Below are 143,588 nucleotides of genomic sequence, written 5' to 3'. Positions count from 1 at the left end.
GCGGTCCCCACCAGAGACACCTGCAGAAGCTCCTCGGGCAGGCGGCAAGCTGAACACCAGCGTGGGGCAGTGACCGAGGGGACCGGCGGACTGGCTTGTCGCTTTGTTGGGCTTGAGGCAGCGGGCATTCCCTTTACTAGGACATAAGCCGAGTACTCGGGTGTGGAGAGGGCGCGGAGGAATGAGCCGGGACTGCCCCACGGGGACCTGGCCAAGGAGCTGAAGGCTGTGTGGGTGGGCAGGACGGTGGTGCCCCTGTGCGGTGAGTCACCCGGGGCTGCCAAAGCAGACGGCTCGCCAGGCAGCTAAGTCCGACCCATTCTCTCCCAGCTCCGGAGCCAGAAGTCCGAGGCCAAGGGGTCGGCCAGGCTGGTTCCTCCCGGAGGCTCTGAGGGAGAATCTGCTCCAGGCCCTCCGCTGGCTTCTGGCAGCTCCAGCGAGGCTCGGCGTCCCCAGGCTATAGACACGTCTCTGTAAGGTGGCCTCTATCTTGCATGCCTTCTCCTATCCGGTGTCACCCATCGTGACTCCCCCTCTTCTTTCTCTTATGAGGGCACCAGTCTCTGGTTCAGGCTTCACCCTAAATCCAGGCGATCTCATCTTGAGACCTTGTTTTACTTACATCTGCAAAGAACCTATTTCAAATAGATCATGTTCCCAGGTAAAGGGGGTCAGGACATCTTTGGGGGCACTGTTCAGCCTACTGAACTTCCCATGCTCCCTGGGGACATAGGAGAAGACTGCTCAGTGACCCAGAGGCCACGGCGAGAGGAGGCACAACCGACTCGGAGAAAGACTAGGCCCCTGGATGGAGATGGGGCCTCAGGAATCTTGCTGAGGCCAGGACGGGCCTCAGGCCAGCAAAGTGGGGGGTGTGGGTTGGGGTGGGGCTATGGGAAGGGGGGCTCTCCTCTGAGAGCCGAAGTCCGCACAAGCAAAGGGGAGGAGGAGCCCTGGCCTCGGGGGCGCCGAGGGGACCCCGCACGCTCAGGAACCACTTTCCTGAATGTTAAACGGCTCAGCTGCGTGTCCAGCCTCCAAGGCCACGGCTCCGTCTGCCCAAATGAGTGAGAAAGTAAGCGAACGAATCGAGTAATTTACACTCCGAGGGCTTCAGCATTCCACTCAGCGTCCCGTTTGTCAAATTTAAAATGAGAACAAAACAGCAGAAGTGAGACAATGTCCCCGCTCTAATCACAGATTCGCATTCCTCTGCATCGCCCCAGATCACAATGTAGAACATGTTATTATGTTGAAAAATCAGATAATGCCGTTCGGGTTATAAAGCTCAGAATTAAGCCTCTAGGAGGGAGAATAAACCTGGAATATTAAAAGTCAAGTGCGAGCCGCCCTGGGCATTGGGAGGTGGCGCAGTTTCCCGCTGAGGGTCACCCGGGGGCAGAAGTGACTTCCTGCCCAGCTTTCCGGCCGTGAGGCTGCCCAGCCTCGGGCAGGGCCGGTGAGACCCGGAGGCAGCGCGTTCGGAAGCAAGGGGGGGACGCGAGGGCTCAGTGAGAAACCTGCTTCTAACGAGGGACACGGAGGACACAGGTCAGGTTCGGCCTGTGGGGGGTCGGCCGCGGCAGCAGGAGATTTACCATGTACGCCAGTCCCGAGAACCATGTCACATCTGCCAGCTGACCGCACACTGCGACGTGTCTGTTTCTCCCCTCAGCTCAGCCCGTTTCTGCTTCGTATATTTGAAGCTCTATTATGAGGCCTTTCTGACGTATGGGCCCTGTTATCATGAAACGTTGCCTGACCTCCGGTTGCACTTCTTGTCCTAACATCTAGCTTGCGTGTTATTAATAATACACCCACTCCTGTTTTCTCATTAGTGTTTGCATATATACATATTTATAATTTATACAGATATAATCTTGTACACACACGTACACTCTTTATTATCGTAAAATACCTATTTTTAGCCACTTTAACCAATTTTGAGCATACGATTCCATAATACTAATTACATTCACATGTCGTATGACCACAAACACTGTTTCAAAAATTATTCATCACCCCAGACAGAAGCTCTGCACCCACTGAGCTGTAACTGCCTATTGAAGGTCTTCCTCCAGGTTCTGCAAAGAGTTAGATCCTTTAAAAAGTACATTTTAATGCAGATTTTGTGATTGTTATCTGCGACACACTTAGCTCAGCTAAGCCACTCTGTCATTAACCTCTAAAAGATTTTTGCTAAAGAGCTGGTTAAATAACACTGATTTTGGACTCTTAAGAAAGAATGTTTTAAAAGCCATATTTTAGGCCTAGGAGAAAGCCAGAAACTCAAGCTGATGGTGACAATAGCCTTAATCATTTACAGCCATTTGTCATCTTAAAATAAAATACTCTCTGACTACATTATGAGGTACAGAATCAGAGCATAGTAACTGTACCCCCAAAAGGTCGTTGCTAAAGCTCTGTCCAGTTCCCGGGGTTTCACTCACGCTGTGTCCGAGCCCGCTCCGTCCGTGTTGGCTCTTGCCTCCCGTGACATTTGCTGCCTAATGAGTTGGCCGGTTGCTTTGGGTTCTGATGCCCCTTCGTGGATCACAGGGGGGTGCCGACGCTGAGCCCTGGGGCTCCTGCCGGGGAGGGCACCCTCCACTCGTGGGACACCAGGCGGCCCCCCGGCACACAGGGCGAGCGGAAAGACACCTGACTTTGGAGCCTGGCCTCATGTGCGGCAGGCAGGTCCTGGCTGGGAGGTGGCACTCTATCCCCACGGCAGTGAGGAGCCTGTTCCGCCGGCAGCGACGGGAGCGGATGGTGCAGAGATTTGGGTTTTGTAGCTTGTCTGTCACTTTCTGGGTCTTGTCCTCTCAAAGATGGAAGGATACTTGTTGACAGGCCGAGGAGCATGAAGTGAGGAGAGAGCACTCAGCGACAGCAGGGGGGTTACTAGGATGGGCTCCGGGAAGGGAGGGTGGGGACGGCTCAGCCCGGTGGAGAGAGGACCTCCTCGTGGGACAGTGGCTATGCCCCATTTGGGTGGAAGTGGAAGAAGGGGAGGGACACAGAGAGACGTGGTAACGAGGAGGCCGGGATGTTTGTGGACTTGGGCACAGAAGAGGATTCCACTTCCTTTGTGGTCCCAGCGCCACTTCTCACACAGGGCTGCCCCGTCGGGGAAGAAAAGACACCTCCTCGCGTCCTGTCTTTATTGCTCAGAGGCAGATGGACACCCCATGCTATTCTCATGGTCTGCTCAGAGAGCAAGGCACAGTGATCACCTCTGGCCAGGTGGCAAGGAAAATGTATTTCTGCAAAACTAGACGTTGGTTTGTCCATTGTTCTATTTTGAGAACAAAGCAGTGGAGTTAAAACCAGGATCAAGGGCCCAGCACTCGGGGCGGCTGGAGATATTCCTGTGGGCGGACGGGGAGGGGGGGTCTTTTTCTGCCCCCGAGCAGCAGGAGGTAGGAAGCCTCCCACGCTGGGAACACCCTGAAGGGACCTGGAGGGAGGCGCCCCGTAATCCTCGGGGGGCTTTCGTCCATGTTGTCCGGGGTGATCCCCATGCCTGGCATGAAGCCACTGCTCAGAATTTGGAATATAAATCCTTACCGGTTCTGTGAGAAAAAGAAAAACCTGAAACACGCTCTTGTTTGCACTTATTGGACACAAGACGGACATTGGCAGGCAGGGATTCTGGCGGAGCACTTGCTGGAGGCACGTGTCCCACCTGTTGAGCTGTTTCTAGTCCAGGAGATTTATAGCGACGACTTCTTGCTTCCTCCCGAGTGCCTCCTGCAGCTCTGCCCAGCCAGGCCACACCACAGCCGCTGCAGCTGGCTTTGCACAAAAATATGACCGGTCTTGCAGTCCCGTTGGAAGGCACCATACTGGACTGCAAATCCTTTAAACAAATCCTGTCGTCTGAATAGTCCAGCGAGTATGCACCCGTCTCAGGTGTTGTCAGGTAACTCAGTGCTGAGGGTACCTGCTGGAGGAAGGACACATCTCTGCACCCCCACATGCCAGGGCCCCCCCATAGGCTGGCTGGGCTTCTCCAGCCCCTACGTGCTTCTAGTTAGAACCTACTAGGGACTTAGACTCACGGGTGGTGATGGGAAGATGCTTGAGCAAAAAGTGTCCAAATGTATATAGAAGCCCTCCCTCTTTCTTGCTTTGTCTGGTCACAGGGGCAGTAAATGATGTAAATTTCAGTTTATGTCACCCACGGAGTGGCCCAGTACAGTTCTCTCAGAGCCACCATCTTGGTTCTTAAAAAGGTTCGCCGTGTTATCACACCCGCTGGGCCCTGGTTTTGAGGATACGATAGATGATAGCGCTGTGTTCTTTTGTTTGTTTTGGTCTTCATCTGAAGATTTATTTTTTTATTGATTTTTAGAGAGAGGAAGGGAGAGAGAGAGAGAGAAACATCAATCAGTTGCCTCTCGAACTTGCCCCCATAGGGGATGGGACCCCCAGCCTAGGTACATGCCCTGACCAGTATCGAACCTTCAGCCTTTTGGTGCACAGGATGACACTCCAACCACCTGAGCCACCCGGCCAGGGTGTGAGCCCTGTGTTCTGACGGCAGCCCCGGGCCTCTCCACACTCTGTGGGTTCCAGGCTTGCGAGAAGGATTCCGTGCATTGGTCACTCGTTCTGGATTATTCTTGGCTGGGAAATTTGTGTTACAAGATCCGTTTGTTAGCACCCTCTGCTCCGGTGTCCCCTTCCTGGCCCTTTCTCTGCCAGTCCAGCTCTCCACGCGTTGAGCAGGTAATTCTGTGTATATTTCCCATCCACACTGGATGAAATAAGAACCTGCTCTGAAGGAGATTGTTTTCTTTGCATTAATCAATATGCTATTTAGTTATGAAGTTAAATTACCTGCACATTGACCTTGAGGTACTCAGATATGGATGGATTTTACCTGCTGGAAATGAAACACACGGAGGCTCACAACATAACACATCTAAATCAAAAGTTTTGTGATGAATGAATAGAGTAAAATTAATTAGATATTTATGACTATTATGAGTCTGTTTTGTGGTGCCAGTCACGAGGAGAGAAAGCAGATTTATGCTCCAGAGGAAAAGACCTGAGCCCCCGCCGAGGCCTTGAGGACATCGCGTTCTGCGCTCATTGAATCAGGCCCTTGGACAGGTGCGGAGAAACAAACAGCCTTGCCTGGGGCCCTCCCTGCGAAGGAGCACCTGCCTCCCCAAATGCACAGGCCCGGGGGTCAGGGCAAGGTGGCAGCTACGTCACCAACTTGCACTCACTCCACTGACTCAAACCTGCATTTAGAGTGCTGCATCCACCACTGATTAACTGTCCTGCAAGCCTTTCTGTTCCAGTTGACATTGAGGAGTGATGGTGTGGGAGGGGGGAGTTCCAGTTCGCAGCTGTGACCTCATCTGGTCCTTAGCAGCAGGACAAGCCGATGGAGGGCATGTCAGAGGGGGAAGCTGAGGCTGGGGGTGTGGAGAGGTTCGCTCACGCTATCAACTAGCCGGTGACGGGGCTGGAGCCTGCACCTGTCCTCCGTTAGTGCCAGATCACGTGGACGATGCCTGCGGGTTTTCGTTAAATCCCAGGACGACCTCAGTGTGTAGACACCCGAGCATTTGAACTCAATAGCAGTTCCCAGGCATGCAGGGTATTTTGTTCATTTTTGAATGCTCGGCTCTCTCGCAGGGCTTAGTGCAAAATCCCATGCAATGGCCGTTCTGTGCGTGGCTCAGACCAGGCTAAAAGCCCTTTCTTTTTGCACTGTGACATCTTCCAAGCATCCAGATGATCATCGGAACCTGTTTTGCCCCCAGAGAGAGGCAGAGAGTATGGTCCCTTTTGGAAGGGACACCCTGCCCTCACCCCTCTGGGATGGGAAAGGCTTTCTGGCTGATCAACAGGAGAGACAGTGCTCAGTACCCGAGAAACGCAGTACCAGGTGCAGACAGGGGACGGGTCTGCAGGATTTCCTCGCCATTGCTGGTGGGGGTATTAATTCGTCTAATTACTCTGGAAAACAGTTGGACATGATCTCCTAAAATCCATATGCTCTACACCACGGACGTTTCTCTCCTAGATAAGTACCCAGAGGGGATCTTGCGGGGAACGCCGGGAGACGCGTATTAGCATGCTCTCCGCGGCACTCGGCACCAGAAACCGGGAATGAGCCAAATGCCCGCCAGTAAAGCGGATGAATCAACCTGGGTGCCCGCTGACCGTCAGCTGTTTCCAGCCATCACAGTGTACAAATGTGATGACACCACCCGGTGGGACTTAGTCTTAGCAACCTAATGTTAAGTGAACAATTAAGTCCCAAAAAGTCACCTGCAGGAAAATACCATTTTTATAGAGTTAAAATAATGAAATTAAAACATGTCATTTTAGGAAAAGTGTAGAAATTGGAAAACAAAGGAATGATGAACGTGGGATTGAAGATATTTACTTTTGATAGAAGCTGGTGAGAGAGGAAATGGAGCCTATAATGTAGGTACTTCTGGCCAAGATCCTAATATTTTATGGGGGAGGGGGGGATAGTGGATTTGCAAGTGCTTAAAATATTAATAAAAATTAGTAATAATATAAATAAAGGGCTCATGTTCTAATAAAAGCTTACTCTCATGGAGCCGTACTGTGTGCAAGGCAGTATTTTACAAAATTGTTTGATATCACAACCTTCTCATCAGGTAGATACTCTAAAGGTTAACTGAGGAAACAAGGCGCTTTCTAAACCCAGGACTCTGAGCCTGAGGCCCAGTGCTTGTGCTGGGCTGTACCTGTGGGGTGTCATTCCAGGACAGCAAGAGGGAGGAGGAAGGGAAGTGAGGAAGATAGAAAAACAAATGGGAGGGGCCCCACTTTCAAGCTGGTCTCAGCTGGACAAGAGACCATGGCTGGGTTTTGCTGTTTGATTCACTTGGGTGATTCCAACCACAGGGGAGGCTGAGTGAATCTGGGGAGACACCATAGTGGGTTTCATGCAGGTAGAGAGAGGCTAATGTGCATTCCCAAAGCCACACACATGGCAGAGCTGGGATTTGAACCCACACAGTCTGGCTGGAGAGACAATGAGCCTCCCCCACTACACTACCCTGCCTCTGGGGTCAGACAGAGCGCTTCCTTCCCTGTAAAGGCAATGACACCATCAGGGGGAAGCTCACAGTGGGGGCGGCAGGCAGAAGAGCCTGGCCTGCAGAGGAAGAGCAGCACCTAGGCATGAAGACAGTGTGGGGTTTCTGTTGTCAGTGTCATTTTTCCTTTGCTTTGTGTTTGCTGTGTTTTCTAGCACTTGCATATGCCTTTTTAGCCATCACAGAATGGTACTGCAGCAATCAGTTTTTGTCTGTTTTCCCCAATAAAACATGACTCGTTTCTGTGGCTTCATTTTGTGTGTGCATGGGTGGATAAAGATGACTACATACATTTCTGGATGGAGTCCTGGATGCCATCTGCAGCAGCAGATAGTGACTACAGGGATGTTTCCAGGGGCGAGGACACCACTGCCAGGGAGGCGTGCTGTCCAGCTGCGTGAGATGAGGCTTCTGGGGTTGGAAACATCCAGATTAAACAAGGACAGACGCACATGGGCGCTTCTCTCTCTGCAAGATTGGAGGCTGGAGAGTCTCAGCAATCCTCCCACTTCAATACAGCTAAATGTGTTACATGAAACATAAACAAACACATCTTCCCATGCACATCTTTGAGTTGGCAAAGATGCAAAGAAAATCCTCAGAGGCAAACACTGTGGAAGCAGGAAGTCAGAGAAATAAGTCAAGTCTGAGGCCACCACTGCCTTGGCAATGTCACCGCTAATGACCTTGAGCATAGGAAACAGTAGACAAAACCCAAGGCCCAGCACACAGGGCAAATTTGACAGGAGCCTGCTGCAGCAAGCCAGGTACTAGAAGAATTAACTAGAAAAAAAATAGCCCAATCCCCTTGTAAGAAGGAATATAAAGAAACTTACCTGGGTGATGGGGTGGGGAATCTCCTCTGAGAATTTGTAGTCACCACATTACCCATGCTTAGGTTATTGGTCTGAATTTATACTATATGGTTGGTCCAAAAAAATCTCAAGTGAAGAATTTGCTTAAAAATAGGGGCAGGTGAACGGTATTCTCAAGTGCCTGTGAGCAGCAGAAATACATTATCTGAGGGAATTCACCTTCCATCCAGGTCCCTGGGAGCTCTCACAGTTAGGGCTCCATCAGCTGTGAGCCTAAAATAGAAAATAAAATTTAATAAGTAAAAATTACAAACCACATGAGGAAACAAGACACCAGGAATAGAAACAGTAAATGCGAGATGAGAGCTAGATGTGCAAAGCTTGCAGTACTCGAGTTATCAAGACAGAGTGCAAAACGTAACATGTTTTATATGCTTAAAATAGTAAAAATGAAGGGGGAAGTACTGGCACACCTTGCTTGATTGTGCTCTGCAGATATTGCATTTTTTACAAATTGAAAGTAAGACCCTCTACCAGGAAAAAGATTACGACTCTGAATTCTCAGATGATGGTTAGCATTTTTTTAGCAATAAAGTGTTTTTTAATGAAGCTATGTACATGTTTTATACATAGTGCTAGTGCACACTTAATAGGCTAGGTATAGTATAAACATAACTTTTATATGCAATGGGAAACCAAAAACACTGTACAACTCACTTTGTTGAGATACTCACTCTACTACAGTGGCCTGGAACTAAACCCACCCTCCAAACTTTGTATTTATATAATATATGAGTAAGAAAGCTTTAAAAATTAAAAATGACTAGTCGTATATAAAAGCTAGGTAGATGTTCAAGTGATTTAAAAAAAATACTAAATATTGAACACTAGACAAATGAATTAAATAATAAAATGGAAACAACTGAAGATACATTTAGTGAACTAGAAGACAGAGCTAAGAAATTACATAGAATGGACAGAGGAGACAAAAGCTGGAAAGTGTGTGAAGAAGTGAGGAAAGAGGGTAGAGTGAGAATTTCTAATGTGCATACAGTTCATAGATGCACAGAAGGAATGAGAAAGAAGCAACATTTATGGAGATATAGCTAATATTTTTCTCAAGTTATTAAGAAATCATAGGAATCACAAGTGTTTTAAAAGCAGGATAATTAAATAGATAAAATGTATCAATAAGTCATAGTTTAGTGAGACCGCAGCACACTGCCTACAAAGAAAATCTTGAAAGCAGCAGAAGGAAAACACGATGAAGGAACAGCAGTAAGATTGACAGCAGGTTTCACAAGAGCAAAAATGGAGTCCAGAAGACAGTGGAAAACATCTCCAAAGTATTAAGGAATAAAATTATTAATTTAAAATTGCAGACACAGCAAATTCATTGCTTTGTAGATCCACATTGAAATAAAAAATGTTCCCAGAATAATCAACCAGGAAAGTTCCTGATTCTCCCACCTACTCCAGGGAATTCTAGAGACAGACTCCAAGAAGTCTCACTCTCAAAAAGAAGATCTGAGAAGCAATAGCAGTGTTGTGCAACAACATTGATAAGTGCGGTTATATCCAAAGTAAAATGGATGGTGTAGAAATGACCAAAGTGTCTGATTTCTGAAGATAAAATAGAGCTAGAGTGGTGAACAGCAACAGAAAGCTAATTGGGAGTCATGGTCAGGGTTCAAGTGTTTTAAAGAATCTGTGTTATTCGGGCAGAAGGTAAAACTATTGCTTAACTTTTGTCTCTGTTTAGCCTGCAAGTTAAAAAGTCCAGCGTCACCATAACAGGGCAGCATAGGGTTTTGATGAGGTTGTGGAGTAAGAGTGCTGCCGGCCTCTGGAACTTAAGGTGGTGACACACCCAGAGGGGACAGCTGCACCCACAGAGCTGCCCTGCTCTTCTTGGGACCCCACAGAACAAAGCTGTGGATGTACATCTTTTAGCTGCTGAATGAGCAAGCTTCAGCCCTGTGAGTGGATAGCAACAAGAATGACCTTCCAGAAGGGTCTGCTGATTAGGACTCTGGGAGGGACCCAGGGCTGGCAGTGTGTGGCCTGGAGGGAACCTAACCCTGTGCACAGAATCTTCTAGCCCAGGAAGCACACCCCACCCCAACCAGACATACTTTGGGCATCTCTAGCAGGGATGTTTTGTCATTAAGAATAGGGCTCAGGCTCGGTTTTCTTTTCTGATGAGATGGTAATGGTTGCAAGTTATTCTGCAGCACGTCACCGGTCCCTGGGCCATTAGACCAAAGAGCTCAGAAATCAGAGCTCCTCTCTCACACGGAAATGTGTTCAACTCCAGCCCTCTGTTTCACTTCTGGGCCAGTCATTAATGTTACAGGAATGGAGCGTGTTTTATATTCTAAGAGTCTGTGAGCTTCAAGGACAAGCCTATCTTTTCCTCCCTCGATTAGAATTGTCAGCTGTGGATAGGAAAAAGAAGACAGGCCATCAATAGTGCTCTGAAAAGGGTTTCTTGTTTTTGTTTTTTCATTCCTGTGATTAGAATTTGTCTCCTCTGGTTTCCAGGACCCCGAGGTGGCATGTCAGGCCCTCAGGATGACATTCTGGGGAAAGTAAACCTCTTTTGTATTCAACCAGGAGCTAGTCATTTTTAATTATTTTCAAAATTAATTTTCTCCCTAGAAATAGTATTTATTTCTTCATGCATCAAGCTGTCAATACAAGTGATTTGGAAACTGGAAGGTTCAAGGAGTCTTAGCTTGGGGGGGGGGAAGAGAAACGGAGTAGTGTGCATACCGAGCGATGTTGTGGGTGGGACAGAGAGCCACACTGAGATTGCAGATAAAATGTACATGAACTGCTGAGGCGTTTCCTCTGGTCAGAAACGGTGTTTTATCTTTGACCAGTGGGATACCATCTATAAAAATTGTATATATTTGAGAACAGACTCTTTTCGGTAAAAATGGGATAACACTAGAAATATCTTAGAAGGCTGTTGCTGAGATCCAACAAGCTCATGTGCATAGGAATTGTGTAAATTTTAATTCTAAGTATCTGGTTTAATTTGTTTTGAAAATTTTGACCATGGTCAGTACCCACAGCCACCAGAGCAGGCCTGAGAAAAGTGACACACAGAGCCATGCATAGGAGGAGTGAGGGGTCGTCCAGAGAAAAAGGACCCATCTCATCTCCCCCAGGACCCAGGGACCGGGCAGGAGGCCACAGGAGTCAGCTCACCGTACCCCACAGAGGCCCGGTGTCTGTGGGGACCACAGCCTGGCCACAGGATGACACCAGCCTGGCACAGTTCACCTCTGCTACCCGAGCATTAGCAATCAGGAGCGTGTAAACACCTGCATGTCCATTTCTGTGAACTTGATCCATCACTTCCAAGAGACAGGCTCCACCTCCCCTGGGGCTGCAGAAGGGCTGGCCTTGGCCTTAGGGGAGCAGTCAGAGCGGGACGAAAAGACACAAGGTCAGGAAACTCCTTCAGAAGACCCGCAGGTCTTTATACAGAGCCCGTCCCAGAGCTGGACACCCCTCCTTTTTTAGCCAGTCCCTTATTTGTCAGCATCATTTTAAGAGCACATCTGTAGGAGAACCATTTCAGACATAAAGGCAGAAAAACCCCCAAACTCTCCAGATTAAATATTTATCTGGCATCACACTTACATTTTTCTAAGTTCTGCAGAGTCTCCTGAGCCAGCTCACGGCTCTTAAACATTGTTTTCTCAAATGAGATGAATGCAAACAGGCTTCAGAAACACAGCAAGTGGGTTACGGCCAGTGACCGGGGTCTGCTTTCCCCACCCCGCACCCTGAGTGAGGCAAGGAGGCTGCTGCTCCCAGCCCAGGAACCCCTGCCGCCGGCAGCTCCAGGCCCGGTGGGAAGGTCGTAAAGGTCGTGAAGGTCACAGCCCAGGACTCTGCTTCCTGGTTTACTGTTGGTTCTTGCTTCAGTTTTTAATTTAAAACAGGTGTTTTTAGGCCCCTGGTTTTGTGAATTAGGGTTAATTTGTAAGAAGTTCCCATTAGTTAAGCAAATAAGAGTTGCAGCCCCCCTCCCAAGGTGGAGAGCTGGTGTCCCAGGGCCACTGCCCATCCCAGCCTGTCTTTTCTGCAACCGTCTGACCACACGCTCCCTGCAGTGATAAACTGAGGCTGCAGGGTGTCCCCGGCCTGGCGCTGGCCCCTGCTGCGGCCGCAGTCCCGGTGCCTCCGCAGCGCTACTGGGTAGCGAGTCGGTTTGCCTGGGCAGAGCGGGCCCTGCCCTCCCTCCCACACCGCGCTGAGGCCCAGGGGGCCAGGCCGGCCGCACACACTCCATCATCTCCAGGGAGAGTTCCTCCTCGCGCTCTCTGCACTCGGTAAAAGGGCCCAAATGGTTGCTTTGCCATTTTTCAAACGGCAGCAGCTTCATATTTATCACACTAATGCATTCTCACCACTATCTTCCCGAGGTGTCACCAAGCCTGGGAATGGGCCTCGGGAGGGAATGTTTCATTTTCATTTAAAGTGACACTTAGGAACTAGCAACCTCGCCGGCCCCCATCCCCGGGGAGGAGGGCTGACACGTGCTCCCAGGCAGCCTCCTGGGGAAGCGCAGGCCTGTGTTTAATTATCTCTGTCCGCCCAGCCAGGCACTGTGTCCCCGAGGTCCCCAGGTATGCATTTGTCCACAAAGACACTGAAATCCCAGCGGCACCTGCAGCCTGGGGCGGGAACCCTTGAAGGAGACTGATTGAGGCAGCTGCCTTTATGTGGGTTAAAGCAGAGAATCAGAGAGGCGGCCCTGACGGACCCAGCAGAGGCCGAGGAGCCCAGGCATCTCTGGTCTCTGCCCCCCTCCCAGGGGGACACCAGAGTGAGGGGCCCGCACACCTGTTGTGGGGTGTGGGACACATACCCTGAGTGTGGTCCCTGGATGGAATGGTGGCTCCTTGTCATATCAGCACTCCTTCTGCTCCCCAGGATGAGGCGGGATAAGGCAAGTGTCCTGAGGAGATCAGAGAGGGTGCCTGGGGCTCCAGAGGGGAGCAGCAAGCTCTCTGTGGGTAGCCTCCTGGACACAGCTCTCAAAGGGCCACCTGCAGCGGGCGGCTGTGCCCTGGACTCCAGCTGCTCTCAGTCCCCCAGCTGGCAGGTGCTGTGCCCCCTGTGGAAGGCAGAGAATGAGAGCCTGTTCTGCAGAGGTGGCCACACCGCAGGGACCCTGAGACCCTCCCAAGAAGGTCAAACTGGGGAATGGAGCCACAGAGGGGGACTGAGTGGAGAGACAGGAGTGTGCAGACCCCTCCCCTCGTCCATGTCCTCACCAGGGTCCTGGGCCACGAGGACGACATGGTGCCCACCACAGGATGGCCCCTCGGGGTGCCCTGGCTGGTTTTTTGAGCTTCACACCTGGCTGCCCTGAGACTCGGGATTATGTACACGGATCCTGTCATGTCCAATGATTCACTATTGAGCCTCATTGGGTGACACTAATCCCCCAGATATAATTTTTTAAAACTTGGCACAAAGCATCAATTGCATCCCCTGCGTATATCCCCCCCACACACACACACTGCCTGTCGTTTAAGGATGGCATCCAGCGTCACCGTCACCTGGCATCGGCGTGATGTGTAAAACACGAGCCTTCATGGCACATAATGGGCTTCATGCCCTCAAAGCAATAAAAGTACTGCAGACAGGTGCCTGCCCTAGAGATGGGGCCACACTGCCGTCCAAGGCAGGGACTGAGGCGTGAGGACCTGCCCCAGCACCCTGAGGAAGCTGCTTCCCGGCCTGAGGTGTTGGAACAAACATGAGGCAATTCAAGTGGGACCCAGGAGCAGGTGAATTTGTCCCAGAGGAGAAGCCGCACAGAGGAGACCTGGCTTCACCTGGGAGCCTGCGGGCCCGTCTTACAGGAGCTCCTGGGCCACACAGCACAGAACCCCGGGAATCTCTCGGGCACTCATGGTGGGGGCGCTCTGCAGGAGGGGGGCCCGGGAAGGCCGGCGGGCTGCGGGCGCTGCTCTGTGGAAGCCCCGAGTGGGGGCTGCGCTGGGCTGTGCTGGGCTGGGCTGGGCTGGGCTGGGCTGGGCTGTGCTGGGCTGGGCTGGGCTGCGCTGGGCTGGGCTGGGCTGGGCTGCTCTGGGCTGGGCTGGGCTGGGCTGCTCTGGGCTGGGCTGGGCTGGGCTGGGCTGCGCTGGGCTGGGCTGCGCTGGGCTGCGCTGGGCTGCGCTGGGCTGGGCTGGGCTGGGCTGCGCAGGGCTGGGCTGGGCTGGGCTGGGCTGCGCAGGGCTGGGCTGGGCTGGGCTGGGCTGGGCTGGGCTGGCGGCCTTGACAGTTTGCACAGGCGAATCTGTCAGCATTTGAATACTTTCCTCCTGGAGACACATCGCACAACCTGATGTGAGAGTCAGTGCTCAGAATTGGGAGCCTGCGTAGATACAAGAGTAAATTGGAGCTATCAATAGATTTCTCCTTTCAAATTTTAAGGGCAATAAACTGTAAAGAAAGTGATTTTGATGGTAGCGTTTCAGAGCAGCGCGTCCTGGCAGGGTTCCCAGGCTGCTGAAGCCTAGCCCACAGCCTCTCCCGCGCCCTGTGGGACATACGGGTTTTATGGGCCGCAACGTAAAGGCAAGTCCCCGGGACCATCCTCAGAGCCCGCCTGGTGTCCACAGCTCGTGGGATTTCCATGCAGGCTGATTTATGGGACACTGGACGAGAGGAGAGGCCTGGGTGAGGCGGCTGTGTGGATCTCCTCCCTGTCACCATCTCAGGTGCCTTGCCCTCTCTCTGCCACCTGCCCTATGTTCAGTGACCCTCTAAGTTCCTGGGTGCAGCCCGGCGGGTGTGGCTCAGTTGTTGAGCATTGACCCAGGAACCAAGAGGTCGCCGGTTTGACTCCCGGTCAGGGCACATGCCAGGGTTGTGGGCTCGATCCCCAGTAGGGGGCGTGCAGGAGGCAGCAGATCGATGTTTCTCTCTCGTCAATGTTTCTATCTCTCTCCCTTCCTCCCTCTCTAAAAATCAATAAAAACATATTTAAAAAATAAATAAAGGCTTCCTGTCTCAATATGCATTTTCCCATTACCCATGAGGCCCCCAAACTCAGAGTGTATTTTTGGTGGCTCATGGCTCCTCATCTGCAAGTTATCTGTTTGTCTCTCAGGTTTTCCTTTTTTTAAAAAATTGATTTGTGACCCTTATTTATCTAAGACGTTGATTAGGTGCATTGCAAATACCTTCTCTGCCTGTGCCTTGTGTTTCCACTCTGTTCATGGGTTTGTCTATGTCGAAAATGTAAAATTCTGATGTTACCACATCAGTCAGCCTTTTCTTCCATGACTTTTGTTCTGTATGTCGTATTTAGGAAATCTTTTCCTACCCCAGAGTCAAAGATGCTCTCCTAAAAGTTCTTCTAAAGCCTGCCTTTGACATTTCGGTTTCTGTTCTATTTCTGACACACAGAAATCCATTAAAATGATTTTGAGCCGAGCGTGTTTCCCTGGCTTCCCGTTTCTGCCCGGCCTGCACCGCTGATCTGCGCGGGAAGCCGATGGGATTGGAGCTGGCAGCCCTTCCTGCTCGGAAGGCAGCTCCCGTCCTCGGGAGACCACAGCTGCTTTGTAGCCAGTGCGGGATGTGGGGGTGAGGGGGGGGGAGAGCTGCCCTTCACCTGATCGCTTAAATCTGCAGTGAAGTTCCCCTGACTTCTGTCTCATCCCTGAGATCAACAGAAGCATTTTGGCATCTGCCCAAGTGGCTCCTTCCTCCTGCATGTTTTGTGGGTATTGAGTGTTTATCTGTCTGGCTCACTGAAGGCAACGGCCTTGACCTTGCTCTTGCCGGGGAGCTGGGCCTCTGCCAGGATGTAGATTCATGGCGCCCATTCCTCCATCAGTTCTCAGCAGCCCCTCTTTAAAACAAAGCTCCCAAGACACAAAGGCGGGCTGGAGGGTCCCAGGCAGAGGCCGGTCCTCAGCCTGTCTCCAAGCACCCTTTCTTGTTCGCAGTCATGCTCAATCCCACACTCAAAGGCTTGCATCGCGTATTACAGACGCGCACTCGTGCATCGGCTACACGGCATCTGTGCATGGAGCCCAGCCGTGTCACACAGGCTCTGACCTTCCCTCTAGCTCTGTGCTTGTCCCCAAGAGTGGCCCACGCTCGATGTGTGTGACAGACAGTGCTGGTTTGCAGGTGCTGTGTTCTCCCAGGCAAGAACTTTACCTAGCATGCCACCTTTCTCTAAGCTGCTCCCCCTCAAAATGCAGTCGTATAGTGAGATCCAGAACACCTGTCCCCAGCTCTTCCCACGGTGGCGTCATCACCCAGCATGATGCCCTGGGGCCTGTTCCAGTTGTTGTGTGCATCAGTAGCTCATTCCTTTTCGCGGCCGAGTAGTATTCCATCGTGCAGATCTACCTCAGCTTATCCATGCACTTCCTGAAGGACGTCTGGGTTGTTTCCAACTTGAAGCAATAAAAATACAACTGCTGCCCAGCTGGAGTGGCTCAGTTGGCTGAGCGCCATCCTGTGCACCAAAAGGTTGCCCATTCCATTCCAGGTCGGGGCACATACCCGGGTTGCAGGTTCAGTCCCTGGTTGGGGAACATATGGAAGGCAAGCGATTGCTGTTTCTCTCTCACATTGATGTCTCTCTCTTTCTCTCTCCCTAAGAACGTCCTCAGGTAAGGATTAAAGGACAATACACCTGCTATGAATATTTGTGAATGGGTTTTTGTACGAAAGTAGCTTTCATTTCTCCAGGATAAATACCCATGAATTATTGCTGAGTCATAGTCACGTCTGTCTAACATCATAGGAACCTGCCGAGCAATCCCCGGAACCGAGGGACTATTCCGATTCCCACGCACAGTCCTGAGAAGTCCAGCTGTCCCGCATGCTCGTCGGCACTGGCTGCTGTCAGTAGTTTTTATTTTATCCACCCTAATAGGCGTGTCAATTTATTTCATCCGCATCTACTTTGCATATTACGATGAATGGGGTTAAACATCTTTTCGAGCCCTTATTTGGCATCTAATTCTCTAAGGAAGGGGCACCTGTGAATCGCTGATAAAAGTGTCTGTTCCAGCCTTTGGCCAATTTTCTGTTGGATGGTGTGATGTGTTGTTATTGGATTCACAGAACTCTATATATTCTAGATAAGCATCTTGTGAGATATATGATTTGACAATATTTTCTTTTGTTTGGTGACTTAGTTTTTCATTCTCTTAACAAGATATTTCATAGACCAAACATTTTTAATTTTAATAAAGTCCAATTTATTCATATATTTTTATTGGTTGTGCCTTTGGTATCATGCCTAACAAGTCTTTACCTAAGAACAGGTCAAAAAGAACTTTTATATTTCCTTCTAAAAGTTTTATAATTTTCCATTTAGATCCATGATCCATTTTGAGGTAAGTTTTGTATAAGGTATGAGGCCCTGGCTGCTTTCCAGAAAGATTTACTTCCCTTATATACTTGAGAACTATTACTAATTCCACTTTATTAGTTTTGGATATTATCATGAAGATGTGATGGCAGGAGCTGTGGCAGCTGTTTGGGGATCGTGAAGTGAAATGCTTCATAATGAGAAATAGCGTGACAAGCATAGCGGAGTAAAAGAACAGAAAAGTCACCAAAGCCAACTTGGGACCTGATACCTCCAGACGTCTTGTTAAGGAGATGTTCTAATAATTTAAGACATTATTTCTGTTTTCTTTTACTTGTAGTTTAGTGCATCCTAAGAGCTGCCCAGTTCTACTCTGTGAGGTGCTTGGTGTACACAGATTAGTCATTACCTTTCAGTCCAAAAGTCCATATTCATAAACCTTACAGAGAATGGAGGAAACCTGGTTCATGCCCAACCCCCAGACTCCCAGCTGAAGGAGGCTGCCCCAGCCTCGACTGTGGAAAAGCTCTGGTGGCCTCTTTGCCTGGTGGATGGCGAATGAAAGAAGAAAGGGACTGCAGAGGGGTCACAATCAATCAGGGGCCTGGCTCCACCCAACATTTCTAAATAGAAATGACAGATGCTCTAAGGAATGGAGCAAGGTGCTGAGCTGCGCCTCCAATGAGGGACACGCGGAGTCCCCTCTAAATGACAAGCTGGAAAGACAGGACAGGCACCAGGTGGGGCTCCTTCTGGGCGCAGATGAATCCATCTGTGCCTAGCGGGCTCTCTAATAGAGAATTTTGGCCTGGATTCCTCACCAGCCATTCTTAGGACCAGGATTGTGGACAAGCCTGGGTCGCAAACCCCATGAAACAACGTGGACTTTCCAGGAAAGGCTCCTGCTGGAATCCCCACCTACACCCTTCGTGAGTATATTTATAATGGATTTTAAAAGGCTGCAACGTGAGTGCTGTCTTCGGAAGCCAGGCTGCAGTCCTGGAGATGCTGATGGGCGTCCAGGGCGTGGTTAATTGTGGCTAAAGGAAGGAGATGGACATAGGCCAATACTATGCAAGTAGCAAGGCTGCCTGGGGTTTGTGCTCTGGGGACGTTCGCACAGCATGGCCAGCTTCCAAAGACCAGGGCCCTGCTTTCAGAGGGCAATTTAGATTCCTCTGCACAATGGATGGAAATAAATTTTGAATGTTAATGCTAATGGTGTCAGAGGCTCATAATCGGGCTCTCCAGTCGTAATTTTAGAGCCCTGGGTGCATCTGTGTGAGAGCACAGGTCGGGTGTCCGTGGCCATGGCCATGGAGGGGACCAATGGCCCAGCTGCTCACCTGTCGGCAGCAGGGGAGCGCTGTGTGCGCACTGACGCGTGAGCATCTCAGACGCTTCCCAGGCAGCCTCAGAAAGCCCCAGGCTCCATGCACCCAGCCCCACCCATCATCCCTCCACCCACCCACCCATCCCTCAGTCCAGTGCTGGTTTTCTGCAGATGTGCGAGGTGATTCACAGCCTGTAAAAATGCCTCCACCTGGTGCCCTCAAGGGGGCTTGCAGGATCGTGAGCTCAGTGGGCAGAGACGGCGCAGGGAGCAGGGAGCAGGGAGCAGGCGGAGGGGGTGCTGCAGCATAGGAGCAACAGCAGCCCTGCAGGGGCCTGACGGGGGGCCAGCAAGGGGGGCTGATCACACTGCAGGCCACAGAGGACCCTGCACCGGGGCCAGCTCCTCCTGCCCGGGAAAGCACGCCCGTGGACCACAGCCCATTGCCCTGCAGAGGGAGCCCCGAGGGGTCTCTAGGTTCACCCCCAGCCTCCAGGAAGCCCCTCCGCCGTGGGGGGCAGGCGCAGGGCAATGTATCTGCCTCGGTGAATCTAATCCATGGGGAGCTGCGGGCGATGCTTTAGTGAGGCGGGCGGGAGAGATTGAGGAGCGGAGGCAGGGGCCACAGTCTGGGCTGCTGGCTTTGATCGGTGGTCCTGACAACGGACAGAAGGGCTAGGAAATAAGCTGGTGGCCACGGGAGTGAAGCGGCGGGCGCGGTGGGGGTGCGGGGCTGGGGCCAGGTGCGCGCGGGCCGCGCTGACGGCAGGTGCTGGTCGTAGGAGGCGGGGGGCGCGAGGGAGCACTGCCCGATGTTCATAAACATAAAACTACCCTTAAAAAGTCTACTAAGCCCCGCCGGGCATGGCTCAGCAGTTGAGTATTGACCTAGGATCCAGGCAATCGGGGTTCGATTCCCGGTCAGGGCACATGCCCGGGTTGTGGGCTCGATCCCCAGTGAGAGGGGTGCAGGAGGCGGCCGATCAATGACTCTCTCATCACTGATGTTTCTCTCTCTCCCTCTCCCTCTTCTTTCTTCTCTCTAAAATCAATAAAGATATTTTTTTTTTAAAGTCTATTTAATAAAAATAAATAAACCCCCCAACAAACAAAAATCCCAATATATTTAAGAGCATCTGTTTATTTTTTATCTTCATTCAAACTCGTATAAGCCCACTTTACCTGCCCACTGCCTTTGCTCTGCCTTTCTGTTCGTAATTTTAAAAAAATTAGCCCATATAAGGAGGTTTCGTCCAAGATGCAGAAAGGAAAAACGGAAGGAAAGAAAAGACAGACTCAGCAAGAGCGCAGGAGAGAAGGTTTGCATTTTAGAGGTAATGCTGTCACAGGACAGATAGTGCATATTAAAATTTACCCCATCTCTACACCCCAAAATTATTTTTAAGTGAATTACAAAAGGGGCCACACAGAGAGAAAGGCCATAAAAACAAATGAACAAGCCTAAAAACAAGAGGCACGAAGAAATATATATTAAACACCTCGGATAATTGGATTATGTAAATAAGCAATATATTTTGTGCTGGTTGTTAAAAAACGTTCATAGACTTTGACCCAGTAATCCCAGTTCTGAGACGATATTAAATCGGGGTCATTTGAAGGGTGAAAGTGAAAGTTCACCCAACTGTCAGGGATACAAATGGTTAAGTAAATTATTCCACATTAACGGAGAGATTTTCCAGCCACTGAAATTAGGCTTTGCATTTTTTAGTCAAATGAAACATGCTTATTATATTAAGTGAAAAAAGATTAAAAACTGTGTGCAAATATGACCTCGAATATATTGAAAACAAAACCACCTGGAAGAACTGGGGGGAAACGGGGGCTGCCTTGGCCTGTGGTGGGTGGTCCGCGTTTCCGAGGGGGCTGGGCGGGTGCTGAGCCTGGTCTACCAGGGTAGAGCCCGGGGCAGGGGGGCTGATAAGCGTTAGACTTGGGGGGGAGTGGGAGCTGAAGAGGGGTTCGTGTTCTCCATGCTCCCTCTGAGGGCAAAGAGCCGGGACGGGGCAAACCCAGAGCCGGGCGTAGGTATGAGTGAAAGATTTTTTGGAACAAGAGACACATGAGCGGGGAGGAAGAAGCGGCTGGGAAAGCCGGCGGAGAGGCCGGAGAGCAATCCCGCCCCGGCCCGGCCCGGCGCAGTCCCTATGGAAATCTCTGCAGCATCAGAAACAATCCTGAGCCTGCGGCTGCCCCGCCGCCGGCTAATCTGCAGAGCTCGGGGCAGGGGCGCACCCCAGTGGGCCCAGCAGGGAGCGGGAGATGGGGGTCTGGGCCAAGGACAGTATCGTCCCATCACTCCCCCCGGGCTTGGATAACTCAGTCTACAGGGACCCCTACGGGTGCTGCCCTTCTTGACTGGGTGCTGGGACTCCCCCACCCCTCCCCAGGCCCTTCCTCTGGGTCTTCAAAGCAGCACTTGCTGGAAATAGAAACACCACACAGCTGTATTTGCCAGGGAGTGAGGCGGGCCACGTAGATCATTTCAAATAGTTTCTAACAGCCGTGCTTTTCAAAAACAAAGAGAAATAGGTGATTTAATTTTCATAATAGTTTACCCGATATATTTAAGAAATTATCATTGCAACATGTAATCGAGCAGAGGCTGTTAATGAAATACCTTCATGGTCACACTAGGCGTTTGGGCCCCGGGCAGTTCTGTCCTCTCGCAGGTCTCAGGCCTCACCTGCCCCGTTTCTCGGCTCGGTAGCCTCGCGGGTCAGGGCGTCACTCATCACGATCCTGCTCGGAACCTCATCATTGTTGCTTCCTCGGGATTGCAGAGGGAGGGCTGTGCAGGCAGACACCTGGGTCCAGTCTGCCCCGCCTCCTCCTAAACCGGTGACCTTGGGAAGGTCGTTCCACATTTCCAAGGCTTGCTCTCCTCATCTATAAAAATAATAAAATACAATACCAGTGTTTACTCACGGGCCTGATGTGGTGTGGTGCTGTGCCTCACAGAGAGCTGAGTGAGTGTCCCCAAGCCACCGGGCAGGGCAGGGCCACTTCCGCTGCAGCCACGGTGTGTGGACACCCCTAGGGTAGGATTCCGGGACAGAGTCTCACCTGTCCCCTGTCCCCTAACATCACCCCCTCACGACTACTCTACCCCAACACCCACTCCCCAAGCTTACCCTCACTGTGCTGAATTCCTACAATGTCCCTTACCATCCTCTCATTAAGGAATTCATGTGACACCATATCAAAAAGGTCCCTCTCTTTTCGGAATTGCTCTAAAACTTGTTGATAAAATCCCCTCGTCTCGCATTTGTCTCTGCTTTCTATGTTTTAAACATGGGCATCTATTTCCAACACGAGCGGAAGGCCTGTGAAGGATCGCTCCCTTCCCGTGTCCCAAGGCCTCGGGCGAGTCCGTGTTATCCATCAGCCAGGCGCCGAGTGAATGATGCTCACAGGCCTGCGTAACGGTGCCCATGAATATTTACCGCTTAGGAGGAATCTTCGGGCCCCAGCATCTAGCCAGCATTGAGCATGTGACTCCAAGAGGCCGTGTCACTGGAGACAAACACTGCAGTTAGTGCGATAACCCCAGTGTGGTCCTGGTGACGACTATTGACAGTTAGAGCAGACCCCACGGGTTCAGGCACAGTCCCCGACAGGACTGTCCTCACTTCAGATGCCAACTGCAAGTTCAGGGATCTGAAGGCCACCCACACTTCCCACCAACTGGGGGTTTCTTGACCCTCTCAGTTTTGGTAATTCACTAGATGACTCGGAGAACTCAGTAAGGTTCTGCATGAAGAATACAAATCAGTTCAGTATAAAGGATACAAATCAGTACCAGCCACATGAAGAGACACGGAGGGCGAGGTCTGAGAAGGTCCCAGACACGGAGCTCCTGTGTCCCCACCCCATGGAATTAGGACAAGTCAACTTCCCAGCCGCTGATGAGTTTGCTGACCAGTGTCTGGAGTTTTTATTGGGGTTTCATTACGTCGGCATGATTGATTGAACCGTTGGCCACATGATTGAACTTGGTCTCCAGTGCATCTCCCCCTCCACAAACCAGGTCCGTAGCGAGCCCTCTGGTCCCGTGTTTGGCGGTCCCAGCATGCCCAGCCCCAGCCCCAAGACTACCTAGGGTCCCACCGTGAGTCACCTGGTTACCATGAGCTCAGACGTGGTTCAGGGCTCACCATAAATGACAAAGATGCTCACTCCTATCACTCAGGAAATGCAAAGGGTAGAGAAGCTGCCCCAGGACCCGGGAAGGCAGACTAGACCCATTGTTCATTACGGAACAGCTAGACATTCAAAATGCATTGGAAACTGAATTCTTGTTCCCTGTTATTTCCACTAAATCAAAATTATGAAGTTCTCAGTTCTCTCTAAAACTACGAAATAAAAGTTACACACAGGCACAACGTTTTATACGAGGTCACTGGGAGAGCACAGTTCCCGTAAGTAATAAAAAAAAGAGAACTCTGCACCTTTACGCAGGTGAAAGTAAGGAAAGTGCTGGGATTCACATACACAGACGTTTGAAACACAAAAATACGACTCATCGGACGTGGAACATTCTGCTAGTGGACGTGTAGTTTTGAGCCTAAAGATAATCATTTGCCCAGATTGTCTAAGTCAGCACTTAGCGACTGCGAGGGGGCGTCACAGGCCCAGCGAGTGAGTTTGCGCCCCCGGGAACTGACGGGCGAGGGGGCGAGGCCCGTGGCCCCTGTTGCTACCACTTCCCTGCGACCACATCAGAGGAATGTGAGGAGGAGAGTTTGTGCCGCAGGTCTGCGTTTCCCCCAGACTCACTGCGGGTTAGAGTCTTCGTTTTCTGTTAGGATGGAAAGTTGAATTTTTTTTTTAAACCCTCCCTTACCTGAAGGCTTCTGGCAAGATCACACATTTCAAACTTCATGACCCCGATGATAATTAACATGAAATGTCCAAGTGCCTCCAGAACTTCCTTTAAAATCCCCATCCTGAGGCTTTGGCCAAACCTTCTCCAGCACAAAACAGTTTTTCAGCCTCTGTGACCCAGCCTCTCTTTAGGAATGACTTTTCTTTTGAGAGAAAATAAATAAGTTCACTTTCCCGAGGCTCCAGTTGACATAAGTTCCATTTTAAAGGAAGTTTTTCTTGGCGTATGAGCACCATTCAAAAGGGGAAGAGGGAGCTCTTCCCCCGAGGTCTGCTGGCATTTTTACAAACTGCAGTGTCAAAGCATCTCATTAGCATATGGTTTCACTCCAAGCAGTGGCTGTGGTGAATCGGGTGAAATACCTGTCATTGTCACCCTCCTACAGCCTCTAATCATCACTATGGGCAGCAGTAGGAATTAGAGACAATGCCTTTGCCATTACTGATGTTTTTATTTGACTTTTTTTTTTAACATCATCAAGGTAAGCAAAGAGAGGAAAGCTCCACAGAATGCGGGTGTTGGCTGAGGTCACTTTTGTCCCATCCCTGCGTGGAATGGGAGGAAAGGGCTCGGGGCTTAGGCTGACGTTGTTGACAGTTGACATGTGAGCAGAAATTTACTTCCCTGCATCTGCATAAGTACATTGGAGAATTGCTCTTTTTGCAAAGACTGGTATGTAAACAAAACTCAAATTGGCCCCAAGGCAGAAGCTGTTCATCTAAGGCCAAGCAGAGGAAGCCACATAAACGTGAGAAATGCTGGCAAAATCCTGGGCCCTGGGAAGGAGCCGTGGGTGTGTGGCTTGGCGTGGGGTTGGGGGGTGGGAAGGAGGGGAGACTTCCTCTGCTCAGAGTTGAGGCTCTTTCCAGAGGTGCTGTCATTCCCTGTGACGGACCCACGCAGGTTTCCAGTGACGTGCACCCAGGGGACTCTACCGGTGTCTGCTCACGTGGCTGCCACCCGCTTCCATCCTGTCCACTGTGCTGTCACCGAATCCGAGCGCCTCCTGTCCTTGTCTTCCTTCTCCGCTTCTTTTCTAAACTTCAAAGGAGGTATGTCCCTTTGAAGCTATGGAAAGTCGCTTCTCTAAGCGTCACTTTGGCTCCAAGGCAAGTCTTAGTATTCAGTGTGCAGAGGCGGTGCTCCCTGTGTCTGGCAGCCCATCTGGCTCCAGTGCTTTTGAGTAAAAAGAAGCCGTCGTGTTTTCTTGTACTCGAGATCAGATTACACTCAAACACCATCAATAATCTGGAAAATGTCTCAGCTACTACCATGGAATTTATCAAATTCATAAGGCACGGTCTGAAATAACTGCCTTTCAAGAGATTTTTGTTAAGAAATGGAAGTAGGGTATATGATTTTTCTCCACAGAAATTCTTTTGATTTTCAAAAAATCAGTTCTTAAGGGCTAGCTTGAACTTCATGCTTACGCGTCGCTTTGGGGGAAGAAAGGGAACAAGCTGATGGGGGAGGGGAGGTAGGGCTCGGCTCATTGGGCAGGTTTTGCTGACATGTGGGTGAGGTGAGCAGGTGATTTGGGGCCCTGCTGTCACCATGGTGAGGGCCATGGCAAAGCTTTCCCGGGGAGAGGCGCATGACCTGCTTCTGAAACCTTGGGTCTGTCCCTCACATTAGTCTTGCAGGCAAAAGTCCAATGGATATAGTGAAAAGCTCTCTTTGTTTCTCTTTAAAGAGGAATCTGGGGCTCCTTCCAGCAAGATGAGGTAGATGAACTGTACCCTATGCACCCTGTGAAGTACAGCTAAACACAGTACGTTAGTTGTATTACAGGCTCAAGAAGACTGTACAAGTGAAGAGAAGGTCAATGGGTACCTTGGGACCTGGGGAACCACCGTGGGGGGTGTTCTGGGTGTTCTTTTTTGCCTCATACATCATAGACTTGGAATCGAAGAAGCCAGCATCCTGCCTACTGGCCAAGCCAGGAGGGAACCTAGACTTCTACCCTCACCTGGCTACAATGAACCTCCTGGAAATCCCACCAGGTAGTGTCAGACAAGACCAAGTAGGGAGCCAGACTTTCATCTCACTAGGCTCTAACAGAGGACTGCTCCTCCCCAGGCACGTCGTCAGTGGAGATGTGCCTGAACTTAAACCCCCAGGAAAGAACCGTCAACCCAGGATTCTATACCCAGCAAGAGTACCCGGCAGGTGATGGAAAACTCAGAGAACTTGTCACCAGTAGGTCAACTTTAAAGAATGGCTAAGGGGAGTTCTCTGAACAGAGAGTAAACAATAAAAGAGGAACACCAATAGAGAATAGGGTAAGATGATAGACTGGCAATTTCTTTATAAAGAAAAGGAAAGAACTAAATATGTGTCTACTACATGACTGAGCCATCACACTCTTGGACATTTATCACAAAGAAAGGCAGACGTATGTTCACATAAAAACCGACACCCAATGTTCACGAGAGCTTTATTCATAATGTCCCCAAACTGGAAAAGACCCAGATGTCCTTCAGGGGGTGAAAGGCTAAACTGTGCATCCCTATCACAGAGCGTGACTCACCAACGGGCAGGAATGAACTGTCAACACACACAACAACCTGTATGAATCTCCAGAAAATTATGCTGAGTGAGAAACTCCCCTGAGGGTATATGCTGTGTAATTCCACTGATATGATATACTTTAAATTACAGATTTGTAGAGGCTAGGGGCTAGGGGGTGGGGTTGGAGACCGGTGTGGCTTATTTTTTGTCATTTTTTATATCAATACTGACATCCTGGCTATGATAACAATTATAGTTGTCCCAGGTGTTAACCATCGGGAGAAACAAGCTCTCTGTGTTTTGAGTCTACAACTATCTCAAAATGAAGTGCAATTTTTTTAAAAAATAAAGGAATCTGTAGATGCCTGGAAATTCTGCGGGAGCTCCTGTGATAGCCAGCTTGCTCCATAGCCTAGTACTGTGTGTGTCTCAGTCTTTGATCCTCGGCAGTATGTTAGGGGTGCAGAGCTTATCAATGATGACCTCACTGACCCTAGAGTACACAGAACAATTTGACCCACACTGAACTCACAGAATTCTGGCTCCTTGACAAAAAACACACTCTCACCTGACAAATTAAATTCAGGAAGCTCCAAGCCTATTGCAAATGGATTTTTTTGAAAATCAGCATTTTCACTGTTTTCTGCCATGAAGATGAAAGTCAACATCAATGAGATGTCAAAGAAGACAAGTGGTCGTGTCCAAGGGCCACCTCACTCTGCCTGCACTCAGAAAGCCCGGCTGAAGCAGGCTTCTCATCGACTTTTCCTGTTGTGCAGAATTAAAGTTCCCTTTTTTGTTTTAGTGGCCCAACTAAGATTTGTTGGAATTACTTTACATAAACTAGAAATCAATTTTTGCACGAGAAAATTAAAGTTTAAAGATATTTTCTACAAAATATACTCATTTTTTTTATTAAAAATATTCATTTCCAATACAATAGAGCATAATTATATGCAAATTACTATGAAACTGAGTCAGGAGATTATAGTTTTCATTATAATTTTAGAGTCCATGGTAAAAAAAAAACAAAAAAACAACAATGACCTCTGGATTTGTATCACTTATGTGATCAAGTTTCCCAAGAGGAATCATTTGCAGCGCCCAGCGCCCATTTTAGACTGTCTGAATACCACACATTGACCAAGCACGGCTGGCCTCAGAAAACAGGCGCCTTGCTTGGGGTCGGAGCAAACTTACGCACGGGAGCCTGGGCTGCCTCGATGGGCCGCGACACTCAGCCCTGCCGCCCTGCACCCGTCGTGTTCCCTCGCCCGCGTGCTCAGGTCTCCGGGACATTGATGCCGGCCACGGTTTAAAAATAACCTGGCTATAAAATACCAAAACTGGAAGGCTTTTATCCCGGGTAATGATGTCCCTCCCCGAGTGCGTGAGTAAGGCCTTGGTTTCCTCAGCTGTGGAATGAGGGGCAGGGATGAATTACTGCTGAGGTCTCCCGGCGCTAATGGCCAGAGATGACCGGTTTCTGAGTATCCGAGAAGCCGCCTCTTTCTCATTAGGCAATATCGCAACTTGGCTCCCTGAGTCCTTGGATTAGGAGGGTTAGCTGTGGGCTGAGCTCAGCTCGGAAGATGCCTCAGCACCATTTCCTGAGCGTCTGGGCTTTAAAACACAAGACGGGTGTGGCATGGAAACGTGACAATCCAACTCCCATGTGTCAGCAATGCCGAGTGCCCCATCCACTAGAGGTCATGGGTCACTTTCTTGCAGGGACCAGGATAGATGCCCACTGCTCATCACAAGGGCTCCTCCACTGGAAGCCCCAGCCGCACACAGACATCCCATGCCCCCCGCAGCTGTGCCCGTCCCACCTCCGGCCCCCCCTACAGAGCTCAGGGGCTTTGGGACATCTTCTGAAGCAGGAAGGGCAGGAGCCGGGGTGAAGGGAGATGGCGGGAGGAAGTCCAGCTTTTTCTGATGGAGGAAAGGGGCAGGGTGCTTGGCGTGCCCCCCCGACCTCCCTCCCCCCTCCCCCAGCACACAGTGCCCTCCCTTCTCTGACTCGGTGGCCTCTTTCTGAGCTCTGGGCTCCCACGCTCGGCCCACCCCGAAACAGCCACGCTCTTCCTCTGCCTGACTCTCTGGCCTGCTTCTGTCCACCTGGAAAACTCCTACCTGAACTTCAAGACTCAGCTCAGATATAGCCTTATTTACAAGGCTTTCCCCGATTTCCCAGCCCCTTCCCGTGCCCTTCTCACCTCTTCCAGGGGCTCGGCTCACATCCTTGCTGCCGCAGAGAGCGTCCTTGGAGACGAATGCCTGGCTCTCGCTGGGGATTCCCAGGGCCCGCAGGTGAGATCTCTGGGTAAGGGCCTGGAGGTGCGGGCCTCAGGTGAGGGCTCTGTAGGTGGGGCCGCTACACAGGGAGGTCTTGGGGCATTCTAGGAAAAAAGGAGGAAGGAAGGAAGGAAGGAAGGAAGGAAGGAAGGAAGGAAGGAAGGAAGGAAGGAAGGAAGGAAGGAAGGAAGGAAGGAGGAAGGAAGGAGGGAGGGAGGAAAGAGGGAGGGAGGAAAGAGGGAGGGAAGGGCGGGCCACAGACTGGCCTCACTCCGTTCTGCGCTGGAATCACAAGACCAGCATCTGGTATCCGGGCAGCAGCATTTTGCAGGTTACGAAACCCTTTCCCCATGTATTGCAGAGCTTAATCCCGGAGGCAATTCCGTGCGCCTTGCACGGCCAGAAACCCAGGTCCTTGGCCACTGGCCCCAGCCGCGCAGATGGCGAGCCCTCCCCTGGGCCCGGCTCCCCCCTCCGGCCGCTGCTGGCAGCTTCTGCTCAGGCTCTGTCCATGCAGGTGCCGCCATTGACGTCCTCGGGGAGCAGCGGGCTCCCTGCTCCTAAGGCGCCCCAGGTCCCTGGGCTCTCAGGAGAGGACAGCGGATTCCCAGCGGAGGGCCAGGCGGAAGCCCCCTGGTGGGACAGGAGTGAGTCCCCCTTTCCCTCTGGAACTGTCCTCAGCAAGACTCCAGGAACCACATCTGCCCCCTGGCATCTAACACTCGGGTTTCTAAGGAGGAAAATAAAGAAGCCGAAATTGCGTTTCGATCATCCACATGAAACTGCACAACAATAAACCGGGAAAAGAGATAGGCTGGAAAGTGAAGGCGTGGAAACGCGTGGTGGTGGGTGGTGAGGCGCTCCGCTCACCAGGGAGCAGAACAGAACTCGGATTCTTCTGAGGCTCAGGAAGGCTGCCACCCCGGAGGAGGCGAGGGGATGCACGGGTGACCTGGGGCTCGGAAATCAGCAGGCCAGCTCCTCCTGCAGGGCCCCGATGCCCCTCTTCATGGAAAGGATGCTATTGGTTTCCTCTGCCGTTATTATTATTTTTGGAAGGTGATACGTGCTCATAAGAAACGACAAAGAAGAAGCATATTGTAGAGACCTGAATGCCGTAACCCGGGGTGAGCGCCGTGAGAGGCGTGGGCATCTGTTCTACTGTTGTGCACACAGATTTACATAATTGAGCTTATACTGCATATGCAATTTTATATCCTGATTTTTTTTTACTTAATATTGTATAGTATATTTTTTACCAGTTGTTGACAATTTTCAAGAGGTTTTTGAATGGTTCTGTAATGATCTGTTGTATAATCCACCAGCATTTAATTATTCCCCTATCGTTGGATGTGAGATTTTTGCATTTTTCCACTATTATGGCTAATATTGTGATGAGCACTTTTGCAGAGAAGTCTTTGATGGTCACTAAGATTGTTTGCTGGGAATAGTTACTAAGAAAAGGAATCACTGAATCAAATTATGTTAATCGAGAAAGTCTGCAGCAGTTAATCCTTAAGTAGCAGAAGCAAGCTCACTGCTCTCTTCCTTAATGGGCAATGACTGCAGTCATTATTTTTAAATGTTTCTAATTTAGTAATTAATGAATATCTCACTATTGTGGTGAGTTGTTTTTCCATAATCACCAGCAAATTTGGATAATTTTTATACTTATTTATCAATAATCTCCTTGTAAATAACCTACTATTCCTTCAGCCTCTTTGCAAGTAAAGAAAACAAAACACTTAAAATCCCAAGACCCTGATTAAAACAGCAACAACAAACATGCTCAATTAAGTAGGAGTTGAGGGACATATCCTTGACATGATAAAATATTCCTTAGTCCCAAAGCCAAGCTTGTACCTAATCGGAAAACATGGTAAGAGAGTGTGCACACCATTTCTATACCTGTGGGACATTGTAGTGGAGGAATCGGCCAATGCAATGAGACAGGAAAAAATAATACTGGGGCAGGAAGAAAACTCTTTCTGTTTGCTGTGATATGTGAGTATCCCTAAAATCCCAAGAAAATCAGCATTAAAATAAAGTATTAAGCTAAAATTAAAACCTACATGTACAAAGTGAAACAAATTAAAGAATTCAGTAAAGAATCAGGGTATAAAATAAACATAATAATAAATGGCCTTTACACAAACAATGACAAAACAGGAGAGACAGTGGATAAGAAAACACCATTTAACTAGCAATAAAAAAATACATAAAATAAACTTCAAAAACCTATGAACTTATGAGAAAAATGGTAAAATACCCCTTTTAAAAATAAAATGAGACTTGCCTGAGTGGAGAGTCATCTCGTGTTCTTGGGTAGAAGTACTCAAAATTATAAAGAGGCCAGTTTTCTCAGGTTAATATATAAATTTCCTGTGACACCAATGAAAAGGCTAGTAAATTTACTTTTTTCTGAAACCAAATAAGTGGATTCTACATTTCATATGGAAACTACTGCAAAATATCTAAAAAATTTTAAGAGAAGAGCAATTAAGGGAAACTTATTAGATATTAAAAATATGATAAACAGGCCAATAAAAGAATCAACAGATCAATAAAAGAAAATAGAAATCCATAAATAAACCCATTCACATGTGGAAACTGAGCACATATGAAAGAGAGCATCTCTCAAATCCCTGGGAAAACATCAACTTTTTTTTAGCGGTGTCAGGAACTTGGCAACTACTTGGAAAATTGGACAGGACCCCTCCACCCTCCACCCCCCAGCATTTATTCTAACACATTTCAACTGGATCCAGAGGCAAAAATAGAAATGTGCAAATATTAGAGAAAGCAGGAGTGACTGAACTTGGAAATGAGAAATGCTTTTCTATTTGGAACTCAAATTTGGAAGCAATAACATGAAAAATTGATAAGCAAAATGGCATACTTTTTAAATTATATGGCACAAATCACTCTAAATGAATTCAAGACAAACAGCACACTGGGAGAAAATAGTTACAGCTTTATTCATAATGGGGAAGGACACGTTAAAATTACATGTTGATTCCATCTCTCACCTTTCAGATTAACACAATTCATAAGCTTGACAAGGTGGGGGACAGACACCCCGACAGTGCTGGTCAGTGCCCCATGGAGCAGAACTAAACATCTCAGGAAACGGCAAAAGCACACATCCATGCCCTAGTGGCCCACTTCTAAGAGTTTCCCTCAAAGACAAAGGCCCCGAAATATGAACCGACACTGGGAAAATTTGATGATTGTGTCATTGCTTACATTAGGAATACAGGAAGCCCTGCAGGGGGGACAGGACCCTCCTGATAGTGGGGGTCGGGAGGCTGGAGACATCATGGGGGCCTCTGCGCTAACCCGAGGGATGGCCTGTTTAATTTTAAGTGAAAAGATAAACAAAGTGCAAAAGAGCGTATATAGTATATGATCACTCATGTCACAGGAAGAAGCAGAGGGGGGGTGACGGGTATGGTGAGATGGGCACAGCGTGGAGAGACAGGCGTGGGAGTGAGGCCCTTCCCATTGACCTGTTTCATGATTTTCCTGTTCAACCATATAAATATTTTATATATTCAAAACACAAAATTAAGGGGGGGAAAATGACAAGCCATAGCATTGAATCCAAACAGAACTACAAGGACCCAAGTATAGAGCAAATTTATAACACAAATCACACAAACACTTCAAATATCTTGTAAATAGCATCCTTTAAGTGTCTACCCTTAGTGGGATATGTTCTGAGAACAATAATGAAAACTTGTGGGGTTTTTACTGGGTTTGTTGAAAGTGCTAATGACACAGTGACAGTGACATTGCGTGTGTGTCTTTGGAGAGAGCAGTGAAGAGCGTCACAGTGACACTGGGATGCAGCACTCACTGAGGGAGGGGGGAGGAAATACACAGATGGTGTGGAGAGACCTGTGATGCTGGCTTTGAATTAGTGCGATCACTACTGACCCATGATTTCAAACATAAAATATTTAATTGAAATAAAAAATTCCATCTTTCTCTAATGTAATGTATGTATGTATGTTTGCATATAGGGTGTCCCCCCCAAAAATGTATACACACACTTTGAATAATTACACAGGCAGTGTTTGTTAAAATACATTTCATTTTCAAAATTGAGCTGCCAGCTGTTGAAGTGTGTATACACTTTTGGGGGATACCCTGTGTCTCGTCTCCTCTATCTGTCCATTAAAAGGAATCGGCGTTCCTTGGAGAAACGGCTCACTCCACGTGGAGAGGGAGAGGACCACTCGAACCTGAGACGCCCCCCACCCCCTAGGGCCCTGGCTCAGCAAGCCCTCCTGGCCCCTGGCTGTGTGCTCGGTCTTCAATGCCCAGTCAGAGTTCCTCGAAAATATCCCCCTTCCCTAAGCCACATTCCCTAAAAATATGCTTGTAATATCTTTATGCACGAATCCACTCACTCAGACTCCCTCTGCGCGCCAGCTCCATGACACTCGATGTTTATGTGCTCATTACAGAAATGTTTATAGCAAAATAAAATGAATCTTTCAAAAGGAGATTATGCACTTAATAATTTCTGTGCCCCAAATTGTCTAGCCCTTGCATTTTCCAGCAACTGCAGAAGCAGGACGCACGGGCTCTCCTGTGGAATGAACACACCCGGGGTCCCGAGGGCCAGTGCCTGCAGCCAGCTCCTGAAACCCCGTTGCGGACAGACCACCCAACATGAGCCACTCTTCTCCCTTTCCATGCACACACGCACAGGCACACACAGGCACACACACGTGCACATGTGCACACACGTGCACATGTGCACACACGTGCACACAAGTCCTTACTCCTGAGTGTTTCTCTCCACATGGTGCACGTTTAACCCACATGGCTCAGACGGCCCAGCAGTCCAGCTCCCAGGTTCAGAGAGTTGGAAACACCCTGCCCCAGGCCCGTGGCTCCTGGTGGCCCACACTGGGCTCCGGCTGCCTCCACCTCGAATCCACTCCTCCGCCCAGCCTGGCCCGGCCTCTGCTGCTGCCAGGGAGGGTCATTACTCAGGGGCTGGTCACAGGCTGGCTCCTTCTCTAAGCTCATCCGCTCCCCATGAAGAGCTAATCGGAGCCTGTTGGAAATCCCACTTCCCCGGGTCACCTGGGCTGGGCCGGGGAGTCCCCTCACCTCTCTGTCTCTGCTTTCAAACAGCCTCTGTGTGTCTGGTGCCAGGACTGCTGAGAAGGAGATTAACGTATAAAATATGCATGAAGGCAGGGAGCTTTCATCACACGCCCGGCATCCAGCAGGGCCTGTGCGGGGACCTCATTCCCTCCCCAGGAAGCAGCCGCCACGGCACAGCACCCACTACGTGTCCCCAGTGGCCAGGCCGCCCGAGGGAGCGAGGCCCATGGGCACTTTTCAAAGCCCTCCACACAAGGAGCTCCAGGTGGGGAGGAGCCGCAGGAGTGGGGACCCTGCTGCACCCCAACTCTGTCCTGACTGTCACCTGCCTCCGGGCTCCTCCACAGAGCCAGGAGGAAGGCTAAAGTAGAATCAGGAGAGGGCGGCTGTCCTAAGGGAAGGAGAGGGAGGAGCCAGCGGCCTGCATGTGGGGCACAGAGGCTGAGACGGACCCAGGGCTCCTTCCGAGCTTTAGGGGCCCAGTGAGGGTGGGCGTGGTGGCAGACGGGTGGGGCCTAGCCTCTGCCCCACCCCATTCTGGGGGAGCGGAATAAGGGACAGACAGGCTGCCTGCATGGTTGGGGAGGGACCCAGGCTGACCCCGTAAATGGCCAGTCATGGGTGAGCAGGCCTCTGAGCTTTCTGAGTAGAGGAAGCAACTTCTGTCCCACTGCTGTCCCCTCTGACACAGGTGAAGGCTAACACCTGGGACAGATTGTGTGAGTCCGAGCTCAGTGCAGCCGCAGCTCCACTGAGGGTGACAGGGTACAGGGGCTGGGGCTACAGGGGGACCGAGCCAGCAGGACCCGGGGGACGGCGGTCTCTCCACCTCCAAGCCTCTAACCTGGACAACACAGGTGAGCTGTGTTCTCCTGACGGAGAAAAACAGGTGCCTGGCCCAGGGGCGGAGAAGCTGAGGGAAGGAGCCCGAGCAGCTGCTGGCACCCACAGGGTGAGCCAGCAGGTCTGTGACAAGGACCCTCCCCACCGAGGTTAGAGACCCTTTCTAGAGCCAGCCCATACCTGTCCTGTTTTCTCAACCCATGGCCAAAAGGGCCTTTTAAATCCTAAATATCTTCATGGAAATTTCTCTTTAGACTTAAGCTAAACTCGTGAAAGTGAACACGTAGCTAAGAGGCTGATTTTTTTCCTGAAGATATTTTCATTATTTGATAAGGATTTAAACGGACTTTAACTACCTCCCCAGACAGTTCTTCTTAAATGTTTTAATTTTAAGACCTTCCTGGCTTAATACATTATAGGTGCATAATCAGGTTGTATATTCTTTCTATCTCAGCCTGAGTAACAAGAAGATGGGATTAGAGTAATTCCTCTGCCGGTGAGTAAATGCAGCGACCGGGGACGAGGCGGCTCCTTCCAGCTCCAGCTGCTGGGGGGCTCTCCCTCCCAGAACCGGCCATCCCCTGACCTCCCCCCACTCTCCTGCCCCACGGGCCCAGGTACCGGTCCCACCTGAGGCAGCGCAGACCATCGGGGACAGGATGTCATGCACGTGGCGTCGATCAGGCCTGTCTTGTGGCGGCCACTGCTCCCCTGGCCCTGATCACCCTCAGCCCTCAGGATGGGAAGGGCTGCGTGGTAACAGAGGGATCCCATCTTCGGGTTAAAGGCCAGCAGGCTCGCTGTTGGTCGCCAGACTCTCTGCGCCCCAGGCTCTATTTTAAACAACGCTGAGCATTGTTGGAGAGGGACGGGGGTCAGGTGTGTGCTCGCTCTGAGGACTTAGACAAGTGACTTCTGCGGCCTGAGCCCCGGAACGCATAAGAACGGAGCTCCTGAGGGCCTGTGTGCTCTGGAGGAGATAGAGAGACATGCAGGGAGCCCTGAGCTCAGAGCCTGTCCTCGCTTAACCTCCCAGCGTGACTGCTGTAGGGTCTTGCTGGGCAGCAGGGTCCTCGAGGCCACCTGCCTGCTCTCCAGTGCCAACCGATCACTCACTGCCTCTCTGACTCAGTCTGTCCTTCAATGAAATGGGGCAGTCTTGGCTGCCCTGTGGGTCCCTGTGAGGATCACAGGAGTTAGCAGCCTGAAGCAGCAGGGCGTCGTCTGGCAGAGGTCTGCGGTGAGGACATCTGAGCTGCCATTGTTGCCTTAGGGCCATTCCAGCCTGGGTCAGCACAGTCTACTTCGCCAGTCTGTCTTCTCTGAGCTAGTTGCTCCGGAGGGCAGGACTGAGTCTCCACTTCTGCCCCCAGAACAAACCGGGCTATGGCCTTGGTGGGACTCAGCATTTGCTGTGTCCAATTACGACGTGTGACTCTGCTGTTCTACCCCCCACAGCTAGAGACGAGGGGCATTGGCAGGGACTCAGCAGCAGTGACCCCTCTGGACAAAGGACACCCCTAGGTCGCTAACCCAGGCCTTGCTGTCCTGACCTCTGGGCCACCAGGGTCAGGCTGACCGTGCAACAGAGCGTCTAATGAGTCAGCTCAGGGACAGTTCACTGCCAGCCACTGTGTCAAGGCCACCAACAGGTGGAGCAAACTGTTCCGCTTCCCGGGCACTGGTGGTTGGATGCGGTCAAATTGTTGGGCCTTTATGGGCCATTCCATTTCTAAAATATGGCGTAAGTTGCAAAGTGATGATGCCTGTGGCAAGAAATATTTATTGTGTGTAGGACCATAATAAATATTGCTTTTATATCCTAAATAAAACCTAAAAGTCCTGAATGCTTTGTGGGCCCCTTTTATGTCTCCCCATTACGGCTCTGGTCCAGTGGTTTAGCCAAAATTTAGTGGCAGTGAACATGAGCTACGGTGACGCACTCCCTGGCCCCAGACAGCTGTGAGCACGCTCCATCACCACCATCCTGGAGGGGCCCCAGAGAGCATCTCATCTCAGTCAGTGTGAACCACGAAGGCTGGAGGTGTGGACTCCTGACTATGTGTTAAACGTGTGTTGCAGAGGTGCGGACATTGGAAGGAAAGTAAAAATGGTTCACTCCTTGGCACCTTTGCCAGAAGGTGATTTACTGTAGGGAGCACATGGGATGCCCACATCTCGAGACCTCGCAGGCAGAATTAGGGGACTATGGTGGAGATGCCCGCTGCGGATGGAGGTGGAGATGAGCCAAGTACCATCCATCACCCACTGAAGCCAGCACCATGCCCATCTGCAAGTGTAGAAAGTGCCCTGCTTTCTCCTGGGAGCGATCGCCCTGTTCATCTTCATGTCCCTGAATCTGTCCCCTAGGGCTGCAGGTTGTCTCCCAAAGGACAGTCCACATTGGGCCAAGGTGGGTCCCAGGAGGATGGCTGGTGACAAGGAGCTCATAGAACAGACACACCAGGGAGGGGCAGGTGGAAAGGCAAACATTCCGTGTTCCCGAGGGGAGGGACTGTCTGAGCAGGGGGATGGGGACAGGAGGTGTGGAGAGGGGACTCTTTGGAGCCACCCTTGTGTACCAGGCGCTGCCATGGGCTGTTTGCATGCACATGTGCACACACCACACGCAAGTGTACACAACACACAGGCATCAGTGCTGGCCTACCACCATCCAGGCTTAGCCACAGAAACACTGGTTTAAAATATTTATTAATTAAAAAAATGTTTAAATTTCTTTATACAAAGAGGATGAGAAAAGTCCCATGCACACTCTGGGCATACAATAAAAATAACTCAAGTATTTGATGGTTTTGTACAAAATAATTCTTTTTCAGTAGGACCTCCGGCTGACAGTGGGGCTCCTGCTCCAGGCCCGACGTCCCCGGGGTATGAGGTGATTTCCCTAAGACACCTGGGGGCGATCCACCGTCCCTGTGTCCTGATGTTCACAGATGTCACTATGATGAATGATAAAGGACCCTATTGCTACTACTCAGAAAACTAGACCGAGACGTGAGGACACTTGAGTGAGGGATCCCCGACACCAGGGGCTCCCGAGGAACTGAAGGGACTCACACAGGTTCTCAGGAAAGTTTCAGAGAGTCGGCTCAACCCGGGAAAACGCCTTGGGATGGTTCTAGATGGTGCCCGCCTCTGCCGAGTGACAGGCCTGCAGTGGGTTTATCGTCTGTATATGTTACAAGTCATTTGCATAATTAAACAACTAAGGGATCGACGTGTCATGGCAATTAGGAATGCATCAAACTCTGCACGTTGTACAAAAGAGCTTCAATATGAAACAGTAATCCTCTGAGAACTCAGCCGCGCCGCCCCCCCCCCCCGAAACTCTCAGTCTTATTGCATCTTTCACACTCATCTCATTTTCCGTAGCCTGAGTCTGTTTTCTTTGTCCCGTTTCTTAAGAATAAGTATGAATTGGTTGAAAAAGTGCTCCTGGTCCTTCCGTTTTTGGACAAGTCGAAATCTCTGGTCCCGGCCATACTTCTCGGCAAACTCCTTAAATGTGGTCCTGAAAAACAAGAGGTTTCTCACAAGCCCTCCCCTGGGAGTGAGTCCTGGTGTTCTGGAACCCTGCACCCCGGCCGTGCCCGAGGGGGGGGCCCTCCCTCCAGGGCTGGGGGCTGCACTGGGCCTCCAACACCTGCCCCACCTGCTCCCACGCTGGGCCACTCCCACTGGGCCCTGCAGGGTCCAGACGCCCCATCAGCCCATCTGACAGGCCTCCAGGAACGAGCCTGGCCCCTCTGCCTCTTGGGCCGCCTCGCTGTGAGCCTGCCCCTGCCCACCTGCCCCCATCACTGCTTCGGCCGCACAGGTCTTCCGCCCCCTGCTCTTACCAATCGCCTACCTGCCGTGGGTCTTTGCCTGTGCTGTTCCCTCTGCCTGGCACACCCTTCCCTTATTTCGTCACTCATCATTTAAAACCCACTCATCATTACACATCAGGGCGGCCGTGTCTTCAGGAAAACTCTCCCTATCTGGAGGGCCCGAGAACTGTGCATGGCTCTTGCCTGACCTTCGTCAAGGTTACGACCTCCATAAGCCTCAATAGTGCAATTTTACTGGACTCTCCCTCCGGGACGGAAACACCAGTATCTGTTCTCCATCCGACGTCCTGGACGTCTAGCCCTGTGGCCGGCGTGTAGCAAGCACCCAAACACTGATGGCCTGAACCCATAACTGCCAGGCCAGGGGGTCCCGGTAAGGAAACTGGAGAGTGGTTGTGCCTTTGCAGGGACACATGGAACCCTCGCCAGCACTGGGTCCTTAGGGCTTCCTCTCGGCCTCCCAGGTCTGAGCCTGAAGCCCAGGAGCAGTGACAGCTATGAAGCGGCCGAGGCCCAGGAGCTGTGCGCGCAGGCGTCTCAGGCCTGCCTCCCTGGAGCCCTGGTGGAGGGCTGGGCCTGAGCTGCTAGGGTGCCCGGAGCACAGGGCAATGTCCAGGCTTTGTCTGGGGGGCACCTCTAGACCCCCCCACACACCCGTCCCTGGCTTATTTCTCTCCATACCTGGGCGACACTTTAGATTCCTCTAGAAGTTTTCTGAATTCTTCTTTGGCCAGCAGCAGCTTACTTTTCTTTTCCCGGTACTCCTCTTTTATCCTGGTCTTGACAAACTGTTCAAATATCTGAAAACACACAGGAGAAAAGTACCAGGAGGCTGCCCATCAGAAATGGGACCTTGTGTTTCAAACCCTACATGACACACAGCGAGAACCGGAGGGGAGCTCAGCCTTTCCCTCAGGGCTGGAGCGACAAGCCAGGGCCTTCCTGGTGGCACTGCCCAGGACTCCACCTGGGTCCCTAGGAGGCCACTGCGCCCCCTGCAGGCACATCCCGCCTGACACTGAATCCCCTGGGAGTGACCGGCTCTGTGAAGGGCGCAGTGTGGAAGCCCAGCGCCAGGGGCCACCGTGTTTCTCGTCTTGGGACTCTGAGGACAGGTCCCCAGTCACGTCTTGCTGACTCTCACATCGCAGCTGGTGGCACCAGCAACACGCAGAGAATGTAATTTGTTCAGCTCACACCGAGGCCCTGCCTGGCTGGCTTCACTGACTCCATGTTGGTGTTTGCCTAAAGGAATGTCATGAACCGGTGACAAAATTAAAAGCAAAATCGTGGTTCCCGTCTTCCTGGCCCAGGCTCTCCCGAGTCTGCTGTCTGAGGCTCAGATGGTCACCGTGAGGCCGTGGCCGTAGAGCCCCCTCGAGGTGACTCTCCTGGCTTCTCTGTTTCCAGTGGTTTTTCCCCATGACCCACTTTCCTTCTGAACTCCAAGGGCGGAGGGAGGGACAGGAAGAGAGGACACAGAAACCCGGATCCTCCTAGAATTTATCTCAAGACGCTTCTGGAATGCAGATCCAGCAGATCCCGGCCGGGCTGCGTGACTCAGTCCTTGTGCCATCTGTCCAGTCTGCGCAGCCTGTCTGTCCCTCACCTGCCTGCTTATCTGGGAACAGCCCTGGCTCCGTGACACACCGTGTGAACAAGCCAGGGCAGACCCGCCAGGCAAGCTACCTGCGAGCCAGCCCTGGCTTTTCTGGGGACGTCCATCCTTTACTTAGGTGACCATTGTCCCCTGGGTCCTCTCCTGTCTCACCGTCTTTACAGCAGACCTTAGGTCTTTCTAACACGGTCACCGGGGACGTGCTCGCCAAGCCGGTGACTGGTGGAACCTGCCTCCACACCGGCAACGGGCTATCCAGCAGCTCCCGGCTGGAGCCAGCCTACACCGCCCCCCGGACAGCAGGCGTCTGTCCACCAGCCAAGCTCCCAGGACAGGTCATCCTAACGCGGCCCCCCCAGGCTGTCACCAGGCCTCACCACCCCTTACCTGTTTCCGCTCCTCGGAGTTTAGCAGGAGATAGCGGGGATCAAACACGACCTTATGTAATTCTTTCTCCCAGGTGGAAAAAGCTGACACCTGAAGGGAGAGTCAACAGAGCCGCTTTCAGCACCCGTGCCGAGCCTGGAGCCCACCGACATGCATGGTCGCTGGTGAAGGACGGCAGTGAGGCCCCGGGTCAGGGACGTGGTGCTACCTAAGAGCGTCGGACACGTCAGACTTCCCAGAAACCCACGCCAAGAGCGCTGGGAAATTTCACATCTACACTCGTGACACTCTTCCCTCCTGGGACATCTTTCGGGGCCACGCAACTCTGACCCCGAAGCCCCATTACGTCTGCTACAGTTTGAAGGGTGAAACGACACCTGAAAAACTCCAGAGCACCCAGCCCGGGGCCGAGGCCACGCCCTGCACATAGTCTGAGTTGAGCATAATTTTAGTTCATTTTTAATCCGCACTTAAAACTTTTTGAGGTCAGTTTTTTTAAAAAAACAAAACAACAACTATTTTACTCCACAATAGTTTGAGATTTACAGAGGAGTTACCAGCATCTTACAACGGAAGCGCGAGTCCCGTACCTAGTTTCCCACACTGTCAACGTCTTTACATCTTTAGATTTTCCCGCACTATTACTAACGAAGCCCATGCTTTATTCAGCTTTCTATAGCATTTACCTAATCCTTTTGTTCTGCCCCAGGGTCCCAGCCAGGACACCACATGACATTCAGTCTCACGCCTCCTGAGGCTCCTCGGGCTGTGACAGTTTCTCAGACCTCACCTATTGTGACCTGAACGGTTGTGACGATGGCGCTCAGGGATTTTTGTAAGGCGCCATCTGTTGGGATTGACCTCAGCTCTTCTCCTGGTTGGATGTGGGTTACGGGTTTGGGGAGGAAAACCACAGGCTAAACCCACCCTCCCATCACATCTTATCAAGGGTGCACACTATCAACTCGCCCCTGGCGATGGCGACCTTGGTCACCGGGCTGTCTCTCCTCTGTACCCTTACTCTTTCCCCCCTTTCCATGCTGCCCTCTTTGGGGGGACATCACGCCCCCACACTCAGGGCTCCACCTCTTGAGAGAGCCGTACCTGCAGGAGGTATTGGCAGTTCCCTGGGTGGGGTATGTGCCCAGTCGCCCGCATCTGCTTCCTTACCCAGCCATTTGTCTCTGTCAGCACAGACTCAGAATTTATTTCCCACTTCAGGGTATCATCCAATCCAACTTGCTGCTCAAATAGCTCCAGCTTTGGCCACTGAGACCTCTTCTGGTTGGTTCCTGAGTCCCTATGCCAGACCTTCCCCATTTTGTGTGTTTTTTCCGGGGGGGGGGGGCACCTCCTCATTTTCCGTTGCATCGTGTACACCCCCTGTCTGAGCCTGTGGCGCAGCCAGCTCTCCAAAGCCGGGGTTCCTTCCATTGGAGAGTGTGTCAGGAAGCAGGGCCCGGGTGCTGGGGGTGCCCATGGCTACCTGGACGTTGCTGCTTCTAGAATTTCTCAGCTGCTAGAGCTGTGAAATGGTCAAGTCATTCAAAAATAATGTATTCATTTAAAAACATTGACTAAATATTGATCATGCTTTAGGCCCCATGCCAGGTGCCGGAGGATTCAGAGAAAATAAGCCAAGACCCGACATCAGGAAGCCCGTGGTCCGGGGCAGGACAGGTAAGTGAAGGGACGCCCTCCTGAGAGGTACCAGTGCCCTTCCTGAGACCCAGCAGGAGCTAAGGGCACACAGAGGAGCCTCCTCAAATGGTGACTCTGGGACATGAGGACTCACCTGGGCCAGGAGGGTGTTTGGGGGGGGGGGCGCGGTGCACGGGTCAGGGCCCAGGAGCAGAGGGGAATGCGGACTGTGAGCGATTGAGCGTGACAGGGGGCACAGGAGCCTGTAAGGGGCCAGGAGGAGGCAGGAGAGACCGAGCGGACGGGCAGGACCCTCAGGGCAGACTTAAGGACCCGGACCTTATCTCCAGAGCCACGGAGAGGAGTCAGGGTGACCTGCATGTCAGGAGGGCCCTTGGGGGCCTGGGCAGGGAGTGAGCTCCTGGGTGCCGGGAGACGGGAAGCTACTTGGCAGTTTCACCAAACCCCCTTCACATCCGCACTGTGAACGGGTTAAACTCCTCCTGGTAGAGACACTACTTCAACCGACATGTGCTTTGCTGCGTACATCATAACAGAACTTTTTAAATTTGACAATCTCTATCTTTAATAATAAAATCAAAGCCTTTTAAAATAGTCACGAGTTGTTTTATCAGCAGGATGGCCCAGCTCCACCCAGGGATTTACTTCAGTGGGCTGAGAACCGAGTTAACTGTAGATAATCTCAGGGGTCGGGGTGGGGACTCTAGGGGCACATGGGGCAGAATGACTCCACTGTGACCGGGGACACCGACCCCGTGAGTGGCAGAGCAGGCACAGAGGGAAGCTGTAGCCGACCGCAGTTCAGCTCCATCCAGGGGGCACGTGTCCGTCCACAGGGACCCGTGAACACCCCAGAGGGCCCCAGCTCTGCAGGGACTCGGTGTCACATAACTAACTCCACCAGTTCACTGAGACTCTTTGGAGTTCTAGATGTTTAATAAAATACATTTTTTAAAATGTGTAGTATATCACCCTTGCCTCCGACGGAATTTACAATCTGTGAGGAGGCGAGATGAGCCACCCCGACAGCAACTGTAATTTATGGCCATAAAACAGATGCCGTCATACCACCCGGCAGCCATGCCAACCGATGCTCCTGCAGGGCTGGTGCCGTTGAGAGAAGGGTGGCGAGGGCGTGGGGCCCAGGACAGAGGCGGGAGGCAGGCCCACACTGCCTGCAGGTGGGCACAGCCTATCGGTGACACTCAGCTATTCCGGAACAGGGACCCTTGATCATTGATTGCAATCCCCTGGGGGGGGAGTGACCAGGGTCTGAGCACAAAGGAGAAAAGTCACTGAAGAAACTGCCTCCAGCCTCAGTCCCAGCTGCACCAGAGCCCGTCTGAAAGCTGAGCAAAGGGCCTTACGATGCTCCTGGGAAGGTCAATTCTGGAGGAAAGTGGATGCCGGTTAAGTAAAGTGGGCTGAGAGTCCAATTCTGGCTAAAAGGTGAGATAATATAAGTCCTGTTGGTGTCCGATCCCGGCGACAGTCCTCTCAGTCATCACAACCAGACCTCCGCTGGCAGGGGCGCCCGAAGGAGGCAGACGCCGCTTTTATCTTCAGAACCAAAGGCTATTTTGAGTATCTGTCAATCCTTGGATCACAGAAGAGGCCAGGCACTTAAAGACCAGAGGAAAGGGAGGAAGGTGGCCAAGGATGGCTCCTGCCAACCCCGAACCCAAGACGCGTTGTCGGCCTCCCCAGGCGGGCAGAGCCGTCCCGTGCGCTGTTTCAGCTGTAGGCGGGGACTCCCCTCTGCTGCCTCTGGGGCAGCTGGGGACCCGGTCCTGGCTCCACGTGCACCTGTGTGACCGTGACGGTCTGTATGCACGGCAGCCCCCCGCATCCTCCGCATCCTGGTCACCTCCTGCCCGACTGCACCAGGGGCCCAGCCGGAGCAGCTCCTGCCTCAGCTCGGGAACACGGAGCTGGGGTTCCCAGGGCTCTGTTAGGGGCTAATTCCCATCTCAAACACCAATCCGGTTACTTTGGAAGCTAATGTTTTTACCAAATTTGATGATCAAACAGGCCGCATTGATGGGGTGACCCATGGACCAGGGGCTGTCGCTCCCTTCCTGCCAATTCTGGTCTCCCCTACTCCCAGGGAAACTGGCCCCAGCCTCAGGCGGGAGGGGCAGAGGCCTTTCTCACCTGGTGGAGGGAGGTGGGGAGGCAGGAGCAGGGGTCCTGAGGGGGCACCGAGGCCATACTTGTCCCAACACCACTCACCTCTTCCACAGCTCAGCCCACCCCTCCTGAGCCCAGGTGCCTCCCCCACCCGCACTCTCCTCCAGGACTCGCCCCCCCCCCCCAGCACCCTACCCCGCCTCCCACAGGCCCGGGTGCTGCCAATTCCACCTTCGACAAGCCTAGCCACCCTCCGCCCCTCCCGATCAGCCCTCCCCTCCCCTCTGCAGGCTCAGGCTGATAACAGTTCTTTGTAATTAGCGCTCACACCATTACCCCCTTTACCCAATTTCCTGGAACGCTCGGCTGTGTCTTCTATCTCTGGCTCTGGAGCTCCTGACAATTACAGGCGGTGGGAGAGGGAGGGACACAGCCCAGAATGAAGTAAACAGGCTGGTGGGTGAGGCTGTGCCCTTGATGTGTCCTTGACTGTGAGGCAGCGTCATCCTTTAGGTCTGTTGGAAGCAGCCGGGAGATAGAGGCTTGGGTGCGGCCAGTGCACCTGGGAGGTGGCTCCAGGCATGGAGACTGTCCCGTGGAGGGAGAAAAGCCACGGATGGTATGGGAACCGTGGCGGGGTCCCTGAGGACAGGCCGAAACCTGCCTGAGATTTGTCTCCCAGGGACAGGGATGTAGGGGGTTTACATCCTGACCCTAACCCCTCCTGGATTCAGCATAGCCAGGGGAGATGGTTAATCCTGAATCTGGAGATGGGAGTGGTCGGTCTGTGGAGAGTTCCATGAGCACAGGTGGGCCAGGTGAGCCAGGTGAGCCAGGTGGGCCAGGTAGGCCAGGTGAGCCAGGTGGGCCAGGTGGGCCAGGTGAGCCAGGTGGGCCAGGTGGGCCAGGTGAGCCAGGTGAGCCATGTGTCCTGAACACAGAGATAAACAAGGGGCCTAGGACACCCCGACTTCCACCCCTCATCTCCCAGTGCTCAGAGTATTTTAGCAGTTTCAGGTTTCTTTTTCTATTTTGACAGATATATAAAATTTTAGTTACTCCGCAATATGCGTAGCTGATCTAATCGCCTCTGAGGGCTATTTTCCCATTCAGGGTAGCTGTAGTCCATCCTCGGAATCGGTGGGTCATCTTCGTGTGCGATGTGTCTAATGCTGATGGAGAGGTGACAGGGTCCGAAGAGCAGAATCCCCAAGGTCAGGGCGGCCAATCCGGAAGGAGGAACCGCAGCCGAGAAGCCGTGAGAACTCACCCATCCAAGGGACAGAACAGTGAGATCCCAAAACAGTCAACAGTGACCGTGAAACATCCGAGCGCGGCTCAGTGGCGGGCGAGCAGGCAAAGCACCCGCCGGCATCGCGCCGGGGCCGGTGCGAACGTGCCTCTGAGGAAAGCGGGCTGGGGCGCTGTGGGGCGCTGGGCAAGTGTCCAGGCCGCAGGCAGCGCTCGCGCATCAGCGGGGCCCCGAGCGGCGTCCAGGACGGCAGAGTGGGGAAGCACACCAAATAAATGCAATGTGGGATATGTGAACTGACGATTTGTACCCTCACCAAAAACACTTTCCAAAAACTTATATTAATATTTTTTAAATGCTTAAAAGGAGGAAATAGTATACAAGTTTATAAATCAGGTTAAACCTCATGAAATGAACTACTGCATGTTTAAAAAAATTAATGTTCATCCATGTTTATAGTTCAATATTTGGTATGCTATAAGATAAAATGTTCATTCTTGATATTTTAAAAAACTCTGTTATTAAAAAGAAGACTGGAAGAAAATGTACCCAATTGATGTACTGACTGTCTCTTAGGGTAGCATTTCAAGGGATTTTTTTCTTATTTATACTCTTAATATTTTGCAAATTTTCTATAATAAGCATGCATTCCTTTTATAGCGTCATTTTATTAGCGATATTATTATGTGTCTTGTGAGATTTTGAAGTGTTGCCATAGAAACGAGAGGCAGATAAGCTTCCCAAGGAGCAAAGAGTCACTGTGTGGAGCAGATACTGAGGGTGCCCAGGACTCGAGTCACACATCTCTCATCTCCCTCAGGTCCAGGGCTACCTCTACTGCCACCTGTTACCTGTACATGAAGACGACTGAGACCTTCTAGCACGTGTCCTGGCCCAAGGACCATAAGAGCCCCAGAGAGGTGACGCGGCTTATACATCACTCACCAGGCAGGGGCCCCTCCTGCTGCTTGGGAAAAGGCACCTGCTGCCCCGTTAGCCACAGGACCCCTGTAAGGAGCCCCTGTTTCATTTGTACCACTTTTACCCCTACACATTCAGATCGGTGGCTGTCCTGGTGGAGGTGGGGACCAAGTGGCCCAGCTAGAGTGAGTGTGCCATCCGTGATGTCCTCATGCTAACAGACTCAGAGCCAAGCCCCAGGGGCTCACCTGAGTAGGTGGCCTCAGGGTCAGCGAGTCTCCCAGAGGCCCGCTGCTGGGAAGCAGGCCCGGGGTCACCCACAGAGGGCCGGGAGAGGACCGCGCACATGTGCAGCCCCTGAGTCCCGGAATGAAGAGCTAGGGCTCTCGAAAGGCCTTTTCTTTCCTGGCTCCTGGGAAAGCCGTACTTACTTCCAAGGGAAGCTTTGCGGGAGAGAGACGTTCTCAAGAAATTGCCTTGAGTACATTTATCTAAATAGGCAGGGTTAGATTAATAACCTATTCATTTAAACTTGCACCTTTACAGACTGAAATTTAAAGGAAAGCTGTTCTGTGGTCTGTGTAGTAAAACAAAAAAAAGACAGCCTTCCATGGAGACATCAATTAGTTGTGCTACAAAACCACACAACTGAAGGCTCCCTGCCCCCCCACCCCAAGGGACACCTCAAACCACGCCCTTTGTGAACTACTAGAAACCCACAGGGCCCGCTTCATCATTCCATAAGTGCATGATTTTCTGAACAAATGCAATAAAAAAATCATATTAATCACTCAGTTCATGAAAAAGTGACCTTTCTGTGCGTTTTCAAGCAACTAGAAATCTTACAGGCGTAGCTATCACATCCCCACGGGTAGGAGTAACTCATAAAGTCCACTGGCATATTTTATAGTCAAAAGTCATAAATGTGGCCTTGCTCTATGCCATCAGCATAATTCAGGGTGGTCTTTGCTATCCGGGCACTACCTGTGGGCTCCCTCTGAACTCCCTGTGAGGTCAGGGTTTGGGCTCCACCGGCCTCTCTCTCCCTGGGGGATCTCGACACATCCCCACGGTGCCTGCCCGAGGCTCGGTGATGAGAATCTAAGACCGAAAGGAACCGCCCACCTCAGTGAGGCAAGAACTCGCAGAAAATCTCATCAGTAAAACTGCTCAACCAAGGCCACTGGGATAAACTCAAGAGACCACATGAACTTAGCCCACCAGGGTGCCGGGGCAGGACAGGCACAGGCGGGTCCCTCGGGCGGCCCCGGTTTCACACAGGTTTGTTGATGCCGAGACGGTGAATTGGGGCTTGCCGATTTCCAAACAAAGAGATGAAACCGGAGATATAAATAAGAAACTTAAAGAAATGTCGGAGGCCCTGACCCTCCAGGAGCTGCAGCTCGCTTGGTAACTGGGCAACGTGAAGGGCCACGGAGCGTGTGGCAGCATGGCAGGGGCTGCGGGGGGGCCGGGGGGCCTCCCAGGAAAGGGACCCTGTGCCAAGCGTGGAAAGGGGCAGAGCAGGGTGGCCCCGAAGGCGGCGACCGGCCATGACATTGTGTATTAGCCTCCAGGGCCATGAGGCCAGGCTGATGGCCACGGAACAAGCAACTCCACTGGGTGGCAGGCAGGGCAGCTAAGTGATCTCGCGCTGCTGACATCCGGGGAAAGGAAGCGCAGGCGGCAAAGCAGAAAGCGAGCCCCAAGGACAGGAGCACCCCAAGTGCCCCGCCCTGTCCCGGTTCTTTCCATGCTGGTTGGAAGGACCACAGTACAACCTTTCCTAAAATAAAATTTTAGCTTGATGCCTCTAGTTTTAAAATCAAGTCTTTGAAAAACAAAAAGTGACCTCCGTCTCCGGGGAGCTCTTCCTGCGTGTGCTCCTGGCATCCCCACCTTGCACTTCCGCGTAACTTGGCGACATGCTACTTCAGGGAGACGCGCTGCACTGTGGTTTTGAATTCCCACGTCTGATTTCCCTTCCAGTCCCCTGTGGCCAGGGCTGCGTTTTACTTTTGGGTGAATGACCAGTAGAGGAAGAGGGGGTGCATTAAAAGTCACGGTGCAAAGGTGGCGCGGTCCCCGGGGAGAGTGGCTGGGGTAGCCCCGCTGATTCTCAAGATCTGGGACCCTCTCGGTCTCCCTGTGCCCAGGCTCCAGCCGACTCTGCAGGGCCTGCTCAGGCCGCTGTTCTGGGGGAGCTCTCTTCCTGATGGCCCCACACCCCGGTTCCACTGCCCCGCCCCGGGGCGCCTGCGGGGAGCTTGCCTTGGAGTTCCCAAGGTCACTGGCGGTGTCATTAGCATTAGCTTCACCCACAGCGGCCCATTACTGCTCTGCATTCAGTCTCATTTGTGAAGGCGTCTAGCTGGGCGAACCTATTGTTGCAGCTCATTTTCTACCCAAAAGCTAAAGCAGGAGATAAAAGTCACTGGAAGGGGATTCGATTATAAAATGTTTTCCCCATTAAGCCCAGAATGAGATGTAGTAGTCAGCTGCCATTAAAACATCTTAGAAACTAAAAATAGTCGGACTAACCCGTAGATGTGAAGACCCTACTTGAGTAAGGAAACCAGAGGGGTGTCCCTCTGGGAGGGGTGGACCCTGGAACCTGGCCGGGCACCGGCAGGAATCTTAGCCAGGTGCTGCTTGTTTGTGATCCCAGTGACTGTCCCTTCCAGGAGACCTGCCCTGGGTCTCCCCAGGGCTTCTGCTCTGCCCCCACCTTCCAGACTCTCCTTCCTGCTCCCAGACAAGCAGCGGGGGCTCCTCTTCCTGCGGCTTTGACGCTGGAATCTCACAGGGCCCGGGCCCGTGAACTCACTCAGGAAGCAAAGTGTGTCTGGGGCTACGGGGACAGTGACTCAGTCGCTCGCTTCTGAGAGCCATTACCGGCGTCCAGGTCCTTACCCCTCTCTCCAGGAGCATGTCTCGGAAGTGGGTCACGCGCTCCTCCAGGGGCAGAAGGATCTGGGGTGGCGGCGTCCGGGCCCCCTTGTCCTCTCTCTCCGCCTCCTCTGGGCCAGGACTCACGTCACCTTCGGTCCTTTGGGGCACAAGACACAGAGAGTTAAACACGCCCCTGGGGACCCACCTGCTTTTCATCTCAGCCTCTAAAACCTTCCGAGGAACTCTTTACATAGCTAAGACTCTTGGAAAACTCGTTTTAAGTCCTGGTGCAGTCAACCCAGCGGAGGGGGAGTCCCCACCTCCCAACACTCACTAAGTACGTGGCCTTTCTGTCACTTTCTGTCCAGGGTATTGTGAAAACCTACTAGACCAACATGAGGAGCTGCTGAGAATATTCCATGTCTAACAATGTTCTGTATCAAACAAAGGTTTTCACGTAATATAGATTAATCCTGCCTAATAGCAAATGTGCAAAGAAAAGAAATGATTGCTCAGCCCATTAGGAAATCTTATTTATACACCAGCTATTTCAGGAGAACTTACTTCCTTTGCCTCATAGGTGACTGTGTGGAATTTTGAAAAAAATAAAATTACCAGTGGATTTGCAATTGTATATTCCAAAGAGTATAATTAGGGTTTCTTTGTAATAAATTTTCTTTAGCTAAAAATAGAAGAGTGGAAACAAGACTCGTATTGTTGTAACTTGAACTGAGATTAATAAGAAGGTTGCGAGCTCGGCGACAGTCCCTTTTCAAGCTACTTCAATGGAATATTTCGTTCAGGGCCGCTGGACGCCGTCCAGACCGCGAAGACATTGGTTCAGTTAGAACTGGTCAAAGCAAATGCAAACTTGCTAAATATATTTTTAATATTCTCATGGTCGGTATACCTTCAACTAAAAGTAAATTTGAATACTTTCCATAAAGCTGGCTCCAGCCAAGGTCACCCTGGGTGGGCACCCACTCCATACAGCCATGTGGGTTAGGGCTAGGGCCAGGGCTAGGCTTAGGGTATAATTTTGGCTCATTCACACCGGATGGCTATTGTTGTGTTGGCTGTTGTCATTTTTTTTATTTGACAATCTAAGGGAAAAGAGGTGAGTGCCCCTGACTAAATAGTCAGGCACTGCAGGATGTAAAATGTTTTGCGGTGCCCTGGTTGAAAACCATTAGACTAGAGGATTGGCACTTTCAGCCCCTCCAGGAAGGGGGGGGCCTGGAGATGGCGTTCAACCACACGGCCAGTGTTGAATCAATCATCCCTGTATAGTGGTCATATTGACACCGATAAAAACTCTGGACAAAGAGGCTGGGGAGCATATCAGGGTACCAGGAGGGGATACACCCCAACTCCATGGAGAGAGTGGTTCCTGCACTCGGGACCCTTCTGACCTCAGCCTATGGGCCTTCCGCTTGGCTGTCCCCAAGTTGCAGCCTTTAGGATAGATCTGTAATTGTCAGTACAGCACTCGCTGGGCTCTGTGAGGCATCTAGTGAATCATCAAAACTGAAGGGGGGGTGCGGGTACCCCTGAATGTATGGCCAAGTTGAACAGAAGTCTGGGTGGCCCAGGAATCCCCACCTGGGCTGGCATCTGAAGTGGGGGAGTCTTGTGGGACTAAGCCCTTAACCTTGGGTGTGGGGGGGGTGATGCCATCTCCAGGTAGTTAGTGTGAGAACTGAGTTGAAGTGTAGGCTGTGCAGACTAAGGGCCAGCAGGCCAGCCGACTACAGGGACCCAGATGCTGGCTGTGGCCGAGCGTTGACACAGATGCTGTGGGAGGCAGGCCAGGCTGCGGGACATCTCCCCCAGGCCTGTATGGCCTCCTGGCTCATCGCCAGGGAGGGTGGGCACAGCTGTCCCCTGCAGGGCCCAGGCTGGTGGTACCGGTCAGGCTGCTGTCTGAATACAGGTCCACTTCAGCTTGTGTTCTGTTCCATCCAGTGTGTCACTGGCAATTTCTTCTCCAATGTGTTTTATGCCTAATTTCATTCTGGTTTTTACACCACAGAGCACACTTTTGCTGAATGCTTAAAATAATTCCATTATTTGAAATAAGTCCCAAGTTCTTAAAACAGCACATTTGAAAAGCAGGTCTGAACTTTAAACAGAACCACACATCGGAAACAGGCCGAACCTCCGGGCACCGCGCAGGAGGGGGAGAGCCGATCCGTCTTCCAGTCCCGGGGAGGGGTGCGAGCTTGTCACGGGCGTGTTTCGGTGAACAGTAAATAACAAGCCATTTGGAACGGCACTCACCAGGTAGTTGAAAACACTTTAGCCATCTGAAAGCTTGTCGTTGTGACATTTAGGAAAAGTCGCATTTGGACCTGACTCCACTCCATGTGTGTGAGAGTGTCCACAATAGATGTGAGTTGTGCAGGAGTCCGAGGGGTGCAGGGAGGAGGCGGCATCCCCAACGATCACTGCCGGTCAGACCCCCATTTCCCAGGCGGCCAACACAGCCGCTGGTGAGTCACACGTTGCAGGAGGAAGGTAAGTGCTTTTTGATGAGGAAAATTATATCATTTATACAAAAAGGGGAGGTCAGAATGGACTGACTTCAGCAGGTTCTCCGGAGGTCTGCTCTCCCATTGTTCGGGCCAGTTTACCCAATAAAAACATGCACAGCAGATACGAGCTTGAGCAGCACTTGGATTTCCTGACAAAACCTTTGCCAAAGACACACAAAAATGCCCTGTCCAGCCCTGGCCGGTTTGGCTCAGAGCGTTGGCCCGTGGCCCAAAGGGTCGCAGGCTTGATTCCTGATCAAGGGCATGTACCTCGGTTGCAGGTTCCCCGAGTGCGGAAGGCAACCAATTGATGTGTTTCTCTCAGGTCAATATTTCTCTTTCCTCTCTCTCTTTCTCAAAATCAATGGAAAAACATCCTCAGGTGAAGATTAAAAAAAAAAAAAAATGCCCGGTCCAGCCAGCCTGGGGTGTCAGCTCTGCGCAAGGGACATGCAGACTCGGGCTGTGGGGGGAGCTTTGGGGCAGCTTCCAGACAGGAGAGGCGCCGTGCGTGTGAACAGGCGCATAAATGAAGGAAGGAACATTCTAGACCCTCATCCGGCTTCATGACCATCGATCTCAGTGGCGGAGCAGAGCCGCTGGTGACAATGACGCCTGGAACGCGACGGAAGCCCGTGTGTCCAAGCATTTTCCCGGCACACAGACCTGCAGGGTGGACATGGGCTTGGAAACATTCAAGAACCAAAACAGACGGCTTCCTGCCAAACCCCCCTCTTCCTTCCCATGCTTGTGCTCAATCGTGGAAGTCCTTCAGGGGATTAAAAGCAAAATTAACGTTTTGATGTTATTAAAGTGCCGACTGCTGAGACTTCGAGGATTGGGTGATGTAGGCAGAGTCCCAGCCACCTGCATCCTGCTCGGTTTCCTCCTATACAGGTTCAAAGTCACCCAGTAATGGTGACATTTCCATTTCTCTTGTGCCTCAGAAAGCTCGTCTTGTTTTTTAAATTATTTATATGACTCCAAAGACCAACGCTCAGGCTTAGCTGATATCCATGGTGAGAACTTAAAAATAAGGAGACACAATGCTACTCCCTTCGTGGAGCCCTTGGCCCCCATCGAAGTCACTCTGTGTCCATCTTCTGTGGCCCTTTGACGCCCAAAGTGACTTTCTTGGGGGAAGATTTAGGGGAGCATGAAAATGGAGACCTGTGAGATTGGGGAGGGGGTTTCCTCACTCCAGCGCCACAGGGAGCCCTGGGTCCCCTTCACCCTCAGAGGAGACTTCTGCCTCCCACCGGGGCCCGCCCCGTCTTGGGGAGGACAGTGCTCACCCTTCCTGCATTGTTTCTGGAAAGTTCTGCAATGTTTGCTTGTTATCAATTAAAATGACAATATTCCTGGGCCCTGATCAGCAAAACAATTTTTAGGACGTGCACAGTGGGAAATGGCCTGGAGGTGTTGAAAGTGAAAGATGTAATGAACCGCTCAGGTCCGATTCCACAGGTTGGTCCATGGGCGCGTCCATCGCAGGGGCGAGTCTACTCGCGGCTCCCACTGCCAGGCAGCCACTGTCCTGTGCCCTCTCCCTGCCTCCCTCTCTCCCCCCACCCGGTCTTTTGTCCTGGAGCCTCAGGGTGAGAACCGAAGAGGTAAGAATGGGCACAGGCTCAAAGGCAAGATTCCATTTTCCTTCACCGCTGCAAACCTTCACTGCTGCAAAAAGCACTGCTCTTCTAAGGGACATTTCTCAAAAGAGAAAATGCAAACAGTGCCAATATTGACAACAGCATTCGGACTCCCGTCGCCGGCCGAGGTGTCCCGCGGGCAGGGCTGATAAGCCGACTCCTGGTACGTGACTAAAGGCACCCTGGGGGCCATGACAAGGGCTGGTTCTGACGGGACACTGGGCACCACATGAGCTCAGGAAGCGGCCTGTGAAACTCCCCCACGGGCTGCCTTTTAGAGTCATTCCCACCTCTCTCTGCCAGAGATGGGTGCCCAGCCGCCACGTCACGCCTCTGTCTCTCCCGGTCGGGGGAACTCAGACACACAGACCCCGAGTTTTACCCTTTAGGTGGAAGTCAGTAGGAAAGATACCACAGACCCGCTGGGCCTGCCGGAGGGTTAAGGGGTGACAATGAGCCCCTTGGATTGAACGGAAGGGTGGCTTTCCCACTCACGAGTGCTGCAACCACCACAAACAAAAGGTAACAAGCAAACTTTGATGATGAGCCGCCATCCCCGAGTGTGACAGGAAGTCACATGGGATCATCTCATTTAGGCGTCACCTCGAGCAGCCATTAGGAACTGCCGCCGTCTCGCTTGGCAGATGAAAATCCTGAGATCAGGGTGGCGTTACTTTGCCCAAAATCACAAATCAAGCGAGACAGAGCTGGAATGCCCACCCAGAGCCGCCTGACCCCAAGCCCACCCCTCACCCAGCACAGGGCACCGTCTGGCACCTGGACTCCCCTGAGGCAAGAGCCACCGAGACACCTGCCCACTGAGACCCAGGGCACCCGGAGTCATCGCTGAGATGGACCCTGAGACCTCCCCCCTATTCAGTGTGGAACCCCTGCCTTGCTCGATGGAGCCCAAGCAGCCCCCTTCTCCCCACGCCACCTCACTAGCCCCCGAGGAAGGACGCAGAAGGAAAGCATGCGACACCCACCGGTTCCTCTTGGTCTTCACGGTCGGGTCCTCCCCGCCGTCTTCAGAGCTCCACCCGTCGCTGTGCTCAGCTGAAAGACAGGCAGTTAGTGCAGGTGGGTCGCTGTGCTCAGCTGAAAGACAGGCGGTTAGTGCGGGTGGGTCGGCGGCGCTGTGGGTCCGCGCCCCCAGGGGCTCTCCCGCAGGCTCCCTGGGAACCCGGAAAACGCGTCTCCCGTAGGCCTTGATCCCCAGTCCTGCCCTCCAAGAGCTTCCTCTTGGAGCGCTTCCTTCTTCTTGCTGTTGTTGCTGTTAAATTCTCACCAGGGGATGGATATTTTTTCCATTGACTTTGTTTTGTTTTTTTTTAAGAGAGTGGAAGGGAGAAAGGGAGGGAGAGGAGGGAAGAGGAAGCATCGATGTGAGAGAGACACATAGACTGGCTGTCCCCCGCACAAGCCCCAACCAGGGTGGGTGACAGAACCTGCAACCCAGGTACATGCCCTTGACCAGGAATCGAACCCGAAATCTTTCGGTGCCCAATGCTCTAACCACTTAGCAACACTGGCCAGGGCTTGGGATACTTCATTTAATTTCAGCCAAAGAGAAACATGATTTTCTTTAGTGCAGAGAAGTCATCCCCAGCCGCCGTCCACTGAGGGGCAGCCAGGCCTTCCGAGGGGCCAGAGGATGGGAGCTGAAGGTGGGACCACCCCCCTCGCGCCTACGCCCTTCCATCCCGCGTCAGCCTGGCGCCCCTGCGTGCGGGCCCCAAGCCCGGTGCCTCCTGTGTCCACAGCGATGAATAATCAGATGTCGCCCACAGCCCGCCTGCCCTTCACTGCCGGCTCCGTGTCTACTTCAAAAACCCAAACTGATTTTGAAGACAGCGCCCCTCCTTCCATCCCCGAAGGTTGGCTCTGTAAATGTTTGATGAGCTTTCGGAATGGAAAAGTAAAAAGGTGCCTGGGTGTTTCATATGCGTCTCTAGGAGGGAGGGAGGAAAGATGAGCATTGTTACCTGGGTCCTGACCCCCTGACACGTCCCAGCGCTCCCGGCATCTCAACTGCCTCGCTCCCCGCTTCTCATTCTATGGGTGTTCCCCAGGAAATCGTGTTCTCGTGATCGTGTCCCCTCGTGGGCACAGGTGCAGGGGACTTGGCACGTCCCCGCCTGCCGGCCCCGCCCACGCACTCATCCTTCCTCGGGGACTCTGCACTGAGAACGCAGCTCATGACAAACGTGGAGTTTATGGAAACGACATGGAGTCCAACAGCTGTGAGGCCGTCCACACCTTCCTCTTTATAAAACCTGACAGCCCTCCCTGGGCGCCATTTGGAACCCCGATAGTTCCCCATCACAGCTCCAATTCCGTCTGTACACAGCCTCTCCTTCACCGTACAGTGTGGCAGTTAGTAGGCTGAGGTTGGTTCTGGCAGCCCCAGCGCCCCCAGCCCACCCTGCCTTTGGTCCCACCGAGGGCCGGGCCACACCGCATCCTGCACAGCACACCACTCGCTCCATCACGGGACTGGAGTGCTTCCCGAGCCAGACCTGGCCGTAGGCCAGCAGCCAGGCATCTTCCAGCAGGGCCAGCAGGGCCCGGCACACACCCTGTGCAGAGGCTCTGCCAGAAAAGAGACACGTCAAACATGGAGCGGGAATCGGGGTCCTTGCAGGGTGGTGCTGGGGGAGGGGCGGGTGTTCAGGATCTCAGCCCACAGAAGGCAAAGGAGCCTGAGCCCGTGGGTGTTTTCAGGGCTCTCAGCTGTGTTCCTCAGCCCTGGTACCAGTGGCACTGGGGGCTGGATGGGGGCATCCTGTGCAGGTGGGATGTCAGCAGCATCCCCGGGCTCCACCCACCCGATGCCAGTTGCAATGTGATAAGCACAGACATCTTCAGAAATTGCCAAGTGTCCCCTGGGGGCACCACCCCACCCCACCCCTCGGCTGAGAGCCAGGAGGATGGCGGCAGCTGAAGTGTTAAGTTCTGTTTAACAGTTGTGGGCCCTGAAGGCAGGGAGACGTGACTCAGCCCCTCTATCAGCACTAATTCAGGGATGAACCTGGAAACTGGGGAAGTCAGTAAGGACTTTCTGGAGGGATGACCGTCTCCACTCACCCACCTTCTCTGGGTCACGTTACAGAGACTGGCCAGCGTGGACACTGAAACGGAGCTAAGGAAACAGGTCGCCTGACTCATTCATTGTGCAAACGGGAGGCTTAGGCCAGGCCGCCCTGTGGGGTCCCAGGTGGGACACAGCCCATGTGAAGGTCAGGGTTCCTCCCTAAGAGCGGGGTGGAGGAGCTCTGCACAGGAAGGGGAGCCTCTCTTCAACCTGAGTCCTCTGATGAGCCAGTTTGGAGAACACTCAGCATTTCCTTTTCCATGGTCTGGGATCTTGCTAAGCGTGGCCCCTGGTGCCCCTGTGGCTGGAGATCCGTGTACACTGTCCCTGGGCAAACACAGCTTGGGAAAGCCACCCTTTCACAGTCACAGCTGTGTTTACCCATGCGGACAGTGTGTGTCCTGCGTGGTGAAAGGTGTGTCATCATCAGTGTACGTTTGCCTTGAACATAAAAGACTAAAATGTTTACAGAGCAAGTGCAGCCAGTGAGGCCGGTGCTGTCTCCGTAGCAGGTTGGGGACCAATCGGTGTGAAAGGACAGGCTGCCTGCACCTGGCTGCTCCTGCCACGGGCACAGGGACCAAAATGCTTCCCAGAGTGTGTGCTGATCACATGTGCAAGGCACCGGGCCGGGCTGCCCACCTTGAATATGGAATCAGACCCACAGGGTGCAAACCCCAGTCCCCCACTTCACAGCAGAGTGACCCTGGTCAAGGTCATTAACCTCCTTTCTTTAATTCCCTTTTCTGCAAAATAGGTATAACAATGGCTGGTTGCAAAGTAATGGCCCCCAAAGATGTGCTGGCCCTAAGCCTTGGAGCCTGAGAACCTATCAGGTTACGTGATGAAAGCACATGAAGGCTGCCAAACAAAGGACCTTGAGACGGGAGGGGGCCCTGGGTCATCCAGGTGGTGCGAGAGCAACACGCGTCCAGTAGAAACTGCACTTAGAAATCTGAATTTCGATCTTATTTGGGCTGGTGGTAAGCGGGGGGTGGGCCACTCTCCCATGATGCTGAGCAGAAGGGGGAGCCGGGCTCCCCGTCGGCCGCGCGATCATGGGGGGAAGCCTCCGAGGCTGGGCAGTGTGCTGCGTGGCCAGTGTTTTCTGGATATCGTGTTTTGTGTTATCGCACCCCGCCGTGTCTACAAAACACCCTCCCGTGTCCCCATGGGATAAAGGCAATGGCTCGAGAGAGCCGCCGGGCTGTGGGCCAGTGGGACTGTCCCCAGCACATCTGAGGTGGGCGAGGCTGAGCTGCGGCGTTCGGCAGGCTGGGTGTATTAAATGTAGTTGTGGCTTATGATAGTTTCGGCTTATGATGGGTTTACGGGGGCGTGACCCCGTCACAGGCCGAGGAGCACCTGCACCCTCTGAGCTGAAGAGCTCGGGGCAGCCTGGGACACCGCACGAGAGACGGATGCGCGGCAAGGGCCGCGCTCCCCGTTGCACCTGGCTCACAGGCATTTATTCTCAGCTAACAGCATGGCTTCTGGCGCCATAAAGAACCTGGATGCTCCGCAAGATAATTAGAAAATAATTCAGGCCTTCGTCTTAATCTCTCAGCACTGCTAACAGTGAAAAAAGGGCCTTTTCCCTTATCTGTTGAATGATGGGTGGCTCAGCACCATTGGCAGCTCTGCACGCTGGCCCCGGAGCGCGACACACTCTCAGCTCCCACTTCAGTGCCTGACATTCCCAGGAAACACACAGGCGCACACATGTACATATACACGCACACATGCACACACATACATGCACGTGCATACACACACGTGTACATGTACACATGTGTGCACAGAGTACATATGCACGCACACATATGCACACGTACACCCACGGATACGTGCACACACTCACACAAACCCCTAAACCTAATAGCAGCTAAATGTGGCAGTTATTTTATAGAATTCATTTATTTTGCTTCCTCTTGAAAAATAGTGGGTATCAACTGGAATGCTTGGTTGTTCCATCTCAGACTAGAAACAGGTATTCCTACATTCAAATCCATAATAGTTAACAAAATGCTGAAATCCCCACCAATCACAACCTCTCCTAGAGCTGGTTCTTGTCATCATTAGAGTCAAATCATCACAAGCCCTGATGGATGACCAGCCGGGAGAAAATGCCACGGCTGATGGCTGGAGGTCATCAACTCCGCCAGGTAATCCCTAATTATCCTCCAGAATACCTCCTGTCCTGATTGTTCTGCTGCAAATAAAACCATTTGGGTGGATCTTTGGAAATTAGAAGTTATGCATTTAAATGTCAATTCTACCCTGCAACAGAAAGTTGAGGGTTGAGGTCACTGGCACAGCTCTAAGATTCAGGTTTTTAAAACTGCTGGTTTAAGAAAATCTCTTTTAAAAAAGAAAGCAAGGTTAAAACTTTTGTAACTACATGTAATTTTATTATCACACATCTATCTAGGCAGAGTAGTTAGGGCCACCACAGTAAGTGGATGGAAGACAAAACCACCTTGATATATTGCATCTAAATTCATTGGATATTTCTGGTTGTGTTTGTGAGATCTAAGGCTCTATCTTTCCCCCTTTTTAGTATAAAATGAGATTGGTGGTAGTAGAGTGAAATGGAGAACTGATCTATGACCCAGGTAATTCAGGTCCCTGACATTAAATTCATTAAACAAGGAGGCCATTAGACCCAGGAGGCTTAATGCAGGGGCACCTACATAAAAAAGTACCTGCCTCAAGGTTACAAAACCAATCAAAACACTAAGAACAACCAATCACAAGCAGGCAGCTAGGCCTTAAACTACAGCCAGCCAGTGGTTTCCTTTCTTTGCGTCCAAACCTTGACTACATGAGTCCTTCCCTGGGAGGGAGGGGCACTCCTAACCACTTCTGGTTTGGTGCTCCCCAATTAGAATTGTTTTTGCTCAAATAAACTCTTGAAACTTGTAATATGCCTCAGTTTATCTTTTACCACTGTCCCCCTCCTTCGGTCCTCCTGAGCTTTGAACTGCCAGGTGGCTCAGTGGGGAGTGTGGGGACGTGATTTTGTTTCTCTTGGACCTGGCCTGGCTTGTTCCAAATGAGAGAAATAGAGCGAGTACGCATGGACTACTAATGTGCCAACTTCCTTCTCATGCCGACCAAGGCTTGGGAAAAATAAATAAAATAAATAAAAACAGCACCCAATTATCTGCAAGAATGCAAGCCAAACAAGGAGCCAGGAGCCTGCCTGCATGATCCATCTCCTACCAAGCAAATAAAACCATCGCTACGACGTACCTAACATTTCTCACGGGCTGCGTGGTCTCCTGACATTCCCCACCGTGCAGAGTCCCCTGTCACTGAGAGATGGTTTTCTATAAGGGTCTTTTGCTCAAGCGCTCGCTCAGCATGCAAAATATCCCTCTTAAAAATGGATGTCAGGCCGTCAAAGAAGGAAACAATCCTACACTCAGTTTCTATTGTACCTGAACTCAGCTGAGTGGGAGCAGAGTTTGAGACCCCAAAATGTACATCTTTAGGATATGGAATATTGTAATCTGTTTTTTTTGGGGGGGAGGGGATTAATTCTTATCTGAGGATTTTTTTCCATCGATTTTGAGAGTGGAAGGGAGGGAGAGAGAGAGAGAAACATCAATGTGAGAGAGGCACATCGATTGGTTGCCTCCCGCATAGGGCCAGGGATTGAACCTGCAACCTGACCAGGAATCAAAACTGGGACTCTTTGGTCCTTGGTCCAACATTCTAACCACTGAACCAAATCGACCATGGCATTAATTAGGAAATAAAAGACTCAGAAAGAACCTTTGACCTTCCCCCTAGTTGTGAAAAAATACTTAGGCAGAGGGCCTGCTCCAGGAAGGCAGCTACATCATGTTAACTGCAGTTGTCATGGACAGAGAGGGGCCCAGCAAGGCCCATGGTGACAGATGACCCAGCAAACACCCACTTACCGAACACTGGCTTTTCCATTCACATGTGACCAGCCCTCCTGCCCTTTGAAGTCCCAAACCACATTCCCGTCCCCCCTTAGCTCCAGATGGCATACAAACCGCCACCGCCTGGCCTGGGCTTGGGCCCCACATTCTTATGGGGCCCCGTACCTACATCCATAAGAAAGTTGGGACATTTTCTCCCATTAGCCTGTCCCATGCGACTTTGGTAGCCCCGCCAGAACTCCAAAAGGAGGGAGGAGAGGCTTTTTCCCCCTTCCCCCACACAGCTAAGTTTTCACAGATTCAGTTAAATATGCTCCCAAAACACTTTTCGCAACGTCGTTTGACTCACGCTCTCTGGGGCTCGTCTTTAGTACCTTAAGTGAAATAAACATATTAAGCCTGTCATCTCTCCATCTCAGAAGACTGCGCTGCCGGCACATGAACAATGGTTTCTGTCCCCGGGGCTGTTGAAGTGTCATGCCAGCTTTCAGAACCCTTCTTCTGAATTCCAGCCCGATGCCTCTGGATTTGACTGTAAAAGGGAGCCGCTGTCATCAGTGCTACCCCAAGATGAGGCAGAATCGAAAATATCGTCGCAGCCTGGCCCGGCGTGGCTCAGCGGTTGAGCGTCGACCCAGGAGGTCAAGGTTCGATTCCCCGTCGGGGCACAGGCCCGGGTTGTAGGCTCGATCCCCAGCAGGGGGCGTGCAGGAGGCGGCCGATCAGTGACTCTCTCATCATTGATGTTTCTATCTCTCTCTCCCTCTCCCTTCCTCTCTCTCTAAAAATCAATAAAAACATATTTTTAAAAATATCATTGCAAACCCAATAAAACACCCCACAACATAAAACAAAACCCCGTCTTCCAAGGGGTCAAGCACCTGCTTGTCAGGTCAGCACACAGCTGGCCTCAGGTCCCTCCAGTGTGGCCCAGGAGCTCAGGGAGGGGCTCGTCCAATACAGAGCCAATAAAAACTGCGGCAGGTCTGATCAGAAAGGATCCTTTCTGAAGATGCTCACTGTTCTTCTCTGGCTCTGGGGACAAGAGTCACGAGGGCCTTATCGGACACAGCTGCCTCTGTGCCCCGCACCCGACCCCTCTCCAAGCACAGGGTTCCACTGAGTCCCAGGATCCCTTCAAAGAAACAATGGATGGTTTCGTGCAAACGTGGGAGGAAGTATGTTATTTATGTACATCTGGTCTCTCAAGTGAGCTCGTAAAACATTGAAAAGATTAAACGCTGGCTAATGACGCAGCAGGAAGGACATGCAGAGAGGCTGAGGGGATGAAGGTTTTCTCGGAGTCACAAACTAACACAGAAAGAAAGCCGGAGCTGACCCTTGGGAGGATCGATATTTCTGCGGAAAGTGCCATAAAAACTTAATTATTAAATTCTGAAACAGTGAACACAATTCCTCAAAAATCAATTTCCCTCATAACCAGGAAGAACATGCTTTCCTGTCCGGCCCCCTGGGGACACACAGTCTAGACACGGGGCCAGGGCCCGCAGGAGCCCAGCTCAGTTACCTGCTGAGGCCTCCAGCTTGCGCTTGTGGGGTGGATCTTCGATGATCCTGTTGAGGTCCCCCCGGTGCTTCAGGTCCACGGGCTTCTCCCACACGGACAGCTGCATGGTCGGGTTGAAGAAGAAAACCCGGTCATCGCCCGTCCAGACCACACACCTGTTCGAATCGGAAAACTCACCTGAGTTACGCTCATAGACATTCAGCTGGGACATTGGTGGCCTGTAGGTCCCACCTGAAGCCCTCCCAGTGACCTGGTTTCCAAAGAAAAGGGACCACGTCACCACCGACCAACGAGCATCCAGGGCACTTGCCTGTCCCTCGAGTCTCCTCTGAGACCGCAGACCTGATGGCCGGGGCCCCGCCTGCCGCCTGCCCTTACCCTGAAGAACTGGAGGTGCTGACACCAGAAAACACGCGTTTCCAGAAAGTCCCCACAGCGAGGCCGGAAGTTCTTTACCAGGTGGACACGCTCATTTTCCCACTGCGTTCCTGGGGTATTTCCCATGTTGGTTCGTTAACTTAGGAAAAGTTCATTTAACTTAAGAAAGAGGCTTGCCCAGCTGGTGTGGCTCAGCGGCTGAGCGCTGACCCAGGAACCAGGGGTCACGGTTCGACGTGCAGCCAGGGCACAGTCCCAAGTTGCGGGCATGGTCCCTGGTAGGGGACCTGCAGGAGGCAGATGATCGATGATGTTTCTCTCTCGTGGATGTTTCTATCTCTCTCTCCCTCCCCCTCCTTCTCTCTCTAAAAAAAAATTAATTAAAAAAGGAAGAAAGGCTTTACATTTGGGGATTTATTTGGCCCAGTTCTCTCCCAATCCTCCATCGTCTCTTGTATATATTTGCTGCATCGGGGATACACCACTTCTGGGCCCCTGGTGCTGGGCCAAGAGACGCCCCCCTCAACATCCTGGCCCGGGGAAGAGCCATCGCCCTGGAACGCCCCCAGGCGGGAAACAGTCACAGCTCCCTAACTCCCACCACACCGAGCTTCTACAGCGAGGCAAGAGTGCAGCTAATCAGGGACTTAATAGGGGATTATTCCCGGGGAGGGAGTGGAGAGACAACAATTAACACGGCACATTTATATCCAGGCACAAAGAACCCCGTTTCTGTGCCATAGGGACCCGGGTGCAATTGAACCAGGTTGTTGGTGGCGGGGTAAAGACACAAGCGGGATTACCCTAGAGAAATCGCCCATCTACTCGTTACAGTTGGTTTCAACTAGACCAAGCCAGCTATAACATGCAAAATTAATTTTATGCATCGTTTTATGCACGTTTTAAGTAATATGCGTATGTTCCCCTTCTTGAATCACAGCGTAATTTCTGGATGGCGGCCATCCTCCCTCTTCATCTGCCCCACGCCCCCGAGGATCTGATTCGCGCACGGGAGTTAGTCTGGTACAGAGCACCCTCACTTAGCAGCCCTAATATATCAAATTTGGATTTTGTCAAATGAGCACTGGCGTTGCTGCTTTGTTCCGCCACAGGATTGCACGGCCGCCTTCCAACAGCGAGGCCCAGGGCCTGCAGGCTCTACAGGGTGGAGGGCAGCTCCGCTCTCCCCAAGCTTCCACCTCGGCCGCAGGGACAGGGGAACTCGCCCCGCCCCTGTCGCCCCCTCACCAAGACACACGTTGGGTCCTGCTCGCCATCGCTGTTTTCCCCTGTGTGCCCTGTCCCAGGAGAAGCATCCCGTGGACGACAGAGCCTGGCATTCGCTGGGCCACACCCCAGGGCTGGGGTCTCGGAGCTGAAGGGCAGCATCTGGGTGTCCTGGGCTGTCTTTTCTCCTCTCCCCATTCTGGCCGCCTGTGGAGGGCTGTCTCGGGGGCGGGGGGGTGGGGGCTGACCTGGCAGGTAGAGTAGCCCTGGCTGGTCCATAGTGGGGGGGGGGGCATGGGGTCTGCAGACACGGGGATTCAGGGAGGAGAGGGCAGAAGCCTCTGTCTCCCCCTTCCCTCCTGTGTTGTGTCGTTACTCCCCTCGCAAGCCCCTCTGGGCCACACCTGGTCTATGCTAATGAAGCGGCTTTGGGGAAGTGCCTGGGGCTGGAGCTGGATGGGGACCTGAGAACCTGCAGACCTCTGGGGACCGGAGACAGGATGCACACTGGGTTCAGTCACCCACGGCCGATGATTTCATCAGTCGTGCCCACATAGTGAAGCCTCCATAGAAACCCAAAAGGACAGGGTTCGGAGAGCTTCGGGGCTGGCGAGCACATACAGGCTTGCGGGAGTGGCTCTCAGAGAGCCCGGGAGCTCTGTGGCCCTTCCCTAGACCTCGCCTACTGAGCCCTTAACCGTGGGTCTGCCACCCTCTCCAGGTGGACAGTGTCAGACTGAGTTAAGTGGCAGTACACCCAGCTGGTGTGGAGGATTGTTCCATGCATGGAAATCCGCTCATCTCATGTCAGAAGTGAAGTCGTGTTTTTAGGGGAGTCTTGAGAGCGCGGGGGACATGCAGAGGTGTGTCTTTCCTCCCCACTCCTAAGCCTGTCCTCCAGTCCAACCATCTCTGGCTATAGCACTCACCCCACCAGTGTTGACTGAGTGGAGAGCTCGCCAAGGACCAGAGGTTCTGCTGGCTGGTCGAGGGCAGGAAGAGGCTGGCACGGAAGTGAGATGCCTGTTAGGGCAGCTCTGTGCCTGGGAAGCGCAGCCTCCATGTGGTGTGGCTCACAGCTCTCAGCTCCAGGGCGGGCGTCTCCCATCTCTTCCAAAGCCTGGTCAGACTGGTGCCACCTGTGGGTCCAGGATGGCTGAGTTCGCACAGCTGAGAGCAATGTCCTTCTGAGGCGTGCTGGGATGCAGAGGGAGACACAGGAAAGGCTGTGCCCCTGACCACCATCGCTTTCACTTTTTTTGCCTCTTTGAAAGCTTTTATCTATCGATCTTTTGTTATTGCACATAAACATATGCCCCCATATTTAAATAATGAGCAGCATAAAAAGGCCAGGCAGTGATCAGCAGCTGCTGGGGGCTCCTGCTTTGTGAAGAGGAGACGAGAAACTCTCAGGAGGCACGTGCTCAACACCAGAACAGCACTCAGGACCTCAGACTATCTCCACAGTACACCAGCTTTCTGGGGCACTCCATCTTGACTGTGGCCGAGGGCTTCCAGAAGAATACGCCTTCATAGAGAGTCAAAGTAGCGCCTCCTTTGCTGTTGCATCCATCAGAGTCCCAGTTCATTCAAACCCCAGGAGCTGCCAATTGCAGGGAGATCCTGCCCCTGAACTTCCCTGCCCAGGCTGAGATGGATAGCATCACCCACCTGCCGACACAGGTGAGGCCCGTTGCTGTCTTGGGATTCAAGCAAGGCTGCCTGGGGACTAATAAAAATAAGCCAAGAGCAGAACTGGAAGAGCACAGCCCACAATTACCCAGGACACTGCCGGGCTGACAGCAGATGGAACCTAATACACCTGCCCCGGGCTGTGATGTCAGCTCTTAAATGAGCTGCTCCTCCCAGCCCCATCCTTCTCTCTAAGCTTCAGGTTCTAAAACTAATTTTTCCTGTAATAACCTTTTCATTCTGCTTCCAAATCACTCCATGATAAAAAGACATTTTAAGGAACCAAAGGCGGCACTCGCTTGCGAAGGGTATTTGGAGTGTGGCGTTCTCGAACGTGAGGACTCCTCCAGGGACGGCCAGGGAGAGTCAGGCGTGTCGTCATTCACAGCCACCCAGTTACTCTTCCTGGGGCAGAGGAGAATCCTCTGGAGCTTGAGGCATCCACCTTTTCTGCAGACCCGGGGTCTCACTGATGTGAACGCACTAGCATTGTTATTTTAATATAGATTCACAAACGCACTGCAGCGGAACCCCATCACCTAAAAGCTGTTTCCCTTCCCGCAGAATGTGACCACGTGCGGAACTGCACCTGCCGTGAGCTGCAAATTCATTTCCAAGCCACAATTTTACCTAAGAAGCATGCATATCTCTTTGGTAACAAAACAAGGCTATTGCTCATGGCTCTTGGGTTTCAGGGTCTCTTACCAGGGGGAGCCGGGCACCGGGGTGGAGGCCACTGGTCTGTTGCCTTTTGCTGCGCTGTCCTCTCCTGTCATGAGGATTGATGGAGGCTCCTTTCAACAGAAAGAGAAGGAGAGTGCCTTTTTATATTTTTATTTAAACACTCGTCTTCAATTACAGGCAACCGAGGAAGGAATAACAAGTCTCTTGCAGACAGACCTGCCTGCAGTCACCATGAGATAATGACCTGCGCAGAACAGCAATGCAAAAGGGTCCAGGCAATTATGCAGAGAATATGGGATTCATGGCACAACAGACCGTGGGGAGTAACTCAGACAAAGGCATCCCTTAATTATCCCGGATGAGCTCAACTGTCTGCTTTCACAGACACGAGACAGGCAGAGGCAGCCCAGAGGTGGCTCCCGGGTGCGGTAAGTTTTGGGGGGCAGACAAGCCCATTGGAGTCATCTCTGGAAACAGTTTGACCTAGCGGCTGGTGTCACCATGCCACCAAAACACTGCAGCATTCAGCGGCAGAAACTTGAAGCTGTGAGGGGTGCTGAGTGCAGCTGGGGCTGGCCCATCCCAGTCCCTTGAAGGCAGAGGAAGGGACAAGCCCATGTCTTTGCAGAAACTGGTTGCACTAGTGACTGTCCCCTTCCTGGAGCACCTAGCTGGGGGCAGAGTTCAAGGGGCATTACAATGTGCGGGTCATTCTGTGCACAGCTGGGTTTGAATCTCCATGTGTCTGTATCTCCATTTAGAAAAGAAAGAATGTTTAAGCACCTAAAAGAAAATGAAGATTTATTCCCCCAAATTAAAAAGAACCCCACGCGTCTGTAAGAGCCACAGGTGAGATAAATCCCGAACACATAAACAGGTGCTCAGCTCGAACCATGGACAACAGGAGGAGGCTGCGGCCTGCTGACACTGTCCACCCAAGAGCTGAGGACCGAGAGGGCTCAGGTCGTCAGGACTGAATGGGCAAGAGGAAGAATGAGAAGCCCTGGGACGAAAACATTCACTTGGGAAAGTTCCTGCATGGTCTCGGGGACAGGCACACGGCAAGGTGCTATTAACCATGAAACGAGTCGTGTCCGGCAAATGAGGGGTCATCCATCCACCCATGTGCATTGGGGTTGTCCTTTGCTCATTGTGACAAGTAACTATGCTAAATAAGTGACTTCTAATGTATATAATTACCCCTAAGTTTGTAGGTTTAAGAGCCATGCTTTTTAGAATTTTGGGGTGGTAGAAAATGCCTTTGTTTCCTGTGACAGAACAAGGTCCGGGAGACTAATGAGTATTCGGAAAGGGCTGTGTTGGAAACTACATCAAGACGGAGTTGATGGTACTGATCCAATTAGAAAAACGGCGGGAAGTTTTCATTATGGGGCTAATTGAACAGTAGCGACCCAATGAGGGGCCTCTGAGAAGTAGATTACCCTGCTAATTACTCGAGGAAATACGGTGGGCTGTGACTGGTGACGGGACGGACACTTAGATGGGCGGCACTGGGATGTGGAGCCGCTAAGTGCGGAGCCGTCTTGGCGAGCCCCGCGCAGGCGGCGGCGGCCCGGTGGGGGTGAAACGGCCAATCAAGGCGTGAAGCTCCCCGCCCACACTAAGGTAATAAAAGTGAATTAGACACGCAGAGCAAAGTGATAAAGAAAGTAGTTAAGGCCCTAAAAAGACAGCCTGATTAATAACTATGTCATCCTGGCAGAGATCTGATCCCTCAGAGCGAAATCCTACATCGAGGAACAAAACTAATCCGCACGAAGATTCCCAATCCGTTTACACCGCTTCATTCCCACGGAGATGCAGGAGAAGCCGTGGACACCCGCGGTGCTGCCCGGAATGCCACGCTGGCAGGAAAACCAGGGGAGCAGGGACATAATGTCTGAGACGGAGACACAGCCGAAAAAGTCCAGTGAGAGGGAGTGTTAACAACACGCTGGTCGGACCAGAGGCCTCCAGGCCGTCTGACAGATCGGGGCAAAAAAAGCTCCATTTGTGATTTTCAAATATCTCGGGTTTTGCACGTGACAGCAACGTGCCCCATGCATTCACGGCTGGTCCTTAAAATGCCATCTGGCAATCGGGCAAAAAGAAGGCCTAACACTAAAACATGTTAAACAAACAATCAAACAAAAAAATGTGCTTTGGATTAGCTTCAAAAGTCAGCACCAAAAACCAACCGCAGCCTTGCCCGAGTGGTGTCTGCCCGCAGTCTGGCCACTCGATGCGCACAAACTCCCCCTGAAATGTGGGGACCAGGACATGGGAGCCAGGGTCACACCCAAGCTCCTTCCAGCAGAGCACCGCCCAGCAAGCTCTCCGACCCCTGGTCCTTCCCCCGGGCATACTCTGCAATTTCTGGGTGTGACCTTTCTGCGCAGGGACTGGCCAAGCGTCACTTCACAGAGCCACGTGGGAGGGCTGGTGGGAAGGGTGTGCGGCCCAGGCCCCCCTCCCAGAGCTTCGCCTCCCGAGACCGACCTTGTCTCCTTCGCCCCTGGCCGGGCTCTTCCCCTCTGAGCGCAGCATCAGGGCAGGAGGGCGGGGTGTGCGGATCCGGTCCCTGCTTTTATCTGCTGGACCAAAACAATTGTCATTAGCATTCCATTGGTCGTGTCAGTTTGGAAAAAACGAAACAAGGGCAAAATGTGGCCTTGAAAATTCAATTGGTTAGTGAACACTGTGTCCACCTGAGGACGGTGCAATCACATGGCCTGAACCGTAGTCTCGTCACAAGTCCCTCCAATGACGCCCAGCCGGCAACTCTGTGTGCCTGCCCACAGCCCATCCACAACGCTGACAGCCACACCTCTGGGATCAGGCCACATGGGTTTGGGTTGAGGGGACACAGGCTCCCTGACAAGGGTAAGGGGCCGATGTGGGACCTCTGCAGGTACCACCCAGGGCAACGCTATCCCCACCCCTCTTTCTGTGTCTGCAGAATGGAGTCAGCAAGTCACTGCATCTCCAGCTAGAGGAGCTACTAGACGGGCGATGATTTAGGAGAATGTGACTCATGCAAAATGTCACAGACACTCAAGCACTGCTGGAAAAAGTAGGGTGAACAGTCAACTGACTCAGTGACCCAGAGCCCTCGGGACAGCGGGTTCCATGTTGGAATCACAGAGACACAGCCAACCCGAGAGAAGCCAAGGCCACAGGACATTTGGGGCCAGTCCCACACCAGGGTCTCCCGTCCCCATCAAGGTCTGATGGCACTAGGCCCACACTCCCGCCTCTTGGGTCTCGAGTGACGCTCGCCCTCCAGGCGGCAGCTGCCCCTCGCCCCTCCGTGGCCTAAGGCCTGTTCCCACTATTTCCCCTCTAGCAATAGACCCTGGTGTGTTGCCTTTTCCTCTAACCGGCCTCCTCAGTTCAGTTACTAAGTCTCTTCTCTCCCTTTCATCTTCCTCCTGTTCCCCTCGGAGCTTCAACAAACAGCGGCCTCCGCAGGGGCCGGGAGCTGGCGGAGTGACAGTGGCAAAGCTCCAGGCCCCCGAGGCCCTGCGCTGCGCCCCTGCCCCGGCGGGCACAGGCCTCGGCGGGCACACGGATCTGCCTCTGGCCCCTGAGAATTCTGCCTCGGAGCCCAGGTGCCTCGGGGGACGCCGCCCACCTGTTTTACTTTAGCAGGATTATGAATTTAAAAGGAGTCGGTGGCACGAATGACATCCCAGGAGCTCTGACGAATGAGACAGCCAACTGGGGAGCGGCCTTGAAGTGCGCTCGGGGAGGACGGTGCAGGCTTGTAGTTCAAACACCTCTCGTTCCCATCAGCTGGGCTCGGATAGTGTGACAGGGGCATCTTGGCTGGTCCCCACAGGCTGCAAAGAGCCACTTCATGGCTGCGTGTGCTCCCCGGCCTTCCTCAGGAAGCCAGTGGCTCCTCAACCTCTCGGGACAGAACACCTGCTCTCAGGGGCATCAGGACAAGGCACCTGCTCTCGGGGACATCGGGACAGGACACCTGCTCATGGGAGCGCTGGCCTTCACACGGGAACTGGTCTCGAGACCTTCGCCCTCCCAGAAGCTGCAGTCTCCACAGCCCCTGTCACCTGGTCACGTCTGTGGGGCACTCTGTGTGGTCGGGGCCCAGGCGCCCTGGGTTCCCCGGCAGCCACTCTGGTCCCACCACAGAGAGGTGTCCGCCTGCAGGTTCCGAAGCCCCGCACCTGTCTCTGTGCCTGGCGACATCATTCCTCCCTGAAGACAAAGGGTTACAACTGTTGCTTCATCTTTTGGTCAGGGGATGGACAGGGTGACCCTCTAGAGCTGGGCAGGTGACTCGTACCCATGACGGTGTGGACAGAGACTCTGGACAGTGACATTAAACTGAGACCCTAAAGATGGGAAGGGGTTGGGACAAGGGGATCAGGCGTCACATGGAGACAAGGAATAGCTGGTGCAAAGTCCCAGAGCTGAGACATCAGTGACTCAACTCCGACCCCAGGTGCCAGGGGGCTGGTGAGGGAAGATGGGACCAGAGGGGGAGCCAAGGCCAGATTGGGCTCCGCATAAGACCTGTCACCCCTCTTTACTCCATTTGGATATTTCAGGGAGCAGGGAAAGCTGAAAAAATGTGAGGACAACAACATATAAAACTGTCACTATAAATAGTGTCATCCATAATATATGGAGTATATTATGGAGTATTTTTACATATGGTAAAAATGATTAAATTTTCACTCAAGATTTTTTTTCAAGGCCACTTTATTTTATAGAAGAAAAGGAACCTCAAGGGGCTGTGCTATTCTCAGGCGCCACTGATGGTGCTAAAATTAAGTGCCGCAGCCTCAGACTTTGCATTTAATTCCTTGTTATCTTAGCATGAGTAGTCACAGCTTCAGATTTTAAAACTTTCTCAAAGCACCTTTTTATATAACCTTCAGTTACACACAGGAAGAGAAACGCACGATTAAATACATTCTGTTCTAAATTACATTATTAAATGTTATCAAAGAGGAACATTTTGGAAAAAAATGGGATTCTGTATTAAAGCAATTGTCATGTAAAAGGGAGGTTTGTGGAGGCCGTGGCCTGGAATAGGAATCGTGAACATGAGTGTGGGCTGTTAGCAGCGATGTCTTGAAGGGGAGCCACGTCGCTGGGCCTCTGGGTCTGAGCATTCCCAGGACAGGGAACTTTGGGACTCAGGCCAGGAAGGGCACAGACACCCCCTTCCACACACACACTGCCCGCTGTGGAACTGGCCAGCAGCTCCGGGTCCGGAGGCTCTCCACTGTCCCTGTCCACGGGGTTGAGACGTGCTCTCCAGCTCTCTGGCCAGGTCAGGACCTCCCCCACCATGGAGCCACGGCCTGGGAGGAGGGAGCTGCTGTGGGGTTCGGTTAGAGACCCGGCCTAGGAGGATCAGGAATCAGGGAGGCTGAGACAGTAGCCACCTCTCCCTCAGGGGCCAGATTAGCATTGAGCTCAGCAGAGAGACGAGGCTGGGAATCAGACAGGCCTGGGAATCAAAGCCCAGCTCTGCCACTTACTACCTGGAAATGTGGGGAAAATCGCTTACCCTCTCTGAGTTTCAATGTTCCCAAGAGAATGAGAAAAATAATACCTTTGTCACCTTGGGCTGCCATAACAAAATACCATGGAACGGGTGGCTTAAACAACAGGTACCTATTTCTCACAGTTCTGGAGGCTGGAAGCCCAAGATCAAGGTGTCGGCATTGTGGGATTCTGGTGAGAGCTCCCTTCCTGGGGTGCAGACACCAGCTTCTCGCTGTGTCTTCACATGGCAGAGAGAGAGCAATCTGGTCTCTTTTTTTAAGGGCACTAATCCCATCATGAGGGCCCCACCCTCATGACCTCGTCTAACCCTAATCACCTCCCAAAAGCCTCACCTCCAAGTACCATCCCATTGGGGATTAGGGCTGCACCATGTGAATCTGGGGGAAAGCATGAACATTCAGTCCACCGCCACGTGGGAGATCCCAGCTGCAGACAGAGACACGACATATACAGTGCTGCACAGTGTCTGCCATGTGGTGCTCATGGGATTCTAGCAGTTACTGGGGCAAAAGCATCCTCAACCCGCCTCATCCACTATGCATGCTCTGCCTGTGGTTGAGCAAGCAGGGAGGACCCCAGCCCAGGGGGAGACCTTCCTCCCCTCGTGTGCAAGCTCAACCCCCAGGTCCAATTCTCTCTCTATACAATAGAGCTTGCTCACCTAGCTCGGTCCTCTGAAGAGTTGTAGTAGCATTTATTCTATCATAAAAATTTTACAGGAAACATTTGACAGTTCCTTTCAAATATTTTGGGGAAAACCATCCATTCCTCCCATGTCATCATCACTCATCAAACCATCCTGACACAGCAGTGAACCTAAGTGCATCTGTGTCCAAGTGTGTGTCTGTTTCCATGTTTCACATCACGCCACCCTACTGAATATTCTAGATCCTTCCAAGTCTCCCATGCCTCTTGCAAAACGCATCTGCACTGGCACTGTACGGAAGAGAGGAAAGCGCTCATTAAGGGTCTATGGGAATCAAGTCTATGCTGCTGGGAGCCCCACTCGGTGTCTTTGGGCCTGGCACCTGGAGGGTCTCATTAGGTATCGAATTTAAGAGGAATAAACATCTACTTAAAAAATCCTCCTAGATGTGAATCATGACCTAACGCATTCGCATGATTGACGGGGGCAGATACTTACCAGGGTGTCTGCCCAACGCACAGCAGTGCCCTGGGTCCTTCTACCTGGACGCGACTGCACCAGGCAATTTCACGGAACTGTGCCCACCCCGCTGTGCGCCGGACCACGGCCGCCTCTGAACCACGACCCGCGGCCCAGCACACACCGCCGCCTGCTCTCCGAGGAGCCCGGAGTGAGTCAGCCCCGACTTCTCGCAGGCTAATCTGTATGAAAATGCAGTCCTCACCTGGCTGATTTATTTTCACATTTTGATGCAATGGAATTAATGGTGCAGGGCTCATCTCAGTTGATGAAATGAACTCAGACTTTTTTTTTTTTTAAAGCAGCTTCTTTCAGTTATTTTCTTTATTTTCATAAGGGAAGTTATTCCAGTCATTTGATACAAATGACTTTAATTAGCTTAAGGCAAACATAACCTTTAACAAACACAGGCTTGGGATGGCTGGTCTGTGCTCAGAGGAAAAGCAGAGCTGTGCTCAGGGCGCTGATTTGCAGCCTCAGCTGGCGACTCCACTCCATTTGGCAGCGGGGACCCCACCAGTCACCTGACAGAGTAATCCCTCTGCTGAGGCCATCAAGGCGCCGGCCCACGGCGCACACAGATGCGGTTTTATGACAAGGGCAGGTGCCTTCTGCTGATCGATGGGGGAGGGGAGGCCCGCACGCCTGAGTTCTCACTGCTCCCCGAGACGGGGGCGTGCTCAGGCTTAGAATATGGTAGAGATTTTCTGAGGAACTTGCATTTTTCATGACTATTTCTTTCACAAGGTATTAAAAATTAAAAAACAGTCAAGCCAACACTTATCCCAAAGCACCTGGTAAAAAGAGGCCCTTTGTTTTGGAAACACTCAAATGAAGGCTCTGGTCTGAGGTCCCCCCCCCCCAGTTCTGTCGGGCTGGTACCTCACGGGTCAGCTCTTGGTCAACCAGAGTCGGGATTTCTGGGCTAAGCCGGCACTTCCATTGCGCACGGGCCTTGGGCCCTCGGCGCCCTTCGGCGGCGCTCACCCACCGCGGGACAGGCTAACCCCTTCCTTCCCCACGGGTGCCTTGTTCTCTGGGGTTTCTCTACCGCCGGGACCCCCTCCCCAGATCAAGCACGTGGTGCGGCTTTAGGTACCTGCTCTGCCTGGAGTCCGCCGCTCCCCGAAACTGCACTCGGGCTCCTCTCCGGGACGCCATCCATGACCCCCCATGCTGAGTGGCGGCTCCTTGCTCTGCTCTCGTCTGTCTGCCTCTCACCACTGAACAGGCTGCCCTAAGGCCCCTGGCGATGCATCTCCCCTCCTCGGAAGAGAAACTCCCAAAAGGCAGGAGCCGTGTCTGGCTGGGCCGAGCTGCGGGCTTTTCCATCTCCCCAGCTCTGCGCCGGGCATCTCTAGTTCCTGGGACCTGCGTCCCTGTCTGCCAGCCAGAGACCCCCCCGCAAAGCCGCCCTGAAGCCCGCTGAGTGCGGACCCTGCTGCCCCTCTGCACTCTGAAACGCATTATGCATATTTCTACCCGAGCACAACACTCTTAATGACTTATTATGTACCTGCGGGCTCCCTAAAAGCAGACGCCATGCTCCTCATCTTTAAATCTGCTCTAAACCAACGGTGTGATTGACACAAAATAGATGCTTAATAAGTGGTGGCTGGCTGGCTAAATGTGCACATAAATGAATGAACAGCCACCCACTGGAAGACATCAGTAGCCTGTCAATCTGTCCCTCCCACGTGCAGAGCAATCAAACCACAGAGAAACAAATGGGTAAATAAACAAGAGACTGGACACACGTTTGGCAAGAGCTGAGGCCTCAGGTGGGGTTTCTGTTCCAGAGCAAGGCTCCCTGTAGCAGGGATCCCCCCGCCGGATTTCAGGCTCCCAGCTTCCCCAGCCTCAGTTCAATGTGTCTCCAGAGGCGCTGCAGGGACACGCAGACCGCAGGCAGGGCTCGCCTTCCTGCTGACTGATTCTACGGTGTGAAAGCCAGCCCAGGACTGCAGACACCTGAGCAAGGTCACAGCCTGAAAGAGCAAGGTCAGCTGTAGGACACAGGTCAGGAGTGACAGTGGATCTCGTGTAACAGAGAAGAAAATAAAAAAACCCCAGCCAGGGTCCATTCATGCCCCACACGGGGTCCTCTAGGGGATGCAAGAAGATGCTTTATCCACAAAACAAGAAAAATATGCTACCAAAAATAACATTTTGAAGACCTGAGTAAGCTCTAGGAATTGAGAGATAGATGGATAGGTCCTATGATATTTACATATAATTATATTTATAGTTCCCAGAATTCTTTCTGATTCTCTCACACATACATATGCATATTCTAAATTTTAAAATTATTATAAATTTGAACAACAATATCAAATGTTTCAAAGTAGAGAGGATGTGAAGATTTTTAAAACACAGAGACACGATCTTGAATTAGGCAACAAATTCTTAGATACTGCGTGAAAAGCAAGAGAAACAAAGGAAAGTAAGTTGCTCTTCATCAAAATGTAAAACGTTTGTGCACCAAACACCGTCAAGAGAGAGAAGAGACAACCGGCAAACTGGGAGGAAATACTTGAAAATCATGTATCTCATCAGGGTCTGGGATCCAGGACATATGAAGAACTCTTACCATTCAAATAGAAAGCGACCAACAACCCAATTAAAAATGAACAAAGGACTTGAGAACAGACATTTCTCCAGAGAAGACACACAAGTGGCCAACATGGACATATGCTCAACAGCATTCGTTGGAAATGCAAACGAAAGCCATAAGGAGGGACCATTTCGCACCTACCAGGATGTCAACAATTAAAAAAGGAAATAGCCGGTCGGCAAGGATGCAGAGAAACGGGAATCTTTGTACGTTGCTGGCGGGAATGTAAAATGGTTCCCCAAAGAGTTACGCACTCCTGGGTGCGTTCCCCAAAGAACAGAAAACAGGTCCTAGACCCTTGTCAACAAATGTTCATAGCAGCCCTACTTACAGTCACCAAAGGTGGGAACAGCCCAGTGCCCATCGGCGGCTGGGTGGGTAACGACGCGGCATGAACACGCCATGGGAACCATTCCGCCGTAAGTTGGGACGAAGCGCTGGCACCCGCTGCGACATGGCCGAGCCTTGGAAATGACGCTCGGTGTCGAAGCCAGACCCAGAAGGGCACCCAGTGGTGATGTCGGTTACGTGGAATAACTAGAAAGGGTCCATTCACAGGGACAGACGTAGCTTGGTGGCCATACGGGGCTGAGGGAGGGAGGAGTGGGGAGTCGCTGCTAATGGAGAAGAGATTTTCTTTAGGGGGTGAAATGTTTTAGAACCAGGCAGAGGGGGCAGGTGCACAGCGCTGTGAATTCACTAAATTCCACCAGATTGTCCACTTTCAGATCATTGATTTCGTATCACATGGATTTCACCCCCATAAGAAAAAGGTAAGAAACGCAGGAGCTAATCCAAGAAGTTGACACCCAGCCCACAGGAGGCGTGAAAGAGAGCAGAGGGCGTTGAGCACGATTTCCTGGAAACTCCAGACACGCAAGGCCCAGAGTCCCATCTGGGAGGCACGTTGGAATATCGCTGTGTCCGAGACACACAAGGCCCAGAGTCCCATCTGGGAGACACGCTGGAGTATCGCTGTGTCCGAGACACACAAGGCCCAGAGTCCCATCTGGGAGACACGCTGGAGTATCGCTGTGTCCGAGACACGCAAGGCCCAGAGTCCCATCTGGGAGACACCCTGGAATATCGCTGTGTCCGAGACACGCAAGGCCCAGAGTCTCATCTGGGAGGCACGTTGGAATATCGCTGTGTCTGAGACACGCAAGGCCACACAGTCCCATCTGGGAGACACGCTGGAATATCGCTGTGTCCGAGACACGCAAGGCCCAGAGTCCCATCTGGGAGACACGCTGGAATATCGCTGTGTCCGAGACACGCAAGGCCACACAGTCCCATCTGGGAGACACGCTGGAATATCGCTGTGTCCGAGACACACAAGGCCCAGAGTCCCATCTGGGAGACACGCTGGAATATCGCTGTGTCCGAGACACGCAAGGCCACACAGTCCCATCTGGGAGACACGCTGGAATATCGCTGTGTCCGAGACACGCAAGGCCACACAGTCCCATCTGGGAGACACCCTGGAATATCGCTGTGTCCGAGACACGCAAGGCCACACAGTCCCATCTGGGAGACACGCTGGAATATCGCTGTGTCCGAGACACGCAAGGCCACACAGTCCCATCTGGGAGACACGCTGGAGTATCGCTGTGTCCGAGACACGCAAGGCCCAGAGTCCCATCTGGGAGGCACGCTGGAGTATCGCTGTGTCCGAGACACGCAAGGCCCAGAGTCCCATCTGGGAGGCACGCTGGAATATCGCTGTGTCCGCTGCTTTGGGGGACTGAGGCTGAGCGGGCAGGGGAAGCAGACTGCCACCCCGTACTGCGGGGCGCGAGCTCCACGCGCCTCCCTCGGTGCCCGCACAATCACCGCGCCTTCCCTTGCTCGCCTCCCGCCTGATGGCAAGGGGCCAGTTTGGAAGCGAGTTAGACGCGCGCCCTGCATCCTAGAGGCTCTTTCTGTCCTGAAAGGCAGCCTCTCTTCCGCTCTGTCCCCAGCACACTCCGCGGCGGGAGGGGGCAGACGCCACCATCGCCAGCCTCCGGGGCGGTTAGCGCCAGGAGCGCAGGACTCTGACCAGAAGACGGAGGGCCTGGCCGGCTGGGCGGTTCATTGGTGGTCCTGGTTATGTGTTTTGAGTGCTTGGGAAGTTACCTGTTTCTGATGCAATGAGTTTCACTGCTGGGAAGGTTTATGAGTTGAAATAGTGGGAATCCAAGTCCCTCCCGATACGACGGAACACCATGGAAGCGCGGGTGCTCGGCCAGCCTCACGTCGAGCAACCAGAAAGCCGGTCTTGAAGTTTTTACAAGGGAATGAAAACTCCCTCTTGCCTACAGATACTTCATCCGCACTGGAAATACCCAGGCCGCGTCAGAGACAAATGAGCTTCCGAAATTAAAAGCAAATACATGCGAAAAACAATTTCACTTGTAAGCAGCCCAGCATCTAATTAGCACTGTGAAAACAAAGCTGAATCTCCGCGTTTCAGCGGCTTCTGCCTCAATAACTCGCTCATAATTTACATTGATTCAGGACAATTATTATGGAAAATTCAAAAGACGTTTCGCGCACACGTTCCAATGGTTCGGCTCTGGATTCTTTGCATGCGTGAGGCGCGTACACGTGGGCCGGGGCTCTGTGCGTGTCTTTTCGAATCAATGTACATTTTCAGTAGATGACGCACCCATTGTTAAACATTCAAATTTCAAGAAATGCAAAACCCGTGAACTGCCTGCTGAATCCAGACACGCATCTTTCCTTAGAATTAAAGAATGCCACCATGCTCTGTGTGAGCTTCATTATATATTTATGCATTTACAGACAAATGTGAGTATATATGCTTTCTAGTTTTCTGTACACAAATGTACCTTAATAAATACCTGCTTTGCACCTTTTTCTAAAATCTAGTAATGCATCTTTGAGATCCAGGTTAGTAAAGCAGGCATCGTACTTTTCAACGGCTCAGGTGCCCACTGCAGGGGTGGCTGGCATTTGCACCTCCCCCCATGGACAGACACAAAGGTTGTTCTAGTCTTTTGCTGTGACGGCTCTTGTAGCCACGAGCAGCCCCGCGCTCCCCTCGCCTGGCACCCTGGGGAGTCCATTCGAGGGTGAATCCCTGCAGGGGACTGGCTGGGTTGGAGGCTGCACAGCTTTGTGATTTGATAATGTTGCCCAATCGACCGTCCCATTTTAAAGGTTAATTAATGAGAGCACCTCCCACTCTGGGGGAGTGTCAGGCTTCCTGAACCCGGGCCACACAATGGGCTCAAACTTTGACCCCGTGCCACCCCATACAATGCATATCTTAGAGATGCACTGGACTTCTGGCGCTTCCTTTTGGCAAATATTAATTGAGAACCTGCTATGTGCCAGGCATGTCCTTGGCTTGGGGTGGTGGGGGCAGGGGTGTGTTAGGAAACAAAACAGATGGCATCATCCGGGCTCCATGGAACTTATGTTCTGATGGAGACACAAAATCAGTAGGATTGCGTCTGAGTTTCTCCCATGTGTTGAAAAGATCTCTGTCCTGCCCTAGCCAGTGTTCTCAGTGGTTAGAGCACTGGCCTCCATCCAAAGGGTCATTGGTTCAATTCCCCGTCAAGGGCATGTACCTGGGTTGCAGGTTGGGTCCCCAGCCCCAGGTGGGTGGGTGCGGGAGGCAACCAATCAATGTGTCTCTTTCACATCGATGTTTCTCTCTCTCTTTCCCCCTCCCCCCACCCTTCCACTCTCTTTAAAAACCAGTGGAGAAAATATCCTCGAGTGAAGATTAACAACAACAAAAGATCTCTGTGCTGTATCTACTCTTCTAGGGACTTTTCATTCCTGCCTCTGCTCCGGTTCCTCCTGGGTGGTGGATGTCTCTGTCTGACAGGTGAGCAGGCCCTCTGGCTGGGCACATGTCAGTCCGGGTCCCCAGGTAACCAGGTCTTGCACTTGCACTTCACAGCACAGGTGAGAGAGCAGAGGAAGCGGCCACACAGCCCTGGGGACCCACTGGCACTGCCCTGCTGGAGGGGACAGTGAGCCACAGAGGCATAGCCCTTCCTTTTCTGTGACCTGTGCAAACTGATGGAAGAAAGTGAAGGGATCAACCTGGGTGGTCCCAGGAGCGAACTCTGATCTTGAACCAGATCCCCCACTGAGAGACTCAGAAAACACAAGTCACTGGTCCACTTACCCTCCATATGCACAGTTGAGAGTGGGGGTGGACAGGGTTAGACCCACCCCACGTGCTATGAAGCACCTGCTAAGCTCTGTCAAATGCCAGCTGACCCGCACTCAAGAACGGTCACAGACGGAAACACTGAAATATTCGCAGGTGTGAACGTTACTTGGTCCTTTGTTACAAGAAGAAATTGGGGAACCATCTCACCCACCTCCCCGCTCGCTGTATCGGTGGATGGAAGAAGAGCTTCTCAACCCAGGGTGCAGACATCGTGGCCTCCAAGCCCGGGGTCACGTCCATGGGCTGAGGGGCTCAGCCCATCTCTGTCGGGATCTGGTCCAGGAATTCGGCCTCTGCCCCTTTGCTCTTTCTAGGGCCCCTCTGAGAGCCCAGCTGAGCCACGTCAAATGGCTCATCCCACAACCAGGCCCATCCCCTCCATCCAATCTCATCACACCTGGTTTTATTGCCTTTTGTGCCTGATAAGTGGTTCCCATAAAAAGGGAGCGAAATGAACATCTTAGCACTTCTGCCTCCGTCCCTGCAGGCCCCTTCCGCGGAAGGCCGCGGAATTAAGAAGGGAAGTCGCGCGGCATAAATTAGACGCGTCCCGGCTACCGGCTGCAGCGCCGGCTCCTGAAATGTGAAGCTATGAAATCCAAACTGGTTTTCAATTTCTTCCGATGTCAAAAAACGGCAGTAAAATCAAAAAGTGAGAGAAAAGGGCAGAAGGAGTTAGACTCGGGGAGCGGCCTCCCCCAGGAAAGCACATTAGGCGTGAATTAGTCCCCGGGGATTTCTGCGTGGAGCCGCCTCATGCCAGCCTGTCTTTCACTCTGACACTCTCACAGGCTAAACTGCTATTTTGGGGGGTGACAACTTCCTGCAAACTAGCTCCAGCTGCAGGGAGCCCCCCTCCCCGTGGCCTCGCTGTGCAGACCACGCCCGGACGTGAGCCCAGTAAGGGCCACCTCCTTCCCCGAGGGCCTCTTCCTGGACAGGAGCTGCTCCCCCGGGGCCACCTCCCGAGGACATGGTCCTGCGGGCTCCAGGCCACCAAGAGCTCCGTGTGGCAGAGGCGGGGCTCCCTCTGTATCCTCCGCTTACTCTGCGCCCTGGCAGACGGCTGCCCGCGGCCGCTGGGAAAATGCGCAGAGCCGGGGAAAATGCTGTGCACCCCCCTGCCCAGCCCTCCTGGGGGCAGCGGGGTCTGCCTGGAGCCAAACACTCCCTCAGCTTCACAGGCACATGGGCTTCGGAAAGCCTGCGCGGGCCTCCAATCCCCGGTGTCGCGGGAGGGGAAGGCGCCCGCGTCGTTTATTCCCTGGCGGACAGCAGTTTCCCTAAAGATCGCCGGCGTCCCCGTGGACTCTGAGAGACGGACACCGTTACACGCACGTGGCATGACCGGTGAAATAATTCTTCCATCACAAATGTAACTGTTCAGACAACTGTAGTTATAAATATAAAACCTGTAACCCGTGCCACGCGTGAGGCCCGCCAACCTTCTCTGAATGCCACCCTAGTCCTGCGGGCCCCGCCGCTCGACGCCCCACTGCCCCCCCTCCACAGTGACCCCGGGATGGCTCCGCCAAGGCTACTGTGCTCTCACTGTTGAAACGCTCATTACGATAAATTATAACATAACCACCCATACCTATCTGAACGCATGTAAGTATTTAAATCAGTTGAAGCTGAAACAAGACTTTGTTTTAATATTAATTATCAAAGGTAAACACTTTCTAAATATGATTGTCTAACACACCAGAATCTTAATGCTGAGATAACCAAAATAACGAGACTACATATATATTTCACACCTACAGATACAGCATTTGTGGGTCAGTGCCTGGAGCCGCCAAGATCTCACTAGGCTGCTCAAACCAATAAAAGTGAGGATTTAACATCTAGAGGATTCGTTTCTTTTCTGAGTTTTCAAATGTATGTTGGGCTAAGCAAGGAATACCAGTGAGAGAAAGGTCACCTGCAGAAAACAGGAGGCCTGCCCTGGAATTCCGGGTAACACGAGATCTTCAAAGACCTTGATATTCTCTCTCTCTCTCTCTCTCTCTCTATTGTTCTATAACTTCCAGAACATCGGAGCTGTCGCTGAGCCCGTCCTGCAGAAGAGGAGACTGTGGTTGGGGGCTCTCCCGAGGTCCCCCGCTTCACAGGGAGTGTCAGCTCAGAGACCAACCCCAGCGCCTCCAAAACACCCCAGGCAGAGCCCAGAGCCCGCCCTCCTCCTTGCTTTAGTCCCTGCTGTGACCAGAGCCACCTCTGACCGCAGGCTCTTCCCTCCGCAGATCAGCCAAATGGCTGCGACCCGGTGGGCAAACAGGAGAGAGGAGCACCTGGGGAGCATGGGACAAGGGTGGCGACCAGGCTGTGCTGCTTAACGAGACGCTCTGCCAAGTCACTCGCATCTCTCTCTCCACGGTAAACTAAGAACACTGAAGAGCACGCTTCAGCTCTCAGGGCGTCACAGGATTAGATTACGGTCACCAGGAGCCTCTCAGGTCTGTCCCGAGGGTGCCCTGGGCTTCCTCCCCACCTGCTGGCTCCCTCCCACCCCTCCCGCCCCCTTATGATTCCTCCTTGCTGCTTTGCTAACGACCCACCCCATCAGGCCCAGGTTACAAACATATTCTGCTTATTAGTAATAAATTACAGCTGCAGTCAATAACTCATTTTCCAAACAGTAACTTGGCAGTGACAGTGCGCAGTTTCCCATGGAAAGTCACAGAGGCATCGCAAGCCACTGAGACCCCGGCTCGTGACTTCACGTCGGTCCCGGTTCTTCATTTTCCTCCAGTAAAGGTTTATAATTTCCATGAGGCACTGCTGTGCACTTTAATGTTTTAATCAAAATAGAATGTCCAGAGACATTTCACTCAATCTCTCTTTCTGACTCAGACTCACTTTGGGGACCTGCTGAGCACTTGTTTTTGGACAGTGCCCAAAACATATGCATCTGTGCTCTCGGGACGGCAGCAAAGGGTCTTGGAGGGGCAGGGAAGACAGACGGGGATGCTGTGTGGGCTGGGGGCACTGTCCACAGTCGGGCACAGCATGACCAGACCCTCCCTGCTGGATGCCCCACAGCCCTCCACCTGCAAATGCAAGAGCCAGGCCAGCCTGGAGGGGCCAGGGGCCATCCTGGGTCCTCAGGTCCCCAGCAGGTAGGACTGGAATTAGACTAGATCCCCCAAATCAGGACAGTGTCTGGTGCCCCTGGGGTAAGACTGGGTACCTGAATATGCAGCCAATAGCACTGTGTCCCGGTGGGGGGGGGGGGGGGGCGGGGCGAGGTGGGCTCTCTACTGTTCTGGTCCCATGGTGTGCTGTGGGCCCTGCTCTTAATCACAAATCACCCACCACAGATCGCCCACCACTGCCACCATTGCTCCTCTCCCCTGCTGCTCAGTGCCCAGGGAACTCCTCTGTGCTCTGCAATTAGAAACTAAAGAGCAGGGGTCCTCACTGAGGAACCAGAGCTCCCAAGGCCACAGGGGCAGCAAGGGTCCCCTGGGCTGTGTTCAGGAGCCCAGCTCTCACCCACCCAGAGCCCTGCTGCAGGGACAGCAATGCTGTGGTTCAAATTGGACCAGGAAAACTTGAAGAAGGAACTGGGTTCTGATATAATTTCTTTAGCAGGTAAAACCCTTTAAAACAAGGAGCCAGGGTGTGGTGATCTAATGGGGACCCTGGGGATGCAAAGCTCAAGGGCCCAGAACTCAGGAGCCAGCTTTCCTAGGACCTCTTGTGGAAACCATGACAAGGACTCCCTGCACACAGACCGTTTTCCTTCACCTCCCAGACCCGGGAAGGCAGAGCCAGGCTGTGCCCGAGTTTCAGCCAATGGAGGAAACTTGCCAGAAAGATGAGAGAGACGGCTCCTTCCTTGCACTCAGATCACGTCATTAACATTTAGAATTTCCAACTGCACAGCCAAGCACAGGAGCTGCACAGAAGGCAGAGGGGGCCTTGGCGTGTGGCCTCAGGACTGGCAATGGGCCCCAGCCAGGGAGGCCGGTCACCTGGCCGCCCAGCCACTGGCCCACAGGCGCCTCTTGAAAGCACAGTGGCTGGCAGAACCCTTTTCCCACCGGATTGGAAAGGATTATGCAGGAACTGTGAGACATTAAAGTAGCCAAATGAACTGGAATCCCCTCTGCATTTAGTCCTACACAAGACCACCTTTTTGCTGTTGCTGAGAAGATACAGGAGCATTCGTAGCTCTTCCTTCTGTCCCAGGTTATGAAGCAATGACAGATAGGAGACTCCATGTGCCTAGGTTCTGTGCAGATAGGTGCACCACACACTCAGGGACAGGCTTGCTGCCGCCTGGGCAAGGGCAGGGAGTGACGGCACAGAGAAACTGCTCGGCCCTCTGGCTGTGTGGCTGCAGGAGAGAGGCACAACCTCTCTGTTCCTCAGCTCCCTCATCTGGAGAGGGAATCCTAATAGCACCTAACCGTGCCTTCCCCGTGGGGTGCAGGAAGAGCAAGGTGGGTGAGTATTTGGAACCCTGCTTGCCTCAAGGTAGGCACCAGGGATTGCTCTTACTGCGCTTATTATTCTTGGATGGTGTCATTAAACACTTTGGCAAACGAAGCCTAGATCGTTGTAAGGAAGCGGTCAGCACCCTGAGGTGCCGAGAGAGCTGCATCCAGCCCGGAAGCACGCAGCTGCCCCCACTGCTAAAATCTCCCAGCGCAGCTTATTCCTGCCTTCTTCCTCAGGCTGGCAAAGCTCAAAGGCACAGCACACAGACTGGGTGACGCCAGGCGCAGTGTGGCCACGACATCCTAATCTCTCCGGTGGATGGGAGACCATCTGCCTCATCCTCCAGACGGTGCACGGAAGTGTGGTGGGGCTCCGCTAAGCGTGTCCCCTCCCCCTGCCTGCTCACACCACCTTAGTGCTGACGCACAGGCTGGCCCAGGAAGCCACTCCCGGGCCAGTTTATTCTGCAAGATCTGAGTGAAAAGGCCTCGAAGTCCTCAGTGTCCATATCCATGGCCTGAAGCTGAGAGTATCCCAAAAGCCTGATGGAAAACCCCAATCAGCCAGCCAAAGGCATGATGGGAAACTTCATTCATTCAGCCAAAGGCATGATGGGAAACTTCCTTCATCCAGCCAAAGGCATGATGGGAAACTTCACTCAGCTAGCCAAAAGGATGATGGGAAACTTCATTCATTCATTCAGCCAAAGGCATGATGGGAAACTTCATTCATTCAGCCAAAGGCATGACGGGAAACTTCCTTCATCCAGCCAAAAGCATGATGGGAAACTTCATTCATTCAGCCAAAGGCATGATGGGAAACTTCATTCATTCAGCCAAAGGCATGATGGGAAACTTCCTTCATCCAGCCAAAGGCATGATGGGAAACTTCCTTCCTCTCACCACATTCATCCAGCTACATGTATGATGGAAACTTTCATTAATTTAGATTTGGCATCTGTAAGATCAAAATGATTAGACTTCACCTAATGAGCCCATAATTACATTTAAACGCCAAAGTGGAACAGTAAATAAAAGCAGGGAGGTTCCAGGTGATTTGACAAATGCATGTAGATAATGCTTTGAAGTTTCTCAGGCACCCTCTAGCTTATACATACACAAGTCTGCTATTCCGAGATTCTTAATTACGCCTGAAGCTACCCAATTAGGCCTATTTACCGGTGGCCAGTGACACAACTAATTAACTTATGAATGTTTGTGAGCAACCACAGATGCAAATAAAATCTCATTTTACAATAAAAGTTCAAAATAGCTAAGGCGTGGGCAGTTAGGGTGGTTTAAGATGGGACGGTTGGTCCAGGCCTGGGATGACACGTGCTCTAACAGGCGAAGGAGGTGCCCCGCCTGGGCCGCGATTCTGGAACTCTATTTACAGAAAGATGCCAAATGCACTGCCCTCTCACTGGAGAGTTTGACCTTCAGCTGCATGCTGGATCTGAAGACTTTAATCACTAATCAGCCTAAAAATGTCCTTCTCTACTCTTGCAAGGCAGACGGCCCAGAAAACTATTTCCTAATCAGTCTCAATCAGAGGCAGCATCAGCAATGAGAGGGTGTGTTCACCCAGCCAAATACATAACGGGAAACTTCATGTGGCCCGTCCGCAGCCTCCTGGAGGCTACATGAGCCCCTCTCACGGCCAGTGCAGCCCAGCACCTGGGAAGATGGAACATTTCGAGGCAGGAAGATGCAACACCCAGGCTCTCGGCAGAATCAGCACCTGCAACTGCCCTTCCGATGACCTCGGAGGGCTTGAAATCCAGGTGGCCCACTTGTTCGACATTCATACAGAAATTCAAAGAGAGAAAACAGGTACAATCAAAACGATAGTTCATGTTATAAAATTACTCCTCTCTAGAACCAGAGGTTTATAAACTCCCACAAGGTGTTTAAACACGATTCTGTCCTTCAGATTATTAGGAAAATATCAGAGAGCAGCTAGGACCTCAGATCGGGGAGCCCTACAGCCTCAGTTCAGACTCCAGCTCAGCTGGGCCACCCCCTGCCTGTCTGGCCTGGCTGTCCCTCCTGTCCCTATCCACGCACGGAGCTGCCTCCTGCATGGCTGTGAAGGTTCCATGAGCTCATTTATGCAAAGCACTTAGAACAGCACCTGGCTCCAGGTAAGCCCTGAACAAATGGGATTTTGTGTATCTTGCTCTCTGCACTGTTTGCCAAAGCAAAGCCTAATTGAGAGAGCAATTTACACATAAATGTGAGCGTTCAGTTCAGCAGAGCTTAGGGCTACTGATGTGCTGGGCTCTGCTCCTGCGCTGGGGACAAAGCAGGAAGCAAACAAGACACCCGCCCACAAGACACTGGATGGTGGGAGACTTGAGGTTTCCCAGGTCCCAAGAAGCACTTGCAGGCACCGGTGAGGCGGGCTGGTGACCATGGAAATGAATCAATCTAACCGAGTAGACGGTCCTTTGTATCAAGATGACACACTTTTAATGTAAAACAAACAAAATGAAGCACATCAGCCTGTTGGCTGCAGAACCAGGCATGCCTTTGTGGATTCACAGCTCCTTGCAGAAACCTGGCTTCCTGGGACCCCCTGCCCAGGGCTGGAGCTCTGCCAGGGCTCAATTCCAGGGCCAGCTTAGCAGATCCTGTGCATCCCACGTGAAGCCCACGAATCCGGCCCCAGGGTCCCTTCCATCTAAGGGACCCTCCGCATGCCTAGGATGCAGGTCAGACCCAGCCGGCCGGCCTCAGCGGGACACACGCCACACAGGGGGCACAGGGGGCTGCCACCATTCACCTCTTTCCTTCCCAAGGAATCCGGTTTCACCCGGAGACATCTCAGCTCATCTCACATCTGTCTCCGGCACCTTCAGCCCTCGTTATCTGCCTCTTGGTTTGGAATCGCCCCCTCCTTCTGAGTTAGGGCCCCTCTGTTAGGCATCTAGGGTCTTTACATACGCTGTTTAATAAAGGGGTACTGTTCTGGTTGCTACCTTCTCTACTCTCCAGCAGTGAGTGTCAGGAGCGAAAGCCATTGTGTCCTTAGTTTAAATGTTTTCTGCAAAGTTTATCTCTGCTTTTGGCTCTCAGGACGTGCCAAATACTAATGGGGGAGGGGGGAAGGCTTCAGTTCAGCTTAAAGAAGGATTTCGAACACTTGAGATGGTGATCGGAGCAGCAGGACCCAGCCAGGCCTGTTCCATCCAGTGTCCTCTCCTGGGACCAACACTCACGCGTCGTTTCCAAGTGTGACATATCCGTATGCCAATATCAGTGCTACTTTATTTAAAAACAATGCCAGTTCTGACCCACTAACGCTTTCTGATCATTTGGAAACCTTGGCCATAGTCCCCCCCAGTCTTTGCCGCCAATACCCTGATTTCCATGTTGAGCCCTCATTGCCCAAGGGAGCCAGAGATGAACAGCTAATCAGATATGATGATTTTTAAGGGCATCCTAGCGTTTCAAATGGGGAACACGCCACTAGACAAGCATATCAACTGCTGAGAGAAAATTACCTTAAAATGTATATTTGAATATAAATGGAAATTTTAACTCCAATATAGAAAGAAATAAACATAATTGGCTAAATCATAGCCATCAGCCCCTGGAGGCTCTCTGTTTGTTGAGGAGATAAAGGGATCACCAGTCAGGATGCTGGAGCCCAGGGTGTGCAGATCCAGGCCTGAGGGGACAGCTGCTGTAAGGACATCTGTGGGAGTCGCAGGCTCTGAGGGTGTCTGGTGCAGCCCATGGCGGGGTGCTGGCTGCGGTCAGAGAGGGGAGGGTGTGAGGTCCAGGCTGTGGAGAACATCGCTGAGGCCGGGAAGAGCGTGGTCACAGCCAAGCATTTCCTCTGACCTCTTGTGGATCCGAAACCAGAAACCACACAGAAAAGGAGACACTAGTGTAGCAGGGGAACATAGAAGCCTTTTCCACAGCAAAACTACATGACCAAGAAAAAGAGTGACCAACCTATAGCACAAAGAGCAATGCCAGATCTCCTCTGGAGCAGATGCTCTCTCCCCTTGAACGTGACCTGCCCCTGGTCACAGCCAGGCCTGCCCTGCCTGGCCTTGCACAGACACAGACCCACACAGGCCATAGGAAAGGGAAGGACACCCAAGCAGATGGCTCTGTCCCTGCAGTAGCCTTTGCAGGTGGAGGCAGACAGGAAGAGATCAATTTATTTTAAGTAAAAACAGTTCGACTTTGGAAAAATCCAGTCAGGAGTCATCGGTGAGTCAGTTTCTATTCACTCTCCCTTGATTAAGATGAAGAAACAGAAAGAAAAGAAAAAATCCCAACCATACAAAGCCCAAGGAGATGTATACATCGGAAGTGGGTTGGGTGGGAGACATCAGGGCGAGGTGGGGCCTGAGGCGAAGTGGAGCTTGCAGAGCCTCAGGTCCACTGCAGCTGCCATCACAGTCCTGCAGCTGCCGGCTCTCTCACTACAGTAAGGCCCTCACTTTGGACAATGCTTTTCTTCTTCCAAGGGTTGTTTTGAGAATCTTGGCTAAAATGGACACATACCTGCTATGGAAACTCTAAAGCAGGTTTTATCATGTCCTTCTCAGGTATTACAGAGGAAGAAACTGAGTCTCCCCCAGCCACAGGCTGGGCAAGAACCGCCTTCTCTGACATTTCCTGTCCCTTTCTCTTCCCTGGGGCTCCGACCGGGGCTGGGGCACCATGGACGCGACAGGCACTCGGGAAGCAGCCTGCCGGGCACCCAGGCCGCCACATTTCACCTCCGCTGACCACGGCCGACAAGTCGGTGCTGACGGCATTTATAAAAGGATGTACTTTGTGCCACGGGAGCTAAGACTCATCAACCAGAATTGTCCATTTTTTCCTCGATAAGCAGTTTAAACCAGGGTTATAAAGAGAAAACAGCGTATGTGATGGATGGGAGGTAACATTAGAGCCCATTGTTAGATAAGCGCTGTAGTTGAAACGCTGCCCCGCTGCCCGCCGCGGCCCCTCCCTGGGGGGATGTGAGTGGAACCCCAGCCTGCGGAGCCCCGATGGCCTCGGCTGGGCCTCCGCTTTGCTCCCTGAGCCCGGCACAGGCTCAGGACGGCAGAGCCCCTTCCGACTGTCTGCTTCCTGGGAGGAGAGTGGAATGAAGATTGAGCCATCCTGAGACGCCCCCCCCCCCCCCGTGGCTCCAATGGGGATGCAACGGGCTCCTGGCCCTGATGCAGGACAGAGCCCAGGGCCTCTTGGGGCCTCTTGAGCAGGTACGTGCCTATGCGTCCTGTCCATGGCCCCTGGCTGTGCTGAGGGAGGGGACCTGGCTGCCAGGGCGCCTGCTGCCCGCAGAATCTGGGCAGCCGAGACGGGAGGGGTCCAGCCAAGTGGGGTCACTAGGATCCTGACAGGCCAGCATTGTCCCCCTGGGGCCCTCAGCTTGGGAACTGCGGAGCGCACAGCCCTAGTCTCTGGACAGGCCGCCCGCGGGCTGCAGGGCTGACCATTCAGCCAACACGGGCCGGCTGTCCTCCTCGCCCTTGCACACGGACTCCCGAATAATTGAGGAGGGTCGCAGACGCCGTCCGCCTGGCTGGAGCTCTGCTCACATGTTATCTGGGTTGCATGTGAAGAAAACAAGGGATGCACCGGCCTTCTGATCCCCCAGGCGTCTGAGGGGCCAGGATCAGGTTCCAGAGAGAGAGGGAGGGGTCTTCCCCCTGCCCAGGGGCCCCGGCCAAACGAGCCCTTTCTGACATGTACGCCTGTGCACGAGCCGCAGATGCCATGAAGGACCCCACGGGAAGGAGACCTGCCTGCGTCAGGCACTGGGCACAGCGACAAGAGGCACTCTTATGACACACAAGCATCCTGACAGTCCCACGGTGGGGGTGACTCCAGCTGTGCACACGAACAGGCAAGGATCCCAGCCTCATGCTGGGAAGGAGTCGGGGCCAAAGACAATGGAAGTGGCCAGTGGGCCCCAGGGGACACTCAGCAGGGTAGCTTCTAAACCCAGTCCTCACTTTATAGTTCCCCCAGGATACCTGCCCGTAACTGCCGCCCTCACAGAGAGGGCAGGGGCCTGTGTGAGGTGGTGGTGGGCCCGGCAGGCCCGGAGGGGTGGGCGAGGCTGGACTGCAGCACCACCCGGCCTTCAGCAAAGCTCTCCCCTCCCCTCCAGGGAGATGAGAACTGAGGGGCCCGACTGGCGACTGTCTAAGGCTAATCCACGTACGAGCATGAAAGGCTGCTTTGGGGGCTCCTTCTGCTGAGCTGTGCCCACATCCAGGCAAGAGAGGGGAGAGCGGCCCCTGGCCCCTCTGAGGGAGACGAGTCTGGTTTATACACGAAGCTGTTTTTATTCTATGGAACACACCGCTGTTTGTTAGGGAGTTGACTCTGCTGAAGGGACTCTGCAGAGGAGGCACCATCACACAGAGCAAGGATCTTTCTTCTCCAAGTCGCGTTCAACAGAAGCCGCCAAGAGGTGCCCTGGGTAAGGCTGCCGTGGACCCCTCCTCGGGGGTCAGCACACGATCCCCAGGAACCCACCTCCTCGAAACCCACCTCCTCCCACGAAGACGGGGTCTCCTCACCATGGCCCGTGTCTCCAAGCGGGAGATTTCCGAAAAGGCCATAACAGGGACGCGGCATTCCAAAGCAATCGATTTTTAAAATACGCCACACATCAGTTAAAATTACATCTGCTATTATCACTCATTAAAAACGCATTAGAGTTCTTTACAAAATTAACTTGTTTGGGACCATTTTTCAGAGCCAGCCGGGTCCCCCGCGGCGCCGTGGGGCTCACCAGACGCAGACACGGGAACGCGTCGCGCCCACACAGGAGGGCGGCCCGGGCGCACCGTCCTGCTGCGTCGAGACCCCACGGCAGGAAGAGGCCGTCTTTCCGCAGGTGACTCGCTCTGCGACAGCCACCGTGTCCAGCGCACACAGGCGCCCGTGTGGCCGCCCGATCCCATCACCTCGGCCTGCAGCTAACGGAAGCGGCAGCGTGGCCACGGGGCGTCCCCGTGTCTGCCTGTTTCCGGTAGCCGGCCGCGCTCGAACGTCCCGTTCCCCCAGAGGGCATGGAAACGCTCAAAATCGTTCCAATTCCTGGAAGAAGTCGCCTCCATCAATAACCCAAGCCCGTGAGAGAATTGCCTCGCTCAGTCTAGAGCGCAACTGTGTAACATATTACGCAATAAATATGACACAGCCGTACAGGTTCCAGGCCATTACGGTGGCCGTTTCTCTGCAGCGTGCCAGTGCGAGCGTGGCAAAGACGACAGTCCATCAGCGCAATGACTTCCTGATGCCTCGTCGGGGGCCCCGCGCGTCCCGCACCCGACACATTCTTCAAAATCGCCCGCAAATGGCATTTCTGTTTGGACAGTGATGGCTCCGTTTTGAACGATGCTCTATTCGTGTATGAATTAGGACGATTCTAATGGGCCCTGGGTCTGAAAAATGTGCCGGCTTCTTTAAGCAAAATTCAGCATTCTGAAGAAAGCCCGTATCTCTATTGGCAGTGAGGGAACTCGCTAAGTCCTGCACCTAAGTCATGAAACCGGCAGTTAGGGTGCACACGAGCAGGTGTCACACGCCCACATGTGGGTGTCACAGTGCCCACGTGCGGGTGTCAGATCACAGAGTCCAGAGACCCAGGTATGGGCTTTAACTAAATGTTCCAATCACTTTGGTGGTCACGTAGCCTAGGGCCGAAGATAATAAAGTACGTGAGTCACGTCTCCGAGGCCTGGTTGTAAAGCAAATTCCAGGAAAAATGCTTGAAAGGACACTTTGCCCGAGATGATAGAAAAACGGAGCTAGTTAGGCCTAAAGCGATGACCGCTTCAACAACAACAAAGGTCACGAGATGTTTCGTCCCTGCCTTTCCTATAAAGATAACATCGCTGACACACAATCATGAGCTGTTTTGCAGAATCTCGGTTCCGGTTAAGTCACTGATCACAGTGACGAAGGCTCCAGACAGGCTGACGTCAGGAACTGAATCACTCAGACTAAGGAAAACCGCTGAGGATGCGCAAGAACTAGCGGCGAGCCTCACCCACGGCCCCCGCCCCTCGCCCTGAAGCCTCACCTGCAGAAACCCTGACTGAAAGCCGTCGGGAGCTCGGGTTTTAAGTGATAGCTCCCTGTTCTCCCTGCCTGGCGCCCTCCCAATGAATGGCCCTAATGTCTCCACCGTGTGTGAAGGCTTCGAGCCAGGGCACTGAAACATGGTCTCACTGAGCGGACGTGCAAAGGAGGTGACACCTCATCTCTGGTTCCGCTGGTGACACAGAAACGCAGCTACAGACTCACTCTCACGGCATTCAAGGTAAATGAGCCGTATGGTAAATCCATGTCATCAAAAATAATTACGGTTTCTAAGCGTAAAAGCCCAGGCAACAAAAACCAGTTTCATTTAGAAAAATGTTCTTGCCAGGGAAACACGGACAGATAAAATGCTGTATTTTAATGTTTGTGTAAAACTTGGAGGAACTGAGGTTTCCTGCTCCCAAGTGAAAGCACAGAAGCAAAACAAAGACCTGAATGTGGGCGGTTCTCAAACCTGTGGGCTCCCGGCAGGGGCCCAGCCCTGCTGCACCCGGCCAGCGGGCTCTGGGCAGCAAGGATGTGCCCCTTCCCCTCTCTCCCAGGTGCCGGCCTGCTCTCTCAGGTGTGCCCCTTGCCACTGGCCTCCTCATAACAGCAATGCTGGAAACTGGCCTGGCCCTCTGCCCTCAAGGCCCCAGGAGAGAGCAACACCCCAATTAGAGGTCTACTTTCCAGAACCCTCTGTGGGTGTGGCCACTGGCCACGGGAAGGAAACTTTCCCGTAGTCGCCACCAGGTTTGGACATGCAATGGCTGGTGGAAGCCCAGCCCAGCACCTGGCCCAGTGGGACTCCCATCTCTATGCCTGTTCATGGTGGTCTTGGGAAAGACCCCACCATTCCTCATGCCCCCGGGCTGGACTCGCGGCTGCAAAATGGAATTTCAAAATGCACTTAGGGGGCCATGGGGTGTAGACAGAGGTGGATGGAGTCAGCCCCACACAGTGGCCTCGGGCTTTGCCTCGTCCCAGGCCGGCCTCGGCTTCCCTCTTGTCTGGCCGTGGGTGGGAGGGTGCCCCCCACCCCACACATACAGCCCCAGATGGCAAGCACCTCCCACGATCCTCCGACTCGGCTCAGAGGGGAGACCCGAGGCCTCCGCGTTCACACACACCCGTGGCTCTCGCTGAGCTGACCTCTGGGTGCCGCCAGTCCTTCGGGCCGGCTTCAGGTCTGACTGCAGTCCTCTGGCAGTCTCGCTGACCCGGCCAGGGCCCGCCGACTAGATGGACGGGTTTACAGATGGGAGCACAGAGTCTAAGCTGTGCACTGTGATTAGTATCAAGAGATTACAGCCACTCATTCAGATGTCGATCACTTACAAAGGACGTTCCTTATGTCTCATTTTTTAACAGAGCAGAGACCCTCTTCTCACAGCGTCTAACATTTAAATTTTCATCAAGCACCGTGGTCGTCAAAGTCAGTTCTCAGCAGCAGTTGGGGCTAGAGACCTCTCTTCTCGCTCGTTAGTATTTCAGGCTCGGGTCCTGTCAGTTCCCGCCTCTGCCATCACCACCCCGTTGCTGTCTGTTGGTCTCCCAGCCCCTGACTTTGACTCTCTTCCCTGCTTAGGCCACCACCTCTCCTGCCCAGTCCCCAAGCACGGTCACAACATCCCAGCCCTATTGATCCGGACTGTTCCCATATGCCCGGCGTCCAGAAGCGGTGCTGCTCAGGGACCCGCGAGTCCCTTCTCCCAGTGTAACGTCTGGGCCACAGGCTGGACCTGGGAGAGAGCCCATGGAGCTAATTCTTCCTTTGGAATTCCACTCAGATGTTTCATTTCTTTCCAAATAGATGGATTGGGGAGGAAGTTAAATGCCTTCACACAGAATACCAGGATCTTCAGAAAGATGCTTTATCCTGCTAACCACAGTGTCTGAGTCTGAGTCTCTGTAACGCAGGACGATACAATGTAACAATGTAGACGAAGGGAGGGAGGGAGAAGATCACACAGTAACATACTGAGGTCTCATTGTTACAATTTGCCTTCTTTGTTAGTAATAAACACACTCATTCTATATCTTTATCAACCCATGTGTTTCTACTTTCTGGATCCCTCTAGTCATAACATTGTATTTTTAAAAATAAAAGCTAGTGTTCATATATATGTGTGCATGATTTATGTACCCATATATGCATATATACATACACATAAGATTTAGATTATTCATTCAAATGTCTCAAGCTTTTCTGTGACTTTTTTCTCTCCTTTCTAGAGTTTACGGGTCCTTTTCTGTCCAGATAGATTCCCTACTTAGCGCTGTATTTATATGTAATTTTATAATCCATTTCAATGCTACAGTAAAACATCAATTTTGAAACTATCAAATATATAGTGCACTAAAAAGAGAATCTGTCGTTTTAGCTTCCATTAAACTTTTAAGAAATTACTCCATTCCTTAAAAGTCATTGGAAGCAGATCACCAGTGTTTTTATTGTAATTATTTCTGGCTCCCGTCAACCCCGCCACGCTGCACCTAAGACACCTGTGTACCTTCCACGCATGCTCTTGGAAATACGCTTCGTAGTAAAATAACTAACTTTCCTAGTGCAACTTTGTCAGTGGCGGCTATATTTCTGCAATTTATCACTAGCTGTTAAGCACACCAAGTTGTTAGAATTATGGAATGCAACATGAAACCTGTGGAGCACAATTAAACCTGTGGTTTCTGGGGAAGTTTTGAGAAAGCAGTGGTCCCCGGCTTGAAGCCAGGACGATCCCAGGGGATCTGGGGTCAGAGCTGCCCAACCACCCAGGGGTGCAGACACTGAGAGAGGCAACCGTGTCCATATTGAGGCCTGTCCACTGGAGCCTGCACTCCCAGCGGGAACGCCTAAGGCAGAGAGGTGCGAGCCCTGTGTCCCCGCAAGTAGCGTTTTCCTAATCCGTTCTCCTGGCATGAATCCACCCATGTTCTTAAAATTTCCTCGCAGGACACCTACTTCACCCTGTGCCCCCAAAGCCTATTGTTTGCAGCCAGTGGCCTTTCTAACCAGAAGACATCTCTTGGCACATTTTTGCTCCAAACCCTGCAAAAGTCCCAGGCCACTTGCCCTAGAGACATCCTTGTGAATGTCTCCGCCCGACGACCCCCTCGGCCACCACGCCTGTCCACTGCAGGCTGCGGTCCCAGGAAGCTGGGACCGAATGGGGCCCAGAGCCGAGCGCAGGACACAGCCCGTCACTCTCACCCCGAGCGGGAGTCGTATCCACAGCCGCCTTCGGAAATGTAATTTCACGCCTTCACTTGAATGCGGCCTTTATTGGACACGGAGAAATAAATAACAGCCCATAAACTGTTTGCTGATGTGGGAGCCGGAGATATGCAGATAGCACAGGCCTGCCCGGCGGCGCTGGTGCAACGCCCAGAATAAAGATGGGAATTAAATGTCAACATACATCTCATCTCCTGAGAATAAAGGCATATCGAGCAGTGGATATGTCCCCCTGTTATCTGCTTATTTATTTACTATCTCGAAAGAAAGCCGTTTGCAGATTTGGACAAGTGGTCAAACAGTGCAAACAAGTTCGGGGAAAATCACACCGTCTGCAGACACCTCACTCAGCGACTCCTGTCTGCAGGGACGGCCAACGGTGCCAGCCCTGCCAACCCAAGCGGAGACAAAGGTGGCGGAGGGCGGCCGAGCAGCACCTGCCGGGCTTTACTGGGCGACCTGGGCGACCTTGACGCCACAGGCCGCACCCGGTGACAAACGGCGCTCAGAAATCCTGCCACTTGACTCCCTGCCCGGCTCCTGCATGGCCAGCTGCGTCCCCTCCTGACCTGCAGGTGCCACGCCAGCCTCGGCTCAGAGCCAAGGCCCTTCCAGGCCTCTTCGCCGCCCCTCAGAAGAGAGGGCCTTCCCGAGCCTCCCCAGAACACCGAGGACAGAGGACAGGCTACGGTGATCAAAGAGGAGTCCCCGGGAGGTGGGCGGGTGAGTCAGAGGCCCGAAGAGAAGCGAAAAGGAGACGGGAAAGCGCTGCTCCCGGAGGTGAGACGCCCGTGAGCCACCGGAAGAGCAGCCGGCCCTGAGGACAAGCAGGCGGGCTCAGAGGGCGAGGGGCTCCTTTCAAGTTCAATATATTTTGAAAACACAGATAAAGAGGCCTCCCAGAATGTGGGAAAAAGTCAGAGAGGCCCAAAATATGGGAGAAAACAATAAGAGGCAAAGGGGGACAACCCCTGACGGCTGGCAGCCTCCTGCTGGCACCCCAGAAATAAAGCACACACATGGGAGGAGATTATAATGTATGAAACACCTGTAATAGGTGTAAATATCCTATATGAATGTATGATACTGATATGTAATTTCTATCATACCACGTATATTTCACATTATACCACATACAGTGTACGATGTAATATATAATAGAATGTGCACATAATATAAAATACAATCTATCATCTATATTAAAAGCACATGTGTGTGTGCCTGAGTGTGTGTGTGTGCGTGTGTGTAGATAGAAGAATTTTCCAGCGGTAAAGAAGAATATGAATTTTTGTATTGAAAAGGCCCAGAGAATTTCCCATAGAATTAATATTTTTAAAAGTGTAGAGACCATTAGGAGATCCCTTTAGATCAAAGATAGAAGGGGTGCCATTGCCCTTGTATTTTTCCAGAAAGAAAGCTCCCGTCACCTGTGAGCTCCCGCGCAATGGAAGCGTCTTTCCCTTCGTGGCTCAGATTTTAGAAAACGATAGAGCAATTTCCTGAGAGAAAAACAACTGGGGCAAACACTGTGCAACTTGACAACCTATCAGTCAAGTCTGAAGGCAGATGAGAATTTTAAACATCAAAGAGATTGGAACTTCCTTTTATTGGGACATTACTGGAGCATGTGCTCCAGGCAAGTGTGGCTGTGAACTGGCAGCGAGACGCCGGATTCTAAGACGGTGGCTTCGAGCCAGCCTCCCAGCTGCAGGGAGCTGCGGGAGGGGTGATTCGGGAAGATAGATGCTGTGAGGAGGGGAGGCCCTCGGGGGCCGGGGGAGGAGAGGAACAGAACAGAAAGGTGCAGGGAGGAATCTGAAAAACATTCTGGCGACACACCCGAGCACAGACTCGGGGACAACCAAACAGGCATGCAGGAGCCGTGGCCTCGGCGGCTGGGGTTTTAAGCAATTACAGAGGAGTAAACGTGTCCGCTTGGCTCTGATGCTAAAGTGTGGTCCTGAGGTTGGGACTCTCGTGGAACAGCATCTAATTAATAGTAACAGCACTGTGGTGAGGCCTCTGAATGATTTAGGGTCGTGTCTATCGGCTAAACCGAAGGCTCCTAAGAAACCATGCAGGTGCAATTCCACCGAAGCCGAATCCTGGAACCACTGTAACTCAAAAAGAGAGGCCTGTCTCAACAGCACCTGTGCGCGTGGAATTTAACACATAGAAAACCCACAACGTTTTTAAGGGCTTTGTACCAGCAAAAGCACCACTGCCTGAACCCAGCCTAAACTGCTGATCCACACACTCATGAGTTTAATAGATGGCCACCCTTCAACAGATGGTCACACATCAGCATGTATCTGGTGATCACGTTTGTAAGGTATATAAATGGGGAATTACTATGCTGTACACCTGAAACTAATAAAATATTGTATGTCAACTACACTTTAATAAAAAAATTTAAAGTCAAGTAAAATAAGTGTAATACGTTTTTTTAAAAACACCATAAAAGTAGCAGGCCCAGGCTCCAGAGGGGATTCAGGGCACACGTCCAAGAGTAAGGATATTCCAGTTCAGAGCGGGAGGCCCAGGGAATGAACTATGCAAAGTGGGCGGGTGGTTTGGGGTACACGAGGAGAGCGCTCTGGGCAGACGGAAAAAATTATTAAAGGTGTAGTGGGTGGAAAGTACTGCAAGTGTAGTGTCATCAAGACTCACTGGGGTAGAGGGGATAAAACTGAAATTTACTAGAGAGTAGATGGCCGGTAGCTCAAATACAAGGTACTTCCTACCAGCCACAGGGCTTCAGCCTCAGGGATGGATGTTCTGGGTGTGGCGGGACATTCTTGATAGGTCAAGATGACCAGCTGAGGGTGGAGGCGGGGGGTTCTGCCTCCCACTCACGGCCATTGAAATCATGTCACAATCTGAACGTGCTTTCCTTCGGGACATCTGTGTGACTTCACAGACTGATGGACTAACAGGCTCAGGTGGCCCAGCCCCGTCCACTCAGCTGCTGAGCTGGCGTCTCAGTGCTATTCCCGCGGTCGAGGAGGGATCGCGAAAGGCCTGGCACATCTCCCTCCTCGTGAGCACAGGTGGGGTCAGGCTTCTTCCTGCCCAGGACACTCTGGCATCGGGGCAGCCGCGTGGCAGAGCTGGGGTGACCACGGAGGACGCAGGTTCTGCAGGGACCAGGATGGGGGGGCTGGTGGTCATGGGGCAGAAAGAAACCCCGTCCAGGGCTCGTTGTTGGGCACCTGGAACAAACAGGCTCCAGCCCTAGAGACCACACTATGGTGGCACCACTGTCAATCACTCCCGGGTCCCAGGCCTGGAACTGAGCCTGACCTCAGTCCCATCTTCCCCATGGAAGAATCGGAATTTCTCAGAACACATCTGTGCTGAGCAAGGGCTGGCAGGACCTCTCATGCTCTCTGAGGGGTGCCGTTGGTATCACTGCCACCAGCGTGCAGAGCAGAGACCGTGACCCCAACACGTCCTGGAGAGAGAGTCGGCGAAACGTAATTAAAGGGTCGAGAGAACAGGGCTGCGGGAGCCATGCTAATTGCAGCGTTTAATCCGCGAGGCGGTCCTGCCAAGCTTAACCTCTTCGGAATTCTCTGGCTTCTTCCCTGATTAATTGTTTTTGGAAATAACAGCCAACATCATAGCTGTTAATAGGCTTAAAATAATAAATTGGGGTAACACTGAGAGGTTTACATCAGCTTCGGCTAAGTGCCCACGGTGCGCTCACTGTGGAGGGGGAGCCCCCTCCTCATTGTGGGGGTTGGGGGCGCAGCTCTCGGAGTCAGCCGCCCTCGACCTGCCCAGAGGACCACGTGCCTCAAGGGCAACGGCCCAGACCAGAGGTGGGGCTTCTCAGGGTGGCTGGGGTGAGTCATTCTGGCTGACAGTTAAACCCGGCGTCCTAATGACGAGCTGGTCCGAGGTCTGCCTCGGAAGGGACGCAGTGGGTGTGTCTGTGTGGGCGAGCGTGTGTGTTTTGTCAGGTTGGGAAAATGGGCCCAGGCTGTTCCAGTGTGAGAAGGGGGCTGTGATGGGCACTGGGAAGGCCGCCCCGGATCCAGCGGAGGTGCCTGTAGTGGGCAGTGTGTGGGCCGAGGGCACCGCCTGTCAGCATCACGCTGTGCTTTGGTTGGTCTGCGTCCAGCTGGCACAGTTTCACTTCAAGTGGCACCTAATTGCAGGTTTCTGAAGCTGAGCTTGCGCCAGGCAGGCGGGGGTGGCTCCGGTGCGCGAGCGCCCTGCTGTTCCCCACTGTAAAGGAAGGGCGGGGCGTGCCAGCCTGGGCGTCAGCTGCGGCAGGTCACATCTGCACGTCCTGCCCCCGTCACCCGATTTGTGTGCATGAGTCAGCGTCGCCTACTCGGCCTGGCCTGTGTTCATCGCTTCTCGCCCCTCAATGACTTTAAACACCAACTGGACACCCACCTGGGGTGAGCCCCTTGGGCAGGTTTCTGTGACACAGGCATTCGCAGCTGGAAATGACACAAGATCCAACGACAACGATGCATATGAGTGGAGACAAGGCCTGGAGCACGAGCAGACGCCACAGTGGGTTTCAGAGCAGATTCTCTGAGCTGTCCCCACCGTTTACAGCATCAGCACCTGCCACCCAGCACCCCACAGGGCCCAAGTCACATGACCACACACCCAGCCCACACGCTCATGCTCAGGCCCACACCTCGCACATGCAGGTAAGTCTGTGTGAGCTGCTGTGCAAACCGCACGAAACTTTCTGAATTCTGGGTGGAAACGCCGGTTCCTCTGACCCCCGAGTCTTTCCAACGCGTAGAAAGGATTCAGACCGTCCCCCATTCTGCCTCAGAAAATGGGGAACATGTTTAATGAGTGTGAGGTGCCCCAGGCACGGTGCCAAGCACGGAGTCCTCAGTGACACGTCTCACACTTGCCGACCCTCCGAGGGCGGCGGCCGAAGTCCACGGCTCCCGCCAGCATCGAGGGAGGCACAGGAGCCACCTCCCCAGAAGCACCTGGGGCTCCCGCTCCTCGGTAGCTGTGTGTGGGCCGCGGCACATGGGGACATTCCCCGGATGACCCTGCTCTGCCCCCAGAGCCCAGCTCCTGGGGAGCCACACGGGGCTCCGTCCAAATGCTGACCCAGAGGAGTCTGCCTTCTAGGGAACGACAAGCGCCAGGGAGCGTCCCAACCACGGCAGGTGGCTGGTCCCCGGGGAATGCCTAGTCCTCTGGGGAGGGGAAGGTGTTAGGGTGACACAGGAAGGGACAGCTCTTTGGATTAAAATAAAGGGAAATGCACAGGCCTGGGGTAGACTCAGGCCACTGTCACCCATTCACTCCTTTAGACAGAAGTCATCTCCCTTGTTACCCTACAGGAGAGGGGTTTACAAACCACTCCCATAAACAGGAATGAAATCACTCTCATAACTGATTCTCTGTGCAATTGGGAAGCAATAAAATCCATTTCAAAGCCACAGAAATACTTCGATGCACGCGAGGACGCGCACGCGTGTGCTCACTCGGGCACACGTGTCTAGCCAGGGCAACGGGCCCTCTCTGTATAGGCCCCTTAGCGCTCCTGGCTTCACCTCTAACAGCGAATGAACCGTCCTCAGGAGGGCCAGGTGCTGCGCGGAGACCACATACAAACAAATGCGACGCCAAAGGGAACACGGCCGCGTTACAGCTAAAAGCACGGGTGGGGTGGCTTTTGAAAAAAACGTCATTTTGAGCAGAAGAGGCACTCACAGAAGGATGCACGGACTATGGTCACGATGCAAAATTCAGCAGAGCCTGAGCTCTGCAGTGGACTGTTTGGAGCTAACACATACCTGGAAGCACCTTTCTGAGGCAGCAAAGGAATGACTGGCACACATTCCGGGGGTGACGGTCGCTGGTCGGCAGGAGTCGGAGCTCCAAGCATCAGGGGCAGGGAGGTGGCCACTTTTCTTAGGCTCAGAGGGAGGCATCGGGGGCCTGTTGTGTCAGCTTTTTTGTATACTCGGCATGAACACACGCGTGCTTCTGTGTGCATAATATATTTCCAATTTCCTCTCACAAGAGTGGGTTGAAGCTAGCAGTGGAGAGGGCCAATGCCGTGCCCACCATCCCCTCCGCAGGGAAGTCAGCGAGGGATGGAGCCCGGCAGGCAGACCCGGGCAGAGGAGGACCTTTCTAGGTGGGAGATCACGACAGGCTCCCCTGCTGACGGTGGGAGCCGCTCCTGCCAAGCCCTCGGGATCCCAGCAATGGGCTCTCCCCTTAGAAAATTCTGCACCTTACAGGCCTAAGTGTGAGATGCCCGCTTGGCAATGTGTAGCTTGCATTCTCAATACCAGTTCATTTGCGAATAATAAACTATACAAAATCACTTTTTTTTCCCCCCCAGGTTGTTTAAATCCAATATTTTTCCTCCCGAAAGCTGCTCGATCCCTGGATTAGAAACGCATATGTCTTCCTCACAGAAGCCGGCTGAGTCGCAGACATTTTGGAGTGTGAGTAATTATGTCGTTATGGCATTTTTGTCTGAAAAGTCTCTGAAATGTTAATATGTATTATGACAGTTTTCATTATGGTGGAGGAAGAACTGATTCCTGGATTTTAAAAAAAAAAAAAAAGGAAAAGCCTGCATCCCCCAGCGGCTGGGCTGTGGTTGTTAGGAGCCTGTTTTCCATCCACGCATTTCTCTAATGAGGCGGTGACAGCCACCGGTAGGCTGCGTGCGAGGACTCTGGTGCGGGGACTTTCCCGACTTGCTGTGTCGCTTGGCGGGTAAGTTACTGAGAGGGAAAAAAATAGTCACTTCCCAGCTGTTCTGCGGCAGGACAAAATGTTAAATTTAAACCATTCAATAGTTCTGGCAGCAAAGGACAGGTGGCGAACGGCTTCCCAGGCAGATGGCACCTCCTAATCGCTGTACTGGGGGGTGATTTGCTCTACTAGTGGCCGCGACTGTCTCCCACATTCTACTATCTTCTCCTGAACGCTTACGAAATGGTGGGCAAAGGTTTAAAAGTAAACTGCCATCATTCTTAAAACAGGAGTTGCCTCATTTATGTCATCAGATGGGGCAGGCGCTGGAGTGCACCTGCGACATCACCTCCAGCAGGCGGTGCCCACCTGGAACCTGGGCCGTGACGTCTGGGGACAGTCCAGACGCGGGCCGGAGGACTCTCCCAAAGATCGGGAGAGCCGTCCGGCTCTGCGACAAACCCTTCCACGGATTCACAGGGAGCCAGACACGTTTTTACTCTGAAAGTGTTCGTGCTTGGGCCTGAGGCTCTATCTAAGCACTAAAGGGGCGGTCGGAAATGGGGGGGCTGTGCAGCTGAGGCCTGCTGGGGGGAAGGCAGAGGGGGCTCCTGCTGTCCCCCCCCATCGGCCAGCTCTCCTGTCCCAGCCCACGCCTGCGGGTAACCCCCGCTGTACCCACCTCCCCTACCTCCCCTCAGACTCAGGAGCAGACCTGCGAGAAGAAGCAGCAGAAATTCTGGGAATCAGTTGAACAGGTTACACAACCTGAGGGAGTCAGCACGCGGAGCCCCCATGCAAGCGCCCCCGGTGCCAGGTGCCCAGTGCAGGCTGGGCCGGGGAGGCGGCACCACTGCCAGCAGATGACTCGCAGCCCAAGGGAGGGGACAGGTGTGAGCAGACTAAGGTGAGCCTGAGGCCAGCAGGTACCCGGGAACGCACGGTCCTCTAGGAGAGCAGCCGCGAGGACCAGCTTGGCTGTGGGTGCCAGCAACTTGGAGGGAGAGGACCCAGCTTATGGTCGACTCTGGAACGGGTCACGGGTTCTTTTCACATGCATCCGCTTTGAAACTCACGCTAAAGGCATGTAATAACACCCAGGCATGGCGGGCCTTTCCAGCCGAGCCTGCTCCCCTCAAAGCCCTTCAGTCCCAGGATCGCTGGATCTCCCCGGTGAGGGTGGACCGTTCACACACCAATCCGGGTTCCCACAGTTTACGTGGAATTCTAGGATGTGCACCGGGGTTTCCGACAGAGGACTGCTAACACCTTGGGCCACGTAACTCTTTACCACGGGAGCCGACCCGGGCACTGTCGGGTGTGGGGCAGACTCCCTGGTCTCTACGCACTAGAACTAGATCCCAGCAGCAACCCCCGAGAAAGGTCTCCCCAAATATGCCCTGGGGGCAACACTGCCCCCAGCTGAGGACCATAAGGCTGAACCCTGCGGGACTCCGAGGCTATCCAGCTCATTTAATAAAACGGGAACTACCTTCTGAGCACGCACATGATTATTCACCTGGAGATGCGTGAAAGTTCACGGGCTTTTATAAAATCAATTTAAATGTGGGGCAAATTCCACAGAGAGGTGCGTTTTCTCCATCCGTGACCTCCGCTGAGCTAACAATGCCGCCCCATCTCCTTCCCACCCCAACTTGGCCCTCAACCAGGGCACCCTCCTCCTGCCCCAGCGCAGCACGCCTGTGTCCCGGGGAGCAGGCGTCCCCCGCAGGCTGTCCGACCCCGCTGAGATGCTCTTCAGTCCCATCAAACCTCGGTCGTGGGGCTCCTGACTGTGGTTCAGCGCAGCCCTGACAGACGAACCAGCATCCCTCAGTGTCCCCCAAGCCCTGGTTCCCAGAAGGTTCTCACGGGAAGTTCTGTAAAAGTTTCACCAGGAACCCGGCCCGTCTCGCTCAAACGCCCTCCGCCAAGGTCAAGAGCAGAGAGCCAGGGAAACACTGCTCAGAGGTAGCACCACCCGGAGACCCCCTCACCAGGGCACCCGGCTAGAAGCCCACCCATCATCCTTGGTGCTGAGCATGGGCCGCGGAGCTCAGGGTCCACCCACTGGGCTGGGGCCACTGTATGTCAACTTCAGCCCGGCGCCCCCACCGTAAAGCGAGGCTCTCGAGGAAGCAGACCAAGGCCAAGGCCATGGAGGCAATTTTGGGAGCTGCCTCCCGCGCCCTCCCCTTCCACCCTCCTGACAGCCGCCCGGCAGTTACCTACGAGACAGATAATGCCGATGCCTGTCTGTTTTCTACCTGAATGCCCATTACGGCGAATTTGATTACAGAGCCGTACAGAACGCAAACATGGAGAGGCGCTTAATTAGCACGTCGCTTTATCAACCCTCTGAGAGACACGGGGAGTGAAGCCACCCCCGGGCCACACGGTGTTTGGTTCTTTCTAAGATTAACTTTCTTGAAAAACAGGAAGTCGTCCTTAATAAACACCAACGGACTGACGGATGCGAACCGAAATCTTGGCACAGCCGTAAACTATGTTCCACTCCAGAGGTTATCTCTGTGGGTTACTCGCCTTCCCCTCACACCCCAGATGCGCGCTCGCTAACCTGCTGGCACAGAAACAAGATTTTCTTCTACTGACCGGCTGATTTTCCAGCCCCATGGAGAAATGTGGAAGCCGAGGTCCCGTGTTGAGAAGACCACAGTAGAGTTACCAGGATCGAGGTAAGCAAACCAGAAACACGCCCCGCGCTGAAACAACCCGGTCATTTCTCTTTCCACCTAAACTCATATATATATATATGAGCTCACGAATGTCCATGTACAGTGTGGACGATGGAGTCGCCACCAATCCAGGACCCCGGCCACCTTCCTCCCTCCTGAGACCCAGCGGGCACCGGCACTGCTCAGAACACCAGGATGTACCAGCCTTGGGCACCCTGAGGACTTTCCAGAAGAGCACACCCCCGGCGCCAGGACCCTAACGCCTTTGTGGCCATCCCTGCCCCCACACATGACCGCGGGCTTTGGTGGGCTTCCACAGAAGTCCTGCTGCGGTGGGCAGGGCCCACCCCTGGGTTCCGAGCTGGCCCGGCTGGCAGGCCCAGGTCTCACCCGGCGGCTGGGCAGCCGAGAGAGTTCCCGCTGTACCAGGCCCTCAGTGTACTTTTCGCGCCGTGTTGACCGAGACGCTTACTACCGCCTGGCAGCTTGCCCTTATTTCCCTCCATGCTCCTTGTAAGTAAGAAAATCTCGAACTTAGTGTCGTGCCCTGTCCCCTACGTGTCCCCCACCCCTAACCAGCTGGTAGGGGAGGTGTCATGTCTCAAACAGGAACTGGGAGCTTTGCGTTAGGGCAGAAAATGCCTGGATCGGCTTAACAAAACCTTGCTGAATGGGCTGGAGTGCGTTTGCGTAGACTGATGGGCAAACCCGTATAACCTCCCGCCCCGCCCCCAGCCGGCCCGGCGCCCACAGCACGGGGTGCCGAAAGCCAGGCACTGCGGGCAGGCTGGGCCCCAGCTTTCTCCGCCCCGTGCATTCTAGAACCAGCTCAAAGCTGGCGGAGCCGCGCTCCTGCTTACCGGAGAAGGGGACAGTCCGCAGGGGTATTTTGATGGGCGCCAGCGTCAGGAAGCGGCAGGGCTGCTCTCCGGCGGGGGACGGGCCCCCAAGCCCCTCAGGGTCCACGGAGACCATGGCTGCAGCAGCGGCGATGGCGATGGCGGGGCCGCTGCCGACCGGCTTAAGGCTGTTGTGGCAACCACCTGTGGAAGAGGGGCGGGAGGGTCAGCCTGGGGACCCCCAGGGGTCACAGGAGGCAGGTGCCATTTCATTAGGCAACGCAGGGGCACAGAAACCGAGAGTGGCGCTGACCCCCTTTCTTGGAAGCGCATCCCGTGTGCCGCTATCCCAGGAGTAAATGTGATGAGTTCTCACAATGCCCGGGGCGCACAGGCCACACGCCTTCGAGATGGTCGGGGAGTCACAGTGCTGACCGTCACCAGCTCCTCAGAGAGAAGGGACTGGGCTGCAGGCACATGCGTTCCCTACGGAATCCGAGGTGACGGTGAGACGTGTGTGACTGCCGGGCGGGGTCAGGCGCAGTGCGCGAGGGGCTCGCAGGGGGAGCTGTGCCCCGTAGGGAGGCCCTGAGGACGTGGCCGCCACCTCTCCGGCCAGCGCAGGGAGGAGACCCAACCCCGCGCAGCTTGGTAGTTCCTTGGGAGTGGCTGGGCCCCGAACACAGATTCCAGCTTGGATTTTTTGTCATTCTAGAAGATTTCGAAAACTGCTTTAGTCTCTGCTTTTCCTGTAAAGCATTTTTTTTTAATGGAACCCTCAGTCCCTGAAAGAACCGTGGTTTCTAAGAAACATTTTGTAGGTACCAGGTAATATTGATGGTGGAAATCTCATTTGCTCAGCTCTGGAAAGCAATTTGGAACTGCTTTTTTAAAAATCTTAATACAATTCACAACTTTTAATACAGCATTTCCCTCCCTGTAACTCATCCACGTGTCCGGTGCCTTAAGGTAGAGTCTAGAGCAAGAAACTAGAAATATTAGCGAAAGGCACACGGTTGGGTGAAGGACGGTGCGTCCACTCGGCGCGAGGCCGGCAGCCAGCACAGTGGCATCGGGGAAGGGCACTCGGGGCACAGGGGCGGCCCCGATGTGCTCAGTGAGCAGGGCGATCACCAGGCCCCCGGCCTGCGCGGTGCGGTCGCTCCCCCAGTGGCGCTTCCTTCGGCGCTCAGTGCCAGGCATGCTTGGCTCCCGGAGGCAGAGCGCGGGGCGCGGGAGGCCCGCCTGGGGGGGCAGCACACCCGGCCTCCAGCCACCGCGTTGGCCCGCCTCCTGTCAAGGCTGGTGCACCGTGGAGAAAGTTAAAGTGGGGAAAGACGACTGAGACTCAGTAGGTGGGTTTCACCTTCCCGTGGGGTCGTCAGGAAGCCCGTATCGTGAGATGTCACAGAATACACACTTCCCTTCTCATCACATGGCCTCCCAGGTCCAACTATGAATCGAGCCTGGCACCCCAGGCCAGGGGCCGGCCGCACAGACTCGCTGCATTCGCCTAACCAGTCCCGTCAGACTAGGTGTCGTGTATTATAAATAACCGTGCCATACACAACTGTGTGCAAAAACGTTAATTTCTACATTAATGCCCTAGGACGGAGGTCCAGGGTCGAACTGCATGAGCGCCTGGGGTGTGCGTGGGTCAATCAATGCAGAGATTTTGTGAAAATCAAAACACAGAAAAGCCCCATAGAAATGCCCCTGCGTCAGTCCGGCCCCTCTCCCTGGGATCTCCGCGCCTGTGCTATTTCTCCGCAGGTGTTTTCACGGGGACTCGCCGACCTGCCTGCCCTGCTCAGGGACAGGTCCACTGCTGTGGCCCGGTGGTCACACCAAACCCCACCACCTCGGGGCCGCTGCCCAGGGGATTCGTTTAATGAACTTCACCAACTATTCAAAACGAAGGTTCGCCAACGAAGGAGAAACTAACAGTGCTTGGAAAGAAGCAGATGCTAAGGCAAAGCTGTTTCGTAAATGGAAGTGTGGGAAAATTTTTATCCCCAGGTGATGATTTTGTTGTCAAAAATGATGCGTCAACTGAAAAGGAAAATTAGGAAGTAAACCTATCTGCCTGTTAAAAAACAGCAACACGTGGAAAGATAGTTTTGAACTTGTTCTGAATTCATTCGGTTAGGAACATAAATGCAACACTCTCCGGTGAGTTTCCAAATCGAACTGAATGTGACCAGTGGGGACAGAAAGTCAATAACCAATATCAACAAAATTATTTTCATAGTTTTGAGGATGAGCCGCCAGCACTCGGAGAGCACACGTGAGCTCAAACACACGTGCACGTTGTTGGGGAGCAGGATGCACCCAGGGAGGCGGGTGCTGAACTTTCGCTGGGGGTGCGCAAGAATGAAAGAGGGGGCCCAGGGTCTTCCTGACCACTCCCTTCCCTGGCCCCTGGCCCCTGGCCCCGTGGTCGGGCATCTACCGAGGCCTCTGCACGCCGGTCTGCACACACTTGGGGACTGAAAGACGACGCCACGGGAAGCGCCGATGCAAACAGATAAACGCCACAGGTACGAGCTGCCCACGGAACCAGCCAGGAGGTGCGCGCAGCCAAGGGCGCCCTGGGACGCCAGCTGCTCCCCGAGGGCGCCTCTCGAGCAGACTCTTGGAAGACAAGCAGGCACTCAATACGCTCTGTCGATGGATAAATAATTAGCACAACTCCCTTTCCCCAAAGGACTGCAGAGAATCCTGAGCTGAGTAAATAACAGTGAGATAAGACAGGTCCAGCCAAAAATAAAAAATAAAAAAACTGCAAAGCCAGCTAAGAGATAAGCCAGAGATGCTATCCCGTAAGGATTACTTATAAAAATCAATGTTTTAAGCAAAACAGTAATTTACCATGTGCTTCCCTTGGAGGCGGCCTTAGGAGGCGAGCTGGCGGGCAGGTGCGGGAGCCCCTGCTCGGCTCTGGGCCTCGGGCTGCCCTTCATTTATAAATCATCACCGTTGTCTGCCTCCTCCGACGGCCAAACCTGCAAGGAGCTGTGCCCGCACTTTTTGTCCTGGGGCATCTCCTGATAGCCACATGTCCCTGTTTGCTGCCAAAGACAGCGGATTCAGGGAGGCTCGAGAAACTTCAGGAAGGCCCGTGGACAATGCCGGCGCCGGAGCTCTGTGTCTGACCCCATCCCCCCTACAGGCTGGCCCCTCCCGCCGGAGACACCTGGGCCACCCGAGCGTCTGGAGGACTCTCCTTGGCACCCACCTGGGGCCCTGTGCACAGGAGCCTCTGCCAATGGCTGGCACACTGACTTAGTTAAACCTCCACTGGCCTCAGCAACAGGGGGAGGGGAGGCAGGCGGGGTCCGTGTCCCCCGCTGTGCTCAGAGGCACCCTGGCAACTGGCAATTGACACCCTCTTAGAACCTGCCTCCAAAACTGGAACCCAGTCAGCAGCCCGGTTTTGATTTTCCCAGGATTGGATTCGACAGAGAAGAAATAGGCTGCTGGCCATGGGACTGGGACAGTGGGACAGCCAGGGGCTCTAGAGCCATCCGGCATCAGGCTGAGCATCCTAATGGGGCACAGTGCAAGTTCGCAGGCGCTCTCAACCTAGAGGGTCCGTGCCTGTGTCCTTCAGAGGGAGCCACCCACCGTGAGCGAGAGTCACCCAGAAACAAGCACCATGCACGCTTGTAGCTCTTAAATGTGTGATATAGAGAATGAAATAGAGCCTTTATTCTTGTAAGACCATAGAGAGAGGTCACATTTTAATTCAGTGTGTCCTCAGAATGGTCATTAAGTACATTTCTTTGAAATGCTTATCTAACTCCTCATTGAGAAGTTTTTCTAAAACACTAATAGGTCTCCGAGAGCCGTACAAATAAACCCTAGCTTCTCGCCCTGCCTGTCCCGTATGGGAGAGAGAACCACATGTGGCTACTGAGCCTTGAAACGTGGCTCATCGGCACTGAGCTGAGCTGTGAGGGTAAAATACACTCTGGGTCTCGAGAACAATACCGAAGAAGGTAAACGTCTCATTAATAATTTTATATCAATGACATGTTGACGTGACAATAGTCCAGATACTGGGCTAAATAAAATAAATGACTAGAATTAATTCCACCTACTTTGCTATACCTTTTAAAATATGCGTACCAGGACATTTTGAATTCCACGTGTGGCTCACATCGTATTTCCCCAGAGAATGCGGCTCCGGATCGGGCCCCGGCACCTGGAAGCTCCCGTGAGATGACAGGAAGGGGGCGGGGGCCCTAATTTCCCACGTCCAGTTACCCTGGATCCTGACGTCCCCTTCGTCACCTTCTCAGCCGCATCTCGGCACGAGCACGGGGAATGGTGTCAGATCTGTGACAGAGCCGTCGTCTTTCACCGAATTGATTCATTACTTTGAGGAATGTCACCCATAAATCCACGGGGGGAAAAGATGGCCAGACGTAAATTCCTTGTCTCTAAGACGATGGGAGTTGTGTTGGTAAACACAAACCTCATTTAATTTCTTCATTATCTAGGCAGTCTCTCAATTTTAGTTGATGTCTGAATAATTTACCGCCGGGTCTGGGGACACAACCAATTTTCATACAAATGGCGCCTTGAGGAACGTGTGATACAGAGAAAGTACAAGGCAGGCGACGGGGGAGCCCGGTTATTTCCAGGGCGGCCTCCCCCGTCCCGGCAGCGCCACCCGCGGACTGTCCGTGAGAGCAGGCAGGGGCCGCCCGCGCGCAAGGTGCTCCCGGGCATCGGCCAGTGGACTGAAGCACTGAAGTGCCACAGCTGGCGCACAGCTGGCAGGTGGCAGGGGCCGTTGTGAACCCGGACAGCCTGGCGTCAAAGTCTGTGCTTGATGTCCCTTCTCTAAAAGCAGGATTTTAAACACTTATTGGGGGACGGCTTTGGGTAAATGTTTCCCACGTGCAGGTACTCTCTGCTTTCTTCCAGATGGCCTAACTTCCAGCACCTCTGGGATTCTCCCCGTCGTTTCCTCTGGAACCGGAGATAAGCCTGAATGTGCCAACTGAACGAAGGGCAGAGCCCAGACTGCCCCCCCCACAAACCTGAAAGGCCCCCAAGGGCCCCCGGGCAGCTCTGAGACTCAAACACATTTGCATCTCCCGCTACGATATCTGCTTTCCCGTAATAGAGAAGCAGCGTGTCTCCCCCAACTCGCTAAGTAATAGTGGGGACTCCCAGAGACTCCTCGGTGCACCCCATGACTCCAGATCGCGGGGCACCAGGCGCCCAGGCTGAGAGTGAGGTCGAGTGTGGCTTCCAGGGGAGCCGGCTGCTTCTGGACCAGGGCTGACTGGTCCAGGTTACACTCGGCTTCTCACTCCCCCCACGTGACCAGCACTCAGACGCACGATCTAAGGCGGGGACAGACCAACGCACTCAGGGTGGAGGCTCGGAGGGGACCCTCACTGCCAGGGAAGGTGGGTGCCGCCTCCTCTGCTGGACCCAAGGATGCGCAGGCTGTGTCTGCAAGGCCGGGATGAAAGACCCCTTCCCAGGGCTCCCCCGGATGCCTGACGCTCGCGACGCTGGCCCTGCCAAGACATGATGAGCGGCTGCGGCGACCTTGGAGAGCAGATGGGCCGCCCCGCTATCCCCATCAGTGCCCCGCGGACACTGTACCCCAGCGGCAGGTAACACTCATTCCCAAAGGCACGAGGAAGGGAGAAGCATATTCATGTATCTTATGGCTTTCTTCTGACTATAAAATAATGTGTGCTCATTAAAAATGGAAAATAAAAGATAATATACGGTGGAAATAAAAGTGCCCCTCATCCCAGCATCCAGAAATAACCGCTAGTAGCATCTTGGTTGTGTCTCCTTCCGTCTGTTGTCAGTGTGTGTACGTGAGCGTGTGTGTGTCTGGTGCTCAAAGAATTCAGATCGCCTGGTTCAGGCGGTTTGCTCCCTGCTTTTAAAAATTCACTGAAACAAAATAAGAGCATTTGCTTTTGTCTAAATAATCTTCCAAATGTGATTTTATCAAAAGCGGACGGCTATTTGTTTTTAATAGTGATGTATCACAATTCGCTTCACCGATTATCTAGTCAAGGGCATTCAAGACTTTTCCTTTCCTCTTGGGATTGGAAGTGGTCGTGTGCTGACTCACGGTGCACACAGCTGTTCCCTGTCTGTAACCGACCACAGACGTCGAACCACTGAGTGAAATGGTATGAACACGTTAAAGGATCTGAGAGTCGACGCGCGTGACTCACCGCACACCACTTGCAGGGCTTGCGCAAGAGTGAACACGCTCTACGCACGACTGCAAACACGGGCGAGAGCCAGGGCTTCCGAGAGCCTGGGCCCGTTAAGGAGAAGAACATTACATTTGCTGGTTTAAATGTGCATTTCCTGAATCGCTTGTGAGCAAAGCGCATCTTGCATAATAATCATAATTACAAATAACAATTTATAATTATTCTGTGAGGCACCTGTTTGTGTCTACTTTTTTATTATGGTATTAGAATACTGTCCTCCATAACAATTCTTGTAAAAATTATTACACTAATCTATATGTAGATTAGTACATCAGTACCACATTTTAAAAACTGATATAACTTTAGAATAAATTAAATCCCCTTTATGGAGTTTTTTTAAAGCACATCCAAGGTGACCCCCGAAAATGTATACACACTTTAACAGCTGGTAGCTCAATTTTGAAAAGTAAGTGTATTCTAATACACATTGTCTTTATAATTACTCAGTGTGTATATACATTTTTGGGGACACCCTATATTTGTTCACCTCAGGTGTATATTCCATGATCACCACTTTAAAATGATTTCAAAAAGTAATTTAATGGATGTAATTGTACTACATCCATAGGTTAACTTGAAAAGAATTGATATCTCACAATGTTCCATTTTCCAATCCAAGCCCGCAGCGAGTCTCTCCAGTCGAAAAATAATTCAGCAAATCGTCAGTTTTCTTTGTTTAAGGCTCCTACATAAGTGACGGCAAAGATCCATCTACCGGCGTTGCTGGTGGCACCCAGGTACTGATCACTGTCCGCGCCGTGTAAAGACAGAATCTTCCCCACTGCAACATCTAAGTAACTATCAATACACAGGAAACACATTGTCTTTTGTATGGTTGCATTTTATCACCCATTTTGCCAAACGGTCCTTTAAATTCTGAGAGTTACTAAGATGAATGTTGTGAGTTCTCAAAATAGAAACGTTATCAATTTCAAGCGGTATTTCCTATTTGTCTTTCGTTTCTTATTGCATGGGCTGAAACTTCCAGAAAGCGGTTCAAAGTAAAAGATAAATAGTGAGCGATTATTGTGGAAATGCCAGCGACGTTTGCCATGCAGTGTGGCAGATTCCGGGTACATTTTATGAATCACGTTGAGGAATCACAGTTTTCTGATTTTTCTAAAAGGCTGTTACATTTTATTAAGCAATACATCTTTCTACAGCCGAATGAAAACAATTTTTTCTTATTAAACCCGTGTAGGTGATGTCATTGCCAATGCTTTTCTTATTTTTACACAATTTCTGCAGCCATGAAATGCACTCCACTGAATCCTGGCTGGTGTTATTGTTACCACACTGTGACCTTCTCAGTAATACCTTTAGGGTTGTCACAGCTCCCTTTACGGCGGAAATTTGACCATATAATTTACTTGTTTTTATTTTTTCCTATTTTTTAAAAACATTGGTAAAACGGGTAAACAACTTCATAATCTGTATTAGCCTTTCACCATCTCCTATGTTCTGAAACAAACGATTATTATTAAAGTGTTCACTTTGGAGTTTGGGAGATTTGCCAGCGAAGCTTGAGGAGGGTGAGGGTGTGAAGGGGACTCAGGCCAAGGGGCAGGGAGAGCGAGGCCTCCGAGCACGAGCCCAGTCGCAAGAGGCAGGCGGCCTGTGGGCATTTATGCCGGTGCCCATCTTGGTCCAAGGTGAACAGCTCACCACCTCCCAGGAAACGGCTCATCTAATTATGAAAAAATTACGGATATTGAGCAGAGATGTCTCCATGTAATGCATTATTTTTTCTGACCGTGGGTGAGGAAAGCATTTTTAATCAATCTAATTTATTTTTGTGTTTAAAACTATAAACGTCTGCCTTTGTTTTTATCATTTACTTTCTCGGGTTTTCCTTAGATTTCTCTCGCTTTGCGATGCCTTGATTTGAAAGCTAATGTGAGCTGTCCCCACGCTTCCACAGTTAACATCATCATTTCGAGCTTTGGATTTGCTCTTTAGTGCCATTGCCCACAACTTATCACTCCTAATACACACCCTTCATGTTTGGTTCTCATATAAATGGTCTGGTTTTGTCATTTTGATTTGTGTCATTGCCTTGTTTTTGGTAGTCTTTAACTTGAAGGCAGCTGGGCCTCTCTTTACGGTTCCTCTTTGATTTTCGGTTTCATTGCTTTGTGGCAGGCAGGTGAGATCCCTGAAATCACCCTCATTTTTTGGATTGTGCCTCATGGTGTCATTTTTTACTCTTTTTCTTTGTAATTATGGAAAATTCCGACAATAATGTAATAGAAAATAGTATAAGGAGCTCCACACGCCCATTACCCACCACCCACAACTACCCGCTGGTGGCTGGGCGTCTCACCGTTAGGCTCGCAGCCCCCAGCCCCACCCTGGACTCAGTTACACTCACGATGTGGCTTTATCTGACCCTCATAGGTCCCGGGAGCTGACTCCAAATTATAAAGGTTCTTTTAAAAAGCATAAGCACACTGCCCGGCCAGGAGTGGCTCAGCGGTTGAGCATCAACCTGGGATCCAGGCGATCGGGGTTCGATTCCCGATCAGAGCACATGCCCGGGTTGAGGGCTCGATCCCCAGTCGGGGGGCGTGCAGGAGGCAGCCGATCAATGACTCTCTCATCATTGATGTTTCCATCTCTCTCTCTCCCTCTCCTTTCCTCTCTCGGAAGTCAATAAAGATATATTTTTAAAAAAGAAAGAAAGAAAAAACTGAAAGGAGATAAGAAAAATTCCAAACCTAAAAACATCAGAATAAAATTTAAAAAACATCAGACATGGAAAGAATTAAAAAAAAAAAAAAAAAAAAAGCATAAGCACAGAACTCCTGTCACACCTACAAACTGAAAAAGTTAACAGTAATTCCTTAATATTCAATATATAGACAGTGAATTTCTCCAGTTGTCTTTCAAATTTTTTCTTTCAAACCAGGGTCAGATAAAATTCACACATTTTACTGGGTATGTCTCTTAAGTCTTTTTCTTTTTTAAAAAAAATACGTTGGGTGCATTCAAGTAAAAATTCCATTCACCGAAACTACTCTTGTTAAGCGCAGAGTTCTCTGAATTTTAACAGATGCAAACAGTCGCGTAACCAGCACCAGGGTCAGATGAACTGTCCGCAGCCCCGGAACCTATTCCCCCGTCATCGGTACCCTCCCCCAGCCCCTGGGAACCGCTGTTCCGTTTCTGGTCTTAAGTCATGAAAAGGGCTTCACACGGGGCACGAATGTTGCTTCTGGATTGTTCCACTCGGCATCGCGCTTTCAGGATCCAGTCGCCGCTGCTGGTTCCAGAGTCGTTCCTTGTCATCTCCATCGCCATCCAATGTTTGGATGTGCCCAAGGGCGTTGGTCACTCACGGGGTAACGGACACTCGGATTACTCCCTGGTTTTGCTGCTTACAAATCAAGCCGCTGTAAACATTTGTGTAGAGGGGTTTGGGTGCAGGGATCTATTTTTCTTGGGTAAACACACAGGCATGGGATTACTGGGCATAGGATGCGGGTGTGCCTGCAAGGGACTGCCACTCCGACCCCAAAGGGACCGTGTGGCGCTGTGTCCCCACCAGCAGGTTCTGAAAGTGTCAGCCCCGCCCGCATCGCTGGCGTCACAGCCGCTCCGACCGCGCGCGGGGCTCTCCCTGCGGGCTCACCCGCGCTCCCCTGGTGCCCGATGATATTGAGCATCGCTTCATGCCACCCTCACATCTTTGTTGGGGACGATTCTGGTAACACATTTTGCCCTTTTTGTTGGGTTGTTTTCTTATTTTTGACTTGGGAGAGTTCCTTGTATATTCTGGATAGCAATTCTTTATCAGATATGTTTTGCAAATATTTTCTCTTAGTATTAGGGTTTTCCTTTCATTTGGTCAGAAGAAGTTTGAAAGAAGGGCAGCCTTTCCCGTGGATGAAGTCCAGCCTGGAGGTGCATTTTCTTTCACGGCTCATGCTTGGGTGTCGTCCATAAGAAATCTTGGCCTAATTCAAGAAAAATTTCCCTTTTATGTTTTCTTTCAGAAGTTCTAGGGTTTTTGGTTTATAATCACATCAATCACCTATTTTGAGTTAATTTTTGTATATGATACAAGGTCTTGGCCAAGGTTTGTTTGTTTGTTTGTTTTAAAGACGAGAGTACTCAGCTGTTCCCAAACCACTGATGGAAAGGCAAGCTTTTCTCTAGCGAATCGCCCTTACGCCGTTGTCAAAACTCAGTGGCCCACATGTGTGCGCCTGTTTCTGGAAGGGCTATTACTATGTCTATTGATCTTTGCTATTACACTTCTGCCAACTCCACAAGGCCCGAGTTGCTGTAGCTTGAGCACAAGCATTCAAATCACTTTTTAGGAGCCCCCCGAGTCCGGTTTTCTTTTCCAGAACTCTTGCGGCTACAATCCTTCCTTTGGCTTCCCATAGCAATTATAGGATTAGCTTGTCCATTTCTATGAAACTGGGGTTTTTATTCAGGATTACATGGAATCTATAGGTCCGTTTGGAGAGAACTGACATCTTAACATTATTGAGCTCAGCCAATCAGCACAAAATATCTTGCCATCTATTAACGTCTGATTTCTCCAGTCAATGTTTTCTAGTTTCCTGGGTATATACTTCGTTCATTTTATCTGTAAACATTTCATGTTTGGGGTGCTTAAATGATGCTACTATTTTAATTTATTTTATTTTCCAGTTGTCTATCACCAGCAATACAGGAAGGCAACTGAATTTTCCCATTGGCCTCGTGTCCCGCAACCTTGCTCAGCAGCCTGGTGCTAGCAGCTCTCGCGGGCGCTCAGGGATGGTCCGCGTGGTCATTTGTCTGCACACAGAGGCAGTTTTATTTCTTCCTTCCCAGCCTGTGTGCCTCTCACCCGTTCCTTCAGATCGTTCCCTGTTGTCATTTGTGACCAGGAATCCGTGTGGTCCCCATGCTCCGTAGCCAGGGGGCTTTCAACTGTATTGGTCATTCTTTTAAAAAAAAGTTTCATTGATTTTCTGTATATTTCTCTAGTTTTAGGTTCTTTGAATCCCTCCCTTCGGCTTCTTACAGGTTCGCTCTCCCTCTTTCAGCTTCTTAAGGCGGAAGCTTAGATCGTTGATTCGAGAACTCTCTTGGTTTCTGTTTCTTTTTTTGGTGAGAAATCGGAGATCTAGTCTCCGGGCAGCTTTGCTGCAGATAGGAAATTCCGCATTGCTGACTATCATCGCGTGCTGTGCATTAGCGCCCAGCACGTGTTCACCTCCCAGCAGCAGGTTTGCACCTCTGCCCAACACCCACCCACCCCCGTCCCAGCCCCTGGCGACCAGCAGTCTCCTCGCTGCTGCTGCGGATTTGGCTTTTTCAGATTCCACATGGAAGGGAGGTGGAGCGGTACTTGTCTCTCCGTGCCTGGCTCACCTCATTTAGTGTCATGCCCTCGAGGTCCATCCATGTTGTCACAAACGGTCGGATTTCTCTCCACCTCGCGGATGAACGGTGCTCAGTTGAGTCCCATGTTCTGTATCTCCTTCGTCCACCCATTGACAGAGGGACACTCGGGTGGTCTCCACACCTCGGCCACTGCGAGTCCTGCTGCAGTGAACATGGCAAAGCAGGTGCCTTCTCGATATCCTGTTGTTTCCTTTCTATAGATGCCCAGAAGCGGTATCGGTGAATCACATGGTGGTTCTATTTTGAATGTCTTGAGGAACCCCTGTGCTGTTTCCCGCAACGATCGAGCCCGTTTACATCCCCAGCAACGGCGCACAGGGGCTCCCCTTCGCCAAGTCCTCGGCGGCCGCCGGTCAGCGAGCGTCCTTTCGGTGATGGTCGTCGGAGCGGGCGTGAGGCGCTATCTCGTGGTTCTGGTTTGCATTTCCTCCATGATTAGTGACACTGAGAATCGTTCCATGTACCTGCTGGCCATCTGTATGTCACCTTTGGAGAAATGTCTGTTTAGTTTATCGGCCCATTTTCTAGTCAGATGGTCTGTTTTGCTCGTCTTGGGGGGTTTTGTTATCGACTTGTATGAGTGCTTTCTGGTTTTGAATAATAACACTTTATCAAATACATGATTTGCAAATATTTTCTCCCATTTCCTCGGTTGCCCTTCGTTTTCTTGATTGTCTCCTTTGCTGTGCAGAAACTTTTTAACTTGACGTAGTCCCACGTGTTGATTTTTGCTGTTGCTGCCTGTATTAGCCAAGGCCAGTGTCAAGGAGACTTTCTTTACATTTTCTCTAGCAGTCAGATCGCTTCAGATCTTATGCTTAAGTCTTTCATTCACTTCCAGTTAATTTTTGTAAGTGGTGTAAGACAGGGGTCTAATTTCATTTTTCTGCGTGTGGTCATCCAGTTCTCCCAACACCATTTATTAAAGAAACTGTCCCTTCCTCAGGAAGTGCTCTTGGCTCCCTTGTCAAATATTAACTGACTGTTTATGCAGGAGTTTATTTCTGGGCCCTCTACTCTGTTCCATTGATTTTTTGTCTATTTTTATGCCAGTACCTCACTGGTTTGATTGCTATAGCTTTGTATTATAGTTTGAATAAGTAAGTGTGATGCCTCTTTGAATCTATAGATGGCTTTGCATAGTATGAATATTTTAATATTAATTTTCTGACCCATAGGATATCTTTTCATGTTCGTGTCTTCAATTTCTTTTGCCAAAGTCTTGCAGTTTTTGTTGTTTGGATCTTTCCTTCCTTGGTTAAATGGATTCCTGAGTATTTTATTGTTTTTTGGTGCTATTGTGAATGGGGCTATTTTCTTTTTTCTTTTTTTTTCAGGTATTTCATTGTTACTGTATAGAAAGTCAACTGATTTATGAATGCTGATTTTGTATCCTGCAAGTTTGCTGAATGTGATGATTAGTTCCGACAGCGTTTAGGAGGTGGAGCTGGTTGAAGCAGCTGATGAGCTGACATGATCGAAAGGAGCCATCTTACCTATTGTCAAGGTTTGATAAACTTATTTCAAGAAAGTGCCAAATGGAGCCACTTCTTTCCACAGTGAGCTCCCGGGAGACACAGCCTTAGAATTCACTGACTGCTACCTGGAGATTTTGTTTATTGGAAAGGACATCAAATAAAAGACACTCTCCAACTTCATCGGAAGGGAACTTATCAGGCGCCTACCCGCGAATGGGCACCTACCCTTGTCTCCGGCACGCACCCCCGCCTACAACGGGCATCCAAGGCTCCCCGAGGACAAGAAGCTGCCAATAGCAGAGCCAGACAGCTGTCCCCAGACATCGACGAGGCCCATATTCCTACGGATTGATGTTTAACACAGAAAACGGCCGTCTTTACCTGTCTGATAGTGACATTAGTCCTAACAATAGTTATACTTGTTCTTTGGGTTTTCCTATATAGTCCAACTGTTCCGGATGACTGAACAAGTATAAAATAACTTAATACTCGCTTTCATGACTTACATAAATGTCATACTAGATGCCAAATACAGAAAAAATGAGACAGAAGGCAAAAGTCGGGTCTTGACAGTTCGCAGGATAGAAATGATCCAGAGTGTTTTGCACAAGGAAGGCCGTAGGACCCGACGGCCTTCCGTTGACCTGCCCTTCCCTTTCTGGGAAAGGTTCAGCCTCACGTCTCATGGCCACAGTATTGCCCTACCCCAGCGCTCCACCATTTCAGCAAGACGCCGCCGATACTGAGACACCCTAGAAATGAGCCTTCCTCGCCCTGTGAGACCACATCATCCAACAGAAAGGTGGTCGTCAATGCATCCTTCAGGCTGATCGATAATCAAAGGGGGGAACTGTGACTGGAAAAGGGGTTCTACAGAAAGTAACCCCGCACAGTGACCTGATCATAAACTCCTAACTGGGCAGGTCGTGGTGGTCACGCCCCAGGCTCCTAGCTTCTTTTTCCCCTTTTTATTAAGTGTATGGGGGTAACGCTGGTTAATAAAACCCTGCAGGTCTCACGCGTACGAGGCAGTAACACCATCTGCACACCGCGCTGTGCGCTCACCACCCGCAGGCGTTCCTCCTCCCGCCGCCACTCAGCCCCCCTTTGCCCTCCGCGTCCGTGGAAGGTTTCGGGCCAGGCCTGTCCGTGGCGCATCTACGTTCACACCTTTGAAATAACAAAAGTAATCACCACCCTCAGAAGAGTACATAATCTTATTAACTGTTCTGTAATCCGATCCCCGCCTTGCTTTCTGTAATCTTCTTTGGGTTCCCTCCTCAATTTCAAAGGCATAAAAGAAACCGCGAAGCTGTTATCTCAGGAGCATCTGAGACCTTGCATCCCGGCAACTGTCATCAGTTTGCTTCAAATAAACTCTTATTAAAAATTCTCTACAGGTTTGGACATCTCCTACGTCGACAGCGTCTCCAACTAAACGGCTATTTCGCATGCTCGGCGCATGCGTTTCTGAGAGGATTAAGGTACACGGCAAAGTGTTCATATGAAACTCCAGGGTGAGCTGAGCGGTGGCAAGTTCACGCGAAGATTTTATCTAAACAGTTTAACTAATTTAGCTATTAAACTTAATTTCTCATTATTCAGGTGGCAGGTATCGCCGGTGCATTAGGAGACTAAAATATTATTCTTACATCTACCGAAAGAGCCGCCTGCGGCCGCGGAATCCTTGTGTCACACACACAGTCTAATCACCTTTCTCTCCTCGGGAGACAGGAAACACAATCACCCCGTGAAACATGCTCACAAAGTGCACGTGGGGCGGCGCTCACGCAGACTCTAATAACTCGGCCGCACTAACGGCAAGGACAGAAGGCAAGCTTCGGTCAAGAACCACTGAGGCCCGCGAGAAACACAGACAACGGAGCTGTCTGTCCTTCCTGACTTAGTGCCAGGCAAGAAGCAGAGCCCCGGCCGCCACCTTCCCCACGGGCCTGGCCTCATTACCAGGCTCTCGAGACGAGCTTGGGAGGCAGGAAATTACAGGAGGCTAATGCGATTCTGAAGTCATAAAATATTCCATAACGGAAGGTGTTGCGAGATAATTTTGGCACGGGCAACATTTGCTTTTATAGTACGATCGTATGTTAAGGTGATTTTAAAAATCAATTTAAAAATTCATGAGGTGATTTTACTCTCCTGTTTCTATAAGGGTTTATGACACAATCTTTCATCCGGGGATTATTCCGTGGGAGTTTATTCCAGGACAAATGTTCTTTTAGGTCACCAGACTCCAAAGGCACAACCAAACCCATCTCCCAAAAAGTGTATTTGTATAGGCCATGCCCAACATCGCCCCCAAAGCGAGGGCACAAGTCACAGAAACCTCACGCGTCCTGCAGACCGGGGAGCTCTGACGCAGCACCCTCACCCCACACAGAAACATCTTCTAGCGAGTTTCCTGATCAGTTAGTGCCCCTGTTAAGAGCTCCCAGCAGAAGATTTGGTCCAATTCTAAAAATAAAGCACCAAAAATACAGTCCTGGGCAAATCCCTTCAGCCGTCTCTTCATCGTGAAACAAATCCCACACCCCCAAACACAGGGAAGTAACCCCAAACTCAATTTCTTTATCAGAAGGAATCATGCTCATGAAAAGAAATAATATTTCACTGCAAGAATTTAGAAGAATTGTTTCATTAAAATGACAGGTATCGTTTTCATGCCTAAACCTAACTAAATTGTGGCTACAACAAAAAGGGGGGAGGAAAGCACACCGGCATGGCTATTTGGGCACCAACCTGGGATAGGCTGAGGTGCTAACACCACTGCGGGAAGAGGCCTGGAGGCAGGAGCTGGCGTGGACAGAGACACCGCTACTTGATTTGCCAATAAATGAGGCTTTTCATATCCGTGGAACAGTCTTGATTCCTCGGGGTGTATCCACATTGAGTCCAGAGCAAAGGAATTATTTAAAAAGATCTGTCCAAAAAGAAAGCAAGTATAACATTTCAGACCACGCACGTGATAAAGACCAAAGGCTACCGTAAAATATTTATCTTGTCTTACGTTGATCAAATATCGGAAAGCCCATAAGTGGGGGCTCTATAAAAGGATCCCTGTCCAACCTAAAGGTCCACGGGCTCCAACAGCAATCATCGCCTAGTTACAGCTGTCTGCGCTGGTCCTCGACTATTGACCTGATTAATTCAGCACAGCGACCCGTTTACAGACCAAAGAATCGCTACAGTGAGGCCAGTTGTGTGGTGTAGACAAGTCATCATGTTCCATTTTTATTTTAGTTTTCAATTAAACAATGTGTAGTCGGGACATTTGAATTCGAAAGTCAAAATAAATGCCAGAAAGGTGAACACTTGAAGCAATAATCTCCATAAAAGCTCACTTTAAAAATTTATACTCGAATTATATAATGCTTAAGGCTATCTGTGGAGCCATTGTTACATATTGTTCTATGGAATCTAAATGTTTGAAGCTAAAACAAAATACCCCCCCCCATCTGCTGGTGTTACTAACAGACTGACCTTATCTGAAAAGATTCCTCTTTAGACCTAGATGCTCACTCTCGGCAGTGAGCAAGCAGAAAGCACGCTCTTTCCTGTTGCTGCGGACATGCCGGGCGGCTTAATCACGGAGCCCGCTTACCCCATGAAACTACTCTTATTTTTACCTTACAGTTAGGTATCCGTTTGTCTATCCAGCTTTTCCCAGCAGGAGGAGGGAGAGCAGATGGGCAGACGTGTGGAAAGATGGGCACCAGCTCCACAGTGGGATAGGGGGACAGAGCAACTGAAGGAGACGGGCCACCCAACAGCCACTGAAACCCAAGAAGAGAGAAGGGAATGCCTGTTAACCCATATCAATCAACACTATTTTGTACCAACAACACTGGGATGGCTGCCTTTTCTAAAAAATATAAATAAAGAAGTAACTTAAAAATATATGTATCTAATTATGAGAAAAAGTCCCTCTTTCCCCAGTCAAAAAAAAACAAAAAACACACACACACAAATTTTCACAAATTTTAAAAATTTATAAGTTTTCATGTCAGAATCATCACAAAGCATTACCTGCATCACACTCCTCAATATTGAGAAAGAACTTCTAAGCACGAGACCATGAGAACATGGTAAGAAGTGGGTCTCCGCCCTGAGACCTTGAGGAACCCCAGTGGAAAGGTGAGATGCTGGGCATCCCCTTGATAATTCTCAAATTCTTTCCATAAGCGAGCAGAGAGCTATGTGTTGTGACAGTCCTTTCAGTGTAACATTTTATATGAATTAAACTCATCTTTTTAAACACAAACACGAATAATATTTTCAAAATACAACTCGTGAAGGGGTTAAGACTGAAAGTTGCCCGAGGCTCACAAATGCAAACAGATTCCAGGGCAAAGAAGACGTCCGGGGATCTCATCAATAACTGCCGATCCCAAAGCACGGGGAGGAGGCGCCGGTGCCGGCGGGGCGGGCTGCCGGGGAGCCGGTCTCCCTGCTTAAAAATCATTGACTCTTCCCGGGGGGAGCTAGCCCACTCCCTGCTCGGTGCTAGGGAATGCTTCAACATCCAATTCTTTTAAAATCACAAAAGCATTTCTTACTTTTCTGTTGTGTGAAAATGTCTCCTTCTGGCTGTAAATATTGTTGTTTAACAGAAAACACATAACACAAAAATATTTTAAGGAGTAATGTTTTTTTAAATATTTTTAAAATTTACACCCCCGAAAAATGCAGTGTTCTATAGAAGGGGAAAAATGTGGTTCCTGGGCAGTCTATACCTCTAGCGGCAGCACTCTGACATTGCAACCCCTGGAAAATAGGGGAAAAGCTACCAACGTTCATTCAATAAAACCCCCTGTGAACCGCATCGCACATCAAAACAGATACCCAGGCCTGCCCGTGTGATGTATGGTTAGGTCTAGAGACCGGTGCAGGAGGAGTTTAACAACGCCTTTTAGAAAAGCTCACAAAGTGATATCGGAATAAAATTAATTAAAGGGTGTATTCTAATATACCACCCATTTGAATATGCTAATGAAGACTATCCTTGGAATAAAAGGCGTCCTTCCCTGATGTAAATGCATCTGCACGGTTAGATAGCAAACAATGGATCTTGCCAAAACATGCCTGCCTTTCCCGGCTGCACCATTCATCAAAGGTACAGTCACTTTTTCTTCTTAATTACAGGTTTTAAATGCCGAAGGATTCTCAAGTGCAGCGTGGCATTAGCTGGCTAACGAGGGGGCTCGGCGGACCTAGGCCGGGGTGGGCGCGGGAGGTGATGGCCGGGAGCATTTCTCAGGATTAGAGGCAGGGTTTCCCTGCCGGCTTCCATTGGTTTGAATTCTCTCAAGCATTGTCCTGAGTCTATTTTCACAAGGAAAAAAAAAAAAAAACCCCAACCAGATCAGAATCAGAAATAGCTATTGATTCCCAGCTTGCTTTTCAAGTCTGGCGGAGACTGTAAAAGTATTAACTTCTCTGCAATAAGTCGGCCACGCGGCGAGGCCGCGCGCCCGGCTCCCGCGGCGGCGATTTCAGCACCGCGCTCTGGACAGCGACCCCGGCCCGGGCGAAAGTTGCCGTCACCGCGCCCCCCAACTCCGGCCGTGGGGTGCGGGTCTCTGAAACGCTTGGCTGCGAGGCCACGGAAAATACTGGGGGGGAAAAAATGCCTGGAGGCAGAACGGGACGTCAGAGCGTGAACTTTGTTGCCGATGCATGGCTGCCAGGCTGCGCCCTGGCGCTTTGGGGAGCCAGGGCCACGGGGGTGCTGGAGAGCTCGAGCCCCGGGGCCTCCGGGAGCGGCCAGGGCCGCGCCCACGGGCGGGAGGGGGCGCGGAGACCCGGGGCCCAGGACGGGGGCGGGGACACGTTACCTGCCCGTGGAGCAGGGGGTGCCGGTGCGCGGCGGCGGCGGGGTCTGGCGCGGAGGGCAGCGGCACCAGCGGCAGCAGGGGCTCGCCGGGGACCTGCCAGCCGGGCAGCCCCGGGAGCAGCGGAGCGGCGGGGGGCTGGGCCGCGGCCAGCAGCACGGGCGGGGGCGCGACCCCGGCGCCCAGCCGGAGCAGCCCGGCCGAGCCGGGCACCATCCAAACCCAGGGTGGCGGCGGCGGGTCTGCGTTCATCGGCCAGAGGGGAGGCTGCCGCCGCCGCCGCTGGAGCCTGGCGCCCGCCGGCATCCTACATCCCCGCGCGGGCGGCGGCGGGGGCGGCGGGGGCGGCGGGCGCCGGAGCAGCGGGCCGGCGGCGGCGCGGGCTCCGGAGCGAACTCACTTGGTTCCGCGGCGCCGCCGCTCGCTCCGCCCCTGCCCCGCGCCGGGAGCCCCTCCTCCCGCCCGCCCGCGCCCTCCCCTCCGCGCGGCGGCCGCGCAGCCACCGCCCCCCACCCCCGCCGGCTCAGCCCCGGTCCGCCCGCACCCCGGACCTCAGCCCAGGCCCCGCCCGCCCGCGCCCCCAGACGCCCGGCCCCCCTGCCCGCGCGCACCCCTCCCGGGCTCTGCTCGCCCGCGCCTCTGGACCACGGGGCCGGCGGGGCGCGCGGGGGCGCGGGGGCGCGGGAGCTGAGGGCGCGCCCGGCCGGGATCCCGCGGATCGCGCCCCTGGGCTCCCCGGAGGCCGCTGGAAGCCGCCGGCCCCTCGCGGGCGGTGCGCAAGGCGCTGGAGGCACACGCCGCCGGTCCGCGAGCCAAAACCCGCGCGCGGGGGCGAGCGGAGGCCCAGGTGGCCGCGCACCAGCCGGGCACGTCCCGCCGCCGGGTGGGGCTGGGGGCGCCACCCCGGACCCGGCAAGGTCCGCTCTCTGCCCCGCTTTACTTGGGTCAAGGGCGCAGGGCCCGGCGGGGATGCTGATTGCAACCCCGACGCTAGGCGGCACTGACTGGCGCTGGGGATGGGTAGATTTCCCTCAGGAAAATCTGCCAGACCCTTTCCTAAGCCCCCAGCGAGTCCTCCTTCCCCGTGGCCCCTACCCCGCGCCCCATTAGCTCCTGTGCAACGCACCAGGCAGGTCGCCTCCGGGCCTTTGCACAGGACGTCCGGGTCTCGCGAGGAAGCCGGCTGTAAACTGGGCCTGAGTTCCCAAAGGCACAGAATTGCGCTCCTCCTTTACCCACCGCGCGTGGCCTCTGCAGTTTGCACCACGAGCTGCCCGGGTCCAAGGACGAACCCTTGAGGACCCTGGCTCGGCCCAGAGCCTGGCTCAAGGCTGCTCAGAGGAGCCACCGCCAGGCGGCGTGCGTCCCAGCCGCTCGCGCCACCTCCCTCCTGCCACAGACCCAGGTCCTCCGGAAGCCCAGTCTCCTCCTTGTGATCCCCTGCCTGCAACAGCAGCCCTGGGACCCAGCCAAGCCACGGGCAATTGGTGCTGGGGGCGGGATGGAGACTTCCCAGGGCTAATCAAGTCCTCGGGTCGCTAAGTGGAGAAGCCCACCCAGTTACCTGCAGCGCAGCCCAGTGCTTCTTAGGAGCCTTTGGTGAAGGGGCTTCCTGCTGCTTCAAGCAGAAGGAGTATTATGAGGCTTGCATTCGAGAGCTTGTAGGAAAAACTCACCCTGAGCTGGGCGGGACAACATGCCCCCACCCACCTGCACCTACAGACATCCCGGGGACTCTCCAAACATGGGCTCTTATCACCTCTGAGCTGGTCCACACCACCCTCCTGAGTTAACTAAGGCCCCTGAGTCCTTTAAGCTTGCTTCTAGGGTCGTTGCCTCATAATCTTAATTGCTTAACTTCCTTCCTCCTGCTCTGGCATGATTTCTTCTAGGTCTGGGCATATGTTAATTTGCATAACTGGCATCTCCATATTTTTCTCCATGCAAACCATTTTTCAATTAGCAAATTTATCCCTCTCTTTGATGCAAAAGTACTGGCAAGATTTTGTTTTTTCTCACCTAAAATCAGAAAGCTCAGCAGATTTGAAGCCTGTTACTCTTCTGCTTAAGCTTTTCATCCATTTGCATATTATTTGTAAGTGCCTACAAATGTGATGTGTCTTCACCTTGATGGTCCCAGCCAGACTAAGGTATGGGGGAGGCATCGTCAGGCGGGTGACGTGAACCCCTTGAAGGGTCCTGTCTGAGCAAGAGCTACCGCCTCTTCTCCCATCATTTGGATGCTGGGCCTGGGGACCAGTCACGGCAGGGCCCGGCCCGCGTGCTGGTCTCCACACAGTGCTGCAGGCACTGAGCCCGAGCTCCCGGGAAGGCAGGCTTCAGCCACCATCTGTGGGTGCTTCCTCGGGCCCGGGGGTATCTCAGCCCATGCCCACACAGCACTGTCCTTGGAGTCAGTGTTTGCCGACTGGTGATACTTGTTCCCTCCCTGGCTTCCCTGTGCCCCGAGCACGAGACACCTTGGGCAGCCGCCTGACTCTGAACTGGGGCTGGAAATCACAGGAGACTGTTCACTCAAGAAGCTCAAGGCAGGCAGGCTCCTCTGCCGTTTCCTGCGGGGCTTAACTGTATTCATTCAACATAGTGCCTTGACCCCTCTTGCCACACCCTGCTGCATGCTACAGTCTAGGGACACAGCCAGGGCCACACAGGTGCGGGGCGATTTCCACTGATGAATGAACTGAGACGGTGGGGCACCCAGGACCCGGGCCAGGAGGCGCTGTCTCTCAGAGGACCAGAAGTCAGGGCACGGCCCATCTGTGAGCGGGCTCCCTGCCAGGTGGGCCTGTGCTGGCGGCCCTCAGGTCCACTGACCCATCAGCGCCCCCCCCCAGGTCAGACCTGGGCAGGGCACACGGCCGGGGCCCTATAAACTCAGGCCCTTTATCCACCTGTAAAAAACGGGAAATTTTCTTTATAAAAGGCTTTATACACAATCTAGTCTCAAGTTCTCCAAACCAATAAAAACAACCTAAAGTCTGTCTGTATTATTCAGGCTAAACTAGCAGAAATTCCCAGACAAGGCGAGAGAAGAGCACCTAAGCAAGAGTAGATCCATGAGAAACACACAAATATCTACACATGCTAAGTATTTTATCTTCAGGGAAAAATAGTGTCGGGTGGTAGGGCGAGATCAACGAAATAAGATTTTGCAGCTTGTAAAGGTTTTTTTCCAAGTTATTTTACTCTGTTGTTTTAAGTAAAATATAAGAACCTGGCGGGGAGGGATGCTTTCTTTCCAGGCCTGCAGAATTAAAATAAATCCAGGGCAATGTGAGGAAGGGCGGTGGGGGACTGAGATGTCACCTCAGCAGCGCCCCACCCCACCCACACCACCAGAACAACTTTCCAAACAAATGCTGATCCGAGCGGGTTCTTCCCTCCTGAAAACTCGCCAACTGTGGGACGAGGGGCCCTGGATGAAAGCCAAGCCAGCAACCACCCGGCGGGAGACGGCGAGCAGGGGGAAAGCTGGCAGTTTGGTACCTGACTCGGCGGAGGGAGGAGATGGTAGGATTGAATCCCACGGTCCTGTTCAACTGGGGAGTGTGTGCGGCCGAGCGCCCCTTCCCCACATGAGGAGCCGTCAGGGAGAGCAGAGGAGAGAGGAAGGCTCTGGTTGTGCTGACTCTGAAGGCCCCGGGACACCTGGGACGGTCCGCCTGAGTCCCAGTGGAAGCTTCAGTCTGGGGCTCAGGGCACAGCCTCAGATGGAGATACAGAACTGGAATTAGCACAGGAACTGAGAGTGACAGCTGTCCCTAGTCACTGGATGGGATCACCTGGCTAGCACAGACTGGGAGAGGAGAGGCCATGGGGTCAGGAGATGGGAACACAGAAAGGTAAACTGAGGCCCGCGGTGGCCATGAAACCACTATGGATGGACAAGACTGTGCTCTTTGGGTAAAGGGCACTATTGCCGTTTTTCTCCGCGTGTTACTGGAGCACGTCCGGAAAACACTGAGAGGCATAATGAATGGCCCACCCAGGGGAACAAGTGTGAACCGTCGGCGGCCACCCCGCCACAGTACTTTTTTCCATTCATCTCTCTCTACATGTAATATGATAATATATTGCATAGATTATATATAGTTATCTCACAATATTGCATTTTACAATAAATAGTTTTAATTCAGCTTGTACTATACGTAACTTTAAATCTTACTTTTCCCTCAATATCATAACACGAGTGTTTCTCCACATTATTAAAGATTCTTAGAGGATCCCCCTGGTCAATAGCTGAATAATACCTCACTGAGGACGTTCAGGAGTACAGGCAAGTATGCCCCGACTGCAAATTCAGTAGCCAGTCGTAGGACAGACAACGGGGACATCCCACTCAACAGCCTGTCACACGTTTTGTAGTATCTCTCTACCATCTGCCTAGCTTTCTATTTCTCTAAGACATATAAAGTGTCCTGCACTGGAGTGCGGAGAGGCTGTGTGGAGCAGAGAAAGGTGGCTGGCAAATCAGACACCACAGGCAGTGGCTGGGCTCCCGGTAAGGACGAGGCAGAGGCCCGCTGGTGGGTTGCCATCGTTCCTGTCCCTGTGGGGAGGCATGTTTGGCTGTCACTCAGCCTGATTACACGTGGCCGTGCCACATACTGACATGTAAGAGAGGCCGAGCTGGACATGTGTTACAGCAAATCTGCTAATTGGAAATAATTCAGGAGCGGCAGCTTGGCCTGCTCTGGGGAAGAGTATAGATGACGGCTGTGGTTTTAAGGCCATCTCGCCGTGATAAGGTGGCAGGAGATCAAGGGGAAGCCCCGCGGAGAGGGCCGCAGAGCAGCTGAGACCCTGGCAATTAGCACTGAAGGGCTCACTTCTCTCAGCAGCTTATCAGCCTCCTCTGTGCACCGGCCACACCTCAGATTCCAACCAGGTTCACGTCAGCACCAACTGCAACGGGCAAGGCCTGATCTCAGGATGTCGCCCGGGCGCCTTTGTTGAGTGGCACCGGAAGAGCAGATCTGGGGGAGAGGCCGGCAGGCTGCAGGGGTCCTGGCGGTTTGCATCTGCCTGCACGTGCGGAGCTGACCACAACTGAAAGGTCACCAATGGCCTCCCCAGGTAGAGCATCTGAGCTGCCTGATGGATGTCCCCATGCAGCTTGCTGGGCAAGGAGACCAACATCTGGGTCCCACCCGAGTGTGAGAGCACATGGAGCTCAGGGCACCAAGGACAGGGCCGAAGTGGGTCCCTTTACAGACCCAGCTGCCAGGGGTGCTCAGGCCAGGTGGGTGCGACCAGCCTTGGCCTCCAAGCAGGATCCCACTCTTTCCTCCTCTTTGGAGAGTCTGGGCCACGATTCTGACTTTACCAACCAGGTCAAACTCCTGAGAGGTGACAACTCTGAATTCGGCAATCATGATCCTTTTCATCCAAATTCTCTACTCGTGATTATAAATTATTTTATGACAGCAAAAAAATAAATAAATAAGGCAATGACTAACTGTACACTGTTGATTGCCTTAATATTTTCCACCTTGATAAAATATTCTCAGGGTAAGAAAAAAATGGAATTTGTTAGAAGACAATCTGTGTTTTCTTCCCTGAACAGTTAACTTGAATAATTCTGTGCGCTCAGCGAATCTGCCACTTAACCTGCCCCCTGACTCTCCAACTCATTAATAAACATACTGAAATATACTGGCTCTGGGACCAATCTCTGGGGCACCCGACTTCTGCCCTTTTCCCATGTTCAGAATTAGACAGGGCAAAAGTTTAGATTACCTAAGGAGCTGAGTGGTAAAATAGAGGAGCATACATGAACCTGGGGGCCCCAGGAGTGAGGTTGTTCATGGGGACACTAGTGGAGCAACCGCCTGGCCGTCCCACCGCTGAAAAGCCTGCCCTGTGGGGTCTGAGCCTGCGCCAGGACCAGACAGGTGGAGGTGACTCAGCAAAACAGCAGGCTCCCTCCACGCAAGTCATTGCATGGGGTCCACAGGTGGGGGTTCAGGCGCCCCATCGCCCAACCTCCAACCCTACCAGGGGCTCATAAGGACTCTGTCCATCCAGGCGTCCTTCTGGCCAAGTCCCTGACATCACTGGAGCTCAGGTGCCCATAGGTGAGAGAGATCTGCTCAAACCAATGGTTGTCACAAGGGGTGCAGCATCCCCCCAACTCAGTCTGGGCCCTGCTCTGTCCTGCTTGGTCACGTGACCCAGAGAAGTCCTGCCACCTCTATAGGCCCAGTTTCCCCAAAAGGAAGCTGGAAGTGAGTCCCATCAACTCCGCAGGCTCCTGGGGAAGTGCAGTGAGGGACACACAGGGACTGTGCCGCGCACAGGGGTAGGATGCCCTTGAAGTTGGTGAAGTACCCATGTCCCATGTTCACCTCTTTCTCTGTTCAGCAGCTGAACTTGGCCCCTCAGCTCCTTTGTCACAGCTGTGTCCCCACCATCTAGAGCAGCACCTGGGACACAGTAGCTCAGCATAAGAGTATCACGGGTCCTAGTCCACTCCAGCTGCTACAGCAGGACACCGCAGACGGGGCAGAAGCAAACCTTTACTTCCCACAGTCTGCGGGCTGCCAAGTCCAAGATCACGGCGCAGGCAGAGGCAGAGCCTGGCGAGGACCTGCTCTCTGGTTCGTAGTCGGCGGCTGCTCGCTGTGTCCTCACATGGCACAGAGCAGAGAGAAAGCAAGCTCCCCGGGACTCTTAGAAGGACAGGAATCCAGACGTGGGGCTCCACCCTCAAGACCGCATCTAACCCTAATGACCTCCCAAAGACCTCACCGCCAAACACCATCACACTGAGGGCTGGGGTTCAACACACGGATTTGCAGGGAGAAACACAGACATGCAGATCAGAACGGCATGGGTATGCAAGACCCTTTGAGTGCCATTCCCAAATAGCTCCAAAGGGGCAGGGAGCCCGAGGAGCTGGGGTTGTCAGAGGGGCCCTCCTACCGTGAGGTGTGATTGCAGAGCACCAACCAGGGACACCTGCTCAGAGCCTCACCCACCCTGGCACTGCATCTGGAAGCCCTGTCCGCTGCCTGGGGCCCATGGCCTGGTACCGGCAGCCAGGTCAGACACCCCTCTGGGGCCTCAGCTGCCTCAGAAGGGACACATTCATGGGCACATTCAGAGAAAAGGGCAAATAAAATAAAATAAAATAATTATATAATATAATATAATTAATATAATGTAATGTAATATAATATAATTAATATTACCCTGAGAGATGGAAGAGAGTAAAGCATCTCAGCTCCCACAGCTCTTTGTCAAGAGGGAGTTTCTTCCACACACCCAGATAAGATTCGTGCCTCCCAGAACCAAGGCCAGGCTGGGACCTAGGGCCCTCTGGATGATGCTTTGGCCTTGACTTTGTGGGAGAGGAGACACCACCCATGAGGCTCCCAAATCCACCCGAAGATGGTGGGGTGTGGGAGCCCAAGGACACACCCCCTTACCAAGTCCCCGCTGTGGCCTTGGCCACCCCACCCCAGGGGGCGAGAGGAAAAGGCCTCCCCTGATCACTCACAACCACAGGCTGTCCTCATGGGGTTTAGGAATCAGAATTCACATCACCTGTGTGACATAAAAAATGCTTGAAGCTGTCCCTGAAGGGAGGTGGCCCCAGGCACCTGGCAGTAAGAATAGAAACCCTCTGAAGGAGATCACTGTCAATCCAGTCCCCAGACAAGCACCACAGAAGAGAACCAAAGGGACACCCGAAAGCCTGGGAGGGGAGAAGCCATCCTGACTGAGGTCTGTAGGAAAAAATGATAACAGAGGAATCAAACCGCATAAAGTGGAAAGTGTTAGAGCTACAGAGCCCGGAATAGAAATATGCATGCTTGGTACATTCAAATAAAATTTAAGTATTTTAGTGCACTCTGCAAAGTATTTTAAAATAATTCGCTGAAGTTGCAGCTGAAGAATGGGAGATTATAAAAAACAACAGGTGGATTTTTTTAATTGATTTAATAAACCTTTTAGATATGAAAGACAGTGTTTGAGATTTAAAACACAATGTGTGCACTGAAAAGCAGATTCGACCCCCTGAAGAGCTAATTCACGGACAAGGAGAGAGGTGAAGGAATCACCCGGGAAACACCACCCAGAGCGAAGCGCTGGCTGCCATGAGGTGAGGGTGAGAAACATGGCAATTAAGTGAAAGGGGCTAATGTGAGTCTAGTAAGAGCTCCAGACAGTGATGGAAGAAACGACGGCAGAGAGAGGCGATATTCGGGGTGATAACAGCCAAACACCTTCCAGAATTTATGGAAATGGCGAGTCCCCAGTTTCCAGAAGTGTGACAGGCCTGTGTGCTCTGAAGGAGATTGCACGAGGGGCCATCATCAAGGAAGCCCACGGCCGCCCTCTCAGGGGCTCCCTGGAAGCCAGTGTTCGCGGGACCGATGACGCACCTCTGGAGCGATGACGTAGGAAGAGCATTACACACTCGGTATTAAGCCAGAAGTGAGAAGACACTGTCCCAGGCACACCGACTCCAAAGGGCCGCACGCTGTGAGTCACCGTAGCTCGGCCGTCTCCCAGGCTGAGAGGCATGAAGTTGACCAGGAATGGCGCATTTGGCAATAAATAACACGAAGATTCCTGGGCCTGGACAGGAAGAGATCGGATCTCAAAACTACCAGGAGTCTCCATGTGACTGGAGAATCAACCGAAACACATGTCCCTCTTCTCTGCCCATTGTTCTAAATGTTCCTGGACAAATGGAGACATCTCAAGTGGACCCATGGATTTTCTAATGCATTGTTAAATCTAATTATTTCTATAGACAGGGCCTCACTTGAAATATTTCCTCAGGGCAAACACTAGGGCAGCCCTGGGTACAAACACCCGCCAAACAACGCTGGTTTAGGTACACTGACAGCAAAGTATACTTCAGGACAAAGAACATTGTTAGAGATCAAAGAGGAGCAGCGTGTAACAATGTAACAAGAAGATATAATAGTTCTGAACGTATATGTGCCTAATAACATAACCTCTTCAGTTATATGTCTCTTCAAATCTTTGCCCACTTTCTAACGGGATTGTTTGCGTTTTTAATGTTGAGTTTCGAGCGTTGTTTATATATTTTAGATAAAATTCTTTGTTGAACAGGTGGTTTGAGAACATTTCCTCTCAGTGGTTATCCTGTTTTCTCACCCTTCTAACAGGTTTTTCACAGAGCAAAATACTTTAATCTTGATGAGTCCATTTTATAACTTTTCCTTTTGCGGGTCGTACTTTTTGATGTCAAGTCTAGGGACTCTCTGTCAAGCCCTAGATACCAAATACTTACTCTTATGCTTTTTTCCCCCCTAAAATGTTATGTTTTATATTTTACATCAAGTCCGTGATTCATCTTGACTTCGTTTGAATAGTGCCTGAGAGTTAGGTCCAGGTCCACCTTCTGTACTTCATTTTCTCCGGGGCGGCTGGGCTTGGGGCTCCTGTCTGCCTTGGCGAGGACCCTTTCTCCACTGGCGACTGCGCCCTGCTCTGACGGAGGGCCCAGCTCGGTCCTCTTGTCCTCCCACTTTTGTGGCTTCTGCAGAATGACTCCTCCACTCAGGGAGCCTCGGGCAGCAGCCTGTCATAGCAGAAGGACCCTCTCCTGGATGACATCCAACAAGAAGTCCCGTTTGGAGTCCTTAAGGAAGCACAATCAGTAAACCTGAAACGAGCCCCCAAGGATGCCACTCCTGCTGTTTCATTCAAACTTGACCTTCCGCAGGAAAACGCATTAAAAAGCCATATTTACAGATTGATGAGTTGTTCTACAAGAATAATTCCACTTCTGCCATCAAGTGGCACGACGCTTTTAAATACCATCACTCATGCTGCTGTGGCTGTCCCCTGGGAGCCTGCTTCACAAAGAGACTATGAATAAAAGATGCCAAGCGCCTGTCTTCCCTGGGCTTGGCTGCAGCAGGAGGGGAAGGGGGTGGAGCCTCGAACAGGTAGCCTGAGCACCTTCCCAACCCCTGGACCCACGCGGCCACGCACGAGGACAACCCCAGAGCTGCGCCCGCTGCCCTGAAGCCCACCAGGCAGCCCCCCCGCCGAAGGAAGGCTGCTCCTGGACCAAGTCACCCTGATCCCTATGGAGTCGGGCCAGGTTGTTCGGGGGACAGCCTGCACCTCTTGGGGAGCAGCTGGACCCAACTCCTGAGTGAGAAGTTCTCAGGGGGCTCCGTGGAGCGGTGTGTCGTGTGGTCCCATAAGCGTGGAAACCCACCGTGGCAGTCTCGGAGAAGACATGGGTTGAACCAGCGCTGTGGTGTCCTCCTCTGCTCCTCTTCTGGATGCTTCCTCCATGGGACAGACTTTCTCCCCATGAGCTACGTGAGTGAAGACAGGGCCTGCACAAAAGGCAAGCGGAGGCTCTTTACAGGAGAGTGGTCCAGCCTCACGGGCGAGACGTCGGCGTTGCCCGTGGCAGGAGAAACGGGGTGGAGCCTGGGCAGTCACAGGGGCTCCCTCGCGGATGTTCCTACCTCCCGTAGCCCTCGGTTCAATTCTGGGCTGTGCTGTCCTTTCCTGGAATGCTATTTCACCCGTGTAAACCCTCCCTGTCTCTCCGATGTCTGCCTCAGAGTCACTTTTGTGTGGGCCTGGCACTTCCAGGCAGGGCTGGTCACCGTCTCTTGCTTGTTCACAGACCATTGGCACAGTGGAGCATCTTCGTGTTGGTCTTTCTTCCCCAGACAGGATGACCTGCAATTTCCCCACAACCCGGGGCAGTGCTGGGCGACAGCAGACATTCCATCAATGTGCAATAGATTAATGGGCGGCAAGAGAATGAATGAATGAATGAATGAATGAATGAATGAATGAATGAATGAATGAACGAACGAATGAATGAATGAATGAAACAATTTTATTCTGTCCATGTAACTCCTGTAATATATGGCTAGCTTCTTAATGCACACCATTGCCCTTCCCAGGTATTATTATCCCTATAAACAAACAAGATGCAAAATATCTTTTAAAAGAGGTAAACACCTTCAACAAAGTGTGTGAAGGGCACTTTCCTCTTTTAACCTGTCGGTCTACACACCAATTCCTTCCTAGCAAGCCGGAATCAGCTCTGTTGCAACAATTACAGAGAGTATCCAGATAGGCAATTTCAAAACCAAAAAAGTGTCCCCCAGCTGCTGGGGCATCTGGTGGGAGGGTTCCAAGGCTCGGCTGAGGCCCACCCGCCCAGCCCCACGGCCGGTGCCGCAGCACCCACACTCCCTGCGCTGCTGGGGAGGGAATCGTGTTTCATGCCAAGGACAGACTTTTCCAGAGGCATTAATTACCATCCACCCACACACTGTTTCATCATTTCTCACAAATTGCCAAGAAGGGGTTACTGTGCAAAGCCTTAGCATTAGGGGACAGTTGGTATGCGGATGGCTGGAAGTTATTTAGAATATTTATGGGGGCGGGTGGTGGGATGCAAAGGCGCTGAAGAATAGTCCGTGTACCGATTTTCCACGCCATTTTTACAGTCACCTTGCAACGCTGTAATGACATAGGGAACATTCCCTCTGGGGAACGTTGTTTACACCCCGCTTTCAGGGCACGTGAGCCGGGTCTTTGCGGTCCCGAGGCCCCCTGGACAGGGTACACATCCGTAAGCACTGAGTAGGCAGAGCGCGCCCTCCCCCGGATCTCACATTCTGTAGTGAGGCCTGGGGCTCCTCCCTTCCTTCTCTTCTCTGCGCCCCTCCATCCACAGGATAAATGATTTTCTTGATAAGTGCACAAGGTATAAGTATTTCATAGCTAAAATAATCCTAAGAAATAATATTGAATGTATTTTTCTACCAACGATTGAAATTAGGTTCAGCTAACAAGTAGCAAAAATAAAATCTATTTTGTGTATTTGTTGAAGCCTAAGAGCTAGGGCTTCCCCTCCCACACACAAATGTGCCCCCCAGGGCTGGGCCCAGCTCCCAGCTGACGATGGGAATGTGCCCCCGGTGTGTCGTGGGGGGTCCCAGACGGCGCATCCAGCCCACCACACCCACAGAGGGTGCCCGGCGCTGTTTAGTCACATGGCCAAACTATCTGCAAGGGGTTCTGGGAAATGCAGTGTTTAGATTTATGGGGGTCAGGGTTGGGGGCTCTGCTAAAAACTGTCATGGATGTTGACATCGTTCCACAGGGTGGGTGTGACCTTCTGTCAGATGCATCTCCCACATATATTGAGGTCACTTTTTAAAAAAATGTATTTTGATATGGTAAATTAAATTGATTTTTAATGTAAAATCACTCTTGCATTCTGAGAATGATCACCACTCGATAATGTTATTCTTATATATCGCTTGATTTGAATTGCTAATATTTAGCTACATTTTTACATCTATATGCATGAGGAACATTGGTCCTTAGCTTTCTTTTCTTGAGATTTTTTTTCATCAACGAGTTGGGAAGTGTTCCCTGCTCCTCTGTTTTCTGGGGGAGCTTATGTAATGGTGCTATTACATCTTTCTAAACTTTTGATAGAATTCACCATTAACGCCACCTGGGTCTGCCTCAGTGCTCACAGGCCGCGGCGGGGACAAGCCCAGGATACTTGGTTCTTTATCCACAGAGGAGCCGGGGAAACCGGCCACCGTTCTTGGCAAATCTGAGGCCAAATGAGGAGACTGGCCCTGCTCATGGGCGGAGGCAGAACTAGGGCCCCGAAATGCCCCAAGCAGGGAGCAGCTGGGCGTCGGCCCCGGCTGCTGGGCAGGCCGAGCCGATGGGCCGCCTGTGGTCAGGACTCGGTCTCGGGTCGCCAGCAGGGCCCAAGTGGGTGAGACAGACGACAGCGGGCAGGAAGCACAGGCGGCCTGAGCCGCACACCCGCTGGCCTTCCCGGCCCTGCAGACGCCGTGTCTGTGCCACAGGCTGGGGCCACCCAGGGTCACGAGCCTCGTTGCTGGGCGAGCTCCTGCTTGAAAGGAAGTGGGTACGTGTCCTGGGTCCTGCGGGAGGAGTTGGCCACCAAGGCTCCATCTCGTCTCAGTGGTTTGCCTCCCCTTCATGGGGCCACACAGGCGGGGCCAATGGCAAGGGGGTGGTTTGGGGCCCCTCTGACAGTGAGAAATGGACACTTTCTCTTTCTCTAGATTATGAAAAAGCAAGAATAATGGGATATTTTTCTCGATTCTAAGAAGTACTTTTAACTGTCACCCATAGAAAAGGGAGACAGCCCGGCAGATGACACCGCGAGCAGTGTTTCATACAACGCCAGGTCCCCTACAAGGTCAATAGTATATGGAAAGTTTGCTCAGTAAGAGTCATTTTTATGTTTTCCTTTGGCACTGAATAGTTAGAAGAAAGCTGTTTTAAATTGCCAGCTTGTCTCATTTTCAAGAGTAATCGAGATCCGGCAATAACTGGATGAAATCTTCTTAAAAAATGTTTACAGAAACAAATTTTTCTCTGGCTCAGATAATGGGAAGGCAGAGCCTGTTTCTGTTTCGGGTTTTTGTTTAATTTAATTCCACCAATCCTGTGGTTCGTGGGTTCATCACCGTCCACATGCATCATTTTATCTCTTTAGTACTCATGACTGCATCGCCGCGCCGGGAAGGCCGTCAGACCCTGCCTGGCTGGGGCGGCGAGATTAGATGCTCCGACCCAGGAAGGGGGCTCGGGCCCTCCCCGTCCTTGGTTCCTGGAGATGATTCAAGCTTCCCCAGGAAGAGTCTTGGAAGGAAGCACATTCACTGCTGGGCTAGTCTTTCCCCATAGAGCACTAGGTGCGATCATTCAAACAACAAAACAGAAGAGAGGTTCTCTAAGTGCCCTGGGTGACTCTATAACCAAAAGAGCTGGCAGGTGCTTCCTGTCCCACTCTACAACAAGCAGTGTCCTCCGAGCTTTGTCCTGGGCAGGGGTAGAAGATCAGGTGCCCCCCAGGCAGGTCTCTCTCCTCCCAGCTCTCCTGCCCCGGTGGGAGAGGCCCCTTGGGCCTGTGTCTGCAGCTGCCCATTTAGGTGGTGCTGGTGTCTCAGTTACCTTCCGCCATAGTATCCACTGACTAACAAGCGACCCCCACACTCAATGGCTTGAAATCATAAATATTAATCTCACGAATCCATGGGTTGACCAGCTGCTCCTTTTGGTCTTGTATGGACTCACTCACTTGTCCGGAGGTTGGGCAGCTATAATGGTTTTCTTCCATACGTCCTGTCCTCCGGCAGGTAGTGGGGATGCGCTGCTACAGCCAAGGCCAAGGACAGACTGAGACGCCCAGCCCAGTAAGACCTCGCCAGGCCTCTGCTTGCATCCAGTTTGCCTGTTAGAGAGCATGTCCCAGCTGGTCTGGAGTCAGTGTGGGAGGAAACTGCGGGGGGTAGGGGGACGCTGCTGATGAACCCAGGCAGCGTTGGAAACCTCTCAGCAGCATTCTCTCCTGGTGACACTGTGGACTCCATCCTGACGAAGCCCGTTCCCTCCCGCAGGGTGGGCATGGGAGAGAAAGCCTGCCTCTGTGACAGAGTCTCAGAGGCACTAAAGGGTTCCTGGGATGCGGAGCAGTGCCCCTTACCCTCTGTGGGCCCATTGCGTGGACCAGAAGGCCCAGCCTTGGCACATGGCCACTACACCTCAATTTTCAACAAGAGGGGCTGTGGGAGTAGGGGAGCCTTAGGGGCAGTAGGGATGAGGGTAAGAAGATAGAAATATGGGATGGGATGGGCGCCCCACACTGAGGAAGGGGTCTGGGTGGGAAGCCAAGCCTTAGGTGCCTGGTGGTGAGTCCTGAGACTGAGCCTCTGCAGTGAGACAGGAGCCCCAGGAGGGACCCTGTCCTTGGCCCCACCCTGCTGTCCCGCTGGGATGGCAACCTCATGAAGCCTGGAAAAGGCCGATCCCCACGGCTGGGATCTGAAAGAAGGGACTTCATGTCTGTTCTCCAGCTTGTTCCCAGGGGACATGTCCTTTGTCTTCACAGGGAGAAGTTCCCTTTGGATTCAACAACTGCTCTTTTCTATTCCAGTTATGTGATCTGCGGCCTTTACCCGTCTCCACATGGCAGATGTGGGTCCTGCTCTTCAGGATCACTGTGAGAAGTGGAGATCTTACATATAATGTGTGTTTCTCGGTGTGCGGAGAGGCACATGTATGTTCCAAATGTAGCATACAAAATATTGATGGCATATTCCAACGCCACTGCGTCCTCAAGACACCTGGGAAGGACGTGTGTCCCATACCTGGGGCGGTCTCTGTGCTTCAACTTTGCTGTCGTTGTTTAATAACGTGGGTCCTGAGAGGGTCCAAGGAGATCCGCCTGTTCAGGACGAGCACGGTGTCCTGAGAACAGCCTCGTTGTGACCAATCCTCCCACACCGGGCCTGCCCATGTCAGGAACTCCTGAAAGGAGCTGAGCCGGGGCCCCACCAGGCATCCGGATGGGAAGACAGAAGCCTACTGGCAAAGTCGGGGTCTCCTCATATTACAGGGAACCTGGGTGCCTGGGGGACACCAGGCCTATCAACATGTGGCCGCGTCAGTGTGGGCTCTGTCCAACATCACAGGCCACCACCGGGTGCTGAGTTAAGCAGAGAAATGTCAATTAATAAATATTTGCTGAGCAATCCAAACTTGTTCATTCAACAACAGCTGCTCGTTGAGCGCCAGCTGGACCACCCATCGCAGTGTGGGCTGGAATCTCAGAGCCCTGAGATCCACAGGCGGCTTGGAGGAGCTCGAAGAGAGTGGGTGTGACAGCCATTAACTGCCTCCCTCCCCTCCCTCCCCTCCCCCTTCCTCTGACAACATTTTCCCAGGCTCCAGCCCAGCTCCAGAGTCCCAGGGATGTGAAGACAAACCCAGTCGGCAACTATTGATACAACCGGAAAAACCCCTCTTCTCTCTTTCTGTGATGATGATTTACAACTTACGAAACACTTCACAGCCTGAAGTCTCGTGATAGAAACATTTCTGGCCGCTGCTGGTTAGAAGACGCGAGTCTCTAAAACGTAAACTGCTTTGTTTGCAAACCCAGAGGTGCGGCCTGCCCACCGGGGAACGTGGGACCTGACCGAGCGCCTCCCTCAAGGCGGACAGCGCGGGGCAGCCCCGCCCCGCAGCCTCGTTTCGGGGTAAGTGATGCGGGTCGCCTTCCAGGAAGCCTCGCGCTCAGTCTTTATAACAGGGATCCATTGCGCTCCAGAGGTGGACCGCGCGCTGCTATTTATCCCCGGGGCTGGGCTATTGTGTGTCCAGCCCGTTTCCCTCCAGAGCCCTCCATTGTCCTCGGGCCAGTGCAGCCGCTGAATTACGATGCCTTTTCATTCCCACCGTGGACGCAGCTGCGCACCCAGAGGCGAAGAGGCAGAGGGACCACAGCGCGGCCTCCGAGGCGTTCCTCCCGCCTGCAGCCCGCTGCGGGGCGCGCTGTGTGGCCGCTGTGCGTGTCTCTTCATGTGCGTGAGACTTCATTGACCATAACTCTTGATGAGCCCGGCTGAGGTTGTCCTTGCTGGAAGGGAAGCATCTCCTGACGGCATCTCGGTGTCTCCGCAGGCAGCGCCTGTTCCCAGAAGCGGGACAGCGAGCTGGGACGGTGCAGTGTGGGAGGGCGGCCTTTCTCCCGAGGTCCCCTGCATCAGAAGAGCCGGGGGGAGCATGTCCACCAGCTCTCAGGGGGTCCGGGGGGCTCACAGACCAACCAATGGTGCCTGTCTTGCTCAGAGTGAACCCAAGGTCTTTATGTTGGCCAGCCAGCCCTGCTCAACTGGCCCTTGTCCCCCCACCTGCCCTCCCTCCATCACACCCCCTTCCACCAGTCCAGCTCCACACGGCCTCCGTGCCATCCCTCACCTGGGGCTGAGCCCTTCCTGTGCACAGGTGCGCCCAGGGCTCACCCCCTTCACATCTGCTTAGCGTTCCCCACAGCATTTACCGTCTAATGGATCGCGGCTTCCCACTATTTCCTGCCTACTGTTGTCTAATGCCAGTCCTAGGAAGACAGGGACTTTGGTGGCGGTGGTGTGTTCCCTGTCTTCAAACATTACGCATTTATCATCCCCCATGAGTCACAGGTTAGCATACGGCTCTGTGACCTGGGCCGGTCCCGACTGATCTCGGCTGGACTCATCCATGCCCCTCTTGGAAGGCAAAGGTTTTTACTGTCTTCCCTGCCCTGTTGTATCTGCGGCAGCTGGGACAGCGCCAAGCGCTGAGAGGGTGCCTGATGACCCCTTCCTGATGAAGGACCCCGGCTGGGATGGGAACTGCACCATGAGCTTTTCTCACTGCGACCCAATCTGGTGGCATCCCTGAAGCCTGGGCCAGGGCGCCCTTCTGCCGCCTCACCAGTTAATGCCGCAGAGCTCAAAGGGATCGTTGGCACTGAGACCCGCTTCTCTGCCCGCCTCCCCTGCGCTGGGCAGAGGCCTCTCGCCTTCATTGCACCAGTGCGGGGCTTCACGCCGCAGGGCAACCCGGGGAGCGTGTGTTTATCATTCAGAACTCTCCGCCTAACTCTTGGACCTATTTTGATGTCAGGGAATATCTAAGCGATTCTTCTGAGTTTTAAAAGGAAATTGGGAGTTGTTTTCAATGTCACCTTATTAAAGTCGACGCTGACAGAGCTGCGCAGCCACACCAGGTGCAGCGAGCGTCCCATTTGCTGCAGCTTTTCCCCAGCGTGAGCCAGCAGCCCCTCTTCTCCCCTCTGCCATGTGGTGGACCGTAGTCCCCCTTCCAAATTGGTTTATCTCAGTCCACAGCGACTTTCAGCTCGGTGTCAGAAATAGCAGCCGGGCCCTTGAAAGCGGCTCAGCATAGAATTGAGAATGACAGCCAGCGGGGAAAATAGTCCCAAACAGGCAGCAGCCGGCGGCCTGATGTGCCTGTCCCCCTGTCACAGGCCTCTCTGCAGGAATGAAGGGCAAGGCCACACACCAGGGATAGCCTGCAACTCATGACCTTTGCCTCCACCTCGAACTCAACTGTCCACACGACATGCATCACCAGAAACTGGTTCCCCATTGCTCCTGGACCCCGTCACATCTGCTCTGGGACCTGGGCCAGTCAGTCCTTCACTCTAGGTGTAGCGTGCTCACCCCAAAATGATCTACTCAAAACAGAAAGTGTAATGTGCCTCGAGTCCCAGGATGTGCGTGCCTTTACCCAGAACACAGGTTTGGATGAGAGGGGATTTGATGAAGCTCAAGAGAGAGGAGACAGAGTCCCAGGAAGACTGATAACAGGATCCCAAACACTGAACACCAGCCCCACAAGTCCTACTGGCGTTGAAATTACTGGGCACCGCTAACACTTTAGACCGAGATGGGTTAAGGCCACACAGGGGTTCATGTTCCTCTGATGGGGGTGCTTCCTAAAAACAAGCAAGTTCAATGAAAATGGGAGGCTAAGTTCTCCCACTGGAAAGTGCTGCACTTTGGGCTTTGTTCCCGTGTTCATAAAATTGGTTATTTGCACCTGATCTGTTACTGACCCTCACCCAACATGGGGCTCCATGAGAGGGGTGCAGGCCCCTGCTAAGTGCCATGTGGGCCTCAGGGATCCAGGCAGGCCTTGACATCAGCCGGGTGCCACCCCCACACAGATGACAATTATCAAAGATGGCAGTGCTCTCACGCTGCCCATATCTCAGTAAGGGGACACCCTAGGATCACCCCAAGTCCCCAGGGCAGCTCGTTACCATCACAGGGTTTAACATGGAATCCTAACCCTCTTGAGACCCACCGGCTTGTTCCAGATCCAAGTTCCCAAACGGCTACTAAAGGTTCAGGAGATGCGTTCGTGCTATTTTGTAAAGAGACGCTAGGTAAAGGGAGCCAGCTCTCCGTTTGTTATCCGTCAGGGTTTTGAAAATCAGTCGTTTTGCAAAGATGCTCTCTGACTTCCCCGCAGCTCTGCCCTGGGAGGCCAGCCTCTCGCAAAGAGTCTGAACAAATTATCAGATATTGCACAGAAATCCAAGCGGACGGGATCAGAAACGTGCTCCCGCGAAACTGCATTTTAACGGCAGAGACACAAACAGGGAAGATCGCATTTTCTCCGGGAGCTTTAAAAATCAATTACTGCGGATCTGCCGGGGGAAAGGTGCCTACTCAGCACACGGTTTCCGCCCTCCACGCTCACGGGAAACGCCCGCACCCGGCTCTGGGGCTCGCGGCTCACACGCCCCGCTTCGGGGACCAAGTTTGCCCCAAAGGGAGAAGACGAGGGCTCCCCGCCCACCGCGTGCGGAGCTCAGGGTTTCACTCCCGGCCTCCCCCAGCCCATCGCTTCCTCCCAAGTGCCGAGGGCGCTGGGGGCACAGCACAAAGCAAGCAGGGGGGACACCGTGCTCAGCTCCCCGCCCCTCGTGAGGCCCTCCCCGCCCTCCCCGCCAATTCT

At 52.4% G+C, this 143,588-nt stretch overlaps 1 protein-coding gene across 1 annotated transcript; it reads right to left on the bottom strand.

Moving 5' to 3' along the window:
- Nucleotides 1–36,993: 36,993 nt before the first annotated feature.
- Nucleotides 36,994–124,538, bottom strand: TCERG1L (transcription elongation regulator 1 like; the record flags this gene model as incomplete). Its single annotated transcript, XM_081157912.1, has 12 exons — nt 36,994–37,832; nt 38,833–38,951; nt 40,157–40,246; nt 49,035–49,170; nt 54,183–54,252; nt 61,733–61,887; nt 65,735–65,823; nt 68,213–68,304; nt 105,258–105,440; nt 121,141–121,321; nt 122,028–122,174; nt 124,236–124,538. The coding sequence occupies 12 exons, from the start codon at nt 124,536–124,538 to the stop codon at nt 37,676–37,678; spliced, it is 1,722 nt and encodes a 573-aa protein (XP_081014038.1). The 3' UTR covers nt 36,994–37,675.
- Between the last annotated feature and the right edge of the window lie 19,050 nt (nt 124,539–143,588).

Source organism: Miniopterus schreibersii, assembly GCF_964146895.1.
Source record: "Miniopterus schreibersii genome assembly, chromosome: 14".
Taxonomy (NCBI): domain Eukaryota; kingdom Metazoa; phylum Chordata; class Mammalia; order Chiroptera; family Miniopteridae; genus Miniopterus; species Miniopterus schreibersii.
Note: the sequence above shows the minus strand (reverse complement) of the source record. Positions and strands in the feature narration are given on the sequence as shown.